The sequence below is a fragment of the Xiphophorus maculatus genome, chromosome 18, assembly GCF_002775205.1.
Source record: "Xiphophorus maculatus strain JP 163 A chromosome 18, X_maculatus-5.0-male, whole genome shotgun sequence".
NCBI classification, from domain to species: Eukaryota; Metazoa; Chordata; class Actinopteri; order Cyprinodontiformes; family Poeciliidae; genus Xiphophorus; species Xiphophorus maculatus.
The window spans coordinates 3547699-3675310 of NC_036460.1; the positions used below are offsets into that span (position 1 = coordinate 3547699).

The 127612-nt window shown below is 38.2% G+C and overlaps 1 protein-coding gene across 2 annotated transcripts; it reads left to right on the top strand.

The window, feature by feature from the left end:
- Positions 1-6264: 6264 nt before the first annotated feature.
- Positions 6265-90696, top strand: LOC102216529 (RNA-binding protein Nova-1-like). 2 transcript variants are annotated; one of them, XM_023351284.1, is made up of 5 exons: positions 6265-7142; positions 10933-11001; positions 28259-28402; positions 71509-71675; positions 89504-90696. In XM_023351284.1, the coding sequence occupies exons 1-5, from the start codon at positions 6986-6988 to the stop codon at positions 90524-90526; spliced, it is 1560 nt and encodes a 519-aa protein (XP_023207052.1). In that variant the 5' UTR covers positions 6265-6985; the 3' UTR covers positions 90527-90696. The 2 variants fall into 2 exon arrangements, with proteins under 2 accessions (XP_023207052.1, XP_005811448.1); XM_005811391.2 differs by lacking the exon at positions 10933-11001 and having other exon boundaries at positions 6267-7142.
- The last annotated feature ends 36916 nt before the right edge of the window (positions 90697-127612 follow it).

Genomic DNA, 127612 nt, shown 5'->3' on the forward strand with positions numbered 1-127612 from the left:
AGTTTCAGAAGTTTTTTTTTATGAAAGAAACTGATTTTAAATTTTTTTTATTTAGTCTGATTTTCTTATTTTGTAATTATGTCATTTATATAAATAATTTTGATCTTTAAAATACCAAAATGTCCACATAAGTTTATATCACAAGTGTCAAACTGGAGGCCTAGGGGCCAAATCTGGCCCGCAGTAGCGTTTAATGTGGCCCTCCAGACTCCAGACTACATCAGTCAGTCCCTCCAGTTTATAACAAATCTGCAAAACTCACACAAAATCAACAGATCCCCACATTTTTTTCTGATTTTTAATAATATTTCTCAAAATTGTCCAGAAACATTGGGTTCAAGTGACTCCTGCCTCAGCTTTACTTGAAAATCCGCGATCGATACGACAATTAATAAAAAGTCACATTTAACATCACACATTCGCGAAAATATGGTGAAAATTTCTTCCAAATGTTTCTAAATTAGTGCCACAAAATCTGACAGAAACACAAAGACAATCAAAAAATCCTGCATGAACTGATTAATGTGAAAAGATAGTTAAGATTAATTTTAAGAAAAACTTGTTGAGTGCTGAAACAAGCAGCTATTTATTAACATTTTAACAGTTTACTGGGTTTTATTAATACAATCTGGCCCAAGTGGCCCTTTAAGCACATTCAGATTTTTTTATTTGGCCCAAAATGAAAATGAGTTTGATGCCTCTGCCTTATATTTTGTCTGTCTGATAATGTAATTTTTAAATAGTAAATTATTGATAAGTTAATCAGTTACTCTGTACTTTTATTTGAGTAAAAATATTTTGAAGTGGTGCTGCTCTTACTTGAGAGAAATATTTGGGCAACAGAAAACAGAAACTAGAGTTTCCATCCCAGTGTTTGACCACCAGATGGCGCCAGCAGCCCTCAGTTGTTTAGTCATAACAGCTGATTTTTGTTTACACCCTGAATATCCATCTAGCTCACAGGTGTGGTGCAGCAGAGGCACATCTAAAAGTTGCAGGACAGCGGCCCTTCAGGACTGGAGTTTGACACCTGAACAGAATAATTAGGTCATTAGCAGGACTATGGAGAACTGACCTACACAAGGAGGAGGTAATTAAGCTATTTCGTTCCAGCGTTTTGTACCTGTGGCACATCTAAAAACTGCAGGACGCCGGCCCTTGAGGACTGGAGTTTGACACCCCTGATCCAGCTGCTGCGGATCCCTCATGTTATCAAACTGCAGGGATCACAAGTTCAGGAGGATTTACTCCCAGCATTTCCTACTGGAGAGGAAACTACAAACACAACAAGACAGACTCTGGCACGAAGCGTTGGAAATGTTGACTCTCATCACTCTTTTGAAATATTTTGGTGACTTAACTGGGAATTCCAGCGTCGGCTTCCAAAATGAAAGATCGATTACTTGGGGAGCGTCCTCTCGCTGATTATTTCCATGAGCAGGAAGTTCATGTGAAACCCTGGAGAACATTTGCTGTTGGACTAACTGAAGCTTTCTGAAAACAGATTACGGCATAGTGGGAAAACTGACTTGTTTACTGGAGACTTTCCCTCCAGTCAGCGGCGCCGCTATCGGGGCGCCATGCTACGGGGGCGCCAAAATATGGTGGAATAATAATTATCTCTAGTCCTCATTTTCTGTATTTGACAGCTATGATGAGTCTGTATACACCTCAGAAAGTATTAGCTTTACTGTAGTTAAATTAAACAAACTAAATAAGGAAAACTGAAATTAAGAAAACATTTTCTATAACTGAAATATATAAAAATGGTAATTAATGGGGAAACACTAAATCTAACTGGGATTGTGTGTTTATAAAACTAAAATGTTTCTATTTTACTTGTATATTTCTATTTATTAGCCTCTCAAACTGATGTGATTTTCTTCCCGCCACATAAGCAGTTTACGTCAGCCGGCAGCAAATCACGGCGCTCCGTACGCCCCCTGGTGGCGACGCTACGCCAGAGTCAGTTGGTTGTTCAACAGAAAATGGATCATTTTTTTGTATTCGTTACCGAATCAATATACGCATAATCACATTATATATAAGTATTAAAAATTATGAAAAAGCTAAAACTACTACTCAGAGTTGGGTAGTAACTAGTTACATTTACTCAGTTACTTTTACTTGAGTAACTTTTTTGAAAAAATTTACTTTTAGGAGTATTTTTACTATGTTGCACTTTGAGTAATTTCATTATGAAGTATTTCTACTCGAGTAAAATTTTTGGATTTTCTACCCGCTGAATGAAAAACAAACATGTTTTAATCAGAAATTCACCAGACACAGAGCTTCATAAGTTTTTTATTGAGAAAAACTGATTTGGAAACATTTTCATTTATTTTTTGCTACTTATTTGAATTATTGCCATTTTTGTCTTTAAAATTTCCACTTAACTTTATATTTTGGTAAGTCTGATGATGTAATTTTTAAATATTAAATGACTGATAATTTGATCTTACTACTAGAGTAGACTTTTTACCAAATACTTTTTTACTCTTACTTGAGTAAATTCTTGGACGGATACTTTACTTTTACTTCTTGAGTAAAAATATGTTGAAGTAGTGCTACTTATACTTTTGTACAATTTTTGGCTACGCTAATAATCTCTGCTACTGCTATAACTCATAAAAACGAATCTAAAACAAAACCATATTTATCTAATATTTAACTAATGAGACAAACTAACCTATAATGAAAACCAGGGAACTAGAGAGGGCGCCACTCTAGAGAGGGCGCCAAAACACGGTGGAATAATAATTGCTAGTCTGCATTTTCTCTATTTACAGCTGTTTGCGCGTATTATGTGTCAGAAAGTACTTGGTACTTCCAGTGTTTGCATGTTGTGCGGGTCCCTAAACGCATCCTGTCGCCAAAAGCGCAAATCTCTCCCTAACATCTGCTTGTAGCTGCAGCCTAATAAAAAACTAAAGAATGCTGCAGCGCTGTGCGCTTTACAGCTTGCTTCACTTTTTCCATGTGGATGAACCGGCCTTGTGGGATCCTCACAACTCCAACAGAAAAAGATTTGGTCCCGGCGCCAAATGCATAAATGCGTGAGTCAAAGTTCAGAGCGCAAACAGTGTGCGGTGGCGCAGCCAGGTAGCCGCGGCCTTCCACCCGCTACGCTGCGGCGTGGCAAATCCAGCTGCCTTGGATTTGCCACGTATTCCCAGAGCTGGAGAGAGACCCGGCAGTGTGCTTATCATGGCGATGCGAAATGGTGTGTGTGTGTGTGTGTGTGTGTGTGTGTGTGTGTGTGTGTGTGTGTGTGTGTGTGTGTGTGTGTGTGTGTGTGTGTGTGTGTGTGTGTGTAGGACAATGTCACCTTGACTGCAATGAACAGGAGGCATCACTGAGGAGCATCTGTAGAGCTGATCACCGACCGGACACAGACAGGGAAGAGCTGGGGGTATTTCTGAGTGTTGGGGTGTGTGTGTGTGTGTGTGTGTGTGTGTGTGTGTGTGTGTGTGTGTGTGTGTGTGTGTGTGTGTGTGTGTGTGTGTGTGTGTGTGTGTGTGTGTGTGTGTGAGAGAGAGAGAGAGCGAGAGAGAGAGAGAAAGCGAGAGCGAGAGGGAATATGTGAAATGTGTGTGTGGGAGAGAGAGAGGAAGGAAGAGAGGGAGAAACTCTGAGGCGGGTGTTGCTCTCTGAGAGCTCACAGCGCCGGAGGATCCCTCTGCAGAGCGACGCAGCGATGTCAGCGGCGGCGCACACAGGTGGGTCATACGGCAACCGGAAGCAGAGGGAGGGGGGGAGAACAGGTGATGCACGAAACCCATCCGGACAATCAAAACCACATCATTCATTTCCACGTCTTCGTGTTTCTGCATGGCGCTGCTTTTAGTTTAGTTTAGTTTTTTTTTTTTTTTTTTGCACCCTGACATTATATATGGGTCAACAAACACAAACTTTCTCCTTTTTCCGTCTTTATTCATCATAAAAAAATTTGTTTTATTTTTCAACTTGAACAAACTTCTACGCAGCAAAGCCTAAAATCTCTCCTGTAAGTTTGTCTGAAGTTCCTCTGAGCCTGACCTCCTGTGATCGCGTTTTTTTTTTTTTTTTTGGCGCGTTTCGGTTCCAAACGCTCAACCTTTCCGTCACGTGACCACGTGACCTCCGACTCCTCCACCCCCCCACCCCTCACCTCCACCCCCGACCTCCCGACACGACGGATATATCGCTGCTCTGATATTTTCATCGGAGAAACGAGGCTTCAGCCAATCACGTCGCGCTGGAGGCGTCGCTCTGTTCTCCTCGGGATGCGTTCACGTGTCGTCGGAATTCAGAAACTTGATAACAGACTCACAAATTTCTATCTATCTATCTATCTATCTATCTATCTATCTATCTATCTATCTATCTATCTATCATACGATTTAAAAAGTATTTTTAGTTTATTTTTAAACTGTTATTTACTTGTTCTTGTTTCCTATTTGCATAAAATATTACATCAGAAGCTGCGTTTCCATTAGAAATGTGTACAAATCTTTTCAATATTCTGCTAAAGTCAAAGAACAAAAACACAATTTCGCCATTTTGGTTTTTCCATTAAATAAGAAACACAATTAAAGTCTCACCTGAATACGTTTGTTCAGGTTGTTAAAAAACGTGCAGCGTCATCATCCTCCTTCCACTTCCTGTTGTCTTTTTCGGCATTTCCGCTAGTAGCAACATCCGGTTGTTGACTCACTAGCAAGCTTTTTCCTCCTTGTCTCTGACTAGTCAGCAGTTTTCCTCATGATTGTGTAACTCATAATGACGTAAAAAGTATTTTAATATTAATTATTTTATTGGTCTTTAATAAGTATAAAAACTTTCTTTTATAGAAACAAAAACAATATTTGATAGAAAATTGCTTCATGATCCTGTAAAAGCAGCAGTTATCCTTGTTTTTGTTTTGTACCACACTTTTTCCTTCCACTCAACTTCCCCCTTCTATTTCTATAAAAGTATAAAAAGTACACTCATAGAAAATATAAAGACTTTCTAAAAGGAAGTACAGCAACTTTCTTTTGTAGAAAGAAAAATCGTTTGTAGGATTGTTTCATAAGATCTGCAGTTGGTTTTGTTTTGTACCACACTTTTTCCTTCCACTCAATTTTCCTCTTCCATTTGGAAAAAAATCTACAAACAGTTTTCAAATGGCCTGTTCTGACTTGCCAACCTTTCCCTGACATGTCAGCAGGTTTCCCCATGATTTTGTAACTAATAAGAAAATATTTTAATATTATTTTTATTGGTCTTTTGAAAGTTTTTATTCTTTACTTTCATAAATATAAAATTGTTCTTTTATATAAGGAAAAGAAGCCATCTTTTATAGGATTGTTTCATGATCCTCTAAAAGTGGCAGTCATCTTGTTGTTTTTCATAACATACTTTTTCCTTCCACTCAACTTTCCAGTTCGATTTGGAAACAATAGTCTTCAAACAACTAAATTGTTTAATGACATTTTCTGACTTTCCATCTTGTCGCTGACAAGTCAGCAGGTTTCCCCATGACTGTGTGACTCATAAGGACATAAAAAAGATATTTTAATATTAATTGTTTTTATTGTTCTTAAGAAAGTTTTTACAGTGTCATAAGTATAGCATCTTTCTTTTATAAAAAAGAAAGTAAAAAACTCTCATGGGCTTGTTTCATAATCCTATAAAAGCTGCAGTTATTTTTTTTCTACCACACGTTTTCCTTCCACTAAACTTTCCTCTTCCATTTGGAAACAATAGTCTATGGCAGGGGTGGGCACTCCTGGTCCTTGAGGGCCGGTGTCCTGCAACTCTTAGATGTCTCCCTGGTCCAACACACCTGAATCCAACAGCTGAATCTCCTCCTAAGTGCAGTTAAGTTCTCCAGAGTCCTGTTAACGACCTCATTATTTGACTCAGGTGTGTTGAAGTAGAGATGCATCTAAAAGTTGCAGGACACCGGCCCTCGAGGACCAGGAGTGCCCACCCCTGGTCTATGGTAATCACCTTTTTCTTTTGTGCTGCCTTCAGTAAGTCAGCAGGCTATTTTCTTCTAATCTAAGTTAATCGAGGTGTAATTTAGTGAATCGATTTCAACTTAAATTTCTGAAGTAAATAAACCTTTTAATGATCTTCTAACTAGTTATTTAAAAAGTCGATCTTTACCTAAACGCACCTGATGTTTTAAGCTTTAAACTCCCACTTTTCTTATCAAAAAGTGGGAGTTTTTAGAGGGGGCGAGGGGGATTCGGGATTTCCGAGCCGCCGTGAACGCATCATCAGGCCCAGTGTCGTCAGCCGCTTCCCTGCGCCTCCTCCAGCAGCCAGTCAGAGGAGGGATGCTCTGAACGCGAGACTGCAGCATCTTCACCGAGTCAGCCGAACCGCACGCCTCTTTCTCCGCGTCTTCCTGCAGCTCCGGACCCGCGCCGCCCGCCGACACCCCGGGGTGTCTTCATCCGCGCCTCCTGGAGCCAGGACCGGACAACCGCACTGAGATTACGCTCGGATTTTCCTCCTTTGTTTTTTCATATTATCACAACAAGCCCGATTGTTTTTCTTTTTTGTTTGTTTGTTTTGTTTCTTCCTTTGTTTTTCTTGTTTTCTTCATTGTTCGCGGAGGAGCGCCACCATCCGGAATGACACACATATCGTAGCCCGCATATCTGAAGGTTCTTGGAAGAGAAAGTATTTTTTATTATTATTATTTTTATTGTTATAATTTTCCCGCAGGAAGCGGATCCGGTGGATTTTTGTTTCCATCTTTCCGTCGCTGCGCAGCATCTCTCAACCTGCGCCGTCCGTAAGAAAAAGGCGTATTTCCCCCATTCTTAAAGCGATCTCGCTTTCTCCCAGGACTCATCTGCACGGCTGCGCTGCGTACAGACCAGCGGAGAAAGGGAGGAAGAAGAAAAAAAACACACACACACCACATACACACACACACACACACCACACGCACGGACGGGGGATTTAAGCGCAGACGCAGCTTAAGCATCCAAGAGCGAGCTCGAAAATGATGGCCGGCGGAGCTGTGCAGCAAAACGGCATTTTCTCAAGTCCCCACCATCACAGTCAGCAGCCGCACATGGAGTCCGACCCCCCGGATTCGCGTAAAAGACCCCTGGAGACCCCGACGGAGGCCAGCAGCACCAAGCGCACAAACACGGGAGGTAAGAGCAGAGATGGGGATGCTGGCTGGACGGGAGAGCCGCGGCTGAACCGAAACGCAGGTTGATTCCAAGAAATGGATAAAAAACTTAGCGGGAGGGGGAAAAAAAACGCTATAAATTGAGAGGAGTTGTTTTTACCCGCGCCCTCATGAGCGGCGATCATTTCCATCAGCAGTAAAATAATCACGGGTCGCCGCTTGTGATGGGAAGGAAACAATGAAGCGCGCAGGGATTTGGAGGGAAGCCTTCGTCTTTCTCCTCCTTCCTTCCTCCCTGCGCACGATTCAGCCTCTATTTTTATTTATCTTTCTTGTCATATTACATAAATGATCGCGTTTGGAGAAATCCGGCCGCCATGCTGGATGCGATGTGAAGGATGTAAACAAGTGAAAGCCAGCGGGCAGGCAGCCCGGTCAGGGTCTCATCCCGTCGCGGATGACCTTGTGCTAATCTCCCGCATCAGCCTCCATCGCCGCGCCGTTTGCGCGGTTACACAAGCGGCTTGACGGGAGCCGCAGGCCTGCGAAAAACAAGCGGAGCCCGGTTCAGACTGCGACACTCCGGGCTCTGCTGTCGCTCAGACTGCGGGAGTGCTTGTGTTTTTTGTTATTTTTTATTTTTCGGCTGCCGTTTTTAACATTCAGATGATGTTTCTTCATTATCCTCCAAGCTAGATGATCACCACATTTGGTTTTTGTTTACATGCTGTCATGCGCCGAGCATCCCCATCACCATCAGTAGCATAAACTGGCCATGCACCCCCACCTACCCGCTCCATCAATGCACTGTGAATAGACTCCTCCATTCAGCGCACAGGTGGAAGTGTTCCTTTAAATATGCTGACCAATGTGAAGGACAGTTAAAGGGACAGTCATACTTTTCAAAATAAAAAAATGCGCAGATTCTTTAAAATGTCCTGCAGGTTCTCAGGTAGGATTTGTAATCCTAAAAGCAACAAAGAATGAAGGAATAACAAGTTATGCTTCACTTTAGTCAGATTTTTTACAAATGCGTCAAAAGAATGTGAATAGAAAATACTGGAAGTTCTTGGTTCTTCTTTTGGTAAACAACATCTTACCTGTAGAAGATGACCATCTTTATTTAATAGAAATCCAGAGAAGTTGATCTTTGGGGCTAAAGCTAATGCTTTGACCAAATCGTATTTCTCCTGTTTCTAATTAACTCCACTGTTGGAAACGTTTTATAAATGTTTAGGCTATCATGATGTTCATATTGGGTAGAAACTCCTGATTATTTTCATGTCAAACTTTAGTAGGAGGTTGTTTTATTACATTTGTCCTTTTCTGACTGGAATTTCCTTTATGTCTTCCGTTCTAAATCCTTGTTCCTATTGGGAGGAGAATTGGTGTGACACCTCCTCCTACTTACAGTTTTGTAATTAATTTTTGTAAACATTTCTCTGTAAAGGTTAAAAAAGTCTCAGGAGGATGAAACTTTGCTTTGTTTTTCGTTCCTCAGATTAGCCGTTAGCTTAGCTTTAGCCTCTAAACACCAACAGATCTGGATTATATAATATAATAAAATCTGCTGCAGGTAAGATATTAACTGTTGGCAGACTTCCCCAGTCCAACATAAAAACATGAGCCATCCCTTTATTATGCTAGCATAAATTTAAACTGTGAAAGGTACGCACAGTACCTGCTAAGCTAATTCAGACTTTATGTATTTTGTGCAGATTTCACAGGAAACCACTTCAGATTACAATGGATATAAAACCGCCTGAGGATTCTGGGAGATTTACTGAATCTGTGCAAGACATTAAAAAGAAATGTTCCTGCAATGTCTAAAATGATCATTTTTATGTTAATTCAAGAAGCAAGGCATGAAATTCAGACACCTCCAGTAAAAATACACTGCAAAAACACAAAGTCTTACCAAGTAAGTTTGGTCTAGTTTCTAGTGCAAATATCTCAGTACACTTGAAATAAGGCTAACTTAAAAATTACTTTTCAGAAAGATATAGAGGTTTGATTTAAGTAAATAATTCCCCTTTATTGATGAAAAAGTACTTAATCCACTGTTATAAATAAAACTAATTTCCCAATGGATAAAGAACATTTCATCAATATAAAGGAATTATTTACTAAAAACAGGCCTTCATATCTTGATAAAAAGTTACTTCTAAGCTAATTTGTCTTATTTCAAGTGCACTAAGATATTTGCACTCTAGAAACTAGATCAAAAATACTTGGTAAGGTTTTGTTTTTGCAGTGTAGCACGTTTCATGATTATTATAGAAAAAAACATGAATGAAATGATCTTATAAATACAGCAAACAGGTTAATTATTCTTACTGCTGCTAAAATATCACAACAAATTGATTATTACAGTAACACACAATAAATTATGTAGCATTTTTCAAAGTGAGCTAGTTAATGTAGCGTAATTTGTTGCTGTTCTCTTTTTTATAGTGTAACTCAAGAACAAAAACATGAAGTAAACATTTCCAAAAGGCTAAGTCTGATGTTTTTGCCTAATTTAACAGACTCTGAAATTGTGGGGAAGATCAGTAACCGACCTACAACCCCCCCACCGTCCGCCATCTTGGCTAACATCAGTCCACCTGAGGAGGGCTGAGCGTCAGCTTAGCCGGCGGTGTTTAACTGCAGATCGATGCAGCACTCAGAGCAGCAGGCTGCATGTAAAAACCCACAGCCGGGGCCCTGGGGACGCTTCGGCTGCCTGCGCAACACTCCGCCGGCGTGTGCATTTAGACAAATGAAAAGCTTGGGATGATGATGACTTTTACTCAGGCAGAGAGGACGCCTGCACCACAGCCAGACAACCACATGCTTAAGACTAGCAGTAAGCAGGAGGCGGAGCCTAAACCAGCAAAACACACAATTTTACCAAGGATTTTTGGTCCAGTTTCCAGTGAAATACTTGAAATAAAACAAAAATAGCTTAAAATTTAATTAAATTGTTAATTGTTGACTTAATTATTGACTTAAAACAAACTTATTTAACTTGCTGAGAAGTTATTTTTAAGTCATTTTCGTGTAGCAGGACATTTGATGATGACTTTTACTCAGGCAGAACGGACGCCTAAACCACAGCCACATGTTTAAGGCTAGCAGGAGGCGGAGCTTAAATCGACAAAAACACACAATTTTAACAAGTAAACATGTCAATTTACTCCAATTAAGATAAATCTAACTTAAAATTAACTTCTCAGGAAAATATATGAGTTTGTTAAGTCAATAAGTTTTGCTTATAGATAAAAAAAAAAGTGGAATTTTTTCCCTTTTTAAGTGAAAAAATCTGCAATTGGAACTATTATTCAAAATTTATCAACTTAAAACAAGCTTGTTTATTTTATAAATATCTTAGTACACTTGAACTAAGTCGAAATGACTAAAAGTTTATGTCAATAATTCTTAAATTCTAGTTCAACTGGCAGATTTTATCCTTTCAAAAAGGAAAAAGTTCTCGTTATAAGCTTTTTAAAAAATTATATGCGATAATTATTGCCTTAAAACAAACTTTTGAGTCATTTTTGTCTTATTTCAAGTGTAAGACAAAATGCTTGGTAATATTTTGTGTTTCTTTCCTGTGTTGTACAAATGTTTTGTGCCTCATTTCACTGCGATCAGCCCAGATCAGGGCTTAATGTGACACAAAGTGAGCTTCTGGTTCTGATGGAATAGGTGACCCAGCGCTGGTTTTCCTGTCTCAGGCTGCAGATTTAAAGTTAGATGATTCTGGTTGTTTCTCTGAATGATTAGTTCACGCCACACACTCCCCACCCCTGTGCTTCCTCTCTCTGTAGTGGCCTTCCTGCAGCCCCTATTTGAATCTGAAGGCATTGTTTACCCTCAACAAGAAACTGAGACTCCTGGTAAGACAGACTTTGATTTTGATCTTCTACCTTCTTCTTTCCTTTTGTTGTTTTTAATAGTTTTTACTGCTAACCCTGCAACACGGCTAATGTGTCTGTTTTTCCTGAAGGCGAATTTCAAACAGAGTTCAAACAATTAGGATCTTTTAACAGAGACAGTTAAACAGGACCTTCATTCTTTTCATTGCTCAGAGTAATGCATGGTGATATTGTTTATATTGTATGTTTTCAGTTCCATAACATCCATTGCCATGCTTTTTTTAACGCAGATCCAGTGTTTGTTTTTGTTTCATGATGTTCAACATAACTGCACAGATGACTGCTGATGACCTTTGACCTCATGCTGGCCATATCATCTGCTGATGTGTTGTTGAAACGTTCATCTTCGGTTCACTTTGCGGTCGGGATGAATTTAAAAGTCGCGTTTTGCGTTTTTAATTTGCAGAGGCAGAACTGAAACGCGCACCGATCAGACTGAGACCGGCCAAAACCGATTTCTGGTTTTGCTCTAATACGTCTGATTGTGACCGACTATTTTAAGATGGAAATGTGCTGCAGGTTTTCTCAAAGGTGGAAAAGAAGATTATTATTTCTCTTCCCTTCATCTGATTTTTGTTAAACTAAAAAAAAAGGCATTGAAGTGCCTGGTGTATTTATGGATCATAAACTGTTAGGAATTCATACTTATGATATGTTTAATATTAACATTTTTAATTTGTTTTCCAATATTGTACTTGTATGTCAGTAGCGCAAAACTTTGTCCGTTGATGTAGAAAGAACACAATTTTGCTATTGTGGCGTTTCCTTTAAATAAGAAACACAATTAGAAATCCCACATGAATATGTTTCTTCATGCGATTTGTTAAAAACGACTTCCTGTTGTCACCTTCTTCGTCGTTTCCGCCTGTAGTAACATCCGGCTGTTGATCATGTGACTCATGTGACGGGAAAAAAGTGTTTCCGTTGCAGTTTAGCGAAATAAACCAATTTACATATTACCAAAAAAGAAAAAAAAAAAAAACTCATATCAGCGTCAAAACTTTTTATCCAAAAACTTGGGCGTGATTACATTAAGCGAGTTCATTTTCAAAATGTCAGAATACGCAGTTTATTTGGTGGATGGAAACGCAGCTTCTCATCAGAGCCAATCATGGGAAAATTGGTTGATTCTGATTGTTGGGGAATAAATCGGTGCATCTTGATTGAGGTTTTCAAACTTTCTAGTTGCAAAAGGGTAAAAATAAACAAAGTAAAGATTTCTCTAAAAGGTTCAAGCAAGAAAATCCCAGAATATTCTGCAGGGACGGAATATTTCTGTTTATTTCATTCAATGCTTTTTTACAAAAGACGAAGGCTAATGAGAACAAAAGAATACATGTGTCAGGGTGGTTGAAGCTTGATTGAAAATGTGTTTACCTGACAAAAAAAAAAATAAAAAAATTTTAAAAAGGCGGGTCAGCAGTGAGAGAGCAGAAACAACACCGGACCGCTCCAGCGCCCCATCCCATCAACCCCCCAGTTGCTCATAAATCCTAGTTGCTCACCAAAACAGAAAAAGCTGAGGCTGATCTTATAGACGGACAAGATCAGTGAGTTCGCTCCACATCCCCCACCCCACTGTCAGCCGGCTAATCCGCCGACCCTCCGCCGCTCTTACGTGTCCCCCCCCCCCGCCCGGGCAGCAGGACGCAGCAGGCGCCCGGCACCCGTCCCCCACGCTATTAAAGGAATTCATCATGGAGCGATCAGACGTTTAATCAGCTCACCGTTAATATTTGATCCAGTTTCGCCTGTTGGAACTGAAGGAGCGACAACTTCACTGCAAAAACACAAAAACTGGCCAAGTATTTTCTACTGCAAATAGTGAAAAAAGACAAATTTAACTCATAAGAGTCTTTTTAGCAATAAAGAGGCGTTTGTTTCAAGTAAATAATTCCTTAATATTGATGAAAAAGTTCTAGTTCCACTGGTAGAATATTCCACTGTGCCGTTACCTAGCAACACCAGCCAAGCCCAATCCGTCACCAAGCAACCAATTTCTAGTTCTACTGGCAGATTATTTCACTAAACATAAACAAAATATGTTAACCTTTTTGAATTTTGCACATGAAAATGAACCAAAACTACTACTATAATTAATAAACCATATTTAACTAATAAAAAGTAGCAAAACTAATTGAATTATACCAACAAAAAAAATAAATCATAATGAGTAAAAATGAACTATAAAGAAAAACCCAAAACTATTATAACCCTGGTCAGGAAGTAGACAAGGAATTAAAAGTAAAAATGAAATATATTAATGAATGAAAAAGACTTGATAATTTGATGAGTTTATAATTTTCTGCACCAGTTCCAGTAAATACCCAAGAGAAGATGTTATTCTTTAAAACTCGTATTCAGTTATTGTTGAACAACCAACTGACTCTGGCATTTTCTCCCAACTTTTGCGGCTGTCATCTTGTGGACTAGCGTAGCGTAGCCGCTAGTAGCATAGCCACTGTCGATGTAAAAAAAATCAATTTCACATCAGTTCAAAAGGCTGAATAGTAGAGTCATAAGCATGAAAACAAAGGATATTATATCCATAACTTCAATATGTTTTAGTTAGTTTTATTATATCCATAACTTCAATATGTTTCAGTTAGTTTTATAAACGCACAATGTTCTAGTTAGTCATCGTTTCACCCATTAATTAGTTAACAAAAATGTTTTCTCAATTTCACTTTTTGTTACTTTGTTAGTTTTAGTTAACTGGAATAACCTCAGTTCTGACCTATTTCCCATCATGCTTAGGGCACGATCTCACCCAGAAGACACTAGAAAGCTAGCAGAAAGCATTAGCATTAGCCTTTTAGCTGCAGAACCTTAAGGTTCCCGCCGGCAGTCCGGAGCTTTAAAACAAATGTAGGTTTTAGGTAGAAAAAACAGCTTGCATAAGCCTTTAAAAACTCTTATGTAACACAAAATGCTTCCTTTTTTCATTTTAATTTCAGGAATTGAACATTTTATGTGACTGAATCCAAGTTTAACGTCTGAATTTTGAGGTTATTAAACTGATTAGGGATCAGGTTTTTGTACATATTCCCAGCCCTGCGCTTACTTTTTCTATTTAATTATTTCAGTCTGTACGTCTGCTCTCCGTCCTCTAAGATATAGTGCATTCATTTAGTAAATGGACGGACTGGCTGTTGTTGGGAAGAAAGAGGCTGCGACCTTGAAACGCCCTTGCCAAGTGACAGACTGAAGGTTTCTGCATGTGTGAGTCTGTCGCTGTGTTTTATGTCCAACTACCTGCAAAAAGCAGAGCCCAGGTTTAATGAGAGAGATGAAGGGAGGCGTGGAAATGATGGATTAACAGCACACACACACACACACACACACACACACACACACACACACACACACACTCGATCGTGTTGAGTCCTGGCTGTATGACTTCGGGTCTTTGAAGATATTGATCTTAATTTTATTTTATTTTTTCCTGATGTTCTGCTCTCGCTTGCGCTGAACTTTGGGGTTTTTTAGGCAGCCATTTTCACATTGATCCAACTTTTTAACATCAAGTAAATATGTAATAATCAACATGATTAAGGCAATACAAGGCAACACATACACTGCAAAAACAAAATCTTTCCGAGTATTTTTGGTCCAAATATCTTAGTTCGCTTGAAAAGAGATCAAATTAACTTACAAGTAACTTTTTATCAAGACATAGGAGTTTGTTTTGAATAAATAATCCATAGATATCAATGAAAAAGGAAAGTACTGCTTGTAACAAGACATTTTTCCCTTGTTATAAGTGAAATAATCTGCCAGTGGAACCGGAACTTGGTTGCTAGGTTACGGGCTGGGGTTGCTAGGTAACGGCAGAGTGCACTACTCTACCAATGGAAGTATAACTTTTTCATAAATATTCAGAAGTTACTTAAAATAAGCCTATACTTCTTGCTAAAAAGTTAATTGTAAGTTAATTTTGTCGTATTTCAAGTGTATTTAGATATTTGCACTTGGTAGGATTTAGTTTTTTTGCAGTGTATACAGATTCGTAGAAAATATATGGTAATGTCTTCAGTCTGGTGTTTTGGTCTCAACTGGCCATTTCTTGTTTACAGAGACTTCATAATTAATTTTATTTATTGTTTTACAATTTGGATATTTGAAATGTCTTCCAGTTCCAGTGTGAAATATTCATTAAAATTTAAAGTTTTTCACTCAAAAATGGTCTCAAAATGACAATATTATCGTTTATCGCAATAACTTCAGGGCCAATTTATTGTCTGGCTAAATTTGTCATGACAGGCTGGTGGTATTACCTGTGAATATGTGGTAATTACATGATAATTACATGTCTAGCAATCGGATATATTGATTTAATTGTACAGTTTGGATCGTTTCGAGGCGTTTCTGTGAACACAAACGCTGCTTTTCCTCTGCGACACGCCTGTTTTCTTCACTCTCTCCTCTTCGTCCACGCTAATCACGTCCTTCCATCCTTTTGTCCGCCGTCGTTGCTGTCGACGACGCTCGCTCGGCAACCGTCTCCTAGGCCGATCGATGATAAAGCCACCATCGGCAGCAACATCTTCTCCCTCTCCTCCGTTTCCTCCTCACCGTCTAGCTGTTTTTTAAGCCAATGCGTCAAATTGCAAAAAATAAAAAAAAACCCGAAGGGATTGAACAGGGTGGGGTGAACAGAGAGGTTGGCGATGTTCTCATGAAAGGAGGGACGCTATTGGCTGAGCAGGCGGTCGGTCAGAGCTGACGGCGGCTAGCAGGCGAGGAGAGCGATGAGGGCGGCCATGAATATGGATGAGGCTGTGATGAAAGAGAGAGGGCGACTGGAAGGACCCCCCGCCTCCGAAACGCTCCCAACAATACTGATTCTCACACTCGCACAGAAACAAAGTGACCGCGTTACGCTATTGTTGTTAGCCGCCATGTTTTCCCCCGATTGGCTCGTCCTGCGCCTTTGTTTCAAACTGAAATTATGCAGCAAGATGTTGCTTTTTTAAAAAAAATGTTGTTCCAACTCAAGAATTCAAAGAATTGTTGCAGACAGTGTTAAATGCAGTTCAGTACGGTGGAAGTCAAATAAAACAAGCAAAAATACTCAGTTAAAATTTGACTTCGGACTTTCAAGTTTGTTTGGTCTTTCTGACAATAAGACAGGTGAAAAATTTAAATCTTTTAAAACGTAAAAAAGTAGAATAACTGAATCAGCGACGGTAAATGTGAGAAAAGGATGAAGCAGAAACATTTCCTGCTCGCTGTGTTTGTTTCTGAGTGACGAAGGCCGTCTTTTAGAGCGCAGACAGCTGGTCAGAGCCTCACGGCTGGAGAGCTTTGCACTCGCTCTCTTGTGTGTGTGTGTGTGTGTGTGTCTGTGGGGGTGTGTGTGTGTGTGTGTTGGTTTGTGTGTGTGTGTGCGTGCTACCTTCCAACAAAAGACCGGGGGGGGGGGGGGGTGTTAGACAAAGCCTGCACACCCCCTTAACTCTCCCTGCTTAAGGGAGATGAATATTTTCCGACTCCCCAGAGCTCCGAGCCGCCATTCCAAAACCTCCTTTCATCAAACCGGATCAACATTTCTTCCCTTTACCCCCAAAACACGGTTTATTTTCTACATTTATCAAACTGTGATTGCTGCTATTTATGTTTATGTTTGTCTACTTAAATTCGGAGTTGGGTAGTAACTAGTAATATTTAGTTAATTACAGTCACTTGAGTAACTTGAAAAAAATATCATTTATATGAGTATTTTTACTTTTACTAGAGTATTTTTATTATGAAGTATTTCTACTCTTGTGTAAAATTTCTGGATTTTCTCCCCACTGAATGAAAAACAAACATGTTTTAACCAGAAATCCACCAGACACACAGCTGCAGTTTCTGTTAAATTTTTTACTTGCTACTTTTTGTTTTTACTTGTGTAAAATATGTTGAAGTAGTGCTGCTCTTACTTGAGTACAGTTTTTCGCTGCTCTACCCACCTCTGCTCATATTTAACTCCATTTTTTTGCTGTTTGTATTTGTAAATTTTCATAAAATCCTCCTCACACATCCAAGATGGACGCCTGGAAGTCAAATGTTTGTGAAAAATAACGGTCCAACTCTTTGTACCTCGTTCAGGAACTAAATGTGTTAATTTACTAATATGTCAAACAATTTAATAGTAAAAGCTGCATCAACTACAACATGTAGCAACACAACATATGTCATAATAAACAATAAATAAATTAATCGCATGATAAAATAAAATTAGTTCAATAATTTCCATTTGCGTGATTTATTGTTTTTCTCTCTTTCTACCAAAAACTGGATGATAAAAGTCTTAACTCCAACTAAATCTTCTTGTTGAAGAAGAATTTTTATTTCAGAAATTTGAATTCAAATGTCATTTTTGTACAAATTTATTTGCCAATTCTATACAAAACGACCAAAGCACCGTTTGTCAACATGCCGGCCCGACCTGTGATATGTTCATTGAAGATAAACAGATTTAAATAAGATTAGTATTCTAACAAATCCTTGTTATTTTGCAGATTTTATTCATTTTTAATCAGCCATGCATGTAAGTATTTGCTTATATCTGATAAAAACATGATACTAAATAAAAAAATATGGCTTTGGCAAAGGCATACGCCATAAAATGATATGCACTGCAAAAACATAAAACCTTACCAAGTAATTTTGGTTGAGTTTCTAGTACAAATATCTTAGTACACTTGAAATAAAACAAGTTTAACTGCTTAAAAATGAAAAAAGACTGGCATGAAGTGAAGACTGTGGATAAAACAAGAAAGGTCTGGAAGTCTTTCAGATATGCTTCAACATTGATGTTTTTCATCCGTATCGTTCTGCCCTCTTTCTATTTATGTTTTGCCAAATTGTGGAAAAATAAATCTGAAAAGCTGTGCAGTGTGCTTGTGTCGTTAGCTGGTTTGAAACAGAATTAATACTGAAAAAACACAAAATCTTACCAAGTATTTTTAGTCTAGTTTCTAGTTTCTTAGCACACTCCAAATAAGACAAACTAACTTATAACGAGATAGATAGGCTGGTTTTAAGTCAGACACGTCTTAATATTGATAAAGGTTCCGCTGGTAGAATATTCCACTGCGCCGTTACCTAGCAACCTGAGCCACGCCCAGCCCGTTACCTAGCAACCCAGTTGTAGTTCCACTGGCAGATTATTTCACTTATAACATGTGGAAAATGTCTTGTTATAAGTTAAATAATCTACCAGAGGAACTATAACTATTTTTTCATCTATATTTAGGAATTATTTACTTGAAACAAGCTTTAATATCTTGCTGAAGAGTTACTTGTAATTAAGTTTGATCTTATTTCCATATATTTTCACAGTTGTTCTGTGTTCCTACTATATGTTTAAATTTATTGAGATATACTTATTTATTATTATTTTATTCAATTATTTGCTTTGCCTTTGAGAGTTGCTGCGTTTTAAATTTTCTTGTGCTTTTGTTGTGTACAACAACAAGAACAACAACAATTCTGATTGTGATATTTGTACTAGAAATTCAATCTAAATTACTTGGTAAGGTTTTGTGTTTTTGCAGTGTGGTGAAATACTTTTAAAAAGGAAACTATCTTCTTTTTTAAATGTCTCATGCTGGTTTGCGTGAAAGAGGATGAAGTGGAGAATCTGGTGTTGTCCGGCCACGTTGCCTGGCCTCTGCAGGCCTGAGGACACCAGATCCCAGGATTTGAGAGCTCAATCCCCCCCGACGTTGGCGAGCCTATTCTGGGCCTGCTGGGTCTGCTGGGGGCCTTAGCAACAGATTGGACTGTTTACACATCCAGTTACGTCGTGGTGGAGAAGGATTTATTATTTATTGTAAACAAACGCTGCAGCTCCAGAACCTCATTTTGAATGCGTTTCTTCTTTTTTTTCCACGGATTTTGCATCTGCTTCGATTTTGTCTAAACACACACAGTAAGGTGGAGCGCAGTCTCTGCGGACTCGCTCTGAGATCATGCTGTAAGCTCCTTCCATTGATAACCAGCCAGTGGCCTTTTTTTTCCTTTCTTTTTGTGTCTTCTCGTTAAAGGAAGTGTGGGGACTTCCTGCGTCTGTGTGAGAGACGCTCAGAGGAGTGAAAACAAAGACCCTCGTCGCAGCAGCCGGCAGTGTTGCCAGGTTGGGCTGGAAAAAACCAGCTTTGGGCGGGTTGTTGAAAATTAGGCTGCGTTTCACAACATTTGGAGGGCTTTTAGAAAAGCTTAGAGGAAAATTCTTTCAAAGCACAAAACTGTTAATAAAATGCCGTGTTATTGCAATTTTTAGCAGTAGGGGTGCACCGATTACTGTTTTCTGGCTGATTGCCGATTACGATCTTTAAAAAGCCTGACCTGCCGATTCCAATTTTGGCCGATACAATTTTTTTGAGGACAGTAGCTGATTTTTAGACCTCTGCTTCACATGCAAGTATTGGCCGATTACCAATCTCCCAAAACCAAGGAAATCAGAGCCGATAAATTAATGCGGCTTATCAGTAGGGTTGTCGAGATTAACGTGTTAACACCGGGGTACTCACTTTTTTAGTGAGTACCTACTGTATAAAGTCAAAATGTTCTACCTACTACAAAAATACAAAACATGTATTTATTTATAAATATATTGAAAATAAAGTTATATCTTCCTGGTTCAGCTCCCTCACTTATTTTTACCCTTTTTCTTAACTTTAAGAGAAAAATTGAGGCCTAAAAATTGAAGCTAATTCGCTAACAAGCTACTTTTGCTGAACTTAGCGGTGTTGTTTGTGCATGCTAAGTGATACAAGTGTCAGAAAAAGTTGTTTCTTCTTTTTGTTATAACAAGTAAAGGAAACATTACCAGCAGCTGTTAAGGCCGCTCCATACATCAATAAAGTGACTGGATAAATGATAGGCGGCTGTCATGCAATCTACTCACACCACCTTTATGATCGACTGGTAGATCACAATCGACACGTTCAGCACATGTGATTAATCCAAAAATGTTAATGTGTTAATATTACATAGTGCAGATTAATCAAACTACCTATTTTGACCTGAAAACTTCTCATCAGTGGAGGGTTACCGAGGTAGCAGTAGTGCGTTGCCTAGGTAACGGGTAGCGAAAGGTGAAAGTTTTTCACTCCTGCAACAGAAGTTGGACATTTTTCAGCTTTCTTGTGTTTCGTGTCACGTCTACTTGTACAAACTTCACGTTTCACATGTATGAATTTCACTGGCTGGATGAGAAAAAGCGACTGTCGCCTCATCGCACAGGCTCCATAGGAAATGAACGGAGAGTTTCTAAATTAATATTTAAAACAAAATGGCTTCCCTTAAACCTTCCTGAATATAAAAATCTGTAAAACTGAGAATATTCACACGTTTGGTTTGAGACAGTAAAACAAGTTTTGGAAATCCGGCGGATACAGTGGAGGTTTTTGATATGGGCAGTTGCCCAGGGCGGCATCAGAAAGGGGTTAGAACACCCAAGAACTAGAAAATAAAATCTATCTGAACAAGTTTGCTACTACTGGTGTGCACGTGTAGTTTCTGTTGAGTACTGGGAGACGACGTGACCTGCTTTCTGCGACAAAAAATATGCAATTTAATTGGTTGGAGTTCGACAGAAGGAGGGAGTTGCACAACTGCATTCATATTTATATTTTAAGCTTACAAAATTAGTTATAGGACTAGAGTGTGATTACTCTGATTAAATTTTTTAATAGCTCAACAACCTTACTTATTAGTTAATTTGTTTAGAAATCTCCAGAATCTCTCGAACGTGACATCATCAGTGATTAGTCACTGGTTAATCAAGTGTCATTATGTAGTGGTGTTGTAAAACCGAAATCAAAGGGCAACTTCATGATTTAAAATGACAAAAAACTAAAGTTTCACTTTGTTAAAGTGAATTTAATTAGATTAAATGTTTTGGTTGGTTTTTTTAGGACACTGTCCGTCAGATCTGGCAACCCTGGAGGCAGTTGGGGAACCCGCTGAACTGCAGATCTACACAAACACACACGCTGCTCTGTTGCACACCGGTGCTTTAATGTAGTTTCCAGAGCAAATGAGTAATAAGTTTATTTTTATAACCGTGTCACAGTGCATGTATCTGAGGTTCAATTTGGCCACAGAAAATTTGTGACTGGAAAATCTAGTCACAAAGACGAAGCAAAGTAGGACAGGGATGAAACAATACTGTGACATCAACATGTGTTTCCAGGCAGGCGCCCTGGTTGGCTGTGTTGTGCAGAGTGTGCTGCGTCTTAAGGTGTTTTAAATTAAAGCTTTGATGACCTAATGGTCGCCTTGACAGTCACTGTTTTCAGCTCTGTGGCATCTGTAGCTGTAAGCAACTTGTGGGTCTGAAAGTTTGATTTATTCTCTGGTGCTTGTTCAGCTTTGAGCGAATGTCTAACAAACAAAAAGCCAAAAACCAAAACCAGCTGCAATAATTGGTACATATCAAGATATACAAAACAGTGGAAGCTGTGATTTGTTTCTTTCAGCTTCTGGTATCTCTCACTGTGAACTTCTTCTTTAAGTGTAACACATTCATTCTTGTTTTCTTTAACAGTTTATTGTTTACTTTGCATGCGAGTCATTAGGCGACTAATACATTAAAAAACAAGTTGTTAAAATGATGCCAAATGTTGAATAACAGGACAACAAATAATTGAAAGCACAGTAGCTATTAGCAAAACTGAGTTTTTAATAGCCAAAGACAAACACTTAAAGTAGTTTACTTAGAAAACTTAAATACTGTTTCATATTAACTTGAGGGTTTCTGCGTTGGCACAAAAATGAAACTATTAGCAGTTATTATTTTAACTACTTTTCACCACAGTCCATCATATTTCCGCTAATCATGTGTAACACATGTCTGGCTTAGCTAACAGTGTTAGCTTGTTTAAATTAGTTACTTGTTTAAATCATAACTTATCTTGGACATTGTACAAAGTCCCCTTTTTCATTTAATAATAATCAGAAAAGGCAATATTTTAGCTATGCAATGCGCTTTTCCTTCCTCTACAGAGCTACTTTACAGAAAGCTAACTTGCTAAAAGTAGCCGATCGGAGCGTGACGTCACGCGCTCAAGCTCTCCCTGCTGGGGGCAAAAAGCTGCTGGATGAAGGCGACTAACGTTGGTTTAGCTGTTAAACTGTCAGCACAACGCGCTAATTGTTAAATGTACACCTCAAGATAAAGAGAAAAAGGGACGCAGTGTTTTGCAACTCTATGACAACTAGATAACAAGGTCAGTAAAACGTTTTAATTAAGAAATAAGTAGCCAGGTAGAGGGACGTAGACCGTCATTCTGAATTTACTTTGACTACAGTAATATGCAGATGTGATGTTGGATTCGGTGTGTTTCGGTTCAGTTAAAAAAATGTTTAAAAAGGCGACATAAACACCAACTCTGACATACCGGTAGAGCAGGTGTTTAAATTAGCTAATCAGCCACCGCTGAGTTAGCTTAGCTCATAGCAGCGGTAGCTAATTACCACAAAGGTCACTTATTAATGACCGTAAAATAAGCATTAATCCTAAAAACATAAAACTGTAACAGACTGAATGTTTTGTTATTTGTGTGGGAAATGTTTTGAGTGTTTGTTGGTGTTGAATGCTGAAACACATAGTGGCGTTTTTCTGCGTTATTTTCCCTTTTGCTGTGGCGAATTGCGATGAACTAATAATACCGTAGCAGCGCGGCTACGGATGGCACGTAAAAGAATCAGCTCGTCCTCCAGCGTTGTGCGCATGCGCGAAACTTCCGGATGTAAAACATCAACCTGCAAGTCGTCCATAAGCATTGCTAATCGATGCTAATATGTTAGCTATAGATTAGAAGCCTACAATTTGCAACTCCAGAGCCGTAAGTGAGTCTTTTCACGGTGCCTCTTAATAACATCGCCTTAAAATACTTAATAATATAACAGCATTTTAAAATGTAACGGTGATAAGGAAATGCTAACCTTAGCAGTATAAAATCCCTGCTAGGTAAAGGCAAGGGCTACTTTTTCTGAAACATTTTTTTGTCCTCTTACGGGACTTTTTTGACTTCCATTAAAAATTTAACATTTATTCTCTTTCAATCAAGTTTATTTGTATAGCACATTTCAGCAACAAGGCCGTTCAAAGTGCTTTACATCATTTTTTACTACTGAGAGTTTAGATATAATTATTATTTAGACTATACATTTTTATTTTCAGCTTAATTATTATTTAAGAGCAATATATTTGTTACTAAATAAGCTGTGTGAATGTAGCTGGGTTATAATCTGATTTTTAATGTTAGCTTAGTTTAGCAGTTGTAGAATCCAGCTGGTTATTGTCAATAAATCAATCAAGTCTATTTCAGCAGCAAGGTGGTTCAACGTGCTTTACATCATAAAAACACAAAATTACAAACTTGTAAAGAAAACATCTTACAGACAACAGTGGGACAAATGTTACATTTTGATGTGTGCCATCAACAAAATCATTACCCATGTTGGTCAATGTTTCATTTAGTATGGGTCAGGTGGGTTTTTAGTCTTTATTTAAAGGAACTCAGTGCTTCAGCTGGTTTTAGTTTTTTGGAAGTTTGTTATAGAAGCACCACAAATCTTTATTTGCTTCATTTTTATGAAGCATCCCATAAATAGTTTGACTTTCTAAGCACAACCAGAACTTAAAATATTCAACAAATCCTCTTCCTAAGTGACTTTTCATGGTCATAACTGAATATATCTTGGTAACATGTATCAGTGTTACCATGCAACTGAAGTGATGAACATGACTCATGTGTTACATCTTCTTATATATATGATGAGTCAGGATGCCGAGGTGTAGCAGGCCTGTTTATGATGTCGGAAACGATCTGTTTGCAGAGGAGGTGTTTCACAGAGTGTTTCTTTATCCGCTCGCTGTTGAACACGTGCTTTCTGCACAGATCTGAGCGCGCGTGCGTTTCGTATTTACCAATTCCCCGGTCATATTAATACGAGCCTGTTATAATTAGCCAGCTCTCTATCTAAAGCAGGTCAGTCCGAGGCTCCTTACCCAAAGTGGGTTACTGCAGAGCGGAGTGGAGGAAACCGTAGCAAAGGGAGGAAACCGTAGCAAAGGGAGGAAAAACAAGAGCAGGAAGGGAGGAAAATAATTAACCAGACAAAACAACGTGACACTTCTTTAAGCTTCAAAGTGTTGCTTTGAGCATCCATGAAATGCTTTTGGCACAAAAACATTACATCACCGTTGCATCAGTCGGTGGTGAAGTGGGCCCACTGCTACAGAAATAAAAGCTCTTAGTGTGATGGGGATGAGACGCGTTAAAAATGTGCAAATATTCCACACAAATCCATGAAATCAGTCAAATATTATTTATGATCTGTAAATAGCACGATCCTAATTTGCGAACGTGCTAAAAGAAACACTTCCAAGGAGAGCATTTTGATTTCTTTTTCCTTTTTTTATGTCATTGTAATTGTAAAAATAGTGTCTGATTTAAAGTAAGGATCGATATCTGATATTATATGTCGGTTATGGCCGATAACCAATATTTACTGATATTTTATGTATATCACTATCGTTTCAACACCTTTGGAAAAAAATACCCCACCACAAACAGATAAACATAAATATCAGGCTGTTCATATTGGCCCAGTTTTATTTATCGTTCCGATACCAATATGTTAAAAAATGACTAATATCGGCCGATACTGATGTTTGTGCCAATATCTAACTGTAACCTTTCAAAAATCCTGAAGAACAATTATTCAAGATTAAAGAGCAATTTACCAGTTTAATCTCATCTTTTTCCAATGTGTCTCTCTGGATGAAGAAGAGAAAAGTGAGTTGAAGTGGAGGAAGAGGACGCAAAGTTTGGTCTTAAAATCAGAAACAAACTCTCTGACAGGAGTTAGCCTGGGTTCATCTTTTAAAAAAAGATGGAGGAAGGGATTCCCACAGGGTAAACTGAGGCCAGGCTCGTTGTTCCTTCCTCTTGGTCTCCCTGCAGTTTGTATTTCATCACTAGGCGAGCTGAGGAAGGGCAGGGAGTGTCGGGTTTCCTGTGGGTGTCTGCTTTGGCTCGGCTCAACGCTCCGAGATGAGACCGAAGCCCACCCAGCCACTCCACGGTCATCCCTCACTAATCTGCACAGCTACCAACTGGACATCTCCCTGCTGTTATTTTCTATTTAAAGGGACCAAGTTTTAGTGTCTGGGTCAAAAGGAAATCAGACATCTACTTCCTTTTGAATCATCAGGGAAACAAACCCTTAAAGTTAAACCTGGCAGATTTTTCCGATCAAATAAGAAATATGACTCTTTCTGCTTGCATTGATTATCACTAATAAAATTCAGTAAACGTTAGCTTTTAAATTTCAACACTGTTTAGCAGTTTCTGACACTAACCCGGCATGCTTACAGCAGAGTTGGGTAGTAACTAGTTACGTTTATGAGTAACTTTTTTTGAAAAAATTTACTTTTAGGAGTATTTTTACTACGTTGAATAATTTTATTATGAAGTATTTCTACTCTCACTTGAGTAAAATTTCTGGATTTTCTTCCCTCTGAATGAAAAACAAACATGTTTTAACCAAACATTCACCTGACACAGACACAAATTTAGTTAAAGTTTTTTATTGAAAGAAACAGATTTGGAAAAAAATCCTTTGTTTGATTTTGTTATTTTTGTTACTTATATGAATTATTGCCATTTTCTTCCTTAAAATACCAAAATTTCCACTTAACTTTATGTTTTTGTCCATCTGATGATGTCATTTTTAAATATTAAACTTCTTTAAGTTTTACACGTGGAAAACAGAGAAGAACAGCGGTGAGAAAGTGCGTCCTTTACTGTAATCCTATTTTTAATCTGTCACCAGAAGTTATGTGTCCTGGATTATTAGACATATTAGACACAGAACCAGTTTCAGTTTTCGACTTCAAAACGTGTTTGTGAGAAACTTCTGTTTACAGTTTTATCTATAAAGATCTTAGTAAACCATTTTTAATGAAAACATTTTGTTTTGCTTTACAATTTAGCTTATTGCTTATGATGCAGAGTTTTTTTGTTTGTATTAAATCAAATTTTGTTTAGCACCATTTACTAAAAGACAAGATTCAATTTAAAAGACATAAACAGTTTAAAACTAAGTTTGTAGCCTTGAACAAAGCATCAACCAAACTGGAACTGCATAAAGAGCTACAAAGCACAAATGAGATGTTAAAATATGAAATTAAACATAAAAGCTCATATTTTCCCAAGTAAGAATGAGGAGAAACCTTGTAGAGCTGCTGTAATAACCGGAGGTCAGTCTTGTTTTTTAGAGTAATTTATGTTTTTCTTTTTCATTTTTTAAAAATAGGACTGAATCCATCAGGGTTTCTCTTTATGTATTTTTGTTTTGTTTTATTCAGTTTCTGTTTTTCAGGGGGTTTTTTTCTTCAGTTTTCACAGAAATTTGAGGGACAAATTCTGCTTTTTATCCAGAGCATCAGATGAATAAAAGAAAAGCGGAAACCTTGGAAATGAAAATGACATGTCCGCCACAAAAAAACAAACTTTAACTGGTGGTGCTTTAGATTCAAATCAACCATTCCTGCTTTCATTTTTACACTAATATACAAACTGCATATGAGTTTTGTTGCTTGAGTTATGATAAATAATGATACATATTTGCATAAATGCTCAAATCTTGTGTATGATTTAATTTAGACAACATTTCTAATAGTTTTTGGAATATTTTTATTATTACGTGCTTTTTCCAATAAATTAATGACGATTTATTTAAAATCTCGGCTTTCCCTGACTGATGGGATTGATCTGGCTGACATTAGATCTACACTGCAAAAATTTACCGAGTATTTTTTTTCATCTAGTTCTAGTGCAAATATCCTAGTACACTTGAAATAATAAAAAAGTAACTTACAGCAAGTAACATTTAAGCAAGATATAGAAGTTTAAGTCAACAATTCATTAATATTTATGAAAATTTCTATTATCATTGGCAGATTATTTCGATTATAACAAGACGGTTTCATCATGTCATAAGTGAAATAATTTGCCAGTGGAACTAGTATTGATTGCTAAGTAACGGGTTGGGCTTGGCTGGGGTTGCTAGGTAACGGCGGAGTGGAACATTCTACCAATGGAGCAAGTACTTTATTAACTTAAAACAAGCTTCTATTTCTTGCTGAAGAGTTACTTGAAAAACTAGACCAAAAATACTTGGTAAGATTTTGTGTTTTTGCAGCGTAATGTTGAGAGCTACTTACCCACACAAATGTCGATCTGTTTGCTTTGAAATCTTTCCTTTTCACCGCAAAAACACAAAATCATAGCAAGTATGTTTTGGTCTATTTTTAGTGTAAATACAAGTACAATTGAAATAAGCCAAAAGAAGACAAAACTAACTTACAAGTAACTTTTCAGCAAGATATGGGAGCTTGTTTTAAGTGAAAAATCTTTAATATTGATGAAAAAGTTCTACTTACATTGGCAGATAGTTTCACTTATAACATGGGAAAAATATCATGTTATATGTCAATCAATCTGCCAGGGAAACTAGTATTTTTTCATCAACATTGAGGAATTATTGAATTAAAACAGGTTCCTTAATTTTGCTGGAAAGTTACTCATAAGTTAGTTTTGTCTTATTTCAAATTTACTGAGATATTTTCACTAGACACTAGACCAATTTGGTAAGATTTTGGTTTTTGCAGTGTAAAAACCGCCCAGGGTGAATGCAGTTCTCAGTAATTGAAATATCCATCCGTAAAATAGTTCAATCTTTATAAAGAATGATTTACCATGTGTGTTGTGACAGGTAGGCGGGAGCGTCGTTTCTATCTGATTAGCAAAACCGCGGTGCAGCGTGTCTGATGATGACGAGGACCAGATTCCTGAAATCCCACACTGAAATTAGATCAGACCAATCCGGAGGGAGCGTTTAGAGGTTTGCTCAAACGGGTGTGTGGCGAGAGAGAGGGGAGATAACGGCGGCGAAGAATCATCTGATTATGGAAATAATTAGCTGTCATGATACAGTCGTCATTGGAAGTGACTGGGTAGATTTATGGAGCGTTGGAATGACGAGGTCGGCCGAAAAATGTTTGAAATCAGAAGGCATGCATGAGGACAAAGGTTGTAAAAGCATCTTGTTCCTGGGTTTTTGTTGTCGTTTTTTTTTCAGCTTTACTTGTAACAAAGTCGACATTTACTGCACTTTCTGACTTCCTGTTTCCTGTTTCCTGCCGCAGAGGAAGGCGAGTACTTCCTGAAGGTTTTGATTCCCAGCTATGCTGCTGGTTCAATCATCGGGAAAGGAGGCCAGACCATCGTTCAGCTGCAGAAAGAGACTGGAGCCACCATCAAACTGTCAAAATCCAAAGACTTCTACCCTGGTAAGGCTCACAAACCCTGCAATGGATAGATGGATGGATGGATGGATGGATGGATGGATGGATGGGTGGATGGATGGAAATACTTTAAACATGTTTTCACACCTGATAGTCTGGTAGATTTGGTTTGATTGAGGGCCAAAGTTGCAACATTTGTTACATTTTCAGCAGCTGCTGTTCATTTTCACACTGAGTCAAACAAACCAAACACTTTGAAAAAGCTGTTCCCCTCCTCACCTGTGGGGGCGCTGCACTGAGAAGCACCGAAGAAAGAAACAAGAAAAAAACACCAGCTGCATTTCCATTGACTGAATGATTGCGCAATTTGACACTTAGAAAATACATTTGCTTAAAAAAACAAACTTTTGTGATAAAACGTTTTGATGCTAAGATGGTGTGGTTTGTTTATGGCCTCATTAAAATTGGTTTATTTCGCAAAACTGCAATGGAAACACTTGTTTCGCATCACGAGTCACATGATCAACAACCAGATGTTACTACTGGTGAAACCCATGAAGAAGACAGCATGTTTCTTATTCACGTGTGATTTAAATTTGTTTTGTATATAAACAAACACCACAATTGCGAAATTGTGTATTTTTGACATTAACGAACTATTAATGAAGTTTTGCTAGCGAGCACAGCTGCCTTCTTCACGACATGCGAACAAAACTGGAGTAGCGTCGGATTTTGTACGATTTTTCTTATGTCTTTGGCAAAAAGACCATGAACCATTTCTCCTGCTAGCGCTAGGCTAACGCTTTTGTTTTGGCTGTATTTATCCAGAATGCTGTAGTTCACTTCCTGCTTTTGGAGCAATTACTGGTTCATTCAAATGCGCATTTGAACTGAACTTTCTAGGTGAAGGGACTGTAGTTTGATTAAACTGGACTAAACATGGCTGGTGTAAATGCATCCTTTCAGTTTTCATCCGTTGCTCTTTTGACATGGAAGAGGAAACATGTTGACAGCTGCACACTCAGACGCTCCGCAGAACCACAAATCAGACAAATTTCAAACCATTTGGAGAATTTGTTCTGTCGGCACCGCTCAGCTGATTTGTAGTTTGGGAGTTATTAAGTCTCCTGAGACATTAACACACGCGCGCACACACACACACACACACACACACACACACACACACACACACACACACACACACACACACACACACACACACACACACCAACAGAGAGAGATCAGGATTATAGGATCAGACGTTCTGTTTGTCTAAACTGCTGGCCTGACGTGACCTGCAGCTGCATGAGTGATGCTAAATGTTTGCACCGTTTCCTTTAAATCTTCTGCTGAGCTGAAAGTTTCTTTTAACCACGAAACATCGTAAGAATGCTGCAAAACCAAGTCCATGTGCTGCATGAAACGCTGAAGCAGAGAGGTGTTGATCAGTGTGTAAGTGTTGGATTATTAATAGATCATTTAGGTAAAAAATGTGGACGTATTTAAAACTAGAAACTCATAGTTCGCCCTTGGAGCGGAGGGATGCCTGAAGGCAGCTGCAACGAATTATTTAACAATCTGCAGCCAAAAACAGACTTGTTGGAAAACAAGTGGGGAAAAAAAGCTTTTAGCGATGCAGATTTGTGAGTTTTATTACATATGTGAACTTGTTATTGAAATTCCTTTAAAATATAAAAATAATTTATGTTATGCTGGTTGTAAAAATGTTTATCCAGTTAAAAGCTGCTGTGTTTTCTCTCTTATAGAAGCTGGAGCTTCTGTTTTGGGTGGAATCACCTTTAGTTGAACTCGGAGCAGTTGTAATGTTGCTGTAGTTTCAGATCTTGAGTTTATGTTTTTTTCCAACCTTCATTGTGTTTTTTTTGTCGCTGTGAGCTGCAGCTTTTGGCCGAAACCCTTCGGCTTTTAGAGACTTTAAAGTTTGTGATTTAGTCTTGGTTTCTGCTTGTTTTTTTTATTGTGTATTTTTGGCTGAAACAAGAATTTAGCTCGACGCATCGTGGAAAAAAAAAAGAAGTTTTGTGTGTGTGTGTACATTGCACATCATCTCGCGCTCAGCCCAGCTGCACCGATGCTTCCACTTTATCCTGCTGTCTCCAAGAATTTATTGCGCTTTAAACCCGGCTCCTCTTTTATTTTTTTATTTTTTATTTGTGTGTTTAAGAGCATTTGAATTTGTGCATCGGAGATCTGCAAACAAGCGGCTGTTGTTTGACATCAGTGCATGAGGCTCCTGGAAGCTCTGCCAGCCAGAGCAGATGCAGGGTTCAAGAGCCTCTAAGACACACACACACACACACACACACACACACACACACACACACACACACACACACACACACACACACACACACACACACACACACACACACACACACACACACACCCACACACACCCACACATGCATGATTGCAACTACTTCAGCTTGTGCAAAGGGAAGAGAAAAGGAAAGGGAAAAACTTACATAAATCCAAAGAATGTCTTCACACTTAAACATCGGATGTAAATCTGCGAAAATATTTGTATGCACACAGACGTGGCTCGTGATCTGTTTGGGTGAGAAAGACGGGAAGAAGGGAGACAAGTGGAGGAATGAAAAAGAAAGAGAGTGTTGTCTGGGACAGAAGGAGCTGTGTGTGTGTGTGTGTGTGTGTGTGTGTGTCGTTAAACCCTTCCTCTGCGCTGAAGGGGGCATCTGTATGCAAATGAGACTTGGTTCTTCCTGGGTAACAAATCAAAAGGCCCACCTGCTGCAGGAGTCCGTCTGGGTGTGTGTGTGTGTGTGTGTGTGTGTGTGGGTGTGTTTGGGAGTAACGGAGGCAGTCTGATGAAGCGCAGAGTTACTGCAGTGTGTTGCCTGAAGCGCCTCATCCTCCTCATCGTCGCTCTCACACCTTCAGCAGTTCAGAAGTTACTTTGTTTCACTCAAAGTTGGAAAAATGTTGATGAATTTAAAGACACTAACAAGTTTTTAGGAACAAAAGTATTAAGTAGAAATATGACTGGGTGAAGAAGCTTGAGAAGCAGAATTTCACAAATCTTTTATTTTTTGCTAACTTGTTTAGGTTAGCTTCCTATAAATGAATGTTTCCAGATAAATACTAATGCGCTGATTTATTTGGCTGTTTTATAAACTTTCAGTTGAATAAAGTTTGACATCAACTGATAGGAATTCTTCATTTAGTTAAACATTTATGTTCAGGTTCAAAACATACAGGAAAAAAATGAAACATAGACAGTAAAGAACAAGATATAAACTTAAGTACAGTATCTAAGGATATTATAGAACGTGTAAATTATAATGTAAGTTAATTTGATGTTAGCATTTAGCATTAGCTTCTGGTATCTAGCGGAAGCTAACTTTAAAAGTGCTTCAGCATTAGCAGAACTGTTCATGATTATGTTTATGAAAAATTACAATCAGCAAGTTGGTCCTCAAAGAAAACAGACATTTTACTAAAGCAATTCACTCAATTTTAGCACAGAAGCAAGTAAACAGGAGCGTTTCTGCAAAACTCAGATAATCCAATATTTGTAGCCTCGATCCAAATCTACAAAATTCTTAAATTATTGTGTGTGAACTGAAACGTCAGGATGTAGCGAGAGTTTTATCACAGAAATCAGAAAAGGTCAACATTCTCCTCTTCTACACCAGGAAACTGAATTGTTGTCAGAAACGAGGGCAAATCAAAATCAATTTTTTAGTAGACATTAAAAAACTGCAGAATATAGAATATGTTACATATGTTGGTTTTTATATGTTTCATTTGAATTACAAGGAGAATATTCTGTTCAGCTCACATCCCTTCACTCGTTTATTCCACCCTTCGTCCTTCCTTCCTGGTTTTTTGTTCATCCTTTTGAGGCAGCTTCTTTCTATCCTCCGCCATCAATCATCCTCCTCTTCCTCCGTCTCTCCCTCCATCCCATCTGGAGAATAGTGCAGCAGCAGCACTTAAGGAGACGACCAATTAGCTGAGAGCCGCAGCATCGGTGATGAGACAGGCCACCATTCATCCTTAAAACACACACGCTCACACGCACGCGCGCGCGCACACACACACAGAGAGACCACTATTATGGCACAACAGATTTATTACACACCCATACAGTACAAGGCAGTGCCGCCTCTAAATATAGCCTCTATCTGTCTGGCTGCCGCTCTGTGGAGCGAAGTGGAAACCAGAAGGACGTCGCAGTCGCTCCGACCTGAGCTGCATCCAAACCGCTGTCGATACGTCAGCCAATCAAAACCATCTGCTTCCTGCTAAATGTACATTTATTTCAAAAAATTTTTGCTAACTGGGATCATCGGCTAAGTCCTACCAGGAAGCTAATTCAATCTTTTTATTCACTCATTATTTGCAAATTTTGTTTAGCGTTTTTGCTAACTTCCTCTAACAAGAACTACGTGTAACTATTTCACATCATGTTATAATTTTATTTTCTCATCAAAAACAAAGCTGTAGCGTTGTCCTAATTGTTTCATGCATGTTTTGAGAAATCCTTCAGACTAGCCAGCAGCAATTAGCAGCATCTGCTTAGCTCATTGTAGGAGCTACTTCTCAGTGTAGCTCTGGTAAAAACATTGTTAGAGTCAATAGAGGAGCCATGTTGTGACGACTTCCTGAAGAGACAGAGATCCAATTTCAAAGCGTTAAATTACAAATCAAAATTTCTGTGGAGCTAGCACTTTTTCATCAATATTTAGGAATTATTTACTTAAATAATTTTATTTTAAAATTGATTTTATTTTTTAAAATACTTGCAAGTTAATTTTGTATTGTTTAAAATCCTGTGTTTGAGGGGGGAAAGTTGTGTGCAGCATTTTAACTAGCAAGTTATTTTGTTTTGGTAAAATAATCCTAATGGCCAGAACAAAATATTTTTAAAAATAGTCAAAGACAAAAAATATTTGGTTAATGGGACCGTTGTGTGTAAGAAAAGCTTTTTAAAAAAAAGTTTTATCAGCCTTTTAAACCAAATAAGCACGGTTAAAGTAAGGCTGTGGATGTGTTGTCATGAAAACGTCAGTGTGTGCTTTATTCAGACATTTCAGTGATTATTGGCTAATATATTCCAAATGTTATAAACTTGCATTTTTTTATGCTAATGTAATATTTAGCCAGAGACAAAGTCTCAGGGCAGCAGGCTGGATACAATGATACCCAAAATGCTGAAGGTCACAGAGTGATGGATGAACAGATGAGGCGTTTTACAATCATCCCTAAAATCTGGTGAAAAGTCCAAACGGACAGCAGCGACTCGTGACCAGCAAATCCTTCTGACCAGAAAACCAATAGAGTCGCCATCACTTTACATCAAATATTCATTTGCTACACTTGTTTTATAATTAGAATCGACCTCTTCTCCGCCTTTCTGCTGAGGTGTTGGAACGTGGCGTCAAATCCATGACGGCGAATTTAGAGCTTGGAGATGAGCTGATAAACCAAATAATCTGTCCTCACCTCGCTGCGGCTTCATATCTGCCTCCTGAAAAAGCAGCAGAAACCAGAAAGGTTCGAGAGAAATCAGAGGAAAATCTGGTTTCTGTTTTGTTTGTGTTGATTGCTTTGAAGTTTAGTAGGGCTGAAACGATTAATCGGATTAATCGTAATTAATCCATTTTTGAAATAATGGTCTTCTAATTTAGCAATCACATAATCATTAACTTGAGAATACTGACTAAAAATGGTTAATTGCTGAAAGTGGAACACACTCAGAGCTGTAATTAAGCCAAAACTGTACAAAAATATGTACATATTTTTGATTTAAGATAAATAAAACCTGCTTTGACTGAATCCTTTACTACAAATGATCTGCACACACTGAAAAAATACCATGTTATTACCTTTTAGTCAATAAAACATTTATTTTGTCATTTAAAAAGTTAAATTAATGTTTTATTTACATTTTCTTAATGTATTTCTAATATTCTATTTATAAAAAAGCTTAAATCAAAATCTGCAGAATCTGATTAATCGATTAATCGTCAGAATAATTGATTACTAAACTAATCGTCAGTTGAAGCGCTAAGCTTTAGGGCTTCCTAATTATATTTTATTCTGCATTTCGACTGACTGGAAATATTATTTAGAAGCCTGAAAAAGTTATGTATTTATTTTGATAAGAAATAACTTTACTTACCTCAACAAGCTTTAATTATGCATTTGAATTGGTCAGTTTCCAGCTTTGTTTAGCTTTAAAATAACCAAACCAGTTTCCGTTGATTCGTCTTGATACGTCTTTAAAATGTCTCAAAGTATTTCTAATACTGTATTAATCAAAGCTCCAATAGTTAAATGAAAAATGTGCAGAATGTGCCACTTTTTAAATCTGATCAATCGATTAATCATCAAAGTAATCTGATTTGTGTTTACTTCAATAAGAAATAGCTTTTTTTTTTCTTTTTTTTTTTTTTTACCACAACAAGCAGTTAAATCTTTCCATTTCCAGTTTTAAAATCTCTGTCCCAGTTTGCATTGATTGCCTGTGTAAAAGTAAAACCAGGAAAAGTGTTTCTGCTGGTAGAAAATAAAGCAGCTCCCCCTCTGCAGGATCGCAGAAGACATTCCTGCTGCGGCGGCTGCATCACCACGGATAAAGCCACTTTAATGAGTCTGATCTGAACCGAAAACGACGCTTAATGAGACACCTCGAAGGACGGCGACCGCACGGTCTGATTCCACTCGCATTCGCACAGCTGCAGAGGAGACAGAGCCGATTACGTCCTAATTAAAGCCCAGATAAACCTGCAACCCGGCAGAATCCGGGTGAAAGCAGCGACACCCTGAGACGCCACGTCTCCGACGATTATTTTTCTTTACATTTAGCTTTTTAGGCAGCTGCACCATGTTGTAGCGTCTTTAAAGTCAAACTTTTCCATCAATTTGGTCTTCAGAAATCCTTATTCAAGACCCAATAAACCATAAAAAAAACTATTTAATGGAAGAATATAAATTATGTTAGTATTTAAAAACAACTTTAAATTCAAACTCCCACTCTAAAAACAAAATCTTACCAAGTATTTTGTGCAAATATCTTATCACACTTGAAATAAAACAAGACTAATTTACAAGTAACTTTTCAGCAAGATATTGGAGCCGATAAGAAAATTGTTTTGTTTTATTTCACGTGGATTAAGACACTTAAACTAAAAAATTAAAACAAAAATTCCTGGTACAATGTTGTGTTTTTGCAGTGTAAGAAGACACACACTTCAAAAACGCAAAACCTTACCAAGTATTTATTGTGCAAATATCTTATCACACTTGAAATAAAACAAAACTAATTTAAAGTAAGCTTTTAGCATAGTACAGGGGCGCATTTAAAGTCAATAATTTTTTAATATTGATGAAAAATACGAGTTTAACTGGCAGATTATTTCACTGGAAAAATGTCTCATTATACGTGAAGTAATCTGCCAGTGGAATAAGGAGTTTTTCATCAATATTTACTTAAAACGAGCTCCTACATTGCGCTGAAAAGTTACTTTAAAGTTACTTTTGTCTTATTTCATGTGTAATAATAGACCAAAAATACTTGGTAAGATTTTGTGTTTTTGAAGTGTAATGTCAAATTTAGTCTTCACAAATCCTGGAGAACAATTTCTCCAAACCGAATAGACGATTAAAAGACAATTTAATAGCAGAATATAAAGAAATAAGGTTAAAAGTTTCCACACGTTAGCTTTTAAAAACACGAGGAACTTTAGATTCATCCTCTGGATCTCCTGTTTGTCGTCTGCCACCATTTCAGAGCTCAGTCTTTAATCCTGCGCCATGATTGCAGTTTTCAGTATTTAATATCCCCCCTGCACACACACCCACACACACACCAAAAACCTGCACACATCTGTCGCAAAAGGCCACACAAGCAAACACCTGACACACTTCCAGGCGCTCCATCGACATTACTCGTTTCAGCACTCAAAGCCTCTTATGCAGCTCTAAGCTCTCAGTCAGAGATGGAAAACTGCAATATTACAAATCACTCACACACACACACATCTGCGTCAGTAATGAATTTCCTGTTTGTTAGCCGCTTCCCATCTTCATTAAACGACTTATTCATTCCAGTTGTCTGCTGTTTATCAGTTGCGGAGGGGATGATTTCCTCTAAATGAAATTGCTGCTTTGAATCTGTCCAAATTTGTCAAATTAACAGTGAAAAATGGGGCTGAAGAGTCTGAGCCGCAGCGTCATGGCGGATCAGAGCTCTGGCTGGCCTGCGACGTTTTTTGAGCTTTTTCTGAGTTGCCTTTTCATTTTGAAATTCCCAGATGTGTTTGTGTTTGTTTATGAGATTTTACAATCATGTGAAGTTGTTTGTTTGGATCTGAGTCTGTACCAGACAGACCGTTGTATCGCAGTCTCACTGGCTGAGACAAAGCTGCAGCTGAACATCGAAATCTTTTAGTGAAATTGTTAAAATACACTTTTGCATCTTGTTGAAGTGGACATATTTTGCTAAATGTACATTTTTCACATTTTTGTATTTCTATTTCTGATTTTGCTGCTTCTAAAAAACAATCTTAGCACTTAAAAAAAACACCCAACTGTTTTTGGCAGGAAGTTCATGACCTTTGATGTCTGGAAAATGAATAGTTTCAAAACCCTCTGGAATGTAATGTCACAAATCATTCGGTTACCTAGCAACCCCAGCAGAATTCTGCCCGTTACCTAGCAACCCATGCTGAGCTCCAGCACGTTTGGTCAGCCAGTTTTACCGCTGTATGCACTGCACAATGGCTGCTGGAAAATCAAACCACTTGCTGCATTCTTAGTCAGTTGTACAGGAAGCTCTACTAATGCTTTTCAGAGCTGTACATTTGTATAGTTGTGCGTCTCTTTGGAGCCATTTTTACGTGCCACTGTAAATGTTGAGCTGGGGGCGTGGCCAACAGCGGCTTATTTGGATTTAAAGTGACAGAGCCATAAAACAGCTCAAATAGGCAGAACTGAGCAGACTGAAATCTCATTGTCTCATTGAATGATTTTGTTCAGAAAATGTAATGAACATGTTTTGTATAGGCCACAAACCCATTCCAACCTTTTCAGAGAAGCATTATAGGTCACCTTTAAATCAGATCGGAGCCTCACAGAGCTTTTGAGTTTCAAAATGATCTGAATTTAACCTGAACTCTACAAAGACACCAAACAGATTCCACGTTGTTGCTTTTGTTTGGGAAAAGTTCTCTATTGGTTCTTTATGAACGGAAAGATTTTTCCAGCAAAAACCCTTCAGGTTGATCTGAAACGAAACAAGAATGAATATTTTAAAAGCAACTCTGTTAAGTACAGAGGAGGGTCTGTGATGCTGTGGGCCTGTTTCTCTTCTATTGACTCAGGAAACACTGTAATAAATCTGCAGTATTAAATTATGCATGAACATAATTCCAAGGCAAAAACACACCAGCGATGACAATTTAAAGTATATAAGTCATCAATAAAATAAACATTATTAGCAACTGGAGAACATTTAGAAAACTCTTACATTTTTCAAGGACAAAAACAAGAAAGTGTAAAATAAACTCCAACACTCTTTCTCAGGTTCTGCAAACCTGCAAGGGTGGAAAATGTTACATTTCATGACTGGACATTTGGGAAAAAGACAGAAAATATTTAATTTGTTTGGAAAGTCTGAAGGAAAGTCATCTTCATTTTTTAAAAACACAGCAACTTGAGTTAAGTTGGAAAAAACTTAACTCAAGTTAAGTAACGTTCATTCAGGAAAAATTCACCTGAATGAACCAGAAATCATCTGGCAGAGCTTCACACACGGTGGGCGAAGGATAATGATACGGGTCAGGTTTGCTGAATAAATGTGATGTCATCTGACCTAAAAAAAAAAGATCAAAGGGCCCAATTTATGAATCTAAAACAATCTTAGCCTGTATTAAATATTTTTAGTTTAAAATGATAGAGTTGATGACATGATGTAAACTAAAAATGTGACAAAATTCTCATTATCTGCACTAAATTGAAGCTAATTTAGTGCAGATAAATCCGGAGGATAAACATTTTTCTACTGCAAAACGTCAACAATTGTTTCCAGTTTGTTTGAGCAAAATAGGATTAACCTTTAAATATTTGTCTTTTAAAACTCAGAAATATTACAAGTCAGTCTTCAGTTGTGTGTTTGTTTGTTTTTTTGTTTCTGTTGCTGCAAAGGTCAAATTAAAAGTGACAGAAGCTCATTGCTTCCCTGCTAAGTGCCTTCCTGAGTGTGTTTCTGTGTTCGAAGCCTCTGAACCCTGAACTCTGGCAGGTTGAGCACCAACTCAAGCGGAATGAGGCGCGTCTGCCGCAGACACACAGACACCTCAGAGCCGGCTTTCGCTTCATATGTGGCGGCTAACAGGCGTTAGCCGTTAGCTTCAGTCATAAATGTTTGACCTGAAAGAGGGGAAGAAAGTCACGGATCCAAGAGGAAAGATTTACTGAACTTCTGAACAAAGGAAGCGTTATATTCTGGTCTTCCAGTTAGGGCTGGGCGATATGGACTTAAAATATTTTGATTAAAAAAGTATATTTTGGGGCGTGCTGTGGGGGCGCAGGGGGTTAGCACATTTGGAGGCCTTAGTCCTCGACGTGGACGTCGCGGGTTTATCAGAGTGATAAAATAAGTTATCCTGCCTAATTGACATTAATGAATCACAAAATGTGATGTCGATTGATTATTTGTCTACAGAGAACCACAATTTCTAATCCTGGCAATTCTGAATCGGTTCAAGATGCTCAAAAATCGATTTTAATCTGCTTTATGTTTTGTAAGCATTTATATTGAATTACTCTTTGATAGTTTTTTTTATTTAATTTTATACATTTTATTTATATTTATTTTATTTTATGATAGTTTCTTCACAATAAATGATAAACAATGTGCACAGGTGTGCACAAAAGATACATTTTGTCCATAATTTATCTTTTGATAAATAGACAAAATGCAATTTTTCTGTAACTTTTCATACAGAGGCTTTAACGCTGGACGTTTCATATCAGTCGGTATCAATAATTATTGATTAGATTCTTATTTTAAATACCTGAAATACCTTCCCTGATTTACCAACAGTTTTCTCTCCATGTTCATGGATTTGTTTTAGTTAGTTTGTTTTTAAGCAGTTATGGAAGTAACTCAGCAGACTGTTGCTAGGCAACCCAAGAGAGAAAGAGTTAGTTGATTCCATCAAGCTACCTTAGCTAAAGCCTTTTCTCTCCCAATGAATGTTCTGTATATTGAATATGCTATCAGAGGTATTGATCTATCGTGATACATTTCTTTATTGATTTATTGCCCAGCACTAAGACGCCTTAAATCTCCATTCTGTACTTCCTGTTGGTTTTGTTGTTAGACTGAAACTGATCATTAAAGACGAAGCAGTCGAAGATCGATGTCGTCGCTTTCTCCACTTTTGTGTTCAGACTTTTAATAAGGCAGAGCTTAGGGGGCCGTAAACAGAACTGCAGGAATATGGCCGACTAACCCGCAGATCAATGCCGAGCTGAGTGAGCGTTTGTGTGGTTATTTATTTATCTCCGCTCCGATCGCGGCGCTCCGTAACTGTGACGGATCTCAGCCGGAGTGCGTGTGGCGGGCGATGCGTGCCCTTGGGAAGCGCTGCTTTAATGCTGCCTGTCAATGAAATATGACGGTCATAAAGCCTTTCAAACACTTTCGCTAACTCTCATTACTGCAGAGTGCACACACACACACACACACACACCCACACACACACCCACGCACACACACACACACACACACGCACGTCCTTGAGATGATCACTGCAGATAAACGGGGCAGATCGGTGAGCATCTGTTTACATGCGTTTTGGTTTTTAACGTCTCGCCGTTAAAACGCCGTTTTATGCAACTTTATCCTTCATGCTTTTCACTTCAGTCCAGTTTGAAACAAGCAGATGAGCAGAAATAAAAAATAAATTCCTCTGATTACAGTGGCTGAATCTCATTCCTAAAAATGATTTTAATATAAAATCTTTTGTTTTAAATTTATTTTGTTTATTCTTTTATTACATTATGTTCATTAAAACATAATCAAACCAATGTTTCCAGAAATAAACCATTTAATTGCGTGATAAATTAAAACTTGATATTTTTGTTATTGTTTTTCTCTTTTCTTTCTTTCTGCCAAAAACTGGACGATAAAATCTTCAGTCTGGTGATTTGTTCTCAGCTACTGGATCCACTGGGGGAGAGACTTCATAATTCATTTGATGTTTTATTTATTTATTTTGAATATTTAAAATATCTCCCAGTTGCAGTGATAAATATTCATTAGAATTTAAAGTTTATTGATCTTTGACAATGCGTTCTTGTTATATTTTCTGAAAGTTTTATAAAAACAATAACATTGTTTATCGCGATAACTTCTCTGGCAATTTATAGTCCAGAAAAATGTGTTATCCTGACATCCCTACTAAATTTTTATTAAATGTTAAATTTGTCTCTTCTAAATTTGAATCTGATTCGTTCCGTTAGCACAAAGCTAGTTAAATTTCACGTATTTTAACCTTTTCAAATCCGTTGACTGTCCCACCTCCTCAGATTTTGACTCACTTGGTCGAATATTTTTGATATTTTGGTTCCTGCTGTCTCCCTCCTAAATGCTGCAAACCAAGATTTTCCTGAGAAGTCGGACATTTTCATTTTGCCGCCGCTGCTTGTGCGATAAATCCGACGACCTTGACAGAAATCTCATTTCACCTCCATAAACGATTTAAAAAAATGACCTACAGGCGCTTACGAGTGCCGTTTCATCCAGAATAAAAACGATTTACTAATACAAATCAGATATTACAAGATTAAGGACTTGTACTGGAGCGTTTTTGCAGATAAAAATAAAGCATCTGATTTATTGTCTCTTCTTCTTGCTTCATAAATCAAACCCACACCTCCAGCCTCCAGCTGCTGTGATGAACGGGAATCACTTGGAGTCGGCCCGATTCTTTCATATTGGACACAAACGGAGGGAGGAGAGCCGAACTGCAGGGTGCAGCTCACAGTCAAACCTGTTTATATTTCACAAAATAAACTCCAAAAGAAGTATAGTTTTATCTCGGTCAACAAAGAAACACTTTGCTTGTTAACACGTTGGTGATTTTTGCAGTGTTTTGGCTGCAGAGGTTGTTTTTTTGTTGCTTGTTATTTTTCTGACTTGCAGCCAAACAGAAAATAAAAACTCTGATGGTCATCTGGGTTTTCATTATAGTTTGGTTTTGACTTTTTATTTGTCTAGTTCAGTAGTTTTAATACATTTTTAGAATGTGTTTGCCAGTTTTTATTAGTTATTACTAGTTAAATATTTTTTAGTTTTAGTTTTTTCATACTTTTAATTTTTAGGTTCAGAATTCAAAAGAAGGTAAAAATATTGAGATTGTTTACCTCAACTAGGTAGTAAATACTCAACAGAAGATTCAATTTTCAAAAAAATTATTCAATTATTCTTGAACAACCTGTTGACTTTGGCGTTTTCTCCCAGTTTTGCTGCCACCATTTTGTGGACTAGCGTAGCCGCTAGTAGGATTATCATAATTTACTGACTGCTGATATTAGCTGCTTGTGTGAGAAAGAAAAACAAATCAATTTCACATCAGTTTGAAAGTCTAATAAATAGATTCAGAAACACAAACACAGGATATGATGTCTATCATTTCAGTATGTTTTCTAAACGGAAGATATAGTTCCAGTTAGTCCCAGTTTACCCTTTTTTTTTATCACCGTTTTTATTTGTTTCAGTTATTGAAAATGTTTTCTCAGCTTTTGCATTTTACTTAGTTTTAGTTCATTATAATAACATTACTGAGGACGTCTCATGTTATTACAGCTGGAAACTAGAGATTAGGCCTTAAATCTGGGTCTGAACGCATAAAGACGGTTACAAAGTCGGCCTTCTGTCACCTGAACAACGTTTCCAGGATTAAAGGAAGATCTCATCCAGTCACATTGATTACTGAAACAATTTCTTCATAGATCTGATAAAAAATCTATCAGATCCAGAACGCTGCTGCTGGCATTCTGACTAAATCCAGGAAGATGGAGAACATCACCCGGTTCTAAAGTCCTTCCACTGAGAGAACAGACTTTAAGATGTTAGTCTATAAATCACTGCTGTTGTTTGATCAACCTTCCAGAACCTCTCAGGTCTCAAAACCAAACATGGAGAAGAAGCATTCAGTTTTTATGCACCACAAATCTGGAACAAACTTCTAGAAAACTAAAAAAACTGTTTCAATATAGACTCGAGTTTCTTTTTAACCGTAATAAATGGAATAATAACCAACATTCAGTCTGGAAAAAATTAAATGATCAGTTTTATATATTTGAGTAAAATGAACATTGTTCTTTTATTCTATGAACTACTGACATATATATTATAAATTTAGTATTTATTGGCAGAAAATGGGAAATGGTGAAAATAACGTAAAAGATGCAGACATCAAATAATGCAAAGAAAACAAGTTCATATTGATTTAGAAACAACAGTACTGATGTTTTAACTCAGAAATCAGTATTTGGTGAAATAACCAGCAGGTTTCCAGTGGGGTTCAGTGCAGTGGGCTCGTCATTTTTTCTAGAGCGGTCTGTGATGTATTGATGGTTGTGATGATGTACGTGACAAAATGTAATATTTGTTGTTGGTTTCTCAGCTGGTGAATATCACACAGATGTTTCTATGATGTAAAGCGCTTTAATCCGCCTTGCTGCAGAATGCGCTTTATAAATAAACTTGATTGATTGATTAAATCGATGCAGGTGAAGGAATGCGTAGAGGTTTCACCTGCCCGCCGCTGTCGGCATCATGGCGCCCAGCACCCGCTCAAACTGCAGCGTCACCGTGGAACCGCGGCGCGTTGCCGTGGGCGACGGCGTCCCCGCCGCCCCCAGGCTTCGCTCCGGCCTGCAGTCTGAGGAAACTCTGCTGGGATGCAGCTGGACTCCAGGTTTAAGACGCTAAATGCGTTCTGCAGCTCTTGATTCCCATCCAGATCTGTTTAAGACGTGGAAAAGTCATTTCCGAGATGGGAATGTGACAGCTAATCCGCACGGTTCATCGCTGCGCTTGTTTCCACCATGTCTCCATGTGATCTTTTAGTTGCTTTAAAGTCCAGCAGAATGTAATTTATAGAAAATCTGATTAGAGATTAAAAGATATTTAGATTTGTTCGGCCATTAATGCAAGCTGTGCAGGTTGGGAGACGGGGAAAATGTACTGCATATGAGTAAACAAAGCAATGCTAGCCATTCTGTTTGTGCTGATCCAGCTGTGTCAGTGTGTGTGTGTGTGTGTGTGTGTGTGTGTGTGTGTGTGTGTGAGCGTGTGTGTGTGACAGATATAAATCCAGTCAGCAGATAAAGGAGGCTGGAGGGGGAAGGAGCAACCCAAAGGGAGAGTAAAAGAAAGGAGGAAGAGTTTGCCATGCAGAGGTTTGCATGAACTCCAAAGGTTTCCAACTGTGGCAGACAATAGGCGAAGCCAGGCGCTCTGCGCGACAATAGGCTCTTTGACCCGGTCAGGCTAGCAGGAGGGAGAGCGGGGGGGGCAGAGGGCACTGAGGGCGTCCCCATCTGCCTCGCCACAGAGAGCGTGAATACATCTGGGTTTCTGCTCAAAGTTACTAAAACCCTGCTAGCGCTAGCCTCGTTAGCATCCAGCTAGCAATGAAGCTGCTTGGACAAATGCTTGTGTTTGTGAATTATCTCAGGGTGTGACTAAACACCACACTGTGTTTCTGGTTATTATTCATGTTGTAGTATTGTGTGGCTGTGACTTACTGGTGGAAATGTATACATTTTTAACTTATCTTTAAACCTTTAAAAGCTAGCATAGCTAAATACTAAGAATTCATAAAAGTAGCAATTAAGCTCCTTTGAGGACAGAAGTCTCTCCTCTGACATCTGTGTTTATGATTATAAATCATAATCTATGTAGTGGTATTGTGAGGATTTGGCTGTGACTTGCTGACAAAAATTTATAATTTTTTAACTTTACTGTTCTTTCTTGTGAGCTTCTGGCCATGTTTCCTTATACAAGGTAGAGAAAGTTGATCACTGATTTGATCAGTCAACAGCTTTACTAAACATTTCATAGTCTTAGTCTAAGTTATTAATAAAACTTTGTTCCCAAATGAACAGCGTTAGCTACGTTAGCATCCAGCTAAGAATGAAGCTACTTTGATGAATATTTGTATTTGTGCGTCATATCAGGGTTTGATTAACTTCACATATTTCTGTGTTATAAATCATAAATCATAATATTGTTGCAATTTGGCTGAGATTTACTGGCAAAAATGTACAAATTTTTAACTTCACTTTAAAACTTAATGCCTAGTTTCTTGTGCAAATATCTTTGTACACTTGAAATAAGACAAAACTAAATTAAAACTAACTTTTCAGCAAGACACAGGAGCTTGTTTTAAGTCAATAAATCCTTAATATTGATGAAAATGTTCAAGTTCCACTGGCAGATTATTTCACCCATAAAAATACATTTTTCACATGTTATAAGTGAAATAATCTACCAAAAGAAGTTGAAACTTTTTTATTAATATTAAGGATTTATTAACTTAAAACAAGCTCCTATATCTTGTTGAAAAGCTACTTATTATTTAGTTTTGTTATTTTGTCTTATTTCAAGCGTGCTAAAACATTTGAATTAGAAACTAAACCAAAACTACTGGATAAGATTTGGTGATTTCTCAGAATATGCACCGCAAAACTGAAACAAACCTCCAGAAAACTGCAAATCAGCTGAAACACTGATTTCCTTTGAGTCCAAGCTAATAGAGTTTCCTTTCATTGAAGTCAACTGAATATTGGATGACATATTTAATGTGTATTGATGATTTTTAACTATGGCACTCGACAAAATGTCATGTTTGTTAAATGTCTATGTATGTTTTACATGCCTTCATGCTGTTCAAATAAAATGTCAAACAAGATTTATTTTTCAACAAAACACATAAAATTCTGCGATCGTAAGCTAATTCCTAATGAGTTATCTTATATTTTGTATCTCAAAGTCTTAAAAAAAAGGTAAATAATGACGTTTTGAGACTCAGAGCTGCTTGATTTTGTTTTTTCATGAACCGCAGGACATGGTGTTAGCGAACGAGTGCTGGGTCTGCGACCCGGTCGTCAGAAAGCAACGCCCGCGGCTGCATCTCAGTCAGCAGACATTAACTGACGGACGTCTCTTTCATTTTACCTCCCTGTCATCCTGACTGTCAGCTCTTATGACAAAGCTCCTCTCAGCGAGGCAGCGAGGAGCTTGGCTAAGCATCGTGGCTCTTCAGGAAAACATCTTTATCATGTGGAGAGACAACACACACACACACACACTGATCCAAACAGTGCAATTTCAGCTGGTTTGGCTGCAGAATTTTGCCCCGTTTTCCCATAAATAGCAGACATAGCTGGATTTGTCTCCGTGTCGCCATGGGGATTTCTCTTTCACCGGCTGCCGTGGCGATGGCGCCGGGTCTTAGTGTTTGTCCGTTTAATGCAGGTTTGCAGAGGTAGAGCAAAGCGGCGCACAAACACCCCGGACCCAACCCCCCGTCGCACAAAGCAGAGGATTGTGGGACTGTACACCCGTTGCCGTGGTGACGAGAATCAAAGTGACAGCTCTCCTTTAGGAGGAGCGCCCCCGCCTCCGCCCACCGCCTCTCCTCCCTTAGCAGGTGTATGAGTGAGTGAGAGAGAGACGTCTTTCTTTCTCCCGTTTTTGTTTTGGTCGGCTTCCAGATCCTCTCGCCTTCTGTCCTTGAAAGTGGCTGAAATAAGCAAATCCAGGCGGCAGTTTGTGTGTCAGCTTTTAGTAACGTCATAAACTCGTTGGGACGCAGAGGGGCGTTATTTAAGACGTTATGTCAGAAAGAGACTCAGTTAGCGAAATTACTGGCCTCTTCACATCAAAGCAGGCAGTCAGAAACAAGTTGGGAGCAAAACGTTCTCCGACCTGATTGGACCTCTGCAACAATGGCATCGTTGCATCGTTTGCATCGGCGGGGTCAAAGAGGTCGGATCTAAAGGCTCAGAAATTGCTGCTCTGTAAATTGTGACATCGTATCTGACTGAAAAATGACTGACTGTAATTTAAATTTGGTTGAGGTTTTGCCAACATTCAAACAAAGCCCAGCGAATTATAATGTTGACTTTAATTGAATAAATTCAGTAGATTCAACTTATTTTTATGTCGTTTAAATAAGCATTTCATTTAAATAAGTTGAATGTGTTTTGAACTAACAACAAAAAAAGTTCTGACTTTCGAGCGCAGAAAATTAAGTCCAAATTCTGAGTCTAAATTCAAAATTCTGAGAAATAGTCACAGTGGTCCTAATCGTCGTTTGTATGTTTAAGTAATTCCTGGGGATAATGTTGCTCAATCAGTTAATTTAAAGAAAACTAAACAGTTTCGAGGCAACGAGACTGCATACATTGTTGAAGCAAGCGCAGCTGATTAGGTTTTACAGTGCACTGCCTCTGAGGAGGAACACGGTGAGCGCTGCAGACAAAGAAGCTCAAAAATGCTGGTGAGAACCAGTTGTGAATTGCTTTTCTTTTTTTTTTTACAGACCCCCAATCTGTGGCAGAGGGACAAAGGTAGCCCTTTGGGACCCCTGTGCCTCTCTCACACACACACACACACCCATCCGCATCCCTCCGTTATAAAGGGCTGGTTCCACAGCTGCCTCGAGTCGCCCCATCCCTCCCCACTTCCATTATTTTTAATCCCTCCAGTGAAAGCTCCCTCAGTTTCTGCCCCTTCTTTTAACTCTCCAGCCTCCCCCAACACTCGTACCCTCCACATCACACCCGTCGCCCCTGCAGTCTGAGGTCCCACAAAGCCGTCAGCTGTCATATCTTCTCTCTGACACATGGGCTGGACTTTAATTATGAAGATCTCAGCCTGGCGAGCGCGCGCGCCGCCTGCCCAGGGTCCGCCGGGTGTAATTACACGAACGCTACAGATGTGATGGTTGTGTTCCTGGTCAGGGGTTGGACAGCCAGACAGGATTCAGCGTTGGTCACATGACAGGTCGGTTCTTAATAACCTATCAACTGGTTCAGGTATTTCAGGAGATAAAGCACCTTGATGTGCCAAAGTCATTTTCATTTTGGGCCACATCAAGATCATGAAGGTTCTTGTGCCACAATGTATGGATAATTTTGAAACTGTTACAATACTAATAACTGTCTGTAACTTTCCTGCACCACAAAATCACAAATATTTAAAAATATTTGTAAGAAATTTTGAGATATTTAAGATTATGTAACTCTGACTTTGTTTTACTGAACATGTTGAACACAGTCAAAATGACTGCCTCGACCTTACGTGATATTAAGTTAGACGAAAGTTTACTGAAGAAATTCTGCCACCTACAGGTGGGAGTTGGTTAGTTAAACTCAATGTTTTTCAAACATTTTTGCAGAAAATTTGCAATATGATGGTTGTGTTCATATTGGACAGCCAGACAGGATTCAGCGTTGGTCACATGACAGGTCGGTTCTTAATAACCTATCAACTGGTTCCGGTAGTTTAGCAGAGTTGAAGCACCTAGATGGGTCACTGTCATTTTCCTTTTGGGCGACATGAAGATCATGAAGGTTCTTGTGTAAAAATGTAGGTAATTTTCATAAAAACCCATTAACGAACAGCTAGAATTTTAATAAGTAACTGTGTCTGCATTCGATGAGTTCTTCTTAAAATTAAATAATAGTGAATGTATTTTCACATTGATCCCGATATTTTCTTTTGGTGTCTTAGTGATTTTTTTGCAATCAGAACCACTGACTCTGTGGTGCTAACTTGGGAAATTTGCAGTCAAAATGGCTGCCTCGGCCTTACTTGACATCAAGTTAGTCAGAAGCTCACTGAAGAAATACTGCCACCAGCAGGTGGGAGTTAGTCATTTAAATTCAACGTTTTGAACGTTTTTGTGGAAAATTTGAGTTTCCAAACGGCCCAGTTACCAGTCAAAGGCGATCAAATTGGCGAATCCCAGTCCATTTTTTTGGTTCATCTCTTGTTATGGATTTGATGCCGTGGAGCAAAAATAAAAGGACAAATTTTGGCAAAAATAAAATCATTTATTATTTGAAGAGAACAAACCAAGATAATGATTTGCACTCTAAATCCCCCCTTTGTGTTGTTTTCACCTTTAGTAACTCCACTCTGCTGCACTCTCTGGTTCCCCATCAGATATCAGTTATCCCTTGTGATTCATCTCATCAATGAACTCGAGCTTCTCTCTCCGTCCAACTCTCAGCTTTCATCTGCCTCCAGCCTGCAGCCGTCTGTTGCCGTAAATCATACAACCGTTCTGCATGTGGTTGTCGTTAATGCAGATGAGGTCACACTTCCAGTCAGGCCCCGTCCTCTGTGCTCACATGCATGTCCACGGCGACGTGCAGATCGCACAGAGACACTCAGAACAAGGTGAACATCCAGCTGATCTACGCTCCTGGACTGACTCACTGCAGAGGAGGCGTGCAGATAGAGGAAGACACCGAGTTAATTGGTGTTTTAGCTGATTGCTAATTGCCCCTTTCTTCCATTTGTTGTTTATCTGAAGGAGAAACATTCAGATAGACGACCAGTTTGCTCCTCTTGTCTTGTGGAAACTTGTTTCTCGTCCTCCTAATTAGTCCATCCTTTTTGTTTTCACCACATCTGCACCCTTGCGAACGTACGGAGACACGGTTCTGACGTCCAGCCAGCAGCAGGATGGATCTGGATCTGTTTTACTGGGAACATATTTACTTTCACTGGATGAAATGTGATGTTATCTGAGTTAGAAAACAGACAATACCTGAAACTCTTCACAGTGACCTTTTCTTTTTTACAGTACAGAACACAAAGCTAGCACTTCACTACACTGCAAAAACACTCAATCTTATCAAGTACTTTTGGTCTAATTTCTAGTGTAAATATCTTAACACACTTTAAATAAGACAAAAACAACTTATAAGGAACATTTAAGCATGATATAGGGCCTTGTTTTAAGAAAATAATTCCTTAATATCCTTGAGACTTTTTGCTTAAAGGTTACTTTGAAGTTATTTTTGTCTTATTTAAAGTTAAATATTTCCATTCGAATCTAGTCAAAAAGTGCCTGGTAAGATTTTATGTTTTTGCAGTGTAATCCCCTAAAATTTTTATTTGGCACTTTAGCATTTCTGCTAACCTTGAAAGCGTTTAGCGCACTTATTCATTTATTAATCATGGTTAGTGGTTAATCATCAATGGTTAGGGTTTTAGGGCTAGCAAAGCTAACTTTTTAGCTAATGGTGTCTACCACTGGATAGAGCTTATCAAACCACGAGTCAGGTAATAGTTATTAACGGCTACCGACAAGGAAAAGATGTAAAAGTAAAACCAAAACAACCTGGGATGTTGACAGAGGAAGCTTTAAGGACAGCTTGACTCAACCAATGAACATTTTTGTGCCGCTCTGCTTGCATTCAAACTTTTCAGTTGATACATGTGTTTTTAAAGCCTTTTAGGTTCTTGTGTTTTGCATGTGGTTTGGTTGGTTTGTTAAAAAGCCACAGTGGAGTTTACAATTCCAAACTTTGGAGAGCTGTCAGAGGGCGCAGGCCGTTCCCAGGCGGCGTGAGGTTTTATTTGGCTCCAGTCTAAATTATCTCATAGGGAGGAAGACGAATACCAGCAGAAATGCAGAAGAAAACTTTGATTCTGTCGAGTTCCTGGCGGGAAAAAATATGATTTCTCTGGTTGCTTGTCATGTTCCAGGTAACATGAACATGCCGGTATCTTGATTTGGCAAATTCATAAAATGGAAACATGAGGTTTTTCTTATTGCAGCATGTAAAACTGCAGTTGTATTTTGACTATTTTTACAGTTGCTGGTGATATAATCTGTCCTCAAGCCTTCTCTTGGACAGCGCTCACATGCTGGATTACAAAGAGGCAACATGACCTCTGGATGTTTGCAGATCCCATCTCCAACTGTCGGACCCTCGACGTTTAGTTTGAGTTACAGTAATAAGCGTCTTCTGGAGCCAGAGTTTTATGTCTTTCCTATGTTGATTTACGTGACGTTGGGGGAGAATCTCGGGCGGTTTCGCTGTCAGTGCATGCTGGAATGAGCTGCAGTCAGGAGTTTAGCAACGACTCGGGCCGATTTTACGCTGCGCAGTTTTTAGTTTCTCATGCTCTGCGTCTTTACGGCAAAGCCAAGCTCACATAAGTCTGGACAAACATGATCTCAGACGTGCAAAAAAGTCAAGAAACATGCCCTTATACACACACCCCCCCCCCCCACATACACACCCCACACACACACACTGCAGTCCCAGCTGTAACAAATGGAGAGCAGATTTTGGATGATGATGATGATGATGTAAAAGACCAGGCATGCTGGTCTCCATGGATGACAAGTTTTGTTGAGTAAATGTTCAGAGTGTGTCATCATGTGGGGGGGGGTGTGTGCGTGTGGGCGTGTGTGTGTGCGTGTGGGGTCATTCTCTGGTATATGAGCCACAACAGCTCTTATTGGTTCCCTGCAGGACTGATTTTATTGTGCCAGTCACACGCAGCAGATTGCTCTCTGTAATTTTGGTGATTTTGGGACGTTTGGTCAATTTTCAAATCTTTCAACTTTAGCCGAGATGGTGGTTGGAAATAGCTGGGAATCTTCTGGGTTATTTTGAAAAAGTTTGCAGCAAACTTTCCTTTTTTTCAGCCTCAATTTGCACATATTTGAAACAGAGTCACTGATGGGTAATTTATGCAACCCTGAACATTTCCTCTCTGCAAACTGGAAATCTAAGACAAGCATCAGCACCACAAAGTTTAATTGGTTTGGAAATGAAAAGCAGGTGTGTGTTGCTGCAGCAGCAGCAGGTAGGTTCCTCCATTGGTTATTTAGCAGCTGAGTGAAGCTGCAGCAGAGCGTGGCGGTAACGCTGCAGGTTTCCTGACATGATGTCATGAGGTGAGCGCTCGGCGTTAAGGAGAGAAAGGATCGCGCTGTGCTCCACTTCACACACACCGCGCATTGGAAAGTTGTGAAAACGCCCATAAAGTGAGGCAGGTAATCTCATAACAGACTCCAGAGACGGCGGGAAGAATCGCAGCAGCTCGGCGTTTTGTGTGAGTCACGGGGAAAAAGGGCGTGTCTGAGAGAGAGGAGGGAAATGAGAGAAAGTAAAAGGAATGCAAACTGATAAAGTTGACAGAAAGCAGAAATACGTTTCGTGTTTTATGGATGGATTTATTGTTCTGTGTTGTTTATTGGTTTGGGATTTTTTTGTTTATGGCTTTTTGTTTTTTTCATGGTCGAAAGAAACTCCCTTCCCCAGAACTTTCCGTATTGGTGGATTGTTTTCTCCTCCATAGGACATAAAAAGGAGAAAAAATCCCGAATATTAATCAGTTTCCTGCTCTGGATGACGCAGGTTTGTTTTAACGCCAGAACAAAAAAACATCGGCAATAAAAATTTAATTCCATATTTCAGGAAATGGTTGGGAAACTATTTCCCAACATTTTGAACCCCATCGTTCACATCACAGTTAGAAAATTCATCCCAACATCAGGCAGGCTGTGCAAAGCTGCAAGAAATTCAGCATGTTTTACACAAACCCTGTCTGTAAACATGTTCTACCCAAAACTCTCCAGCTGGTGTAGTGTTGGTGCCATCTGGTGCAAATTAACAATTTAATGCACCTTTTTTTATTCTATTGTTACAACAGCTTTTTTGAGCCACTGTGGACAGAAAAAGAAAAAGTAAATTTCTGACAAAAAAACTCAAAGATTTTGGGATTAATCTCAGAAGTTTTTGAGAAAAAAAATTGGAAATTTCAGTTTCAAAAGTTAAAAATGTTCTGATTTGTTCTTTTTCTAGACTTTTATTTGAATCGTTGCATTTTTGGACATGTTTTTTTGTCCAGTTTTGTTATGATGCGTAACCATGGTAACAGGGTGTTTGTCTTTACAATTGGGAGCAGCTGATTATATTTCAAACGCTCAAATAATGGCGAATGCCCAAAGGAGGAAGTTAAAATTTTGACTGACCACATGACTGGGATTTTAAACGATGTGGCAAAAGCAAATGAGGCTGTTTAGCAGCGCTTGTCGACGTCACTGTGGAGTATTGTCTCTGCTGCCTGGAAATTAAGCTGTTAGCACGTCATGGTGTGACCGTATTACAGCCAGTGATGGTTTTTGATATGGGTGATATGGGCAGTTTCCCAGGGCGGCATCAGAGAAGGGGTGTCAGTTGTTCCCTCAACAAGTATGCTACTACTACTACTACTACTTTTACTACTTTATGCATGCATAGTGGAGTAAGTTCCCCTTAGTAGCTGTTTTTGTAGCTTTCTACTACAAAAAAACAAACAAACAGATGTTTTCTTGCATTTGGGTGAAGTATTTTGGATTAAACTGAAGTGGATCATGATGGACTAAAGCTAAAGCTCACCTCAAACCGGGTCATCAAGAGGGCAACTAACAGATGAGCCACAAGATGATGTTTAAACTTAGTTTCTCATCTCCTCTTTATGAAGTCTGCTTCATAAAGACTCATTATGTGTCCAACAAATGGTTTACTGCTGAAAAGCCGTCGAGTGTGAAAGACGAAATGGTCTCAGAGGGACAGAAACACGACGAAGTGAAACAGAACATGCTTCCGTTTTTCCCTCCTTCTGCCTTAACACGTACTCTGTTAGATCCAGTCTTCCTTGTTGGGATCACAATGTGAATTTAAATGAGGTTCAAGTTTGGTTTAAGTAGTTCATGCTGAATGGAGGTCAATGCAATGTCCCAGAAAGTGTTTACTGTGTGTGAGGGAAAAACAGACAAACAGTCGGATAGAGAGAGATGCTGACAGCAGAAATGGGGCAGCTGATGGGGTAACAGGACGGCTGGAGGCACCCGGGGGAGCAGAGTTGGATTTGGGGGGGATTTAAGGCTGTAGCGAGAGGGACAAGGAGGCTTAGACCAGCTGACTCTGTTCTCGTAACACACACACCCACTCACACACGAGCCAAAGATGGAGAAACACAGCAAGAAGACTCAAAAACATGAAATTAGATGAGTAATAAAATATTTTAAAAAACAGCGAAGCTGAAACGATTAATTGTTGTGAATTGATTATTGAAATAATTGTTCACTAATTTACTAATTAATTCATCTTTAACTGGAGAAATGCAGAAAGAAAACTCAAAAACATGGAATTAGAAGAGTAAAGTTGATAAGTCTATACATAAAAGAATTAAAAACCACAAAAGGGCTGAAACGATTAATCGTGATTAATTGTTTACCAAAAAATTAACTTAAGAGTAAATTTACTAATTGAATAATTGTTAACTCAAGAAAATTATATACATAAAATTAGAAGATTAAAGTGAAGATATCTATGCAAAAAAACATTAAGAAGTACAATGGGGCTAAAACAATTAATCGTGATTAATCAATTATTTAAATAATCGTCAACTAATTTAGTTATCAGATAAATAACTGGATTCTTAAAAACATGCTAAAATATTAAATTAGAAGAGTAAAAGGGTGAAGTATACACATAAAAACATTAAAAACCTCTACAGGGCTGAAACGATTAATCACGATTATTTGATTATTTTAATAATAGTTTTGACTTTCAAAACTGAAATTTCCTGTTTTTTTTCTGGAATAGTTTTTTTTAAATCAGAAATTTCTGATTTTTTTTCTGAAATTAATCTGAAAATTTCAAACTTTATTGCCAGAAATTTACATTTGATATAATAGTGCAACTTAATTGACCAAGGTTGCACTTTTAACCAAGGTCAACAGGTAATTAGGTTTGGCAACCTAATTACTAATTGGTGACAGCCCACATACCATTGGTAGCATTTTAGCTAACATTAGCTTTGTAGCTAATTTTGGCTTAATAGCTACAATGAACAGAGATTGGAGAGAAGATGTTAGTCATGTTAGTGACGCTACTCATAGCAATTTAGCTAAGTTTAGCTTTTACAGGGAATTTTTAAATACTGTATGTCAGGTATTATTGCAGATCAACATGCTAATGATAGCCTACATGCTATCCTTAGATAGCTTTAGCTTTGAAGCTCGTTTTAGCTTTAACATGGATTTGTACATAATGAATAAAATATGTTACTCTTTCTAATGATAGCCGACATGCTACTATCAGTGTTTTAGCTTTGTGGCTACATCCAGTTTTTGCCTGGGATTGTACATATAAAAAGAATTATATTACTCTAGCTCATCATGCTAATGATGGCCTATATGTTATCATTAGCATTTTGGCTTACTTTAGCTTTTCATCTCTTAAACAGCTGTTTGCACACCAGGTGGAGTAACTTAAAGTTATGAAACATGGTATTTAGCCTTTGGCATATTAGCTAAAAACACCGGCTAACTGTAACACATGCTATGAGCTTTAACTGACCTTCTCTTCAACATTTGATCTTTCAGTTTAGCCTTTTAAACAATATTTTTCACACATTTCTGATACTCCTTAGCTGGGATCCTTTACATTAACTCAAAGTTTTCAATAAAACTGTTTTATGTATGTTTTACATTTCTGCAAGTCTTCTGCAATTTTTACCAAACACATTTCGCCAACAGCGCAGGGAATCAATCAATCAACTTTTATTTGTATAGCACATTTCAGCAGCAAGGCATTTCAAAGTGCTTTACATCATATCAAACACAGAAACACAATGCAACATAGAATCAACAATCAAAACACGACATTAAGTCAGGTTCCTTCAATAAATTTGTAATTGATTATGTTTCAAATACAATCCTAAACAGGTGGGTTTTAGTCAAGTTTGCATCCATATAAGGTTTACCTGTTACACTCCTACTGTGTTATATGGAACAAAATACCTGTTGCTATTTTTATTCCCACTCACGCTCACAATCACACAGTTTAAAACGATGTAAACAGCATTTTAATGGGCTTCCAGCACAAGGCTCTGTACACCTCTTTTATGGAATTTCGAGCAGGGACTCCGCCGACCCTCACGGATTTTTGTGCAGTTCTATGGTACCTATGGAATGAACTTTTTTCTAGTGCAATTAAAAGATGAGGTGATGCATGAAGGAAAAAAAAGTTAAGAAATTAAACCAAATGAGATGAAGGTCAGGGGTCAAAGTCGGGAATGTGCTTTCCTTCTTCTCTGTGCCTCGTCATTATGTCGCTGCTGTTACTCCGGGTCCGTTGGAGAAAGATGTCTGCCTTCATGGTGACCACATCCCAGCATGTGCGAGGGTGTTAGTAAAACCAGGACAGCGCTGAACTCGTTCAGCTTGAGCAGGAATTCACACGAGGTCCGGTTTCTTTCGCCAGTTCTCAGAGGACACAGAAACGCCGTGTGTGTAAGACAGATGAGCATGACAGTGATTAGGTGTGTGTATATATAGTTGTCTGCGGTGACACAGTGAGATCCGCAACTTTCTAGAGAGCCGGATGGCCGAGGGGGGCAAGTGTGTGAGTGTATCTGCATTCTTTCCATAAGTGTGTGAGTGTTTAAAAGGGTTCCTGCAATGTCGCCGTTTAATGGCATGAGACGGGAATATGTGTGTGTAATCCCCAGGGAAGACCTGAGTGGGCCACGATAGTCCAGCTGTTACGCGTTCCCGTCTCTTCCAGAGGAGTTTCGAACCTCTTCGGTGACACCTGTTCACCTGTGGATGTGAACACACCATGTTTTCAGTGAAACTGATATCCTCAGACTTACTTTGGTGTTTTGTCACCCTGGGAAACGAAGGAGTGTGCTCATGTGTTCATGCACATCAAACACCGCAGATAAAGCGGCTTCTCATGCTAACGTATGCTAGCCTTTTGTGATGGAACAAAATTATTTCATAACTTTCTTTATGTATAATGTAAATTTTAACTAGTAAAATAAAAGGGAAAAATGTGAAAAGAAGAAAGTAGCACAATATGCTAATGAGCTTGTAGCAGGGCTGATTTTTCTTTTTAGCGGTTAGCATTTTGGCTAATTTAAAATTTTTTTGCCACCCTCGGCTTTCCCTAGAGTAATTGTCATGAATAAATTCGTACTTATGGTGGGCTGTTTGGTGGGAAGTGAAGGGGTGTGCTCCGGTGTTTACGCAGGTCAAACAGTGCGGATACAGTGCGCTCCTGCTAACATGCTAGCTTTTTCTGGTAAAACAACATAAGATTGCGATAAATTATTTAAAAACTTTCCTTCCATATAATGTAAATTTTTTTCTAGAACATGAAAAAGAAAAAAGAAAAATCTGCTAATGCGCTAGTAGCAGAGCTAATTTTAAGTTTAGCGATTAGCGTTTTGGCTAACTTTAAAAACGTTTCGCACACTCAGGTTTCCCTACAGTAATTTTCACGGATAAGTTCTCATTTATTTGGCTGCTTTATAAACCTCTGATTGGTAAACATTTGGTTAAGGACTGTTAACAATTCTTCAGCTCGTTAGACGTTTATATTCATGCTCTTATTTTGAAGTGGATGAAGACTGTTTATGTAGCAGTTCAGTTTCCTCAAAATATTGTTAATGTTTTGGAAATAAATATCCCAAACAAATAAATAAAACAACAAATAAACTGAATTATGAAGTCTCTGTCTGAACACTTAATGAATCTGCAGCAAAAATATAGAAATAGATGAAAAAATGAGTTTAGCTGCCATTTCTGTTGGAGCTGAGGATTTGTTCTTTGTGGAAACATAAAGTGGGAATTTACAAACATCTGCAGCGACGTTTTCTTCTCCTAAACTATGAAAAATGTGTTTTAGCAAAAATAATTTTTCATGTGCATGTGAGCTAAAATCTTTATTTTTTAACCTAATTTTCAGTTCTTTTAAATCTTTTTTATTAGTTACTATATTTGGTGAATTTCTTTGTTTGGGAGATGAAAGATGAGCTTTCTTCATGTTCAGCCATATACTTCATTTAAATGCTTCCTCACAGATTTCCATTTATTTCACTCTTTGATGAGGAAGAGAGAAAGAAAATGAGGAGAGACTGAGATTAGCAAAGAGGTGAGAGGAAGAGGAGGCCGAAGGAGGGGGAAAAAATGAGAGGAGAACGAGAGGAGAGGCCGGCCGTGGCGTCTCTTCAGCTGTTTGCTCGCCATGGGCCGGGTCACTTGGGCAACCAGGACTCTGCTGCCAGGAAGCGAAGACGGGAAGGGAGGGAGGCGAACATGTTGGAGAGAAAAAGCTAGAAAAGTGCATTCGCTTTAAACGTTAACGCATGTAGTTAATCTGAACGTTTTGCTGTGAATGTTGCTGTTTTGCCCTAAAAGCTTCTCGCTGTGGAACGACAGCAAAAGCATTTTTAACTTTCTTGTGTCGCGTCGCTAAACCGAAGCTCAAGATTTGAACGAATAACGCCGCTTGCTCGGCTCAATGACAAAAATCGACTGTCGCAAAAGTTCAACAGGAAATGAGTGGAAAGAAACGTTTCCAAGGTAACATTTAAAACAAAATGGCGTCCTTTAAACCGCTTGTGTCAAACTCAAGGTTAAGCTAAAGCATAACTGTAAGTTTATTACAGATTGCTGTAAAAATGTTCAGAAACGTTGGTTTTAACTGACCACTAACTTCCACCTGTAGGTGGCAGTATATTTTACTTTTATGACACTGATGTCAATATGGCGAGTCACAGTTAACGGCATACATGAGTTTATGACGTTATTATTGGATTTGATCAAAACATTCATCAGTACTTTCAAAATATTCATGATCTTCATGAAAATGATTTAAACCTTCCTAAATATAAAAATCTGTAAAACTGAGAGTCTTCACACACGTTTGGTTTCAGACGATTAAATGTTTTCTGAAAACTTTCATACAGTGGAGATTTAAAAAAAAAAATCTAGCTACATTTCTTTAATCTATTGACAGCACTACTTTAAACCCAACGATATTGATCACAATCAGATAATTGAGATAATTTAAATACCGTAATAATGATATAGTTTTGATTCTCAAAAATGTCCAAATGTTCCTGTAACTGCTCATACAAACATGAACGCTTTAAACTTTTTTTATTCAATGGTAAAGTCTCAGTTTTATGCCTGAGTGTCCAGATGAAAGTGTCTCCTAGTTGCAGAAAGTAAACAGAGAAAGTGTTTCTGAAGCAGAACCAGCGAAGCAGAGAACATGGAGGGAAACGCAGCTTTTCCCAGTGAGAGGGGTTACATCAGTCCAGAGGAATTCCTGCCTTTTCTTCCAGATCCTTTTGTTTTTCTTTAAAGCGGGTCGCCTTATTCTTCCCGCGTCTCGGCCGCTCCGTCACTGCCGGACCTCTGGCCAGAGAAAGGACCGGGGGGCACAAAGGAAAGAGCCTGAGAGGAAACTGGGTTTTCACTGTGTTATTCTACTGGTGTGCTGCGAAAATAAGAAAGATTTAATGCAACAAAAAAAAAGAAAGTTTCAGCACTGATTGGTGTTTTGGTATGAAAATTTACATTTTGCATTTCTTTTGGTTCTTCCACTTTGGTTTCTACTGCTTCTACACTGCAAGAACACAAAATTTACCAATTATTTTTGTTCTAGGTTCTAGTGCAGCTATATTGATACACTTTAAATATTGTGTATTATAATATAACAAATAACCTTTCAGCAAAAGAGAGGAGCTTGTTTGAAGTCAATAATTCTTTAGTATTGATGAAATAGTTTTAGTTCCACTGGCAGCATATTCTACTGTTACCTAGCAACCCCAGCTGAACTCCACAGGTTACCTAGCAACCCAAGCTCTGTATGCGCTGTACAATGGCTGCTGGAAAGGACAAGTATTTTGTTGTTTACTTACCGTCCAGAAACCACCTGCTAGAGGTGGGTCGTACTTCACATTTTGGTATCAGCTCAGTCATTTTTCTTGGTGCTGGTTGGCTGAACCCCCAAAGATAGGAGATAAGGAATAACGTGGGTTTTAGCTTTTGCAGTAGTGCTAAGAGGGTTTCCATTATGCTTTTTCATGCTAATTATATAAACCTATTACACAAAATTCACATTTTGCATGTTTTTTTGTGCTTTTATTTGGATCTCTACTGCTTCTAAAAGCAGATCAAGATATATATATAAAAACCAGGCAGCTGTTATTTGGCAATAAGTTGATGTTTTTTGGTGTCTGGAAAAAGAGCCTTCTAATTGTCGAGTCTGAGTCAACGGGCACTGCCCCGTTACTTAGCAACCCAAACTGAGCTCAAGCACGTTTGGTCGGCTGGTTCTTCCACTGTATCCCCTATACAATGGCTGCTGGAAAGGACAACTTTTTTGTTGTTGGCTTTCCATCCAGAAACCACTTGCTGCATTCTTGTTGGCTGTGCAGGAGGCTCCACTTTTGCCTTTCAAAGTCGTCTGGTTGTATAGTTCAGCATCTGTTGTTTAGCAAACAAAACTGAATGTTTTAGCATCTGTCTGATATAAAACATTCAGATGGGGGCGTGGCCAGCAGCACCTCATCAGGATTTAAAGTGACAAGACGCCATAAAACAGCTCATTCTGAACCGAGCAGATTAAAATCTTATTATCTTAGAATGATTTTGAACAAAAAATGTAAAAGCTTCCTAAACCTACACAGGCCGCTTCTTTTTATCAGAATATTTGGGGTTTTTTGGTCATTTTTTATTTTTTTGAGGGCAGTAAAGCCCAACTGGCCACATTAACTCCTGATTTTAATGTTTTTTCCAAATTGACCAAAGGTTTGTGTGCAGCAGCCTGCAGGTTCTCATGGGACGGATAATAAACTCACATTTACATCAACTTTTACCATGGTAGGTTTCTCATTGTGTTCCAGTCCCTCTCTCTTTGTCGTTCCGTCATTAAACTGATCTTTCCGACCTTTCTTCCTCCTGTCCGTCTGTAATTTCCACTTTATTCCCCTCCTCCTCTTCCTCCTCCTCCTCTTCTCTCTGTCCTGTTCTCTCCTTAATGACGACTTGGTCGACTGCAGCAGAGAACAGGTCCAAGTTTCCTTACTGTGCCTGATTGCATCAGCACATGCAGTCCTGCACACACACACACACACACACACACACACACTTCATTCACTTCACGCTCTTCATTTTCTGGAAGAGCTTCTCATGACATCACCAACATCTGCCCAGCTGCCTGAAACAGTGTGTGCTTGGTGGCCGTTCACCACCATGTTGATCTGATCTTTCTGGTCCATATCTGACCCGGATCGACCGCTGATGAAGAATATACATCAGAATGAAACTGGGGGGATTGCTGGAAACGGATCAGAACTTTTATTTTTTATCACACTGCTGGTTTGGATTAGAACAAATTGGGAACATTTGGATTTTCTGTGTAATAACCGTAATTTATTGTTTATTATGATACTATAAAGTGTATCTAAACCCGTGTAGCTCCGCCCCCTCAGACAAACAATGAAATGTTTCATTGTGGGCGGGGCCTTGACGCGTAGAGGGGCGGAGCCAAGACTCGGTGAGGGGCGGAGCCAAGTGTGGGAACCGGCAAACAGGGCAAATGTTGCAAAATTAACCAAATTCACCTGAAAATATCAACAGCTTGAGAAGTAGTTGGAAACTATTTTTAAAATGGGTAATAAATATTTTTTGTTACTTTAAACCAGGCTGTAGTTGGAGCATTTAGCTGGAATAAATTGAACTGAACTGAAGTTATTTAATTTAATCTAATATATTTAAGATTGGATTAGATTAATACATACTAATAAAAAAATACAAATTAATCATGAGAATGAAGTCATTAAATTTTGAATATAAAGTCATAATACAAGAATAGTGATAATATAACTTTATTCTTGCATCATTTCAACTTTTTCTAATATAAATTTATTCTCAAAATACGACTTTATTCTCGTACAACTTTATTATTCAAATATTATGACTTCATTTTCCTAATTATGACTATTTTCACAAAACTGTGACATTATTGTTGTATCATTTTTACTTTATTCTTTTACAACTTTATTCTGATAATTCAATCTGGAGAGACTCAGACGGAGATGAGAAGACAATTAGAAGAGTTTATTGACAAACAGAATTTAAAGTCTTTGGCGCTCGGGCCCCGGCTGGGGATAACGGTTATCGCAGCGTTAGCGATAGGATTCAGATGAGCATTCCGATGCTGTTAGGAACGTCATCCCCCGGGGCCCGGCACTGGTGGTGGAGGTTGAAGAAGGGTGCGGGCCTCAGGACCGGGCGAATGGAGGAGAAGGGGTGGTGGTGGGTTGAGCTCGGCTGGAGAGCGAAGGACACCATGGATGAAGGTCCTTATCAGCTGGGACTTGGTCGGTGATTGGACGTGACGTGGCTTGGTCCGGCGTTGATAGGTCGACGATTGTGGGCAGGTCGCTTCAATTAACGGGTCCCGGTGGGGATAAAAGAGTCTTTCAGTTTGAATTTGCGCCTAGGCTTCATAACCACTTTAATTTTGCATCATTGCAACTTTATTCTTGTATGACTTTATTTTAGTAAAATAACTATTTTTGTAAAACTGCGACTTTATTTTCATATTATAATTTTTATTTTTGTGAACTTACGACTTTATCCTTCTAATATTATGACGTTATTCTCGTAAAATCAAGACATTATTGACGTATCGTTGCAACTTTATTCTCGTAGTTCTATGATTATTTTTTGTAAAAAGGCGACTTTAGTCTTGTATCGTTTCGACTCTATTCTTGTCTGACCTCTCAAAAGTTTCTTTTCTTAGCGTGACCCTGACACAGTTGGACTCTTGATGAAAACTGTATCTCCATAATAAATTGCAGTTAGCTTGCAGTGTGCAGTGTGACTTCATCCAGTGGGTGTGTTTGGTTGCTCACCTCTGCTTTCCTTCCAGCTAACTAATAAAACCTCACTGAGGTCTGCGCGGTCATTTCCTCTGCGTTATTAATATGTCAGCTGATGAATTCATCCTTCTGCTCGTCTGTTTGTCTCATTGTCAGAGCTTCTTTTATCGCGCCGTTTGGAAACGTTTTGCTAGAAGCCGAGGGGGAATTGAAACGCAGTTAATACATCCTGAGATTTAAGACGAGTCTCTGGAGGAGAAAAGAAAAAACTGATAAACAGTTTTTCTGCTGCCATTATGATTTGCTTGAGTTTTAAATGTATACTTGATTTGTTTCTCGTTTTTTGGGGAGTTTATTTTGTTGTTTGTTGCGTCTAAAACAGGGGTGTCCAAATTGTGGTCCAGGGGCCATTTGTGGCCCTTTGGAGGATTTTGTTTGGCCCCTCAGAGACATTTTTAAAGACACATTAAACCTTCTTGAAAATGTTTGTTTTCATTGATTGCATTTGGTAAAAAAAATAGCAAGCACTTCCCAATGTAAAAACAGATTTTAATAATAATAATATAATATAAATAAGGACAATGAACTCAAAAAAGATTTGGAAAATATTTATTCATCATTTATTACAGCAACTGTGCAAAACCTTGTTTACATTTCTGTCAACAATGTCATTTTGTACAAAAATAAGGCGACATTTTTAAAATATTGTGTATTTATTTAAGAGAGAAAAAATAAATGTCTTAAGAAAAAGCTGTTCCAGTCATAATTAAGAAAAAAAAACATTGTGGCCCTGGAGGGCTCTCAGCTTGACCGTTTTGTCCCTAATGTCCTTAATTGGTGTCAGAAATCTGAAAAAGAAAGGTTGGAAGAAAGTCAGAATTTTGAGATTAGAATTAGAATGATAAAAAATGTCACTACCTCTGAGGTGGCAATAAGTTTGGACAGCCAAACTTATGGAAGAAGCTTTAATATCTGCGGGTCGGTTAAACTGTCCTGATGAGAATCTGATGATCCATTTCCTTTTTCTTTCTGCGGCGACGCGGTTCGGAGCGACACTTTTCCGAGGCGCTGCTAATCCAGACGATCTGATCAAAGGTGGCCGTTAACCCGGGAAAATCCGCAGACTGAGGAGATCCGCTTAACGAGATTTACGTTAAAGCTTTCACATCTCACTTCGCGTCCGCTGAGAAACCCAAACATTGAACAAGAGCAGAAATACTTCAACATATTGGTACTCAAGTAAGAGTAAAAAAGTATTTGGTAAAGTATTTACTCAAGTACTGAGTAAGTGATCAGATTATCAATCATTTCATGCTTAAAAATTATATCATCAGACGGAGCAAAATATAAAGTTAGTTGGAGATTTTGGTATTTTAACGATCAAAATGACAATAATTCATATAAATAAAAAATAACAAATAATTTTTTCCAAATTAGTTTATTTTAATAAAAAACTGATGAAACTTTAACAGAAACTGCAGGTCTGTGTGTCTGTGTCTGGTGAATTTCTGGTTAAAACATGTTTTTTTATTCAGTGGGTAGAAAATCCAGAAATTTTACTCAAGTAAAAGCAGAAATACTTCATAATAAAATTACTCAGAGTGCAGCGTAGTAAAAATACTCCTAAAAGTACATTTTTAAGAAAAAGTTACTTCAGTAAATGTAACTAGTTACTACCCAACTCTGGAAGTTACTTTGTTTCACCGCAAAGAAAAATGTTGAAATTAATTTAAAGATGCTGCCAAGTTTTCATAAACAAAAGCAGAAAGTGGAAAAAAAACATGACTTTCCACTGATGTCTAAAAACTTTTAAAGAAAATAAAACTACCAATAATTCTGCTTTGAGTGTAACTGAGTAAATGTAAGTAGTTACTAACCGACTGATGCCATCTGGTTGTTTTACATGCAGCTTTTCTCTCTTCGTTGTTTTGTGTAGAAATGAAGGAAGCCGTGAGGAAAATGAATGAAAATCTGATTTTAGAGTCGGCTCAGCTCACGCCACAGCGCCGTGTTTGTTTTCAGGTCTCGGTTTCTCTCTGCCGTCTCTGTTTTTCTGACGTTGCTCTGTTGTGACAAGTTTCACAAAGGTTTCCCGTTCCGCACGGCGGTCTGTCCGTCTCCGTTTGCCTCCGTCTGTCGCTGCTGTCGCTCCGCTTTGACATCTCCATGGCGGCTCCGCTCTCCGTTGCTGCAGGTTTCTCCTCCCGCCGTTCCTTCTCCAGATGTTTGTTTGTGCTGGGAGGGAAAAAGCTGTACGTCTCAGCCCAGCAGGGATGAACGTCGTGTACCTGTGAACATGTGACCTGCGGTGTTTCTGTCACGTCTCCTCTCCTCATGCAGTTCTCTGCAGATAAGGATGAAATATTCATGTTTATTGTTGACTTTAAGAGCCAGAATGTGTTCTTGCTGCTGCAGAAACCTTAAAAAACAAGAAAATATACCATAACTAAATCAGATTTTATTCTACAGTATGGAGGAGGATAAGGGGAAAGAAATATAACTTTTTTTCTCACAATTCTGACTTTAATATTTCAGAATTTTGAGCTAAAAGTCAAAATTCTGAGAAAAAAGTCAGAATTTTGAGAAAACAACTGAATTATGAAGAAGAGTCATAAAAAAAAATTAAATTATGGGAAGTTTTAAAATTAAAACTTTGAAAGAAATTTTTCAAATTAAAACTTCGAAAGAAAGTTTTAAGTTGACTTTTTTCGACTTAAAAAAGTCGAAAAAAGTCATAATTCTGAGACTAAAGTCAAAATTATGAGGAAAAAAGTCATAAAAAATCAGAATTATGAGGAAAAAAAGTCTGTATTCTGGGGAAAAATGTCAGAAAAGTCCGAATTGTGAGATTAAGATCAGAATTATAATAAAAAGGTAAATTCAAAGGTGAAGTCAGATTCAGTTTTTTCGTCCAGTGGCTCTAACCCTCTTCCGTTCTGTAGAGACATTTGAATTTGTAATCATTTTTAAAACAGTAGAATCTGCATGAGTTGTACAGAAACTGCATGTTTTCCTGCATTCCTGGGCAAAGGTTTACTCGGAGGCCGGGGATTCCCCAGCAGGCAGGAGGCTGTTTACAGTCGGCTCTGGATCAGCATTTGTTCTCCGTTAGCAGCACAGATGTCTGTTTGCCAGAGTGTTTTTATGACTCAGAGGTAGCTGAGGATGTTTCCCTGCTTATGTGCTACTTACATTCACCAAGATACAAACATAGTGAATTAAACTACTTAATAGACACGAATTAATTTCCTAGATGTGTCATTTAAAATGTTTTCAAAAGAAATATTGGTAAAAATCTCAAACATTACCTGGATGTTCAACAGAAGAAACATGAAAGTTCTGAAAAATTCAGATGTAATTTATAGAAAGCAACGTTTGAGATCTGGAAAATAAATCAATACGTTTCACAAAAAGTAACCTACAAGTTCTAGAAAGTAAATGAAAGTTTTAGAAAGTAACCTGCAGGTTTTCAGGAAGTTATTCGCAAGTTTATGGAAGAGTCACAAAAGTCATCTGTAAGTACCAAACCAAACCCTGTAAATCTCAGGGAAACAACATTCAAGTTCTAATTCAGAAAAAGTAACAAGTAACTTTCAATAAAAGTAAAATAAAGTACCAGGGAAGGTCTGGGAAAGTTAACTCCAAATTCTAGAGGTTTGTTAGAGGAACCATTCCCTCTTTCCCAAACAAACTGAACTTTCAAGGCAAACGGACTGAAGTTTTACTAAATCAGACTAAACAGGGCTGGTGTGCAAGCAGCTCAACAATAACTCAGGTCTTTTAAATCAAATGTTTCAACAGCTATTACCTAAGAAACCAGACCCATGGCTTAAAGGGTGCTTTTCAGAAGAATTGGGCCTTTGAGTGGAGAAAGGAAAACCCTAATTTATCCCTTTTGTGGTCAGAATGGGCTCCGACTACTTTCCTTTCTTCCAGTGTAATGACTGTCCTCTTCTTCTCTGTTTCTACAAAAACACAAATGTTTGGTGTTGAGCACGTGGCTCGCTTTGTTCAGTTTGAGCCGCAGAGGGGCGTTCCAGCAGAGTCCAAACATGCATCGCCGTACCAAGGCCGCATATGCTGCTGTGAGTCACAAATCAGAGAAACAGCTCAGTGCTTTATGTCTGTTACCACTGATCATCCGGAGGAGGAAGGAGTGAGTCATGTTAGCTAGACCTTAATAAAAACAATCGCCAGGGTCCGCAGCCTGGCTCACAACCTGATGAGTGCGCTGGTGTTGAGCGAAAAGGTGCCGGGTCACTTTGTCACCGTGGAAACCGTGAGCTGAAAGTTCACGTCTGGCTCCTGGTCTTCATCTTCAGAGGGATCCACCGGGCCTCTGGGGAGATTTAAGTTTCAGGTTGTTTACAAAACAACAGGAATTCAGTTGGTTTACGAACGAAGGGTGCAGCATTCACACCGGCCCGGTTCAGTCCAATTCAATCAAAGTCCGGTTCGTTTGGGGAGGTGTGAGCGCGTACCGAACTCTGGTCCGCCTACAAACCTCAGTCTACGTCAGAGTTTGGTAGTAACTCGTTACATTTACTCGATTACATTGACTTGAGTAACTTTTTTTAAGATTACTTTTTGGATTATTTTTGCTTTTACTTGAGTAAAATTTCTGGATTTTCTACCCACTGAATGAAAAACAAACATGTTTAAACCAAAAATTCCTGCAGTTTTTGTTAAAGTTTTATAAGTTTTATGTTGAAAGAAACTGATTTGGACATTTTTTTTACTTCTGCCATTTTGTAATTATATAATTAATATGAATCATTTTCATCCTTAAAATATAAATTACTTCTACCTGATACGTTTTTACTCCTGAATAATTTCTTGCACTTTTTTACTACATGTTGAAGTTGTGCTACTCTGACTTGAGTATAATTTTTTGAATACTCTGCCCGCCTCTCGTCTCGGTTCTTCCCATCTTCCGGACCTGAACCTCACAGTCTTCCCTGTTTTTCTTGGTTTTTTTGTCAGGGCTGGTATTAAATCGTGCATGTTGGATTATTATCAGTCACGTCTAAGAAAACGTTCCACAATAGCAATTCAGCACGACTTCTTCCCTGCACATGGATGTCACAATCAGGTCTTTTGTAAACGCAGCAATCAGAGTAAAATTGAGGAGATTTTCATCTGAAACCTCAAAAAGAGAAAAAATAGAAATCTCCAACTGTTGAAAGAGTCCAAGTTGACATTCTGTTTTACAAGAGCGAATGGTCAAATGCACTAACAGACTCACACTTACGCACTCGCTGGACAGACTGCCAACTGAGCTCACTTTAAATCACTGAGGGATGTTTAAATTCTGCTGCGTCGGCGCTGCTTTGGCTTTTATACGTCTACGGCTGGAAGATTGTGTGAGGGGAATTATTTCACTTTCAATGAGACAAAATAATCAGCCCCAGCTAGAGCTTAATGAAATAACTTAACTTTTGACTTAATTAGAGATCTGAGGCTGCAGCTCAGCCATGCCAGGTTGGCTGTTTTGGCTCTGAATATTTGGGTTTGTGTGTCATTTTATATTATTTAAAAGCCAGTAGAGAAATCCAATCTCAGATCCTGGAGGGCATCCATTCGGTTATTTCAGCTCGGCGATAAACATTTACAGCTACACCAGAAAACGGCTTAAATTATGGAGGCTGGAATTCAAAACGCACCAAAAACTTATCTCAAGATCACGTAGAGGAAAGAGAAAGATGCATAACAATCACCTAAAATGGAAAAGGAGGAGAGTTTTCTGAGTGCAAGGTTTTTTAAAGATGGCCACACTGCAAAAACACAAAATCTTACCGCATTTTTTGGTCTAGTTTCTGGTGCAAATATCTTAGTACACTTGAAATATGGCAAATTAACTTATGAGTAACTTTTGATCAAGATACAGCAGCTTGTTTTAAGTCAATAATTCTTTAATATTGATAAAAGTTCTAGTTCCACTGGTGGAACATTCCACTGCACCGTTACCTAGCAACCGTAGCCAAGCACAGACCGTTACCTAGCAACTCAGTAGTTCCACTGGCAGATTATTCCACTAACAACATGGAAAAAATGCCTTATTATAAGTGAAATAATATGAGATATCCCCAATTTTGACAAATTATTTACTTAGAACAAGCTTCCATTTCTTGCTAAAAAGTTATTTGTAACTTTGTTTGGTCTTATTCGGATTGTACTAACATATTTGCACTAGAAACTAGGTCAAAATACTTAGATGTTGTGTTTTTGCAGGGCAGATGAGGACAGCAGATAAAAAACATTAAAACCAACAAACATGAGAGAATTGTTGTATTTTTATGTTGCAGTTGTGATATGAAGTGAGGCCTGCCTGTAGTTTGATACTAATATTTTATCACACATCAAGCAGGTGAATAAATTCATGTTGAATTTTCTCTGCTGTGACAAAAAACACTGACTGTGTCTCAAGGAACTAAACATAATAAAATTTAACAACTTCACTTGCCTGCTGTGACCATTTTCAAGTCCTATAGCGATTATGACATTATACAAGTTAACTCTCTCAAAGATAAAAAAAAACATGTTAATTTCTTATGAACATTTAACACTGGAACTAGAAGTCATTTTGAATATTCTAAATAAATAAAATGGGCAATGAAGTCTTTGTAAACAAAACTACTTTTCAAAAAAACCAGACTGAATACTTTTGTCGTCCATTTTTTGGATAGAAAGATAGAGAGACGAGAAAAACAATCAATCATGCAAATGGAAACTATTGACTTTGTTTCAGTTTATCGAGCCTTGGTTTCAGTTTGTTGTTTTTCTGGTGAATTATTGGTTTGTAAAATAATTAATATAATAATATAATATACAAATATAATAATTGTTTTATTTTGGTTTCTTTCTTTGTATTGTTGTAAAATTGCCAAAAATAAGGCAAATCTGAATAAAGTAGCTATAAGTTAATGACGATGGTGGTGAATATCTGGGGAAACTGGTTTCTGTTGCCAAAGCACAGCTGTACTGCAGGCCCAGTATGATCCTTAGTGACAGAGTGGCCTTTCCAACCACTATCACACACACACACACAACCACACACACACTCACTTTCTCATGCCAAGACAATGGCCTGTTAATCCTGGCCTCTGATTGGACGACTGGAGATTACCCAGAGGGCACCAGCTGTCAGGGAGAGGCGAGGCCCAGTTTCCTCAGAATCAACGCTCTCTCTCTCTCACACACACACACACCCGCCCCCCCCCCCCCCCCCCCCCCCCCCCCCCCCCCCCCCGCCCCCCCCCCACACACACACACTTCAATGGTCAATGGGTGTTTCCAAAAGAAAAGAAAAAAAAACCTGAATAAAATAAAGAAACAGCAAATGGCTTCGCTGGACGCCTGATTTCCATGTTCAGCCAGCGTGATTTTAATACCAGATAGATCCTGTTTGTCACTGCTGTCACCAGGCTGTAACAACAGGAATGCACGGTAGTGACGGTGTAATGCTAACTAGTTTTACAAAAAGAACCAGCAGCAACATGTTGCTAAAAGCGGCACAAACGCTCTTTTATTTTTAGTCTTGGCGTCACAAATCTTCTCCTCTCAGCTTGTTTTGTTTCTCCACTAGCATTGGTAGCCATTTTGCTACAGATTCCTGCCCCCTCTCTGGTACAAACACAGATGTTTTTGGCTGAACCGGGCCAACCCAAGCGGGTCCAACGGTGCCGGGAGGGGGAAAGTGCCAACCAACCCGCTGCTGGGCTGTGATAAGACCAGAAACCTCTGGAGCAGGGGTGGGCACTCCTGGTCCTCGAGGGCCGGTGTCCTGCAACTTTTAGATGCATCTCTACTTCAACACACCTGAGTCAAATAATGAGGTCGTTAACAGGACTCTGGAGAACTTAACTGCACTTAGGAGGAGATTCAGCTGTTGGATTCAGGTGTGTTGGACCAGGGAGACATCTAAGAGTTGCAGGACACCGGCCCTCGAGGACCAGGAGTGCCCACCCCTGCTCTGGAGAGTCCGGGCACGGAGAAAAGAGGACGGAGAGGAACAGAAATAATACAGGAGAGAACGAAAAGACGAAAGAAGAGAACATTTGTTACTGATGTGATGGACTGAGAGGTTCTGCTTCGGTTCCCCTCCTGTTTGTGGATTATTTCTGAAATATTCTGCAGAAAATGCAGCTTGGGAAGCTGGAATACCCAGGTGCAGTGATGCTTGACTTCCTATTGGCTGGCAAAGCAGCCAATCAAGGAGGGCCTTTCATTTTCCTTCACGCTCCTGGATTATCTGAACCCCCCTGAGGGGCAACTAGGAAGACTTTCTGTTCCTACAGTAGAGTCAAGACGGTTTCCATGAGGATTGATGCATACTGAGGTATATTTGGAGTTTAACTTTCGAAATAGGCAGTTAGAAGCATTTTTTAAAAAAGGACTCAAGTATTCGCAGGTGGTTGTGCTCCAATGTACTCCCATACATCTTCGTCTACTGTTTTCTCCATAGTAAAGAGGAAACTGTGCCTTTCGTGACCCAGAAGTAATTATTATTTTTATTTCCATTTGGGTTTCTACTGCTTCTTAAAAAAAGGCAGAGCACTAAAAAAAAAAACACTCATCCAGTTTTTGACAATAAGTTCCTGTTTTTTGTGTCTGCCTAGAAAATGAGCCGTACCAAAAAACTGGAATGTAACAAATCAGCAGGCACCATCCGTTACCTAGCAACCCCAGCAGAGTTCCGCCCACTACCTAGCAACCCCAGCAGAACACCGTCTCCTTTGATCAGTTGGTTTTATTGCTGTTTGTGCTGTACAATGGCTGTTGGAAAAGACAAGAGTTTTGTTGTTGACTTACCATCTAGAAACCACATGCTGTGTTCTTGTTGGTTGTGCAGAAGGCTCCACTAATGCTTTTCAATGTTGTATGTATGATTGTGAATCTGTTTGCGGCCATTTTCACATTTGGGTGTAAATGTTGAGTTGGGGGGCGTGGCCAGCAGCAGCTTCTTTAAATTTAAAGTAACAGAAGCCTAAAAAAGCTCAAAATAAGCAGAACTGAGCAAACTATAATCTCATTATGTAAAGATCAATACATTTGATGGATACTGATGATTTTGATGGTGACACTTGACAAAATGGAATGCTATTGGTTTCTCAGGTTGGTGACTGCATGGTGTTTTTATGACTTTTATTTTTGAGCTGCCTTGTTGCTGAAATGTGCTACAGAATAAACTTCATAGATGTTTTGCTTAGACCATCTGTCTCATATTGCAACATGGCGACGGCTTTAACAAATATGGAAGAAACATTTTTGTAAAAGTTAGACTGCAGCTTTAAATTGATAAGTTGATGTTTCCTAAGTTTTGAAATGTTCGCCTTTCCTGACCCAGCTGTGTGTGTCTGTGTGTTTTCAGGCACGACAGAGCGGGTGTGTCTGATCCAGGGGACGGTGGAGGCGTTGAATGGCGTCCATGACTTCATCGCTGAGAAGGTGAGGGAGATGCCTCAGAGCACCCAGAAGACAGAACCAGTCAGCATCCTGCAGCCGCAGACCACCGTCAACCCGGACCGCGTCAAACAGGTCCGTCTGTGTGTGTGGCAGCAGAACCAGGGGGGTTGGTTGGTGCTTTTATTGTGAAAAGCTATGAGGAGACGGCCCATACTGGGAGTATGTCTGGAGATTTTAGTGTTAAGTAAGCAAGGGCCAATATGAAATTATGCTATTATCTAAAATGTGTTATTTAGCATTTCTTTTAGTGTCCTTGATGTGAATGCAGGCGATTTGCTTCTTTAATGTTTAAAGAATCTTTTCTGAGTTTGAAAAGAATTATTGACCTAAACAAGCTCTTTTGTCTTGCTGACCTTTAACCTTTGAAAAATCACCTCATCCTAGTGCAACAACTTAACATTTCTTTGAAACTGGCGTGTTTCCAGTAAGAAAATTTATTTTATTTACACTCAATTTGCGCCATTACAAATAAAAAAAGGAAGGAAACATTTCTGCCAAAAACTTTTCCAGAAAAATAAGTACTTTTCTGAGTTTGAAAAGTTCAAGATTTTCTAGAAAAAAATATTAAGTTTTCTGAAATTGAAAACTTGAAACACTTCTGGGATTAATCTCAAAACTTTTTGGGTTTTAGTAGAATTTTTTTACTTTTCAAAGTCTGAAGTTTCCTTGTTTTTTCTGGTAAATTTCTCAGATTTTTGGTGGAAATCTACTCTAAGTTGTACTTATTTAGTATTTGTTGTCTAGTTTCAGTCCAAATATTTTACTTTTGTCTTACTTCAAGTTGCAAACTTACAAGTAACTTTTCAGCAAGATGTAGGAGCTTCTATTACATAACTAATTCCTTGGAGAAAATGTTCTAGTAAGTGAAATAATCTGCCAAAGGAACAAGTATTTTTCCATCAACATTAAAGAATTATTGACCTAAACAAGCTCTTTTGTCTTGCTGAAAATGTACTCATTTAGCTTTGTCTTACTTCAAGTTTATTAAGATATTTACTGCAGAAACTAGACAAAAAAAAAACTTGGTCAGATTTTGTGTTTTTGCAGTGAAACTGTAACTTTTTCAGTGAAACCAGTAGCTGGTTTGCAATTTTCTGTCAAGCCAAAAACTGGAATGACTGATACCTACAATAAGGTCTGTGGAGCAGCGATACTTTTATTAGTATCAGATTAAACAAACTGTATGCAGAAACTAAATAATTTAGGAAAAGCCAGCAGCATGTCTAAAGGTTTTCCCCTTTCCTTCAGCTTTTTGAATCCAGCAGTGAGCAAACAAGGTGCATAAAATCAGTAGAAAACCCTTTTTCTGGCCCAGGCCTCATTTTTTAGTAGGCTTTAAGGATCCCTGTTGAGATGAACAACTTTTAATTTAAGAACGATATTCTCCCAGTTTTACGAGGAGCTTTTAGGAGCCCTCTTAAACGTTTTACCATAAACCCCGAGAGGCAACTCGGGCACAGTGACGTAGGTGTGCTAGCTCAAACAACAACAAAAAAACAAGAAAAAATGTTCCGTCACTTAATGAGGAACAAATTAGGAGGAAAATTCATGATTGCAAGCAGATTTGTTGGAATATAAATCCAGAAAAGATGCTGGAGGGGGAAAAGAAAGAGGTGAAGGAAGGAGATGGAGTGGGAGGAGGGAGAGGAGATGGAGTCGGACAGGATGTTGCGTCTGAGGTGTGAACATGTAAACTGCACGTGTCGCATGAACTGCAGGCTGACACGCACGGCCACACAGGCCAGAGCTGGACATCCTGCAGGAAACGCCGTCTGGGTTACTCTGCTTCACACATGCACTGCAAAAACACAAAATCTTACAGAGTAAATTTCTTCTAGTTTCTACTGCAAGTCTCTGAAATAAGACAAAACTAAATCACAAGTAACTTGTCAAGAAATAGCAGATTGTTTTAAGCCAATAAATCCTTAATGTTGATGAAAAAGTTCGAGATCCACCTCTCAACGGGCCCTTTGCCATTACCTAGCAACCCCAGCCAAGCCCAGTCCGTCTCCTAGCAACCCAGTTCTGGACATTTTCCCCATGTTATAAGTGAAATAATCTGCCAGTAGAACTAGAACTTTTTAATCAAAATAAAGAAACTACTTACTAAAAACAGGCTCCTACGTCTTGCTGAAACGTTACTTGTTAATTAGTTTTGTCTTATTTCAAATGTACCAAGATATTTGGACAAGCAACTAAACCAAACATTTGGTAATATTTTGTGTTTTTGCTGAATATGCCTTAAGCAGCGTTTTTTTTTACACTGGAGCAGACTTAAAAATGCACAAAACTCTAGATGCTAACTACCTTAGCATTTTCGTGCATGCTAGGCTACATTATGGCGGGTCTTTTTCTTGATGTTTACTAATAATTACACGCTTCAACATAATGCAATATTTAATCGCATTTTACCAATCTTACTTATTTAAAAACATTAATCTTCGTTCCTTATAAGAGGACTGTCATCCATCAATGTCTTCTTTTCGCAACAAAAGCAGCGTTGCCAGATTGGACGGGTTTCCACCTAACTGGGCTGCTTTAGTTGTTAAAATTTAGGCTGTTTTTCACAACATTTAGTGAGTTTTTAGAAAGGTTTCTTTTGAAATAGCTGTTATTGTGTGGGACAAATATATAAAACATTTAATAAGAAGCCATGTTATTGCATTTATCCTGTTAGTTAATTTATTTTGAAATTTCTTGAATCTGCCAAACATGAAGTAAAAGGAGATATCGCCACAAAAAACCACGTCTTATTGTTGCAGTAAATTTCATTAGTGGTTGAGATCTGGGCTGGGGTTTTTTATTGAGCGGATTTTATGTTGTTTTTGATCTTGGAACTGTCAAATCTGGCAACACAGATCAAAAGTTTACAATGAAATAAGTTTGGTTTGCATTTTTGTCCTTTTTGTGCATCAATTACCATTTTTACAGTGAACTCAACTGAATAAAAGCGATGTTGCGCCACTATTTTTATAGAAGTTAAAAGTTTGTTTTGATGTCCGTCATGGCGGATGAGCTGCATTATGGTTTAAACACATTAAATTTAACTTTCAAGAGACTTTCTGTAATTAATTAGCCAGAAACTATTAAGATCTTTTTTCATGGTATTTCCAAGCAGTGGATGAACTGATTCCTTGTAACATTTAGTCATATTTAGATTACATAATGTTTATTATAATTACCTTTCCATTTGGTTGCAGTGGAATTTAGCAGTAAAATGATTTATTATGGGCTGTACGACGATGCAGCTGTGAGCACTCCAGCAGAAAAAGGTCAGGAGTTTGTTCCCTTCCTTCCAAAACCATGACTGCTGGTTACCTGGCACTCCGACTCTGTAGGTGTGTGTGTGTGTGTGTGTGTGTGTGTGTGTGTGTGTGTGTGTGTCCTGGGTTTTTACCCCGCCTCTGGTTCATTAACCTCTGGCCCGCTGCCCTCCAGCCTTGACAAGGACTAAGTGAAGCGTAGATAGATAATTCATCATGTTTGTACAATTTATTCCCTTGTGTTTAATTTGAGGTTTGAAAAAAAACTTTTAATATTAACTTTTCATCAGCAGAGTTGCATATATAAAAGATTTTTCCAGGAAAATAATCGCTTAGGGGACAGTTTCTGTTAAAATTGTTGCATAAAAAATCCTCCATAGATCAAATATAAATTACAATTGGATAAAACTGACGATAACAATTGATTACATCTTTTTAAAGTAACTCTATGAATCTGACTGTGTGTCACAGCAATTATAGCCCCACACTGCAAAAACAGAAAACCTTACAAAGTATTTTCTGTTTAGTTTCTTGGTCAAACATCTCAGTGCTCTTGAAACAAGACAAAACTAACTTACAAGTAACGTTTCAGTAAGAAACAGGAGTTTGTTTTAAACCAATAATCCCTTAATATTGATTAAAAAATACAAGCTCCACTGGCAGATTATTTCACATTTTTCCCTTGTTATATGTGAAACAAAATCTGCCCATGGAACTAGAACTGGGTTGCTAGGTAACGGGCTGGGCGTGGCTGAGGGTTGCTAGGTAACGGCGCAGTGGAATAATCTACCAGTGGAACTAGAACTTTTTCATCAATATCAAGGAATTACTGACTTAAAACTATCTGCTGTATTTTGCTGAAAAGTTATTTGTAAATTAGTTTTGTCTTATTTCAAGTGTAATAAGAAATGTTAACTAAAAACTAGACCAAAAATACTTGGTAAGTTTTGGTGTTTTTGCAGTGTGTGCATAAATCAGACAGAAGTGCTGCATCCTGATTTCTCAGCTCTGGAGACGCCGTAGCGTCTTTTCTCCTCTGATTATGTGATTTCTTGTTTGGATGCATCAGCAGAATGATGTAAAGGTGTGAAAGAAAACATCATTGCTCTATGATACAGAAACTCGCATTATGAAACATCAACTGTGAGGAGAAAGACGATGTTGGTGCTGCAATGAAGAAGCAGCAGCAGGAATCTGTTGATTACTCTTTAAAATTAGGCTTTTTATACATAAAGGAAAGTTGTTTTTAGTGTGCAACACTAAACACTATATTCATGAGATGAGTTATGATGTGGAGTTCATCAGAATGAAACCAAATGAGATTTTACGACGTCAAAGATCAAATTTGGGCTCCACAAAGGCTTATATTCTGCATTTTTATAGATTCTTGCCACAAACTCCAACTGTTTTTTTTTTCTGCTTTCATTTTAAGACACGCTCTTCAACTAATCATAGTCTGCAGTGCAGCACTGATCGTTTCCCAGCTGCTATTGATCAGCTTCAGTATGATGTCGCTCAACAACCCTTAGATGTCCAGCTACTGGTTGCTATGGTGATGCTTCCTGCCTCTTTCTGAGCAACTCGTGTTGCTTATTGTTTGTTTTGTCTTTCATTTTGTAGCCATTTATTGTTCCTGCTGGAAGTCCAAAAAGTAAAAAATGGATTTATGTGTTTTCTATCAGAATTTCATCAGATGAAGCCATGCTAGCAGCAGCTAGCTAACAGTAACGCCAACAAGAAATATTGTGATGTTTTAATGTCGCGGGATCTTCAAATAATACTTTAATCTTGTTATATTGAAATGTTTTTCTCATACCATTAAAAAGTTTAAAACATTTTCTCTTAATATTATGACTTTATTCTGGCAATAATATTTTTATTTTTCATTTTTTCCTATCATGTCCCTTTTACACTCTGTTGTAGAACATCACTCTAGTTTCTGACCAGTTTTGTTGCCTGGCTGTGATTTATCCTCTCTAAATGGAAGAAATTCATAATTATGAATAAATATTTAGAGATAAATGCATCTGCCGGTCGATCTCGTCTCCAGCAGCATGTGAGGTTCTTAAAAGGCCGTCAGAGTCTGTGAGATGTTCCGTTTGTGCCGCTTTTACAAGCAATTACAAAATGAGAGTGAAGTCAGAGGTCAAAGGTCAGGGCTCCGCGGGGGTCTTTTCCAAACCAGAGCTCTGCTTCCTGTTTCCAAGCAACAGCTCACAGGAAATCTGCGTCCTGACATGAAAACGTCGGCGTTCACGATTTGCAGAGGTCGCACAAACGAGACACGACGTGCTAATTGGCGCGTTTCAGTGCCGGTGGGCGGGTTTCGTTACCTGCGGTTCAAAGCTTCCTGCGTTCAACTTCAGTTATTATAAAGTATTTAGTTTTTTATTTAACTGAATGTGTAGACAGTATTTTTATGTTGAGCACTGCAGCCGGAGGCCGACTGGCAGCTGAGTGATCCGGTTCTGGATGATTTGAGAAGCCGCAGGGAGACAGGCGGCTAATAGCTGCTGATATTTAGACTCTTATAATAGAGGGCGAATCCCCCTGTTGCTCTTCAGGCTATTTATACCAAGTCAGAGCAGCAACTAAATGGGTTTGTGCCGCATCTGATGACACACAGAGAAACTCCCGCTCCAAAATAACCTCCCAAACGCCGCCGGACTCCGAAGTTTTCCAGAAGAACCTGGAGAAACAAACAAATGCTGAGTAATACGGAGATTTTACTGCAAAATGTTTTTCTAACTTCTGCTGGATTAAAAACAGTGCATGGATGAGTAACTCACACTTTCCCAGACTTCTCTTTAAACGTTTCATCAGGCGGGCCAAAATCGTTAAGTTGAAAAAATGTACGAGGGAAAAAAACTTCTTAATAAAAGCAAATAAAGCAGCACTTTTTTTCTTTTCTGTTTTTAGGATCCAAATATTTAAAAGTAATTTTCACATTTAATTTATTAAAAGAAAGGCTTCTAGTTGTATAATTATTTTAGGCTTTCGAAACGTTTGCTGTATTTAACTGAGCTGAATAAATTTTAGGTGAAACAAAGTTGATTTTTCAGTAAAAGTGGATCTTGGTTGTAAAAAGGCAGATACTTTTGTCATACTTCACATTTTCCACTGTAAGAAAATCATGCCAGTAATGGTTTTACCCTGATAAAAGCTGCAGTAAGTCACTTTTATTAAAAATAATATTTACATATTGGTTGAAACTGTTGTTAGTCTAGGATGAGATGGATAATGTGTGAAAAAAATTATTTTCTCCATCTTCTCCCAGTTAAGAATGATAAATTAAAATGAGCTCAATGATTTCCATTTGCATTATTTTCCTCTTTCTACAAAAACTGGATGATAAAAGTTTTCTGTCATTTTCAGTGTTTTGGTCTCAAATAGACAATTTTGTTTACAGAAACGTCATGATTCATCTGATATGTTGTTTTGTTTATTTTGGATATTTAAAATATCTTCCAGTGGTAAATGTTCATTAGAATTTAAAGTTTATTGATTTTTGAAAATTTGTTCTTGTTATATTAAATTTATTGTGACAGGACTTCTCCCTTTGCTAACTAGAAACAACCAATCAGAGCCAGGAGGCGGGTCTTAGCGCTGACAGTCACCCTCCGCACTCTCTCCTTTGCTTGCTTCAGCTAGCTTAGCCTGTTTTGAATGCTAATTCTAGTTAGCATAGTCACTATATATGGCGGATAAACAACGTTTTCTTCTAACGGTGAGTTGTTTCTGACGTTAGCACATTTAGCAGGACGATTGACAGCGCTAAGACCCGCCTCCTGGATCTGATTGGTTGTTTTTGGTTGGGAGGAAATGAAACTTTTCACAGATTGAAAAGCTTGACCTAAAAAAAAGCATATTGTTTATAAAAGTCACATAATGTAGCTTAAAAAAATAATATTAAAAAAATCAAGTAAATAAATTGGTGTCATTCTTGAACTGCACTAAAAGAAAAAATCGCCCCACGGGCCATAAATGGCCCCCGGGCCACGCTTTGGACACCGCTGATAACACAGCTTGACTTTGATGCGACATTCCCGCCCCGGTCCGACATGTGCGCCATTGAAAGATGAATCTGTGTGAACCGCGGCGCCTCTACGGTTTCAGCCGTGGATAAAATGTCGCCTTCGCCGCTCTGCGCGTGCGGATCGCGGCCGGCTGCTGCGGCGCCGGGACCTCTGGTCCAGTCAGAGGAGGCGAGGGGGAAGACAAAAGATAACAGAGGGGAAAAAAGGAACAATGGGTTGGGAATAAAAAGTGTTGCAGACGATGACATAAAGATAGATGGGTGGAGCGCCGAGCTGGACACTTGTTAGCCGACAGCTGCGGAGTGACGGCGGCCTGCAGCTTGAGAAGCAGCTGCAGGCAGACAGAAAAGCAAAGCAGCAACGACACCAACAGTCGACTCGGCACGCTTCAAGGACACGAAACGGGACAGGAGACAATTTATGGGCCGAGCGGATTCCTCTGGAGGCCAGGGTGAAATTATGAGGAGAAGAAGCCAAATAAAAAACAATAACTGGTATTGTTTAAAGTTTGAACTTCCATAAAACAAGTCCGTCACACCCTGTTATGCTTCTTTGAACAGGTTACAGTTATGGCCTATACAAAACCTGTTCATGACATTTTCTGTGCACAAAATCATTCTTGGGTAATGAGATTTGAGCTGTTTTAGGGCGTCTTGTCGTTTTAAATCCAAATACTCTGTTTCTGGACCCCAACTCATCGTTTACACTCGCACGTGAAAATGGCTGCAAACAGATGCGCAATTATACAAGCTAACAGCTTTGAAAAGCATTAGTGGAGCCTCCTGCACAACCAACAAGGATGCAGCAAGTAGTTTCTGGATGGCAAATGAACAGCAAAACACTTGTCTTTTCAGCCAATGTACAGCTGTAAAACCAGCAGTAAAACCATGAGTTCCAAATGTGCTGAAACTCTGCTGGGGTTGCTAGGTAACGGGCGGAACTCTGCTGGGGTTGCTAGGTAACGGGCAGAACTCTGCTGGTGTTGCTAGGTAATGTCAGTTATGACTCAACATTCTGGAGGTTTTTGAAGCGCCTCCTTCACTTATTGCCAAAAGAACAGCTGGATGTTTTTTTCTTTTTTTTTTTAAGTGCTTGGACTGTTTATTTTTAGAAGCACTAGAAACCAAACTGGAAGCACAAAAATGTGCAAAACCTAAATTTTGCATAATAATTTCCCTTTAAATTTTCATACAGCCATGATACAAATTATTTAGGTCTGAAGTAATTCCTTGTAAATTCTTCTGCATTTTAACTGTTACATTTTAACGTTCGTGTTCTGCAAATACAAGAATATTATTATTTTTAAAGCGTCTGCAGAGGCGAACGCTTTACAGCACGTTAAACATGAGGTTAGGGGGCCAAATCCGGCCCGCCAGAGATTTTTATGTGGACGTTTTATCTGTATACTGTCAAATTGCATAAATTAGTCCATCCACTATTTTGAGAAAGTGCTGAATAAAACAGCAAAATGTTTTTTTATTATTATTATTCTGATATGGACAAGGACTACATGCTAACGCTAAGTTCACCTAAATTTGACAATTTAAAACATTTTTTAAAAAATACATAAAAGATATCTCAAACTTTAAAAAAAAAAACATTTTAGAGGTTTTACTTTCATCATGTCTTATAAGCAGATATTGTTCACTCAGACGGTTTATTAAACGCTGTTCACTCAGACTTTGAACGTTACCTGATCTGGAGTTTCGTTTTCTGTTATTCCAGGGATTTTTTTTTTAGCCTCTCTAGTCTTTTGTTCAGACCGATTTGTTTTTAACTTTAATAGCTGACCATTTACCCACATGCAGCCACTTCCTGTAACCTTCCACCTCCTGTGTCAACACCTGTTTCCTGCTTCCTGTTTTTGCTCCTTTACACAGGAAGTTTGACATTCATGTTGGGAAAATGGTGTAGGACTCATTTTCAGAGAAATGTCAGAAGATTAGTCTGATATTGAGTGTTGAACTTCACTAGTGAAACTTTGTTGATTTATTTGTTGTTATTGATCAGTAACAGATTAATGCTTAATTTTTTTAAGAAAAAAAAGTGACTGTTTGGAAATGACTGCATTCTTTCTAATGGCCAACAGGGGGCAAAGATGTAAATTTAGTTTTCAAATCAACCAAATTCTCACATTTAAAAAAAAAAACCTAAGCTTTTTTTCATCTTGCTGCAACTCATAGTTTAAAGTTGAATTTTTTTAAGGCTCGTTCATAAATAAAACTCATAATTTGACTAAAAAACAGCAAAAATGGGACAGATTTAGTTGAAGTAACCTGAGTCTGACCGGTGGGAGTTTCAGTGATTATTACTCCTGTTTTCAAACACATAACCGCAGAGGCCAAGGCAATAAATCCAAGAACATATGAGCAACAATATGATGTCAACATATTTCCATCCATTTTCACATGTGACAGCCAGAAAACGTTAATGTTTAAGGAAAAGACATGAAAACATGGCCGCTTAAGTTTTCTTTTGTTATCTGCTTACTCATTGTGAAGCATTAGTAGCTTTAATTTGTAGTATTAGCACAGCTAGCATGTTGCACCTTTCAGCATTTCCCTACTTGTAGTGTTTCTTTGCACCGTTAACTTTAAACATTAGCGCAGCTATCATGTAGCATCTTTCAACAGAATTCCTCATTCGTAGTGTTAGTTTGTTGTGTTAGCTTGTAGTGTTAGCACAAATAGCATGCTGAATCATTCAGCATTTCCTTATACATATATTAAGTTTGTAGAATTAGCTTGCAGCATTAGCACAAAAAGCATTGCACAATTAGCATGCGACATCTTTTAGCATTTCCCTAATTGTAGTGCTAGTTTGTAGCATTAGCTTGAAGCATTAGCGCAGCTAGCATTTGGCATTTTTTAACAGGATTCCTCACTTGTAGTATTAGTTTGTAGCGTTAGCTTGTAGCATTAGCACAGTTACCATGTTTATTCATAAATAAAACTCATAATTTGCCTAAAAAAACTGTAAAAATGGGACAGATTTAGTTGAAGTAACCTGAGTCTGACCGGTGGGAGCTTCAGTGACTATTACTCCTGCTTTCAAACACATAACTGTGGAGGCCAAGGCAATAAATCCAAGAACATATGAGCAACAATATGATGTCAACATATTTCCATCCATTTGCCCTAGCCAGAAAAGGTTAATGTTTAAGGAAAAGACATGAAAACATGGCTGCTTAAGTTTTCTGTTCTTTTGTGCTCACTCATAAATATTAGACATGCTGTTTTGCTTCCCCCGCTTCCTGGTTACATCATACTTCATAACTTTTTATTCATCTTTTTTCTTTTATCACTCCTGAAATGTACAACCTCTGCATAAATGCTCAGTCAGCAAAACGGCAGTCGTTCTCGATCTCTGCTTATCTTCAGCAACAGAAGATACTGAGTTTCTGCATTTTATTACAGAAGCTGTAATTCATTTAAAAATTTTTTAGCTCACATGAAACTCAGACAGACATTTTGCTTTCCTCTCAGAAAGGTGAACCAAAGATTTATCAGGTTCAGTGATGGAAAAACGAAATGTACTCCTGCTGCTTCCTCAGCAGTCGCCAAAGGCATCTTTTAAAGTCCAGTTGATTATTTGATCCTCTATAAATCTGGTGTTTTAAAAGTTTGTTGGAATCAAGAGTAAACTAACAGGATAACACAACGGCTGGTCAACGTCTGGACAAGTTGTTTATTCTGAATCATTCAGAATAAACAACAGAATGAATTATTAGCATAATTTCTAAATGCTAATTAGAAATTAGCATTTCTAATTTGGTAGTTTAAAACATTGTAAAGTTATTTTATAATGATTAAAAATGTATAAACTTACGGTGCACGCCATATTTAATGGCACTCTTGGTCATAATTTGTAAAAATTACTAAAAATAAATGACCATTTTCTTGCAGTATTGATAAGTTTTAAACCAATATTGTTAGCTAATCAGTTTTACTACTTCACTGCTGCAGTGAACAAAAGTTTACGGACTTTAAGTTGCTCCCAAACATGCTGTGACATAGCATTAGCTTGTACTGTTAGCTCGTAACGTTAGGTTGCGGCATTAGCATAGCTACCATGTGGCCTCTTTCAGCATTTCCTTTCTTGTGGTGTTAGCTTATGGTGTTAGCTTGTAGCTTATGGCAGCTAGCATGTTGCATTTTTCATCATTTCTTTACTTGTAATATTAGCTTCTGGTGATAGCTTCCAGCTTTAGCATAACTAGCATGTGATGTCTTTCAACACTATGCCTTACTTGTAGTGTTAGCTTGCATCATTAGCGCTGTTAGCATGTGCCATCTTTCAACATTTACCTAGAAATTTGGGCAAATGAGAATGGATCAGTTTAAATCAATTTAGGTTCAAAAAAGAATCTGAATAATTTTTGTAGTATCAATTATATCAAAATATTGATTGTTTTTGCTAAACGGTCTCAGATAAAAATCAACCACAGGAACCAGAAATGAGTTGTTGGTCTCAGGGGAACAAACGCTGAGTTTACAAACGTGTAAACATATTTATGTGTGTTCGTTTATTCCTCTGTGTTGCTGTCGCTCGTCTCTTCTGTCATCCTCTTATTTTTAGTTTTGTTTTGGGGGGTGGAGGGTTTTCTCTCCTCCTGGATGATGGAAATGAAGGACAACACAGAGAGGAAGGGGGGAAAGGTAAACAAGATGTGGGGAGAGAGAGAGCGAGACGGCTAAGCCTGCGGATCAGTGGGAGGCAGATTAAGCTAAAGTCCCCTGCTTAAGACTTCAAAGTTCAACCTCCAAGAGCCTCAACAGTTGTTCCGCCGTCGTCCAGCCGCTCTCCGTGTTCACACAACATGCAAACATTGTTTGGTTTGTCGTCGCCGCGCTGGTTTGTACAAAGGTAGAAATAAAGCCACATTTCGTTTGTGTGCGGTTTGGTTTTGTGTGTGTGGGTGTGTGTGTGTGTGTGTGTGTGTGTTAGCGACATGCGGAGCCGTGTGACCTGGACGGAACGCGACACAAAGCTGTGATGAGAATACGGATCATCATTATCAACATGACAGGTCTAAAAATTACTAATCCACAATCTATTCCGGAGCAGGTTACCGATATCGGGTTCACAGCGAACCGTAGCGATCTATTTCAGAAAGCCGTCACAATGGTAGACCAAGCAGAAAAACTTTTTTAGTCACTCAAACGGCATTTTTATTACCATATTTTGATGTGTAGTTATTGTTTCTTGATGTTGTCATAGCAACATCATCTCACAATGAAAATTTAAGAAAAATCCAAATTTATTGATTATTATTGTACATTATTATTGGTTCCCCGCTAACTTTTTTTAAAATCAGGCTAGTACATCTGAAAAAAAAAAAAATATTGCAGCAAAGTGTATTTCTTACTAGTTTTCTCAGAAAAGGAATTTTATATTTTTTTAATCGCAGAATTTTTAATTTAATCTAGAATTCTGACTTTAATCTGGAATTTCTGATATTTTTTATCTCAGAATTCTAACTTTCTTCCTCAAATTTCAGATTTTTTTCCCAGAATTTACAATTAAAGTATTTTCAGTAAATTTTGGGATTCTATTTGTAAATTAAGATACCATAATCTGGAGGAAGAGAAGAGCGATCCAGAGTTAATTTTGCTTGAAGTCCAGATTGAAGTTTCCAGTCGGTGCTGGTTTGGGTTGCCATGTCCTGCGCTGGTTCTGGTCCTCTGGGTTTAATGAGTCCTCAGTGGCAAAAACATCACATTTAAACCCCAGAGAAACAGAAAGTCACTGGTCACTAATTAGATAGTTCCTAATCTCCAGTGCCTTGTATTTATTCAAATCCAGTACATCTGTGTGATAGAAATAATCTGGACCGATATTTAATCCGTTTGACCTTCATAAACGTCCAGCAGCTCCAAACCTGAACCCGCTCCAAGCTGCGGACTCCCATCATCCCCCGCTGCCGTCCACATCGATTCGGATTTATCCGCTAAGCCCACATCCCTGCTGAAGTCGACACTTCTCTTCCCGCTTTCGCAGCGAGTGGATTCATGCTCAGGAGATTGAGTTTGACCTTCGACCTCAGTCCAGCAGCTGCAGCAGCAGGACGTTCTCGTCAGCAGCTGGATGGAAGCCAAAAACCCGCCGGCTAACCTCTGCAGAAACTTTCCACCAACAAATGTAAACAAGCAGCAAAAAATTCAACCTGAGCCTCAAAAAGCAGGAAAGCAGATTCTGCCTACACTGTAAAAACACAAAATCCTATCACATGTTTTTGTTCTAGTTTTTACTGAAAATATCTTTGTACTTGTGAAATAAGACAAAACTAACTTACTATTACCAAATTATTTACTTAAAATAATCTAAAACGTTAACTGTAAGTTACTTTTGTCTCATTTCAGCAGTACTAACAGTTAAAACTAGACCAAAATACTTAGTAAGATTTTGTGCTTTTGCAGTGTGCTGTCCTCTAATCTCTGCTGCCAGTCATCGGAGCGAACTGAAGCAACAGTGTCAGCGAAATAAAAGCAGGATTAAGAGGATAATTTCTAGAGAAAATGCCCTTCATGCTGGGAACATGCTGTGTGAGGTCTGAGGAAAGAATTAACTATTGTAAATTCACCGGAAAATTACAGCCGTAAAAGTTAACGAGAGGAAGACACTTTGAGACGTCTGAACGCAGGAATGCAAACGGATTATTAAAAAAAAGTGAAAAGGTTGACGGGAGGAAAGAAAACAGGAAGATGGAAAGACAAAAAAAGGAAAGCAGAGCTTCATTAGCGTGGATCAGTTGGATGGAGACTGAAGATGGGATCATTAGCAGCGAGCAGGACTGAGACGCGCCGCTGGTTATCCTCCCACCCACCCGGCGCTTCAGAAACGCTCCGTGGGTAAAACATCTGAAACATCCCCTCCCTTCAATCGGGCCGGACCCGGATTCCTGTCAGCACATTTTACCGCCAGAATCACTCAAAAGACGACACAAATGACTGTTGTAAGAAAAGAAAAGTTGTACAGTTTGAGCTGCAAAAACCTCCAACAGAACGGTTTTCACCTCCATGTCAGCTGTTTGTTTCCTAAAGGGGCAGAATTATGTGTTTCTCAGACAAATAGTGGCATTTTATAGCACAATCAAGTAACTTTTAAGTTCAGTTCTTATAAAAAATGCTGTATACACCAAATATGACTGAAAAGTCATGTTACTTCCTCATTGACATCTTGAGATTGGGTCTCTGTCTCTTTAAGAATCTCATGCTCTTTCTGAAGCTCCGCCTTCTGGGACTCGTCCCAACATGGCTCCACTATTAACTCTAATGAGGTTTTTACCAGCGTTTCACTGAACAGTAGCTCCTATAATGAGCTCAGCTGGTATTTGCTAATTGCTGCTGGCTAGTCTGAAGGAGCTGAGTGCAGGGAGGACAGCTTTGTGACCTGAATCAAAAATCCTACTGCAAAACACAAAATCTTAAAGGTATTTTTGGTCCAGTTTCTAGTGCAAATATCTTGAAATAAGACAAAACTAACTTACAAGTAACTTTTCAGCGAGATATAAGAGCTTGTTTTAAGTCAATACTTGCTTATTGATGAAAAAGTTCTGGTAGAATGTTCCGCTGCACCGTTACCTAGCAACCCCAGCCAAGACCAACCCGTCACCTAGCAACCGAGTTCTAGTTCCACTGGCAGGTTACTTTCACTTATGGGAATAATGTTTTGTTATAAAATTAAATTAATAATTTTAATCCGTATTAACAAATTATTTACTTATAGGAATATTCTAAAAACCTAGCTGAAAGTTAGTTTTGTCCTATTTCAGGAGTACTGAAAAAATGGACACAAACGTTTGGTAAAATTAGTTTTTTACTGCAAAAACAGAAAAGTTTACCAAGTATTTTTGTTTAGTTTCTAGTGCAAATATTTTAGTAGACCTGAAATAAGACAAAACTAACATTTTAGGAGGTTATTTAAAGAAAATCATTTATTAATGTTGATGAAAAAGTTCTAGATCCACTTTATAACAAGACATTTTTCCTCTAAGTGAAATAATCTGAAGGGGGAACTAGAACTGGGTTGCTAGGCAACGTGCTGGGCGTGGCTGAGGTTGCTAGGTAACGGCGCAACGGAGTACTCTACCAGTGACACTAAACTTTTTCATCAATATCAAGGAATTCTTTACTTAAAACAAGCTGCTGTCTTTTGCTGAAAACGTTACCTGTAAGTTAGTTGATCTTATTTCAAATGTACTAAAATATTTGCACTAGAATACAGACCAAAAATACTTGGTTAGATTTTGTGTTTTTGCAGTGTAACGACAGCGGTGACTCCACTAAATGCTAATCGGCTCAGTTTAAGGTTTGGTGATCAGCAGGAAGTGGAGTTCACACTTTGTTAGTCTCATTCATGTACGCAGCAGATTGCCGCCGAGCCGGCAGCGGCAGCAGCAGGACGTGAGCAGACGTGTCGATCGATCCTCGCTGTGTTCGAGAGTCGATCAGAAACCAAACCGGCTCCCGTTCACGCCTTCAGAGGAAAGGAAAACCAACAAACTAAACTGCTAATCCCAGCAGAGGAGCGGCCCAAACAAACGGCCCCTGGAGGAGGAGACCGTATTCCAGCCGCTGCAGCAGAAGTGCGACGAGTTTAAATCTGCGCCGCCTTCGCTAATTTTCTATTTCTATGTAAATTCAGCCGCTGCCTGGGAGAAAGAAAGCTGCAGTGCAGATAATGAGAAATAAGAGTCAAAAAAACAAAAAGAAATGCAGCAAACGAGCAAAACACAAATCAAGCACTAATTTAAGCCGGCTAACTGGTTGATGTTTTATAATTTCTCTTCACGCTTTATTTTTACTCATTATTACTCAAAGCTCTCAGGAATACACAACATGCACGTGTTTAGAGATGAAATGTGATGTTTTGTTGAGAGCTTCCTCTGCTGCCAGGTCAGAGCTGCAGCAGACATGCGTCATTCTCTGCAGGCGTCAGCGGAGACGCGCGTCACAGCCGCCTTTCTGCTCAACTCACAGCCGCTTCGGTCTGAACACTGCAAAAACACGAAACCTTACCGAGGATTTCTGTGTAGTTTACTGGGCAAATGTGTCAATACACTAAAAACAAGAACATACAAGCAACTTTTCATCAAAATGTAGGAGCTTGTTTTAAGTCAATAATTTCTTAATATCGATTAAAAAAAAAATCAAGTTTCACTGGTTGAATATTCTGCCGTTACCTAGCAACCCCAGCCAAGCCCAGCCCGTTACCTAGCAACCCAGTACTAGTTCCACTAATAACAAGGGAAAAAATGTGTTGTTACAAGTGAAATAATTGGCTAACAGAACCGACTTTCCTACTTTTGAAACTCTGAAATTTCCAAGATTTTTCTAGAAAATTTCTGAGATTAATCTCAAAATTTCCATAAGTTTGATTTTTGGAAATTTCCTTGTTACTTATCTGCATTGGCTCTAATGAAACCACGTAGATACATGAAGGGATTGATCAAAGCTGAAAAGGGAACTGGGATGAAGTGTTCATTTAATCCCACAGCATGATGCTGCCACCACCATGTTTCACTGTGGATATGATGCTTATTTTTATTTTTATTTTTTTTGGAGTTGTTGCCAGATTTGAATTTTTTTTCAATAGAAATTCAAAAAACAATTTAATATTTTTGCCCCTCCTTCAGTGCTTTTACCAACTTCTAAGCCTTTTATTTTGAAGGAATGTCCAGTTATTGTAGCGCCGTTTATAAGTTATCATCTTCATTGTTCCATGGTGTCTAAATAACACTAAAAATATGTTGCATCCTTTTCTGGACTCATGTTTTCTGCTACGATCACATTTCCACCTCAGCTGATCTCAGTGTTGCATCTGGACGAGGATTAAAAAAATGAAATAATAAAATAAAAAGTTTCTTTGTGTAAATTTTAGATTTATCGCAGGTTTTCTGCGCGCTTCGTTGGCCCCGCTCCCTTCATCTCTACCCTTTGAATGCCGGAGCTGTGTTTCCATGGTAACGCTGACCCCTGGGAGCCGGTGTTACTTATTTTTTATTTTTTTATTTTCTCTCTCCACAGAAGTATCCTCTTTAGCATTCCTCTTTCTACTCTATCTCTCCGTCATCCATCCATCCCTCCCACTCTGTTTACCTCTCCCTGCCTCTCCTCCGCTCCCTTGCTCTGTTATTCAGCAAAACCATGAAAATAATAAAAAATAATAAATCCTGCAGACAGTTTGTAATCTTCCACGTCAGGCTCCAGTGACACTTTGAATGTCCGTTTCTTTTCATCACCTCTCAGACATCGTTCATCTTTTGTCATTTCTCTCTCTCTTTTTTTCGCTTCCTCTCCTTGTCATAGTCAAGCTAGCATAACTGACCTACTTCCCTCTTACTGGCTATTATTTTTCTTAATTAAAGCTTTTTCCTGACTTGTTGTGGTAGTGTTGACAATCAGTAGAAAAGCACATATTCTTTTATATATCAGGAGTACATTTAATAATTAGCGCATTATGTTGACAACTTGACAGCTAGTCATCGTTAGCGAGTTGTCTGTGGGATCTTGCGCGTTGCGCTGAACGTCTCCTGGACTCGCGGTTAAAATATTTTCCTGTTAATAACTCTTCTTCTGTCTTCTTGTCCTCCCAACAGGCCAAGCTGATTGTCCCCAACAGCACAGCCGGCCTCATCATCGGCAAAGGCGGCGCTACGGTCAAGGCGGTGATGGAGCAGTCTGGGGCTTGGGTCCAGCTATCCCAGAAGCCCGAGGGCATCAACCTGCAGGAGCGTGTGGTCACCATCAGTGGCGAGCCGGAGCAGAACCGCAAAGCCGTGGAGATTATCATCCAGAAGATCCAGGAAGACCCTCAGAGCTCCTCCTGCCTGAACATCTCCTACTCCAACATCACCGGGCCGGTGGCCAACTCCAACCCCACCGGCTCCCCGTACGCCAACTCCACCGAGGTGATGCCGGCGGCGGCGGCCGCTGCAGCCGCCACCGCCTCCTCTCTGCTGGGCCAGGCGGGCCTGGCGGGAGTCGGCGCGTTCCCGACCACCATGTCCAGCTTCTCAGGCAACGACTTGCTCGCCATCACCTCCGCGCTCAACACCCTGGCCAGCTACGGCTACAACACCAACTCTCTGGGGCTGGGGCTCAATCCCGCCGCCGCTTCCGGGGTGCTAGCCGCCGTAGCGGCTAACGCCAACCCAGCAGCGGCCGCCGCGGCTAATTTGTTAGCGTCGTACGCCAGCGACGCGTCTACCAGCGCGGCGCACCCTGTCGCGAGCCTGGGAGGCCTCTCTCTGGGGTCACTGGCGGCCGCCACTGGCGCCACTAATGGCTACCTGAGCGCGGCGTCGCCTCTGGTGGCGTCGTCCCTCCTGGCGACGGAGAAGCTAGCAGAGGGAGCGAAGGAAGTGGTCGAGATCGCCGTGCCGGAGAACCTCGTCGGCGCCATCTTGGGGAAAGGCGGGAAGACGCTAGTGGAGTACCAGGAGCTGACCGGCGCCAGGATCCAGATCTCGAAGAAAGGCGAGTTCATCCCGGGAACTCGGAACAGGAAGGTGACCATCACGGGGTCGCAGGCCGCCACGCAGGCCGCGCAGTACCTGATCAGTCAGCGGATCACCTACGAGCAGGGCGTCCGCGCCACCAACCCACAGAAGGTGGGCTAAACCTGACAGCCGCCCGGAAATGAGGAGGAAAAGTGAAAAAGGAACGGGGGCTTCGGGGGAGGAGAGCAAAGAAAAAGGGAGAATGGAAAAAAGGAGAGGAGAGAAAGAATATCCGAAGGAATCGTTTGCGCCGTTTTCTTCTGTGTTTTCAGTATTCTATATTAAAAAAAGGAAGTTTTTTGACTCGAAGCAAAAATGTGCTGAGGAGGGGAGGAGGGGAGGGGAGCGAGTTATTACGCTGAAAAACCAAGAAAAAAATGTGTAAAATGTAAATAAGGTTTTATTACTTAACGTCTTGACCTTTTGGGATTTTTTTATTGTTTTATTTTTTGTTCAGTAAATTAAGCTGTCTGTGTATTGTGTGGACAGAGCTGAATGCCATTTAGACTGGGAGGCTACAGAGTGCGGCGGGGGTCAAGGGTCACCAGGGTCAGGGTGAGGCGGAGGGTTGGTGTTTACAGGGTGCAACACTCCCAAATCCCATCCCAGCCGCCGGCCCCTCCAGCCCACACACTGTATCCTCAAACAGATTTTAGTTTGATTTTATTTAATCCAGGAAATTTTAAATTCGCCCCCTTTCGCTTCAGCCCCTCCCTTTTTAACGGTTTTAAAAAAAGAGAAAGATTGCAGACTTTAGCTTAATGTGTGTAAGCTAAGAAACGTCCTCAACTCCCGAAAACTTCGCCTCCCTCAAATCTCGGTGAGGAGCGTGAGGGCGTTTCTTCATTCGCGTGCACACACACACACACACACACATTTACACACACACAGGCGCAGCGCTGCAGACCCGTCTCTGCAGTATAACAATAATAATAATAATAATAACACTAAAGATGACAGCAGCTGCGTTTCTGGCACAAATGTGCGCAAAATTTTAAAGTTTTGCAATTAAATAAGAAACGTGATGAGTCATTAAAAAACTACTTCCTGTTTTCTTCTTCTTCGTGGTGTGAGAGTCAACATCCGGTTGCTGGTCATGTGACTCGTGCGATGTGAAAAAATTGTTTCCATTGCAGTTTTTTTAAACAATAATTTCTTTTAAGTGACAATTTATTTTAAAAAGGTCAATTTGCGCCGTCATCTGTTGACTGGAAACGCAGCTGATGTTGTTTTGCTACAGGAAATCTCCACCACTGTCGCTATTTATTAATAACATCGCTCGTTTAAAGCGCAGTCTAATTTTTTAAATCTGTGAATTCAGGTTGACATGAATGTAAATGAGACTTTTTGTTCTGGTTTTTGTTTTCATGTAAGAGGAATAGTAATGTCAAATAGTGTAATATATGTCTTATTTATGTCCAGTGAGAGAGCCGCCCCAGGCAGGAAGAACACTAGAGTGATATATCCAGTCAAAGAGCAGAACAGGGAACACGCACACACACACACACACACACACACACACACACACACACACACACACACACACACACACACACACACGAGCGCTGAAAGGAAACGTCACAGCACCATGTTTGGTGCCACTGAAAGAGAATCCATCATATCTGCTGTCTGTAGCTGAAGCGTCCAGTTATCGTCCGCTGCAACTAAAGATGAATCGTTCAGACGAGACGTTGTGATGAAAAAACCTGGAAATTTATCAGTTTGAAAAGCTGGAGTTTTGCTAGAAAACAGAAATATTTTGAGATTAATGTCGGAAATTTGGTAGAAAATAAACATGGAAATTTTTGAGCCCAATATTTGCTAAAAAAAAAAAAAAAAAAAACTCAGAAATTTTGAGATTTAGCCAAGATATTTTGAAAAAAAGTGTAAATTTTTGAGTTTGAAAAGTTGGAACATTTTTGACTTTTTGAAATTTGATCATTTTAAAGAGTCAAAGAAAAAATTTACTCAAACTCAAATTTCCAGCTTTTTTCTAGAAAATTTCTGAGATCTCAAACTTTCTACCAAATTTTGGACTTTTCAGAAATTTTGAGATTAATCTGAGAAATCTAAAGATTAATCTCAGAAATATTTGAGAGAAAAAAAACGTGGAAATTTCTGAGTTTCGGACGTCAAAACTTTCTGACTTTAGAATCTTTACAAAATTTCAAGATTTTTTTACAAGTTTCTGAGATCTTAAAATATTTACATCAAACTTTCAACTTTTAAAAATTTGGAGATTAATCTCAGAAAATTGCTGGGGAAAAAAATCTGAAGTGTTGGCAATTTTCTAGAAAAATCTCAGAAATTTTGAGGAAAAAAAACATGGACATTTCTGAGTTCGAAAAGACGGAAATGTTTGACTTTTGGAAACATTTCAAGAAGTCAAAAGCTGAAAAATTTTGACTTTTGGAACTCAGAAATTTACCAAGATTTTTCTAGAAATCTTCAGGTCTCAAAATTCGAGTTTTTCTACCAAATTTTTGACTTTTCGAGTTTTTTTTTTCTAGAAATTTTTAGAGATTAAGCTCAAAATTTTCAAGTTTTCCTACCAAATTTCCACACACACACACACACACATTCGCTCGCTGAAGGACACACCCGGCGCTTTATTCGGCGCCACCAGAGGGAATCCATCACACGTTCGGCGCAGCCTGCAGTTACATTTCTAATCCAGCAGGGGGCTTATCGGCGCTGTGGTGCAGCTGCATTACACTCCTGTTTATCCTGCCCTGCTGCAGCTGAAACTGCGTCGTTTAGACGAGCCGATCTAGGCCTGTGGTCTTCCAAACCCGCCTCCCCTGTTTCAGTTTAACTGGATCCAGCCAGAGCACTTAGGACTGACTACTGAGGAGACGCAGCCGTCGAGTCGGGCGGAAACAAAACCTAAATAAAAACACTAAGACGTCGTTCGTCTGGGGGCCGCCGCTAAATCTGCGCGCAGATTTGTTCTTCAAAAGGCAGCATGCATATCAGTGAAAGGAGATAAACTCGCCCATCCGACTGCCACGAGGTCAAAGGTTAAAGGGCAGATGTCCAACACGCACCCGGGGAGCGGAGCTCCCGTCCGTTTACTGCCCGCTGTAGGCTGCTGAAGATGCTGTTTATTGTGTTGAATATATTTTGTGTTGTGTTTTTTTTAAGCAAATCGGAGTACACTGAATTATTCTTATTATTTTTCTTATTTTGTCTTAATGCACTGTGAAGCTAGAGAGCCGCTCCCCCGACCTGCTGGAGGTCAGGGATGCGTGCTGCAGACGGCATCATGACTGGCAGGGAAACAAAACAAAACAAATCCACGTATCTGAAACATCAGAAGAAGTCGTCATATCCGAGTCCTGAGGGAGAGACCGGGTCGGAAACCGGATCAAATCAAACCAGTTCTTCAACGCAGCTCAGAGTTTTAAAGTCCTAACGCTAAAACTGAGGAGGGGGTGTGTTTTTTTATTTTTATTTTTTTTACTAAGCTAAAACAACAACAACAATCTGAGCCCAGATCAGATTTGCTAGCGAACGCGTCGTTGTCAGTTGGAGCGCCAGTGAGGGTTTAATCTCCACAACTTGGTAAGGAGGCTTCTTTACTCCCATCTAACTCCATCCACACTCTGCTCACCTCCTCTTTCCCAGTGCACTCCCATTCTGACACCCTTCTCCTCCTAACACATCGCTCCATGGGTGACTATGTCTGCTGTTTGCCCCGATCGATGCATGTCTGCTGCTTGCCCCAGCAAACGCCTCAGATAGAGTCCGCAGAGAGCCACGCCTACGGAGAGCTGCAGGAGGAAACGCTGGTGCAGCTCAGAGCAGCGGCTGGTCAGCTGGAGTCCCATTTGCACAAACAGCGGCGGCGTGTTGGAGGCGATGTGGACGAGAAAACAGGAGGAGCTTCAGACAAAAAACCTGGAACATTTGGGACTGATTTCAGAAATTTTCTAGAAAAAATAAGGAAGTTTTTGAGTTTGAAAAGTTGAAAATTTGTTTGAAAATCTCAGAAATGTTTCAGCAAAAAACAAGCTTAAAATTTGATTTTTAAAAAACTAATTTTGAGGTTAATCTAAAATAAATTTATGAAAAGCAAGATGCTTCTGAGTTTGAAAAGTTTAAACTTTGCCAGAAAAAAACATTTAATTAAATTTCAGTAATTTTTAAGAAAAAATATTGAGGTCTGAATTTGAGAAGTTATAAATTTGATAGAGAAAAGCTCAAATCTTGAGATAAATCTAAGAAACTTTCTAGAATTTTTTATTTATTTTTCATTTTTATCACCTTGAGCTCCAAAAGTAAAAGATTTGCTAGGAAAATCTCAGAAATGTTCAGATTAAACAGATTTTCGAGAAAAGTTTCAAAATTAGAAAACTTTTGAAATCTCCAAATTCCTTTTCTCGAAAATCTCTGAGGTTAATTTCAAAGCTTCTGAGTTTCTTCTTGCAAATTGGTGATTTTTCAAACTCAATATTTGCAACCGTTTTATTTTTATATAAAATTTCAGTTTTTTTCTAGAAAACTTTTGATTTCTCAAAGTCAGAAGTTTCCACATTTTTTCTTTTAGAAAATTTCTGAGATTGAACTTGAATTTCTTTTTCTTGCAATTATTTTACTTTTCAGACTCGTAAATTTTCTTATTTTCTCTAGAAAATTTCAGAGATTTTTTGTCAGAAATCCAGCCCTCCTTCCCCTGCTCTCCTGTCCGTGTCGGCCCAACACGCCGTCGTACACAAACACATATCACCAGGGAGAATCTTGACTCGGGTTTGACTGGATTTCATTGGTAGATTTTGCTCCCATTCTTCAGTGAACAGATACTGTGCTGCATGCGTTTCATACGCAAAATAATCAGAATTTAACATTAAAAAAATGTCAAACTCACTGGAATTTGTGATTTTAAACAGTTTATTTATAGACTGAATGTGCAATATGCAGAAAACATGCATGCAGTGCAGCATCTTTTAGCGGGAGACGTGCTTAGATTGTTATTATTATTATTATTAATGAAGAGAGGATTTATATTTCATCTCACTGATTAAACCTTAAAATAATCTTTAAGTTTTCTCAACGTTAGGCGACTGAAATAAAAATGTGACAAGTACTGGAAGCAATACTCGCGTCAGCATATCGTGTTGTCCCGTCTTTTATCCTCTGTCTGCCGCATAGGAGCGTTAAACCGTAGATGTTGGATAGGTTTACAAAAGTACATCTTTTTGTTTTCTTTTTTAAAATTGTGGAAATGCTGCTATTTAATAATTGATGTACCAAGACGAAAACATATCGGAGCCTGTCCTTCAGCTGGAGCAGCGAGTTTGAAGCGACGCTGTAAAAATAAATGTTAGATGCTGACAATAAGTTAATTTTGTGCCAAACATGTCTTGAAGGAGCTAAAACTCTAAACGTGTTAACTCAAAAACATTAGGTAATAAGAGACCTCCTTTTATATTAAGAAAATGTGAAAAGTGCCAAAAGAAACTTATTTATAGTAAGGGTGAAGTTCCCATATCTGTTTTTAAGAACTAGCTAGGCTAAAAGACGAAGCACCTCACTATAACTTTCATTTTTTGTCCTTCCTGCTAAAGAAGGAACCGCCATCTTAGTGTTAGGTGACCCTCTGGGAACTCAACCTCCCAGAATGCAACAGCACTACTACAACTCTGGGGCTAGACTGATCAACATAGCGATAGCTTAGCATCGTCATGCTAAAGAAAATGTGACTAAGATAGCATTCTTAAATACAACCTTTTATAGCTACAACAAGAAAAAAAAAAATAAAATGTATTTTGTGGAAATAGATGTTATCTTTTTTGCACGTCTATATTGCATGATATCAAAGTGAAGCGTGGACAAAAAAAGAAGAAAAAAAAACAAAGAAAAACAAATAATAAAAAAATAGGCAGTGTGTGTTGTTGATTTTCTGAAACAAATCTCTGCATGTCGATAAGGGTAGAGCATTTGATATTGTTTTACGTTCAAACTGTTGTTATTCCATGCAGCTGCTTTAAAACAAACATGGCCGCCTCATGTTTGCTACAACAGGAAGAGGGAATTTTTTAGAGTTTAAATTGACTTCCTTGCGAGGGATTTGAACAAAGCTTTTGAACAAACTTTCCTTTCTTACATCCTGAGCGAGCTTGGATTAAAAATATTGAAACGCACATTAAAATCTATATATTTCTTAGGATTTAGCTACAAATCTAGACAGAGATTGTCCACGAATGTTCTCATCATTTCATGAGTTTCACTTTTCTCTCTCACAACTGCTGCAGGAGCTTTCATGTGTTTTTCTGTGGTTTCGTGCTCTAACACTACTAACCTGTTGACGCGTTTTGTCTGGAGTCTTTTTATTCCCCCTCCCCTCACTTTCTGGCTTATCTTGGCATTAATTCATCAGTTTATGCAGTGAGTTAGTTATGCAGGAGGAATCCAGGACCGGTGTGACAGAAGGAGGTAAAAACTCCTTCATGCGTCGGTGTTTTAATCAGGATGCACCGATCCGGTCATCAGAACCGGACGATTTTTTTCCTCCAGTTATTTAATAAATCGAAACAGAAAAGTGAAATTTCTTCTGTAAACACTTAAATGAAATGTTTTGAGTTTAAATAAAGGTTAAGGAGTCCTACAGTATAATGATACAGTATTTTAAACAATAATATATTGCACAGATTAGTACACTTTATTGATTATCAATTACCTTGTTATAGTTTAATACAATAGTTTCCATGCTGTGACTCTCCAGGGTTTTGTGCTGCAGAAATATTTCCATTCAGCAGAATCTCTTTTTCGTAAACAATGCTAAGCTAATGATGCAACTCTGACATTTTACTAGAATATGGCAAAGGAAACACGCTAGCCGCTAAAACTCTCATGTTTTAGCAGCTAGATAAAACATGAGAGAGTCGACCTAGCTTAGTTTGGTGGAATCACCCGACTCGCTCACTCGTCGGTTGCCTAGCAACAGCCTGCTGGGTGAGAAGCAGTTACAAGCTCCCCCCACCCCCTTAACCTTTGGTTACCTAGCGACGACCTGCTGAGTAACTGGCAGTTTAAAGTATAAACAACTGGAAAACAGGAAAGGTTACGCCAACAGTTTGGCAGTATTTCAGATATTTGAAACAAGAAATTAATCAATAATTGTTGATAGCGACTTATATTTGTTTTTTAGCCGTTTCATCTTGTTTTAACAGTATTTCAATGTTTTAAAAATTGATTTTTATGTAATTAGCCTCCTTCATGAAAACCTGCAGCAGGTTTTTTCTCGGGTTTTCAGTCCATAAAGAAAGGAAACCAGACGTGATCGGTATCGGCTGAGATCGGTGCATCTCTGGTAAACACCTTTCTGACTCCCAGATAAAATAAGTATTTTGAGTCCCGGCACCTCCGGTGTTCACTTTATCGGCTACAGCATGGCCGTCTTATCCTCCTGTCAGAAAGTATTGCCAAGAGGTTTTAAATGTTTGCACTAGTTAAACTCTGCTGACACTGCATGACGGGCCGAGCTGAGCGTGAGACCACTGTAGATGTTTAGCATTAATCCGTGTTTTGTGTGTTTAGATGTGCATGCTCCTCATGTCCGTCTCTGTTGAAAGCCGATGAATCATAATTTCTTAAATGTGTAGCTAGTTTAACCCCTAACCTGCTCAACAGGTCATAACTTGTTCTGATTTTCATTTTTCATTTTTTGGCCCTTTTTACTCCACCTACCTCTAGAAACCTGCTTTCCACGGTGTGTTACAGGAAACTCGGTCCCCATTGAAACACCAGCAGCAACTGTAGACTGCATTTGTCACATCACTGTTTTTCTGTTCCTTCTTCTTCTGTTGATCTCTTTACCTTCCTGGTTTTTGGTTTGTACTGTATGCTCTAACCCGAATCTGTTTTAACAAAAAAGAAAACGAAAAAAAAAGAATGCCATTTTCTGTCTGTAGCTTGTTTACCCTTTTTTTTCCAAACATACATATAAACACAAACAAAACACACTCCATGCTCTCCTTTTTGTGCACTTTCACTGCCCACTCCTTCCTCCTCCTCCTCTTCGTCCAAACATACACTCACACTTTTCTTCTCCTCTGCCGCCTCCCACGAATCTCTTCTCTCGAGTGCCAAAATAGAAAAAAAGAGAGGAAAACAAACAAAAACAAACAGTGACTACTACTCCTCCTCCTACTACTACTACCATTCCAAGCGTTTTTTGAGTTGTATTGTCTTGGACATCCATCTTGGAAGCACCCATGAAGCCAGCATGCTCCGCCCCTCATAACATGATGTCGCTCATGACGCCTCAACTGAACGGCACCTTTTGCCCCACCTACCACCACCTGTCTCCTCCTCCTCCTCCTCTTCCTCACCTCCCCCCACCCTCCACCCTCCACAGAGCTAAACCCGGCCAGGATTAACCCCTCTGCAGGTCGGCTACCTTCCTACTCCAGAAACCAAACAGAAACAGCGCTACTACCGCTCATGCCAGCTGCTTTTTCTTTTCCTTTTTTCCCTCCTAATTCTGTCATTTCTTCAGCCTGTTGGACTCCATTTTGATTGTGTGCCATTTCCCCCTTTCCTTCCTTCTTTCTTCCTTTCTCTGTGATCGCTCTCGCTCCATTTGATTTTTTTTCTCAATGGGGAAAGATTTTTTTTTTTTTAAATCTCCATTTTGTTTTTTTCTAATGATGATTTTTTGTTTTGTTTCTGTTTGTCGTTTAACATCCAAATCACGCACCGTGGTGTGTGTGTGGGGGAGTGTTTACGCACCGTCAGCTGCGCAGCCCATCCTCTGTCTTCTCGAACTATTTTTGAACTTTCACCCCACCCCCTCCTCCTCCCTCCTTCCTCATGAACTTTGACCTTCCTTCCCCACTTCTGTGTTCATTCAACTGTTTGGACGATAACTCTCCATTCCATCCCTAAAACCTCTCTTGAGACTGTGCAATGCTAGCTGATATGATTGGATTATTATTATTATTTTTTTGTTTGTTTGTTTGTTTGTTGCTCATCATTGGGGGACATTTCTCTGAGATACAAGTAAAAAAAATGAAAGTAAGAAAAAGATCCTTAAAGAAAAGAAAACGCATAAAAAGCAACTGTTTCTCCACGTTTTTCTCTCTCTCTCATTGTAAATATTTTTGTCAGAGTTTTTTGCCAAGCTGTAAAGAGAGAACGTGATAAGCAGAACGGGGCCGGCAGCATAAAGAGAGAAACTCCTGAACTCCCGTAGTGTGATCTTTAATCGGCTCTGCTAGTGTTGCCCTGTGCTGTTATTAGTGTTGATTTACCTCCTGTGTGCACTGTTAGCTTCCCTGTTAGCTTCAGATAGCAACCGCTAACCTCGACGGCTAGCTAAACGCCATTCTCGATGTGCATTTGTTGATGTGTTTCCTACCAGTGAGTTGTAGTGGCGTTAGTGTGTTTTTATTAGCGTTAGCCACATATATCATCATTACAAAAAAATAAAAACACCGCCATTAGTGGAAAAAAAAAAAAGAAAGAAGAAAAAGTCGGATCATATCTCCATGTTGCATTTTTTTCTGGAAATAAATTCGACTCCCGCCATTTCATTGCATTGCTCTCAGCTCCACTCTTGATTTATGCTGCCTGCCCCATCGTCGTGACAACACCACATGAGCTATTTATTTCTCAGACTATTATTGATATACTATTAATAAATAACGTCGCAACAAGAAAAAGGGAATGACTGGAAAAAAAAGGTGAATTAATACTATTGTTTTGTTTTTATTTTTTAGTATCTTAGTGGTTGCTTTTAACAACATTCATTAACTGACTTAAAGATTATTGAATATTTAATGTAATTGTAGCATTGTGTTTGTAAAGCGAAAAAAAAAAACCTAGTGAGTTGTGTTTCTTGACTTGTGGATTACCAGTGAAGTGGGCAATCTAGTGCTAATATATATATGAGGTCTTTTTTTAAGGATTCTTATTTTGCGACAGCAACAGCAGTCATTATAAATGTTCATTTTAGCATCACCTGTCTTCCGTTGTCTTATTCTTCACCTTCCACCACACTCTGCATCATCACAGTAACACATCGCAAGTCCGGGGTGGGACCGAGTGCTAGCTGGTGTGAGCTAAAAACATTCACACCAACCCGAGGGACGTCGGCCCCGCCCACTTCCCTCAAATTAAACTAAATCCGTGTCAGATGTTTGTGCTGCAACACTTTCATTTGTGCTGCTATTGCTTTAAAGACTTTAATAAATGTTTCCAGTCAACCAGCCAATAGACATTTACGAAATTAAACAGTCGCTACTTTGTGCCACACAATGTAGCGACTGTGCTACGTTGATTGATTGATTGATGTGCTGCACAACTTTTTGTGTCTCTTTCCAGAGGTCAACCAGCCCATCCACATTTATGAAATTAAATGAAATACGGTGTCAATCAACTGTGCTTCGTTTGTGCAGCACCAAAAATTGTGCTGCTACGTTTGTGCAGCACAGTTGATGGACACCATATTTTATTTGATTTAATAAACATGGACGGGCTTGTTAACCTGTGGTGACCTCTGGAAACATTTATGAATATATTTAAAATAACAGCAACACAAAATTAAATTTGTGCTGCACAAATGTAGCAGTATAAATTTTGGTGCTGCACAAACCTCCAAAATGAGTTTTTTCTTAACTTTCTGCTAAATCTTGAGCACAGTTTATTCACATCAATTAATTAGATTTTATAAATGTGAACTAATCATCATTGGTTTAAAACTTGCCCTCAAGTTTAAGCTGCTTTTAAAACGAAAATTTGTGCTGCACAAACGCAGCATAGTTAACACCAGATTTTATTTGGTTCTGTAAATGTGGACAAGCTCGTTGACCTTTGATGACCTCCAGAAACATTTGTGTCTTTAAAATGACAGCAGCACAAACAAAAGATTTTGCAGCACAAAATTTGACACCAATTTTATTTAATTTGAAGAAGGTGGGCAGGGCCGACTTCACTCAAGTGAGCGTGCATGAGTTGCTTCTAACTTTCCTTTGGATGCATGCGTGTTGGGGTGTGTGTGTGTGTGTGTTGGGGTGGGCGTGCGTGCGTGTGGGTGTGTGTGTGTGTGTGTGTGTGTGTGTGAGGGTGGGGTTCGGGGTGGGTGTTTCTGTCCAGTGTCCACCAAAAAGCTAAAACCTGTCAGGCTTCCATGCTCCCTGATGGAACCGCCTGACGTTATAGCTGCAAACCCTCATCATGTGATCTGACTCAACTCGACTGTCCATAACCCCCTTCAGTCACCTGACCAACCAAATCAACCAATCACTGTCCACCACTACCGCCTACCCCTGCGCCATCCTTTTGCTGCACACCACGTCAGCCCCATGTGATGTCCTCCATCGATAACATACTACTGTCACAATCTATACTGACAGATCTGGGGATAAAAGTTAAAGTGGTTTTTTTTGTTGTTTGTTTGTTTTTTTACTTTTTAGATTCGTGACGGTTGAAATCCAAACAAAACCGAATTCAGTTGCTTGATTCATTAAAGTTTCAACCAATTTGGGTTTAGTTTGCTTTAACACGTCTGTTCCTTGGACTTCTGCCTCCAAAGCCTCAGAGGTGAAAGAAATTTAGCACTAAAGTGTAAAAGGAAGCATCCAGTAAAGGAGGGGTTCTCAAAGCGGGGGTCGTGGGCCGGAAAGGGTCGCAAGACGCCAATTGAGGGGGTCACTAAGTCATTTTTAGAATTATAATAATGTAGCTCCTAACGTGCATGCAGGGTTAAATAATTAAATATATCATGAACTAAATAATGTACATGTAGGTTTAACATTTTTCAGAATGGAAAAAATAGCATGTGTTCCAATTTAATGTGTGATTAAATTTAGTTTTTGTAAAGAGCTTTGAGATGACGTTTGTTGGGAACTGGCACTTTATATATTAAATTTAAATAAACCGAGGGAAATAATGCCTTTTTTAGAGGGTTGCATTTGAGGTTATTAACCAACTAAAACTAACAAAATAAAAACTGAAATTGGGAAAACATTTTTGTTAACTGAAATAAAAACGGTAATTTGAGGGGAAAGCTAAATTGAACTATACTGCGTGTTTATAAAACTAAAACATAATGAAATTATAAATATGACATCCTTTGTTTTTGTGTTTATTAATTTATTTATTAGCCTTTTGAACTGATGTGAAATTTGTTTTTAAGTTTACGCTAGTTGTCTGAAAATTGCGGCATAAATCCGTAAAAGTATGAAAAAACTAAAACTACTACTATAACTAATAAAAACAAAATAATATTTAACTAATAATTAATAAAAACTAGCAAACACAACTAATTAAAACTAACTGAATCAGACAAACAAAAAGTCACAATGAAATAAAATTATCACATGTCACGCAAGTCTCTGGCGCTCTTATTGTGGCGGCCACAGGCTGAAAAGTGTGGGAACCCCTGCAGTCGCAGAGAATTTCACCGGGACAATTTTTGCTGTCGGAAGCAGATGTAGTCGTTGTGCAACAAAAAGTAAAATAAAATAAACGTTTTGGGGACAGAAATTCACGTGACAGACGTTTGTTAGCATTTATTTCAACATTTAGGGATTAAATCTGAAGGAGGTGCGCTTACTTTCTACACCAATTCACTCATTAAAAAAAAAAAAAATTATTTCTTTAATCTTCGAACCAAGACTTGCTCTTTTCCCCCAGAGCTGCATCCTGCATCCTCTTGTTCATACTACTGTACGTGCCGCATACTACCTTTACCAGGCCAGAATCCACCTTAACCCGTTTCCATGGCAACCCGCAGGGGGGGGGCCAGTTGCCCGGCAACTGGCTTCCAGCACAACAAAACCAAGCTACCGACCAAGCAACCCAACTGACGAGGCCACGCCCACCTGGCAATGATTTGATCTTAGAGGAAGAAGCAGAGGAATGAGAAACATAAAAAGGAGAGAGAGGACAGGAAGAGGGAAACGTAGTTGTGATTCTCAGGGTGTCTTACGCAAATTTACTGTTTAGTCTGTTCTCCAGTCTCTCGCTGGTGTCTTGTTGCCCCAAAGAACGGTTTGTATTTCCCCCAACCCAATTCTTCCCCATCAGCCGATTGATAGCAACCGATCGATCGACCAATTCTCTCTGAGCGATGGTACGCGGCCGGCCGGCTGTAACTTTATGTTTACAACCCAAATGAGACCAACAACGCTGTTGACAGAATGTGTAGGACTATAAAAAACATTTACAAAAAAAACAAAAAGAGACGAATCTCTGAAGAAAACTTATTTCTAAATACTGGAACTTTTCGCTTACTTTCTATGTGACATGAGGTAATGTAATTTTTGTTTTCCAATCATTGCATGTGAATATTTTCTTTGCAATGAAACTGTTAGAATGGATGGTACATTTGTGACGTCAGTGCAACGCCGAGGCGCCGACGTAGGAATCAGTCGGCGTCGAGGTTTTTCTGTCGCCGTCAGGAGTGCTTTTGGACCAATGAATGCTAAATGTGTGACCATACAAAGCTGTAAAGGTTTTGTTTATTTGTACATGGTTATGGGTAAAATAAATCATTGAAGCAAAGTAACATCTTTAGTGTTAAGCAGTAAATCCTCACGTTTGAAGAATCAGAAACAGGGTTTGGATTTTTTCTTTTGACTTTTGGACGATGCTAGATCAGGGGTGTCCAAACTCCAACGACAAACAATGCTTTCATTAAACTAAATAGTCAGATATGTTGTTGGGAAGGGATGTGTAAATTATTACAATTTGGCAAAAAAAATTACCAAATTTTTTGGAAAAATAAAACCAAATTTACTAAATTCTAACCAATAAAATAAGGATCTGTTTGAAGACGCTAGCTGTGTGTAGCCAAGTTTAGGAAATATTCAATTACAAGCAGAATTTGGTCATACTTTGAGTAAAGTTTGGTCAGATATGTTGTTGGGCAGGAATTTGTACATTTTCTAGAAAAAAATAAAAATAAATTTAGTCAATTCTGATCAATAAAATGTAGCTGCAGCTGTATGTAGCAAAGTTGAATAAATATTAAATCAAACTTTGAGTAAAAGGCAGGTATGTTTTTGGGAAAGGATGTGTAAATTATTACAATTTTGTAAAAAAAATTTATCAAATGTAGTAAAATGTAGTCAATTCTGAGCAATAAAATAAGGATTAATTTAAAGACGCCGGCTCTATGTAGCAAAGTTTAATAAATATCTAATCAGAGTGAGTAAAAGTTAGAGTTAGTTGCCATCAGACTGCTGAACTCTTACCTGGACTGCACTCAAAAGCTGGTCTCCACTTCATACCTTGCACATGTACAGAGCTAAATAACTTCTATTTTACTGTCAGTCCTGCACTTTATACTTTATATTTAGATTTATATTCCGGAGTAACCTCATAACATTAGAACCTCAAAACATTGTCCTGAGCCGTATGCAACAAAATTTCGTTCTGTATACACCCTGTGCTTGCAAAATGACAATAAAGTCAGTCTAAGTCTAAGTCATATGTTGGGAAGGGATTTGTAAATTTTCTAGAAAAATTTAGAAAATTTTCTCAATTCTGAGCTTTAAAATGTAGCTGCAGCTTTATATAGCAAAGCTTAATAGATATTAAATCAGATTTTGAGTAAAAGGATAGAAAAAAACAAAAAATGGGATTATTGAAAATAATTGGTGTTGCTGCCGACATTTTCTACTGTAGGGAGATTTTACTTTGTAATAATAATAAAAAAACAGAAAGCCTTTGTCTACAAACACAACGTTATTCTTGAATTAAAGTCAGGGGCCACAAATGGCCCCCGGGCCGCAGTTTGGACACCCCTGTGCTAGATGAACTAATCCGAGGTAAGTGAAGAGTGGATTAGAGCAGAAATAAAGTTTCAGGGGTTCAACTCTATGACATATCCATCTACCCACAATCCTCCTGTGCACCAGCGTCATCCGACCAACACCTGCACCTCTCTGCATCCACCATGATTCCACCGTCAGACTCTGTGACCTCCGGCCAATCCGACTCTCTCCATGCCATCGGCTCCCACCACAGGAAATGGAGTCACAGTTCACAGCATGGTACGAACCGCCCGCCACTCGTCACTCTCCTTCCACATAACTTTCTCCATAAGCCACCTAAAGAAGTTCCTCCAGCTTCCAGCCAGAAGATCACGCTGAATCCGCTTCGGGTTTTAGATCATTTCAGATTAAAATACGTTCAGGTCAGTTTTTACAGGACGCCGTGTTTGGGTTATTGGAGATGAGGGGAAAAGGAGGACATTTCTGCCAAAAACATCAGAAAATTTCAGATTCATCTCAGAAATTTTCTAAGAAAAACATAAAAATTTCTTAGTTTAAAATGTAAAATATTTGCGAGAACATTTTGAGAAAGTTTGAGATAAATCTCAGTAATTTTCTAGAAAAAAACTTTTCAATTTTCAAACTCAGTGGGTTTTTTTGTTTATTTTTGTTTTCATAACATTTTGCGATTGATCAGGAACTTTCTAGAAAAGACAACAAAAATTTCTCTGGTTGAAAAGTTGAAAATTTGTGAGAAAAGACGTCTGAAATTTTAAGATTACACTCATAAAATTTCTAGAAAAAAGCAGAAAGTTTCTGAGTTAGAAAACTCAAAACTTTGCAACAAATTTCTAAAATTATATAAAAAAAATAAACATTTATGAGTTTGAAAAGTTACGAGAAATTTTCAGAAATTGAGATTATTCACAGAATTTTAAAAAACTTAGTTTCTGAGTTTGAAAACACACATTTGCACAAAAATGTTTCTTTTTTAAAACTTTGACATTGCTGTTTGAAAAGATGAAAATTTGTGAGAAAAACTGAAACTTTTAGATAAATTTCAAAAATTTTATGAAAAAAAAAAACTTATTTCATAAGTCGAATATTTTCTACTTTTGAAACTGCAAAATTGCCTAAGTAGTTTCCAGCAAATTTTAACATTTGAAGCTCTTAAATTTAATTTTTTTTCTAAAAAGTGTCAGAAATTAATCTCAAAACTTCGGAGTTTTTGGTGGAAATTTTGTCTCATTTTTTCATATCTACAATGGCTGTAATATGCCCTTGTAGTTTTGTCCAATTTTATTGATGCTTAAAATTTATAATCAATTTTAATATTTATTAATTCTCTTACATTTAATTAAATGATTTCTTTCGGAGGCTGAACTGCTGGGAGCAAAAGTGCAAAGCCAGAAAAATCCACATTTTCTGGAGATGAAGTTCAACCGAAGCTCAGAGAAGCCAGAAGCTCTAATGAAGGAGAATAAGTGTTGTTACACTGCAAAACATAAATTTACCAATTAATTTTAGTCTAGTTTTTAGTTAAAATATCTTCGATGACTTGAAATAAGGCAAAACTCATTTAAAAGCAACTTTTCTGCAAGATATAGGAGCTTGATTTAAGTACATAAATCGTTACTGATGAAAAATTACTAGTTCTTTTGAACACATTGAGATAAATTTATGTGTTTAAATCGTCACATCTTTAGCTATAACTGGGGAATTCATGCTGTTGCAAACAGGATTAATTTTACCGTTCTGTAAGTTTTTAATCAACCCAAACGGTTTGTTTTTCTGATGACAGGTAGCATCGTCAAGCTAACAGACGGATGTTGATCTTTAAATAAGCTGGAATGAATCAAACTACAAGATTGAACTGCAAGTTTTTATCACTGCGGAGGAAAAATGGCTGCTTTAAGAGCTAAAAATGAAATCACCATCAAAACAGCAGGACTGCGAGGTTAGCATCTCTGGTGTTTAAGTTAAATCTCTCAAAATGTAAAATGTTTATTCACTTAGATGAAATTGTTCATCATTTGATTTCTTTTTTTTTTTTAGATTTTAGATTGAAATCTTCATTCAATTTATATAAAATGAACTGTGAAAATAATAGGAGTCAATTGAAGACTGGACCTAGAAGGTAAACAAACAAAACAGAAACAACAAATAAAATAAATTATGAAGTTTTTGTAAACAGTTGAGACCAAAACTCCAGACTGAAAACTTTTATCATCCAGTTCTTGATAGAAAGAGAGAAAAATGATAAATAATGCAAATTGAAATGATTGAGTTTTTTGTTGTTATCATGCGAGTAACCGATTTATAGCGACAGGTCTTTAATTTATACATATTTTTATGAACCAGAAGATTTCTGCTTCGTTTTCAGCTCATACTAAGTCAAGCAGTGAACTGGAAAAAACCTTTTAAAATTTTGATTTGTTTCATGTCATCAAATTAAGTTACTTTTGTTTAATAAGCTTAATTTGATTTCTTGCAACATATTAACTTAAGTTTTTAAAAGTTGGATCAACTGTTTTCTTTTTTCAGTGCACAGCAGTTCTTCCTCCAGCTGTTTGTCCATTTTTAGCAAATAAAATGTTTTTTCTTCCTCCAGTCAGAAATGGGCAACAAGACTGTTATGAGAACTGAAACAAACCTGAAGGAGTCTTTATAAAACGTTTATAAATGTTGTCATTAAGTGTCATTTGGTAAATAATGAGACTTAATGAAACTTTATTTGCAACTTTCCATTAAAAGTGTAATTATTTACCAATACAAAGTTGACTTTTAATGCAAGTTTTAGTGCCAATTTGCATTTAAAGTTATTAACCAAGTGACTGTTGTCACAAAGTGTCGTTCTGTAAATAATGACACTTTTATACAAAGTTTACACTTTTAATGTAATTTTAATGCAACCCTGTTTAAAAAATATCATTTAAAATTAAGGCAAAGTTTACACTTTTAATGAACCTTTACACACAATTTTGCATGAAAAGTTTAATTATTTACCAAATGACAGTCATAAATGTTTGTTTACTGTCATGAAATGTCATTCGGTAAATAATGACAGTTCATTCAGAGTTGACACTTTCCAGACGAATTTGCCTTAAAAGTGTCCTTATTTAATGAATAATGCAAAGTTGACTTTTAAAGTTTTCATGAAACTTTGCATTATTTACATAAAGACACTTTATAACAACAAACAGATATTTATGTCTGTTGCTAACAAGTGTTATTTGGTAAGTAATTAAATTTTTAATTCAAAATTGACACTTTTTAAAAGTGTAATTATTTAAAGCAACAGACAAACATTGATGAAGACTCCTTCATGTTTATGACCTTGTTATTTGTGTCAGTCTTCAAATGAAGAGTTGCTGAAGTGTGTTGTGCCTCAGATCGATGTGTTTTAGGAGGTTTTTTCTTTGCCGATGCCAGAGGTAAGTTACTCACCGCACTTAGAAAGGTTAAACTCACAATGATCCCTATCTTTGTATTTCCTGCTACATGCCGAATAACTCTTAAAGTTTCCAGTTTTTTAGGAGGGAGGAAGGGAAGTGCTTCAGCATATTTTTGTCCCAGCTGCCCTACTTGTGAAAGTTGCACAGATAAAGCGGCTGCGCGCCCCAGAGGAGCGAGGCAGACAGCTTCTTTGATTAACTATGTGCGTCCGCAGGCCTGCAACCGGCACAGCCTGTGAGCTGGAAACTGGGGCACTGGGATGCCATTTCTGCAGCTGCATGTCCTCTGAAGATTTAGAGTAAAACAAGAAAAAATGGGACCTAATTGCCACTATAACAAAAGTCATTCAATTAATCACATTTAGCCAAAGAAAAGCCTTTGCTTCTTAACTGTAACTCTTTATCTCCCCCTTGCTAATGCTAGCAGATTATCCGTCTTTGTCAGTGTTAACAAAGCAGCTACCAGCGCTAATAGCTCACCGCTACGCTAACAGGCAGCATATTGATTTGCTTCCCACTTCTTCTGCCCTTCCTACATTCCCCCCCCATGTTCCCTCATTCATTTAAGCTCTAAAAATAAATGCCAGCGCCTCCCAGAGGAGCCGCACACCCGAAACTCCCAGGCTGGTTCCTCTGAAGATAAATTAGCATCTGGAGTGACTGCAGCCTGAATCTCTGCCACTTTGAGTTTTCCACAGAGAAAGCCTTGTTTTAGAAACCAAAGCTAAGAAACTGTAATAATTAGGTTTTATTTACGTTTTATTTTAAAAATATATGTTAAACTGTATTTAATGCCTACCTCAATAACCAGTGGGAACAAATTTACTAGCATAGCAGCTAAAGGTTTCCACTGTTACCCCTGTTGTCACCTTAATCGTTAGCAACAAATTCAGGACTCGAAAACATGAATGTCGCTTCCAGAAACAAAATTAAAACAAAAACAATTATTTTGAAGTTAAAAGGCTATTCACAATGTAAGCAAACTTACCAGGTAGAAATCAAGATTTAGCAGAAAGTTCAGGAAAAACTCATTTTGGAGGATTTGTTTCCCCACAAATGCACTAAAAATGCTTTAATTCAACCGGTGGTAGGCACGCGTCGGCTAATATGCTAATGTTCTAACAGAGCAGATGTTTCTGTTTAGCGCTTCAGCAGTTTTTGCCAACTGAAAACAGCGCACTTAGCTTCCCCTAAATTAGTTAGTTTGGATTATCAGCTAAAGAATTCATCAAGACATAATGTGCTAACAGCAGAGCTAATTTTTCATAAAACACTTTTTAACTCTAGCATACTTTGTTTAAATTAAATTTTCCAAATAAGTCTTAAAGCGCTAATTTACTTGACTGTTTTGTAGGCTTCCAGTTGAATGAAGCTGAATATCTGTGCTGACGTTTTGGTCATCGACTGCTGACAATTCTTCAAGTAGTGAAACGTAATGCGCTAACAGCAGAGCTAATTTTTCATTTAGAGCTTTAGCATTTTTGCTAATTGGAAACATTTAGCGCACATAGCTTCTAAATTAGTTGGAGTTTTGGTTATTGACTGTTGAGAATTCTTCAACTACTTAGACATACTGCGCCAACAGCAGATTTATTTTTATATTTGGCTTTTGCTAATTTTAGCACGTTTAGCTTAGGACTACTACTATTACTAATAATCATTTTTAAAAATAAATTATGAAATGCTCATTTCCCTGGCTGATTTGTAAAATGTCAGTTAAAGTTTGACGTGAAGTTTTTGATATTGACTGTTAGGAAGGCAAATTGTGCTAATAGCAGAGCTAATTTTCATTTAGCACTGTAGCATTTCTGCTAACTGAAAACATTTAGCGCACTTAGCTTTCCCTAAATTACTTGAAGTTTTGGTTTCTAACTGTTAAGAATTCGCCAAGTAGTTGTTTACATTAATGCTCTTATTTTGAAGGACAATTCCATTTCCTCCTCTTGTATTCTTATTTTATAGAAACTTTTCGGTACACAGAAGAATACGCTTACATGAGCAGACAACAGGAAGTAATTAAACAAATCCAAGTAAACATTCACATATGAATTGTTATAAGAGGTTTTTCTCATTTTCACCAGCAAATCACATTTAATTTGTACCCAGAATGCATCGCAGTAGATCTAGAGGTTTAAAATCTATTGATGTGAATATTCAACAACTATAAAACTGAAACCAAAGAATCACTTCCTGAAACTCAACTGTATTTAATAACATATTTAACCCTGTAAAGGGTAATAAATCACTTTTTAACATGTTTTGTGTCATGGTGGATAGCGCTTCAGCATTAGCTTCTGCTAAATACCATATTGGAATAGCACTTCAGCATTAGCAGTGGTGCCTACCACTGGTTTTAACCAATAACATTCCAGCCTATAGATAAATATCTACCACTGTCACACAAATTAACCAGTTAATGCTTATGTTTAATCAATCCTTTGTTTCTATGAACGTATGTCGCAGTCGGCCATTACTCCCACCTAAAGCCTTATGTTTTTAATTAAAAAAGACTCAAAAGCTTCAGTTCACACACTGGAGATCACTGTGACCAAATCTGCATTAATAAAAATTTTATTGAGAAGCTTTATTTTGTATTTAGATTTCAGAGTGGCAGTGTTAAAAGAATTAAAAATGTAGGTTATAATTTCTGGTACATGCAGCTAAATGTTGGGGAAATGCTGCAGGTTGCAGACGTCAGTTTATCTGGACTAAAATAAACTCTTTAAATTAAACCAGCAAGTCATGTATATATGCATATAGATATACATTTTTATGTATTTTATGAGCTTTTAAGGCAGATAGAATCTATTTCTACCTTGAATAAATAACAGAATAAATTAAAATTAAAATTTTTAGACTGAAACCCGTCATTTTGAGATGTTAAATCTAGTCTATGAACAGGATTTAAATATTAGCTGTGATTTTTAGTAAGAACATCTTAAAGTCGCGTAGCTTGAAAACTAACCTACATTTCTGTCTTTTAATTAACAACCCGTACAGATACGCTTCGGTGTTATAAGTTAGAGCAACAAATATGAACTTTTGTAATAAATCCACAGCTCATTTATAATTTAAAGAGCACCAATACGCAGAACTAATCCATTATTAATGCTGTTTGTAGCATTTCCAGTTCAAACTGACTCGTTCTTTTATTTTATTTTATTTTTCAGTGCTTTGCTTCTAACAGATTGTGGAGATTTACCAAATGCTTTTTATTTTTTCTGACATGCCACAGCTGCAGTGCAAACACTATGATTCCTAATAAAGTACTGCAGTGTGTACAGTAAGTTGTTTATCAATTTTATGGTACAGAATATGTTCTGTAATCTTGCAGTTGCTGTTGTTCCTTTTTGTGAGGCCTGAATGCTTTAATAAATATATTTTCTACTGTAAAAACAAAAAAGGGGAGTCCTACACAGTGTGATGTCTAACAGGACACAAACAAGTCCTGTGTGTTTTCTTTTCTGTAAATAGCATAAGAAAGGTGATGTTCCTGCTTTTTCCTTTTATCCCTTTTATATAAAAACACTATTTTAAGCATTTTTTTTGTCTCTTCTTGGACGGATTGCAGGTAAAGTACGTCTTGACTGGCGAAACTTAATTTTTTTACACATAAAACAACTGAACAAATTTAACTGCACCAAACCAAAACTGAACGTCTGAAATTTCAATTAGTGGAAAACATAAAATGTAGGATTTCTGTGCAAAAACAACATTTTACCAAGCATTTTTGATTTTTGTATTAGTTTCAGTAGAAATGTCTTAAAAACTTTAAATAAGACAAAACTAACTTACAAGTAACTTTTCTCCAACATATAGGAGCTTGTCTTAAGTTAATAATTTCCTAATTTTGATAAGAATTATGTCAAGTAATCTTCTAGTAGAAGTAGCACTTTTTAATCAATATTAATGCATTATTGACTTAAAACAAGCTTGTATTTTTTGTTTTAAAGTTACTTGTAAGTTAGTTTTGTCTTATTTTAAGTGAACTAAGATATTTGCCAAAGAAACTAAACAGAAATACTTGGTAAGGTGTTTTTACAGTGTACATGCGAGAGACAAAAGATGTTGACTATGCAGTTTTCAGCAGGCTCGTTTCCGTCCCCCGTATTTCATCTAATTTCACAGAACTCGTCCAGAGCAGCTGTGCAGGATGAAGTCTGATAAAACTGCGAATAAGAAGTCACCTTGTGGTGCGGCAGAAACATCCAGAGCTGCAGATTCAGTCAGAGAGCGTTCAGGCAGCGTCTGTAGGTAATCTTCTAAGCTTACGGCAGCGTGAGGGAGAGGAGGCAGAATAATTGGTGATGCTCTCAAAAACTGCAAACAAACGAACCGATTTATGCTGTTTTCACTTCTGATAGTTCAGTACATTTGGTTCCATTAGGGACCAAAGTTGCAACATTTTGTTACATTTTCAGCTGCTGCAGTTCCCTTTCACAATGCAGCATGTCAAACGATCCAAACCTTTGAGCAACCTGTTCCCCTCCTCGCCTGTGGGGGCGCTGCACCAAGAACCACTGAAGGAAACGACAGAGAAAACACTGAGCAAAACTTCCTTCTTTACAAAATGTAAAGAGAAATCGATTAGCATCAGATTTTAGCGGTTGTAGGATTTCTTTTTTGATAAAAAAAAAACTACGAGCCATTTCTCCCACTAACGCTAAATTAGCGTGTTGGCTAACTTTAACGCACTTAGCTTAGGCCTTAGCTTTTTATTATTTAAATAATAAAAATTATTTAAAATAATTTTTCCAGATAATTTCTAAAGCGCTAATTTACTTCACTGTTTTGTCATCTATCTGTTGAATAAGGTTTGACATCTGTGCTAAAGTTTTGATTATCAACTGTTGAGGCGTAAATTGCTAACACAGCTAATTTTTCATTTAGCACTTTGGCATTTTTGCTAACTGAAAGCATTTAGCGCACTTATCTTCCCTTAAATTAATTGAAGTTTCGGTTATCGAGAATTCTTCAAGCAGTTAGCTTTTAATATTCATGCTCTTATTTTGAAGTGGGTGAAGACTGTTTATGCAGCAGTTCCACTTCCTGTCCTCGTGTTCCTTCCCCCCACCCAAGAAACTTTATTGATCAAATGGCAAGTGTGCAACAAATTAACAAATGATGTACATAGAAGAATATAAGACTTCCATGAACAGCCAACCAGGAAAGTTAATTAAACAAAAACACAAAAAAATCACATATGAATTAGTAAGTTTGTTTTGTTTGCATTTACCCAAAATTTCTAGGTCACTGTTGGGTTTTTTTGTACTAAACTTTTTTTAACAATGCGTCGTTATTGGCTGCTGTGGAGTTATAATAAACCTTTGTTTTCACAAAAAGTGGGCTAAAAACAAATAAAGATATCTAGAAATTGGTGCAGGCATCAATTGCCTGGTTTTCTTAAAACCCATATTTGGTAAAATGACATAGCACCGATAAATCCTGGTATATATTTGGCAGTAGGCACTGTTGTAGTTTTGAAAACATGCTTGGAGACAGTTAGCTATTTTAGCTGTAGTTCTATTTTTACTGTAATGACCTTTCTTCACCTCCTGGTCCTGCAAATCACACAAATCCACCAGGACACATTCGTCTCTCCGCAGTTCCCGAGAAGCCGGCGGCCCTCTGCTCCCGCATGAACGCAAAACGTTTCTCCAAAGATCCAAAATGGGAACAATTCAACACCAGGCGTCGGAAATACACCGTCGGAAGCATGACGTCTAAATACTGGCATAAATCAGAAAAATAATATCATTTAGTGAGACAGAGGAAACCAAACAAGATGGCTGTCCATTTATGAATGAATTACTTTTAATTAGTTAAATTATGAAAGAGTATAAAAGCTACACTAAAGCAAAATTAAAAAGTGAGAATAAAGTCATAATATTACAAAAATAAAGTCAGAATATTTTAAGATTAGTCAGAGCCTTATAACTTTATACATGTACTTTTATGTTTTTTTTAAGTATGACTCCAATACTCCGTCGCATTAAGTAATTACTTTTTTTATTATTTGAAAAATCTCCAACTTTAGCGTCTATGTAAATATCATTGTCAGCATGTCAAACATCTTCTATTCTAAATCCTTATAATGAAATAAAACATCAAATGTTGCAAATGTTAGTCTTAAGTTTTTGCATGGCAAAGCTAACATTTCAAGCATAAGTTATAAAACATACAAGGGATATTTTAATTAATTTATTATATACAACTATTTTAATTACCAATTTGTGCTGAAAATGTGTAGAAAAAATATTAAAGAGTCAAAAATAATTTTTTAAAGTATCAATTTGGTCCAAAATAAATCAGATCTTTCTTGCAGAAAGTCTTGCATAATTAGTGATATTGTTCTCAGTTTATATGAATGCAGACAAAACAGGAAGTTGTGAGTGAGAACGTAGTGATGTTTGAGCGCAGACTTCCTGTGGTGAGAAGAACGCCCGGCAGGTAGCAGACAGAGTCGTTTTTAATCACATTGTTCCCGAGACACCCTGAGGGTTCAACCATCCACCTGTTTGAGACCCAATCACCTAAAAACTAAATCATGAGCCCCGACGGGAAGCAGCCGCCTGCCTGTGATGCCTGGAAGAGGGAACCCACACAAGGCTGGCGGCTTGGAGCGCCTCGGGCTGATGCACAGCGGGACGCCAAAAAACACACAAAATAACGGTTTTCCTGTCACTTCCTCTAAAATTCTGAGATTTAATTATGTGGTGGGCCACTTGGTATTGTTGGTAACAGTAAGCTTTACAGCCACATAAAAATATCTGTCAGTTTACAACATTTTGATAAAAATACCAGTTGGTTTTATTAGGGTGTTTTCACATCTGATAGTTCTGTAGATTCAGTTCAATTTGTTACATTTTCTGCTGCTGTGGTTCTCTTTCTCACTACATTGAGTCAAGCCAACCAAACTAGCTGAAAAACCTCTTACCCTCCTTACCTGTGGGGGCGCTGCACCAGGAAGCACTGAGGGAGAAACTTCTGAAGAAGATACTGAGCACAACTTCCTTCATTACAAAATGTAAACAAAAATGGAGTGGCGTCAGATTTCTCTTCTTTTTGGCTAAAGACTATTAGCCATTTCTCCTGCTAGCGCTAGGTTAGCATCTTTGTTTTGGTGGTAATTTACCCAGAATCCCATGAGCTGTAGTCCACTTCCTGATTTTGGAGCGGTCTCCAGTCTGCTTGGCGTTCATATATGCATTCAAACTGAACCAGAGTTCACTTCAACCGATAAGGGACTGAGGTTTGTAGGCGGACCAGAGTTTGGTTTTTTGGTCAATTACACATTTACACCTCCCAAAATGAACCGGACTTTCTAGATAAACGGACTGGATTTCGGTTATGTGGAATAAACAGGACTTATGGAATGAACACTTAGGTTTGACATAATTTCTCCAAAAAATACCGTGATAATGTCACACCACTCCAGAGCAGGAAGTGGACTACAGCGCAGGGCATTCTGGGTAAATACAATCAAAACCAACATGCTAGCTTAGCGTTAATGGGAGAAATGGGTCGTGGTCTTTTACTAAAGACAAAAGAGAAATCCTACAACCACTAAAATCTGACACCACTTCATTTTCATTTCCATTTTGTGAAGAAGGAAGCTATGCACAGAGCCTTCTTTGGATGTTTTTATGCTGTTTCCTTCAGTGGTTCTTGGTGCAGCGCCCCCACAGGTGAGGAGGGGAACAGGTTTTTCAAAGGGTTTGGTCGGTTTGACTCAATGCAGTAAGAAAAAGAACTGGAGCAACTGAAAATGTAAGAAATGTTATAATTTTGGTCCCCAATCCAAGGAGTCTACCGAGGATAGAAATATCCTCTATAGTTGCACAGTGGGGAAATTCAGATGTCACAGCAGCAAATTAAGGTAACTGGAAGCACATATATTCACACATAAGTTAAAAATATATGAAAAAAAAGAATAAGATATATACAGTGACAATTCTTTAAGATAAACATAAACATGTTTTCTAACATCTCTTCACTTTTTCCTTCTCTTTCTTTCATTTTCCGACATCCACTTCTTTGTTTTCTCTTTTAGTTTCCCCGCTTTCGCTCTCCTCCTTTCATCTCTCCATTTTTCCCTCTTCTAATTTCCTTTCCTCATTACAACAATGCAGAACGAAGAACAGCAGCAGGAAGCTAATAAACGTCGGGACTTAGCGAGATTCAAGGCAGACTTAGTGGTTTGGTGAACTTGAACTAACCTTGATTCTCTGCATTCCTCTGCAAAGTCATCATAATCTCTGCTCATTTAATAACCGAATGCTAATCTGATCAGGGTAAGTGCTCAGAAATAACCGAGATGAGATGAAGCTGTCCTTAGACCTCCAGGCCAGACGGATGTAATGTAAAGAGTTCAGGCTAGAAATGCAGTAAAACTGGAATAATTAGACGAAAAACTCTGACGACCTAGAGCCACCTACGGAGCACAATCCAGGTACAACAGGAAAAAGTTTCAATCCTATATTGAGGGAGAATAGAAATGCATTAATATTCCATACGTTCCTGTTAAAGGGGCGGTGTTACATATTTTCCAGGCACATTCACTGCAAAAAAATAAAAAATCTTACCAAGAATTTTTGGTCTAGTTTCTACTGCAAATATCTTAGAACATTTGAAATGAGACAAAATACTTACAAGTATAACAGCTTGTTTCATCCTTAATATTGATGAAAAAGTTCTAGTTTGCACCGTTACCTAGCAACCCCGGCCAACCCCAGCCCGTTACCTAGCAACCCAGTTCTAGTTCCACTGGTAGATTATTTCACTTATAACATGGGAGAAATGTCTTACCAACCCGTAAACACCAAATGTATCGTTTTTGATGCAAAGTATTTTCCTAAAAAATCTGCTGCAATAAATAAATATTTATGTATAAAAATATGTAACATACTCCTTAATGTGAGAAATGTAATAAAAGCTTTTTAAGTATTAAAAATGTACAATATAGATGTTGGCGTCAAACAAAAACAAAATGCCTGATGTATTAATTATGCTACAGACTAGGAAACAAGTGATGAGTTAATAATGGTTTCTTTTGTCCAACTTAACACATTCAACCAATTTAATCTTTTTGTTTTTAATTGATAATTTTCCGATAATATTTTATATGATCAGGCTTTAAAGGGTTAAGATCGATCTCCTCCACTTCCTCCATGAGCTGCTATTGCCGTCTGAAGAAATGCACCAACCAAAAACAACCAATCAGAGCTGAGAAGAGGGGCTTAGTGCTGTCAATCAACCTCATGTGCACCATGCTAAATGTGCTAATGGCGGAGAAGCAACTCAAAATCATCGATGGCTATGCTAACCAGCCTCAGCATTCACAACAATGCTGCACAACACAGCTAAGCTAGCAGTGTACCAGAGAGCGGAGGGTGATTGACAGCGCTAAGAACTTGAGTAATTTTATCATGAAGTATTATACTGGAGTAAAATGTCTGGATTTTCTTCCCACTGAATGAAAAACAAACATGTTTTAACCAAACATTCACCAGACTCACACCTGCAGTTTCTGTTAAAGTTTGTAAAGATTTTTATTGATAGAAACTGATCTGGTACAATTTCATTTGTTATTTTTTGTTACTTGTATGAATTATTGTTATTTTCATCCTTAAAAACACCCAAATTTCCACTTAACTTTACATTTTGGTCCATCTAATGATACTATTTTAAAATATTAAATGATTGATAACTTGATCAGTTTCTCTGTACTTAACTTTTCACCAAATACTTTTTTATTCTTACTTGAGTAATTTCTGGATACTTTTTACATTTACTTGAGTAAAACTATGTTGAAGTAGTGATACTCTGACTTGGGTAGAGTTTTTTGGTACTCTACTCACCTCTGACCTTAAAAAATGGCCAACGCTGCTGCCAAGTGTTAGAAGTTTTCCTGTCACCTGGTCCCGGGTGGTTCTGGGAAATGGAGTCCAGAAGAAGCAGACGGTTTTCTGTCGGGACAGTCGAGGCACAGAGGGTCAGTTTATGCAACAATCCGGCGTCAGCTAAATCCTCTTTACATAAGTCAGCTTATGGAGCAGCAGACTTTCTGAAAAATCACTCTGTTATTATCACTGAAAACCAAATTAAAGTATGCTGCAATTACTCAAGTATTAAACACAATTAAAACATTTTTTATGAAGCATTTAGATGCATAAATGTTTCACATATCTGACTGTGTGGAAAGCAGTAAGTTGCACTATAAGGAGAGGAAGCGACACTCCTGCCATCATGCTGACCTGTTTCAGTTACGTAACATCCAGAGCAGAATCGCATTTCAAATGTCTGAACAGCAGGATTTTATAAAGACACATGGAGGTCAGAAAAACCCTGAGAATTCATTTAAACAGTTTTATTAATATACCTGTTTAATAAAACTGAACATTCACACTCATTTTCAATATTTTATTTAGGAATGGACCTCGAGGTTTATTGTTAATATTTAATATTGCGATCACTGCACTTCCATAACGTGACAGAATTATGTTTTCACATTTGACAACTTTTCCAGCTGCTTTTTAATTTTATATTATTTTATAAATACTGTTAACCAAAGTTAACAGCAATATTTAGGTTAATTTACTCTGTCATACAGAATGAAATGAGTGTTCATTTTTAAGGTCATATTTTCACCATGTTAGTCCTACATTTATTAATGTCAGAGTTCTAAATTAAATATTTCATTTGAAAGCTAAATACTTTGTTTGCAAACTAAATATTTTGCTACAAATTAAACATTTGTTTTTCTCAGTATGTATGTAGTTCCAAATGTTTTATTAAAAAAGAAAAACAATTTCCAAACTAAACATTTAATTGCCCTCTCTATAACACACACACACACACACAAAAGGACTCGTTGCCATAGCAACTGACAGCAATGCCACTGTATATTTCAAAATTTGATACCAAAAAACACAAACATTTCCCACACAAAGAACAGAACTTTCAGTCCATTACTTCTTAATAAGTGATTGCTGTTGTAGATTAGCTACCGCTGCTGTTAGCCAAGCTAATGGGGGCGGGATCTTACACACCTGACGTCATAGTTTGGTGTGTATTTTTTTAGTTAAAGCATCCAGAGGTTCGTTCTGCCACTGATGTTTGATATATGTTCTATTACCAACCTGGAAACTTATCACAAGTGTCGTCATTTGTCTCTGCTGACGTCAATACTGGTTTGCAAGTCTAATGTCTTGTTAATGTAAATGTTGGACTTTACACCCGGAGGTCACAGACAGATGAAGGTGGAACACAAACCATGCAGATATTCCTGCAACGTCAGCAGTTCGGGACCAGCTGAAGGGCCCTGAAGGTGAAGCGTTTGTTTCAGTGATTGATCTGCAGATCTTCAGTAATGATCTGGGGTTAATCACTGAAGGAACGAGATCACAGAGTTCCTCTGAGACAAGGTGAGACACCCAGAAGAAGCTACGATCTGGAGCTTCAGAGGATTTCTTCTTAGTTTAATTTTATCCCAGTAAGTAAAATAATATTCCGAAACTAAATATTTTAATAAATATTTAGCTTGCTAACTGAATATTTAGGTTGCTAGCTAAATATTTAGCTAAAATAAATATTTACTTGTAACTAAATAGCTTGCTAACTCAATATTTACATTGCTAGCTACATATTTAGCTAAAGCAAATATTTATTTTAACTACATATTTAGTTTGCTAACTCAATATTTAGGTAGCTGGCTAAATATTTAGCTAAACTAAATATTTGCTTTTGAACTTGATACTTAGTTTGGAAAATCGGTATTTAGTTTGGAACTAAAATAGTTAGCAATATAAATATTTTATTTTGAAGCAAACATTTAGTTTGAAAACTAAATATTTAGCTCAGACTTAAAACATTTAGATGGTAACTAAATATTTAGCTTGCTAGCCACTTAGCTAAGTGGATAGAACCAATAATATAGACAAATATTTGTAAATGGTTTAGCCACTTAGCTACATGCTAGCTTGTTGGCTAGCATGTAGCTGGTAAGGGAAATATTTAGCGTGTGAATTAATATTTATTCTGGAACTCTGACATTTATAAATGTGAAATAACACGGTGAAAATGTGACTTTTATCTCAGTAAGTAAAATAGTATTTTGAAATAAACTTTTATTTATATACAGTTGCAACGTCATGCGTGCAAGATCCCGTCCTCGATTTCCCAACTAAGGGCAAAAAACCTGCTAACTAGCGATGACCGTCATTGGTTTTTGCTGTCGAGTTGTCAAAATAACGCTAAATCTAAAATTTACGTAATATATGTAATTCGGTGTGTTTCGGTTCAGTTATGTCAACTTTCTGATCAGAGCATGTGTTTAAATTAGGTAATCAACTACTGTGGTCAGTCGATCACTTATTAAACCTTTAACTTCACTTTCATTAATCATGTACACATCTACAAACATTTTATGTCATAAAGTAACATACCTTGTGTCTGATGTCAACCAGAAGAAGAAAATTACTTTAAACTCAGCAAATTTAACGTTTGGCAAACGGAGAAGTTGGATTTACTTCCGCTAACTGTAATACTGCCAAAATAAAAGCTGGAATTTCAAAATAAAACACGAGGTACTTCAAAATTTTACAATTAAATTACCAAGCGTGAAACAACCATTTAAATATTTTTTCCAATATTATCGGTTCTTTACGCTGATACTAACTGTTGTACAAAGATAACCAACGAAAATTGAAAATACTTATATAAATAATGTCAGAAAACAAATAAACCAGCGCCATAAGAACAAATAAATACTCCCGAAAATCTTCAAGACATGTGGAAAGCAACTGTTAAGGACCCCTTTAATATGCACCAAGATAGTCTGAATGCTTGGAAAGTAAATATAAAAAAGAAAGGATGAAGTAAAATATTTTCACAACACTATGGATTCCTACATAGCACTTTTAATCTGTTTCGAATGTTGTTGAAGGAAGCATTTGTGGAGTTAAAATATTGCTTCTGAGCAAAAATGTGAAAATTTACTTTCAAACATTTTTATGTATTTGTTCAAAGTAAATGTAATTATAGAGGAGCTCAAAATTGCAAAACCCATCTTTAGGCTGCAACTGAACATGATGCGGATATGTGTGGGGGGTTTTTTCAAAGAAAAATGAAAGTAATAAAAGCTAAAGATATGCTTTTCATTATTTGAAACATTTTCTAAATGTTATGAAAATTGAATGTGTTTTTTGAAATACTAATTTGAATTTTTAAATATTTTTTACACCATTTCATCTGTTTTCAAATAAATAAATAATAATATTTTGGCCCATCATTGCCGTTTCCAGCTTCTCTGTGATCACAGAGCATCATCTCTGTCTGCATCCGCCATGAAGGTCAAGCCAAGGAGCTTCACACATTCACAAAAAAATAAATAAATGAATAAGTCATTTAAAACACACTCGCATTGTTCCAGGAATCCATGCATGAACCGCGATTCTGCAACACACCAACAACCTGCACCAATCCGCCTCTTACCGCAGCTTTAATACACCAAGACTCTGTTAAATTAAAAAAAAAAACAGCTTTCAGGGTATCGAGCGATCCAAACAATAGGGGGAACTGGCATTGGGGTTTCCATGGCAACTGCAGCAAGCTGCTAAGAGGGCTGCTTTGATAACATATGTCAGACTTGACTGCTTTGATCACAGTGAGCCTAGCAACAGATTCTGAGCCTGAAATGCAAAGAAAACTCCAAAAACTCACAAAAAAGAAACAATCAGATTATTCCTTTTATGTTCATAATTCTCCAAAATATGATTTAATCTGTAGCGATCAGAGCAGTTTCTGTAAATTAGGGATTTCCAAATACAATGAAAAATAAAAAACTCATAATTCCTGTAAATGCAGCTGCAGCTTTAAGAGTACAGAGTGTAAAATGTTGTCTTTTTCCTGCTCGTCTTCATGTCTGTAGCGACTGAACTCCCGTTTGTCTCTGCAGCATCAGCGACGGTGGCGGCGTTGGGTTGGGTTGGGTGGGCGGCTTATACCGCAGCGGCTCGGCGCTGCATCACTGCCACACGCAACACGAGGAGCGGGGACAAACAAGGAGGCAGACAGATGAAAATAATTGGGAGAAAAGCGAGGATGGGAAGATGTTTCTTAGGGAGGAAGACGGATGCGTCAGGCAGAAACATTAGTATGCAACCAAGTTGTTGGTTCAGTTACACAAGAACAAAAACGCCTCAACCATCCAGTTATTGCTCAACTTATTGACATATCTGGCAACATAGATGGGTAGCTGCACTTTAGTTTCACTCCAGGCCTTGACAGCAGCTGGCTGCAAGTTTTAGTTGATTACACTGCAAAAACATAAAGTCTTGCCAAGTATTTTTAGTGCAAATAACTTAGTAGACTTAAAAAGCGACTAAACGAAATTCGAAGTTTTAAGCAAGACATAGGAGCTTGTTTTAATCCAAATACCAAAGTTATTTACATTTCATAAGAATTGCCATAAAATGATGTGATTTTCTTTAGAGTTCTGATAAATATCTGAATGTTTTATTGTTGTTTTATTGAATCTTTTGTTATTTTTACCATTGTGTGTTGATTTGGACTTCTGAAATTCATCAAATTTTGTCAGAAAAAATTGCTGGAGTAAATATCAAGATTCACTATACAAAAAGCACTGTATAAGAAGATCTGATTTTAATTTGAAGAAACTTATGAAAAACAAAACAAAAAATCAAATCTAAAACAAGAAAACTTCACTTTGATTTAATGTTGTACAGAGAAAACAAAGTCTGCCCGTTTTCAGCTGCAAAATACAAAAACTGCTTTAGAAAACAACATAAAGTCTGCATTATATCACTTTTATTAAAAGTTTTAATTACAAATATCTACCTAAAAGTCTTTATATATCTCATATTTCTCTCCCAAAGAACCAGAGTTTTTCCTAATCTTTAAAGTGGTCCAGATAAATCGTTCTCCAGCGTTTCCAAAGGTCTTTCAAAGGACTTTGGCTCCATTTCAGCCCAGAGTTTGACCCGTTTCAATTTGTCTTGAGCCACTTTACTTTCACCAGTAAATCATTTAAGAAGAATCCACAACCCCTGAACCTTTCCCCATTTTCTACTTTAATTAAAACCTATCAAACTCAAACCTGGCCATTATGGAAGAAACTGTGAGAAGAAAGTTGTTGTTGAAAGAAAGACGTCGGTTTCTTTTGCAGCAGACTAATCTGTGAGGGAAAACTGGGATGAACTCGTCTCAATTCCGCGATTCAAAATGGCCGCTCCTCGCATCAACATTAGAAATTCTGTATTTTTGTATGACTATAACTTTGTGAGTATTTTACACTTATTACTTAAGTCATTTTGTATTCTTGAAGGTGAAAGTTATTTTTTGTACTCAAGTACATTACAAAACTTGTGCTTTTACTTTTACTACAATATTTTTTCATACACAAGTATCTGTATTAGTGCTGCTGTAAAACAATATTCTAGCAATCGAGTACTCTATCAATTATTATTACCATTAATCGAGTAACCAGAAAAATCGAATCATGTTAAGCAATTGAAGGATGCTTATTGGCTGCCCAACAAATGATAAAAACCCGGAAAATTGGACGTTATGCTACTAGCACTTAGCAACATCTCATAGGCGGAAGTGAGAGCGCTGCCCAACACAAATAATGACCCGGCCGGAACACGGTGCACTAAATAATAAAACATAATTTAACAAAGCTTCAAGGCAGATTAATTTTCCTAGAGAAATTTTAATAATTGAAGTACTCAAATCATACGAGGAATCGCTGCAGCCCTAATCTACTTCTACTTAAGTACAGAACTACTTTTGACACATGTGTCAAATTACATCCATAACATTAAGATAAATATCAGAGATATTTACTGTAGTACTTACTGCCAAACTAACAAAATTAGCTTAGCTAATGTAGCTTTTATCTGCTAGCTAACACGGACACTTACCAAGATGGCGGTTCTTGTGGGAAACGAGTTTCAGTTCCTCTGCTGCAGATTTTCAATTCTTTTTGTTTTATTTAATTTTTTATTATTATTATTTCTTCTTTAGAGTGCGGTTGTGTGTTTATGTGTCTACTGGTTTGATTTGAAGTGTGTGTGTGTGTGTGTGTGTGGGGGGGGGGGAGGGGGGGGGGTCTTTAAAGACATTGATGATCTCCCCCCCTCGCCCCCTCCCTCTCTCTCTGCGGTCCTCGGCACGTCTCGGTTGCCATGGCAGCGCTCGCATTGCTGCAGGCTGGCTGTAGCGCGGCGCGCAGGTTGAAAAGGAAAGCAAAAGAGGGAGAGGGATCACTGCGGAGGGAGGGAGGGGCGGAACGGGCGAGAATATGTTTTCCAATTCATTACCCCTACACCAAACCCCCCCACAAAAAAACACTCCAAAAAAAACAACAACACAAAAACAGGAACCACCCCCCCCCCTCAGACCTGGCAGGGCGGCAGAAAGGCCTCGGCCTGCTCAGTAGTCCACACACGTTGGATCTAAACTTCAGACTGCATTTATTATTCATCCCCGTCTTCTTCCAGGGCAGACAGCTCTGCAGCCGAGCACACACACACACACACACACACACACACACACACACACACACACACACACACACACGCACACACACACACACACACACACACACACACACACACACACACACACACACACTGAGACATAAATTGCATCAGTCTACTGCCTTTAGATATAATGTATTACAGTGCAGAATGAGCCTGCTGCATGATTACCGCCTGCAGAAGGAGACGCCTCAATTCACCCAAACATGCGGACTTTCATCTTGTCTTCTGTCAAATTCAGACAAGTTTTCTTTTAACTTAATTTTTTTTTTTTTTTGCTATTATTTCTTCCCAATATTAATACTGTGTTCATATGCAGCTCTGGTGCTCTACACTGCAAAAACACAAAATCCTACCAAGTACTTTGGGTTTAGTTTCTAGTGCAAATATCTTAGTACGCTACACTAATTTACAAGTAACTTTTCAGCAAGATACAGGAGAACGCTTAAAGTCAATAATTTCTTAATATTGATTAAAAACTTCTGGTTCCACTTGCAGATTATTTCAGTTATAACAAGACATTTTACCCATGTTGTAACTGAAATAATCTGCAAGTCGAACCAGAATTATTTAATCAATATTAAGGAATTATTTACATAAAACAAGCTCACATCGTATTGAAAAGTTACTTGTGACTTAGTTTACCGTCTTAAGATATGAGCACTGAAAACTATACCAAAAATCCGAAAAACTCAAGAAGATTTTGTGGGTTTTTAGTGTTTCAAACGTGGTTGAAGAACGTGTCTTTGTACCCACACAATTTCCATGTAGATTTTGGTCCTAAAACTGGATAAATGTTTCTATAAAATGTTTTATAATTATATTTTAACTTTTATTTAAGAATAATTTGTTATATTAAAATATGAATACTTTGATCAAAATTTGGGTCTTTTATGCTTGAAATTACTTCAGTACACTGAAAAAAACACAATCTTACCAAGTATTTTTTTTTATTTTTGATCTAGTTTTTAGTGGAAATATTGTAGGATGTTTAAAATAAGACAAAACGAACTTGTAAGTAAATTTTCAGCAAGAAAAAGGAGCTTGTTTCAAATCAATAGTTTCTTAATACTGAAGAAAAGTTCTATTTCCAGTGGCAGATTATTTCATTTTTCCCGTGTTAAAAGTGAAATAATCTGCCAGTGACTTAAAAGAAGTTTTACTTCCTGATTTAATGCCTTGAAATTGGGCCTCTGTCTCTTTAAGGAGCTCCTGTTCTTTCTGAAGCTCTGCCTTCCCAACATGGCTCCTCTACTAATGTTTTTTTTTTACCAGCGTTACTCTGAGAAGTAGCGTCTATAGTGAGATCAGCAGTTCCACCAGGTGTTTGCTAATTGCTGCTGGCTAGTCTGAAGGAGCTGAGTGGGGGAATTAGACGCTTGGAAACTGCAGCTTTGAGGAGAAGCTGCACCTCGAAGGCGGGGCTAGGTCCATCCAGGTGTTTTACAGCTGAGTAGTTGCCATGGAAATTAAAGGATTTATGAAACATCCATGAAAAAATCAAGGTAACACTCCATGTTTGTTGTTGATGTGGGAGTAACTTTATAATATGATGTAAAGTTAAAAAAGAGGAAAGTTGACATAATACTGCTTCTTTAAGCTTTTTCTTGTCCTTATAGTTGTTTTTCTGCAGCTTCTCCTTCATCATCAGATGTCAACCTGACCTCCTCAAACACGAACATGAACCTGTTCTGATGACCTTTTGACCCCTGGGCTTCCATACTGAGCAGCGACCGCAGTGCATTCAAGGAATGAAGCCACTCAGGCGTGATCCTGCATGCATGGAGACCTGGAGCTGAATTCAACCTCAATATTCTGACTTTTTAAAGTTCATTTTAAATGTAACTTTCCTGCGTCTTTATGTTTTGTTTCTTGTCTTGTAATGAAAAGTGAATCAAGAACGTGAGGAAATCTATTTCTTTCTAGATTAAATCGCTTAGCAACAGCATGCTCCAATATCGGTTTGCCTTTGTATAAATTACGTCAATCGGGACATAAAAATAGAAAATGATCATATGATGGCAACTTTGACTTTGATTTTTGCTTTTTTGTTCACCAGATTTTTCCAGTGTTTGAAATGCTAAATGTATTCGCAGATGTGTGAGCTGCAGCTCATGTTTCTTAATTTTTCATCATATCGTTGTTGACACTCTGAAGCCGTGCATTTTCCTTCAGTGATCTTCCAACATAGCAAAAAAATAAAATTACTGCAACATTTATTTTGGTAATTTCAATTTGCACAATTCTGTGGTTAACAGAAACACAGAAAATGCTTCACACTATCATTGACCACATATCTGCACAATTTGACATTTTGAAAATAAATTTGCTTAATGAAAAAAATGGTAATTTCTCATTTTTTGATAAAAGGTTTGGAGCTAGCATGTGGCGGAGTTTTTGCTTTACCAAAATTGGTGTATTTTGCAAAACTGCAACGGAAACAATTTTTGCGTATCACGAGTCACA

Bases quoted from the DNA above. Each gene is read 5' to 3' on its own strand.
- LOC102216529 (XM_023351284.1), top strand. From the start codon at position 6,986: ATGATGGCCGGCGGAGCTGTGCAGCAAAACGGCATTTTCTCAAGTCCC. The intron at 11,002-28,258 runs GTAAGACAGACT...TTCCTGCCGCAG, and splicing joins ACAAGAAACTGAGACTCCTG to AGGAAGGCGAGTACTTCCTG. The intron at 71,676-89,503 runs GTCCGTCTGTGT...TCCTCCCAACAG, and splicing joins ACCCGGACCGCGTCAAACAG to GCCAAGCTGATTGTCCCCAA.